This window comes from Antechinus flavipes, chromosome 4 (genome assembly GCF_016432865.1).
Source record: "Antechinus flavipes isolate AdamAnt ecotype Samford, QLD, Australia chromosome 4, AdamAnt_v2, whole genome shotgun sequence".
NCBI lineage: Eukaryota > Metazoa > Chordata > Mammalia > Dasyuromorphia > Dasyuridae > Antechinus > Antechinus flavipes.
The window spans coordinates 138580509-138715488 of NC_067401.1; the positions used below are offsets into that span (position 1 = coordinate 138580509).

The following is a 134980-nucleotide window of genomic DNA, read 5'->3' on the forward strand; positions in this document are numbered from 1 at the left end:
AGATCAAGGTTATAACCAACATTTAAAGCCCTTCATATTCTTGATCCTGTTGACCTTTCTAGACTTACCACACATTACTTCCCTTTGCACACTTTATGGCCCAGCCAAAGTAGCCTATTTGTTGTTCCTCACACGTGGCATCCTATCCCCTGGCTCTATCTCATTGCACAGTCTATCCTCCCATGACTGGAATGCACTTCTTCCTCATCTTCCCTAGGAAAGATCCTGCTCTCCATAGAATTCACACCTTCCTTCAGGGTTCAATTGAAAAGTTACTTCCTAATCCCTTTTTGGGCAGCTAGGTAGTACAGTGGAGAGTACCAGGCCTGGAGTCAAGATGACTCATCTTCCTGAATTCTAATCTGGCTTCAGACTCTTACTAGCTATGTGAACCTGGGCAAATCACTTAACCCTATTTGCCTCAGTTTCCTTGTCTTGTAAAATAAGCTGGAGAAGGAAATGGCAAAACAGTCTACTATCTTTGCAAAGAAAACCCCAAATGGGATCACAAAGAGTTGGACATGACTGAAAACTACTGAATAACAATCCCTCTAGATTCCCTCCTTCCTCCTCCATGATTCATGTCTTACCCTCAGCTCTTAGTACCTCCTCCATAGTTCAAAAGACTTTGGATTTACTTCATTCCCATTTTGTATTTAATTTTATGCAAGTTTCCTCACAACAGAATGCAAACTCCTTGAGGGTAGGAGCTATTTTTGTCATGCTATTTCTAAAGCTTAACTCAGGGCCTAGTAACTAATAGTTTAAATCAGTTCAAATTAACAAGCATTTATTAAGCACCAATTATGTGCCAGATTTTGTGCTAGCTGCTGGGGATAAAAAGTCACAACAAATAAGCAAAAAAACCCTTACTGATTGATTAATTTATTCTTTACAGAGTTACTTTGATATTGTTTTTTAAATTAATTTTTAAAAAATTTTCAAACCTGCATTCTCTTCCTCATATTGTTCCTCTCTTTCCTAACAAATTGAGAAAACAAGAAAGAACAAAACCTTACACATACCATAGTCAAGAAAAACAAGTTCTTGTATTGGTCTTATTTCTATCCCGACTATCCCAATATTTCTCAATCTTCATTGTATATCAATGTACCTCTCTGTCAGGAGGTAGGTATTCTGAGTCTTCTGAAACTGTGATGGTTTATTGTGTTGATCAAAGTTCCTGAATCTTTCAAAGTTACTTGTCTTGACAATTTTGTTATTATATAAATTCTGTCCATTTCACTCTGCATCAGTTCACTTGAGTTTTCCCAGTTTTCTCTGAAGTCACTTAGAGTAACTTTGTATTACCAAGATTGTAACATGAGGGCCCTGTTACAGTTTATTGAATTTTGAGCTGTCAAAGACAGCTAAGCTAATATGAATTTAGCATAGTTCATTCATCAATCATCCAATGTTTGTTAACCTCTTTTGTTTACAGAGCACTGTGCTAGGTACAAAGGAAGATACAGAAATTTAGAAACAACACTGTGTTTGGCTTATAACTGGTTTTGTGACTCCTTCCATTGTTAAATTCTTAAATTACACCTGATGACTTAGGGATGGGACTGGAGAAAATAGGTAGTGGCAGAAATAGCTGAAAGAATGCATATTAGGAATCAAGGGACCTGAATGTCCCTTGAGTATGAGCTCCTGCTTTGATTATCTTTGAGACCCTGGACAATCATTTTCATTCTATGGGCCTCAAGTTACTCCCATCTATAAAATAAGGGAGTTGGGTTAATGATCACTAAATTTCCTACCATTTTATGCTTAAGAATAAACTAGAGCCATAGGGGGCAAAGGATAATAGAACAAATTATTGTCATATTATTGAAATGGCTGACATGGGATCAAAGCTTGGTAAAGAGATGGGCCAAAATGAGAATAATATCTGGAAAGAATAGGGAGGGTTGAGGGACTGGAGTTGGAGACAATGTTGAGACAAACAAACAAACAAACAAAACAAGTTTAGCATCTAGAGAAGGGAGTTTGAAAGGTTGGATAGGAGTTTGTGGTCATAGAGAAATATATTTTGTATTACTGTCTTGGATAACTGATGTCATAGCTTATCTTTATCATGGTGGATAATTAGGTTTATTTTTGTGCTCCACAATGTGCAGAGCTCTATACAAGTAACCATGGGAAGAATCAAAAGAAACAGAAAACATTCCCCCTAGCCTAAGAAAATTTTTGATCTGGAATTAGAGCCAGAACAGAAGATGATATAATAACAGTTAGCATTTACACAGAACCTGAAGATTTACAAAATGCTTTACAAATATAATTTCATTTGATCTTCATAAAACCCTGGGAAAGAAGTGCTATTGTTATTACTATTTTATAGATGGGGAAACTGACTCAGAGAGCAGTTAAGTGACTTGCCCAGGGTCACACATCTAGTAAAAGTCTAAGACTACTTTCCTTTAGTACAATCTAGTAAAATTCCTTTGTTTTATAAATTTAGGAAAAAAGGTCCTAGAGGAGTGAAATCATTTTCCTCTGATCACAGAGCTCCTACTCCCAGTCCAGAGCTTTTTTCATTATATTACATCATTAGGTGAGGAGACCAAAAAACTGCACATGTGAAAAAAAATGTATATACTTATTCATTGATGCAGGTAGTGGAACAGAAAAATAGGTATGATATATTGGATTAATTGCCATCTAGGGAAGAGAGTGGAGAGAAGCAGGAAGCAGGAAATGGGAAGACAAGGGTTTTTTGCAAGGGTCAATGTTGAAAAATTATCCATGCATATGCCTTGAAAATAAGAAACTTTAATAAAAAAAATAAAGATAGGTATGGTAAAGATAGACAGATGATGGGTAGATTTACTATGTGCCTGGCACTGTAATAATGAAACGTACATGAGATCTGTATCCAAAAGATCTGAATTCAACTCCTGCTTCTTCTGCTTATCAATGGATCTACAATCAATCAAACTGCTTAACTTTTTTTAGTCTTTAGTTTCCTTATTTGCAAAATGAGGGTAGTAATACTTTCTTTTATCTATTTCCCAGTGTTTTTGTGAGAAAATAATTATTATTATTATACAAGACTTGATAATAACAATAATATAAGTAACATTTACACATTCCTTTCTTTTGTATGTATGTGTGTTTGGGGGATTTTTGGGGTTTCTTTTAAAAACATTTAATATTTTCTTTTCTCCCAGTTACATATAAAAACAATTTTAACTTTTCCCCCCAAATTTTGAGTTTTCTCCCTTTCCCCCTCCCTCCCAATTGAGAAGGCAAGCAATTTAACAGAGGTTATATCATATCCCCTTTGTTACAGACGAATATATTATCTCATTTGATACAGTAACCCTGGGAGATACTCAGGGATTGTGCTGAAGTCAGGTCCAAGTGCAAATGCTACAAATCAGGGTTTGATTTCGTTGATTGACCAGACTTAAGAAAGGAATGGAGAAAATATTAATAATGCAGATTAGATTCAAAAGCTGATATGGGATTTGTTTCCCCCAGAGAGTCAGTCGTTAAACTTTTATTAGACTACTCCAGGTTCTCTCATGTTCATTTTAGAAAAAGGAATGCTGAAGAGATTAAGTAATTTGCCCAGATCGACGAAGATAGCAAGTGTTTGGGTGGGGTTTGAACCCAGGGCTTCCCGATTCCCACACTGTTGTCCTCTTGCCATGGTGGATGAAAGTCGCCGAGTAAAGCACCGTAAAAATGTCAGCCGTCATCACGGCAAAAAGCAGACAAAAAGGAGTGAGGAGAGGGTTAATAGGTAAACCTACTCGAAAGAGGTCGATTGTAACTTGGAGTTAGAAAGAGAAGGGGGAAGTCGGTGAAATTGGGTAAGCAAAATAATCCAGACGGGAGGTGGAGGGGTAAAATTTAAATAAACAAAACTGAACACCGCGTCTCCGCCAGGAACTTGGCCTGCGAGCACGAGCTCACTCACTCCCAGTCGGTCTCCCGCTGGCTTCTTCCCCGGGACAGTGGAAGGTTCTGCCCTCAATGCCCTTCAGCGATTCCTCCGAGCCCTCCGTGGGGAGCCGGCCCTCCCCGAAAAGACCTCAAAGCTAGAAATTACTAGTAGCTGTGTTTATGGATTCTATTTTTACCCCTATTGGGACAGCAGCAAAGTTAATTTCAGAGCCAGACATTATCCTCAGGAACGTGGACAAGCGAGGAAGTGGGTTTGTGATGCCTTTGACTCAAGCTTTGTTTTCCCTTGGAAGTGCCTCGATGCTCCCTCCAGAGTCACCGGGCACTTGTTTTTAAGGGCTGATTTACTCTAAGATGCTTTTGATCCCATATTCATTAAAACCTGAGCCTGCTGCTTCCTCCCAGCCCTAATGGTCGGCGAAATGATTTCCCCTTTCCTAAGATTCTCTTAACTCTGCTGGGGCTCACCGAGCAAGGGAGCTCACAGAGCTGCCTATGTCCTCTGGCTTATTTAAGTCGGCTCTTCCTCCACAAATAGAAATTAATCCTTTGCTTTACCATTGCTATCAGTGTTGGGGAAGGAAGCAAGGATGGATGGATTCCGGGAGTGGGGAATGGGGGAGGGGAAGGGAGTACTGGGACTTGTGTTAGCAGTGACAGAGGGATAATTGACCACAGGATACAAAGCTGGTTCTGCATGGCTGGCAAGAAACCTGGAAACCCAATGCCAAGGAAAGGGCTTACAACCAGAAGTGAAGCTGTGGAGAGGAGGAAAGAGAAAGGAATCAGAAATCGATTGAGAAGGAAGGTATTTAGGGTAGGAGAGGAGGAGAAAAGGAGGGGAGGGGGAAGAATAGAGAGTAGGGGGGGGAAGGGAGGTAGAAAGGAAGACAGAGGGGGAGGGGGGGAGGAAGAGAGTAGGGGGAGAGGAAGAGAGTAGGGGAAGAGGAGGAAGGGAGTGAGACACACACAAAAAGAGACAAAGAAAACAATAGCTAACATTTACATAGTACTTTAAGGTTTGAACTACACTTTTTATAAATTATTTCATCTAATACACACAACAACACTGGGTTGGTATTATAACTACCCCCATTTTACAGATGCAGAAAATGAAACAGAGAGGTTATGTGACTTGCTGGGGTCGACAGCTAATAAATGCTTGACTGAGATCTTCCAGATTTCAAGCTCAGAGCTCTGTCACCTAACTGTCTGACTAGATTAAATTGAAATATATGTCTTCACTTCAGGAGAAAGACAGAATTATAAGTAGGAATTTTTGCATCCAGGGAGACTATCTGCAGCTGCACCCAGGGTAAATGGCATGAAGTATATATACCTTCAAGTTGAGATAGAATGGAGGTCAGGAGGAGGAAAGCAAAATGGAGAAGGAGCTAAGCCCAGCTCATTTTCTGGTAGCTTCATATTTTAATATATTACTCTAGCTAACTAAACATTAAGTTCTGTTGGTTTTACTTTGCTGAAGGTTGACAAGTACTTTCAGAATTCAACACCCTGTGTAACATCCCCAGTAGCCTCATCTTTATTATATCCCCGAAGAAGAGAAGAAAAAGAGAATTGCTATTTTTATGTTTGGTTTTTTTTTTTTTAAGTGTAGAGCAAAGCAGAAACTGTACCAGAAAATACTGTAGACCTAGAAACACTTCTATACTACATTACCTTCTGATGGGATGAATAATACCAGAAAAAAAACTGGATCCTAGGTAGCTAGGTGGGCTATTACAAGGGGCATTGACTGGAGAGAGTCTGAACTACAGTATATATAATCAGGGAGACCAAGTTACTTCCAGAGGCAAGTAGGAAGGAGCTTTGACCTGACTATCTTGTCCTTAAGTGGGTCCTTTTGTTGTCCTTGAGTGGGCCTGTGTTGCAGTGGGTTCTTGTTGAATTTCTTGTCAATTCCTTGCATTAAAAAAATTACTGTGAACCCACAATTACTGTATCCAATCAGAAGGTCAAGCTATAAATGTCAACCCACAAGGTTATTTTTCTCCTATAAAAGAACCTCTTCTTTCACTAACTCTTTAAGAACTGCCTATTTTATGGCAGCAAGTTCTTTAGGAACTTTGCCTGCCTTATGCTGTTCTCCCCCCTTGTTAATGTCAACTTTCACTAAGTAATTTAGTCTAAATCTTTCCCCTTGTTAATTGCTAAATTTCCTTTTAAAAGTTAGTCTTCTGCTAATATCATAATAAAATCCTTGCCTCTTGGTTTGGAGATGGTCTAAGCCTACAAATTTTTTGGAGACACTTTACAACACCAGCCAGAAACCCTAATTTCATCTTTGTAGTCCTGCTCACTAGAAGTGTTTTGCATATAGTAGACATAGGTAAATGCTTGTTAGATTATATTGGGAATTACCAGATGATGTTCAGGAATTATCTCCTCTTTTATGCACCCTCATGATTTGTACCCAGGGTCTCTGCCTTGCAGCCTTTCACCAACTGAGGGTCCCCCATTAAGGCCAGAGTCCCAACAAATGTGTTTAATTTGCTTCTTTGCTCACAAGTTGTTTTCCTCACTTTGAAATTAAACTTCTGTTTGATTCCTGACTTTTGTTTCTAGTCTTCTCTATTCAGCTCTAGCCATCCACAGGTTAGAAGCTAGTTTGATCCAGTTGACAGGTTCAAATGCTGTGCTATAGGTATATGAACATAATGAAATATTTTTGTGCTGTAAAATTAGTGGAGATGGTTTCAGAGAATTCTAAGAAGACCTGTATGAACTGGTGCAGAAAGAAGTGAAGAGAATCAAAACAGTTTATGTAATAAGTCTTATGGTTAAAAAAAATTTTTTTTTTTGGAAGATGTAGGGACTTCAATGAATTGCAATGATCAGCCATGATTCTGGAAGACTTGTGAAAAAGAATGTTACCCATCTGTGGACAGAGAAATGATAGACTAAATATGCAGAATAAGGCATATTTTGGGGATACAACCAATATAGATCTATTGTATACTTGTCTAGATTTTTGTTTTTCTTTTTTTTCTAGTGGGAATGGGAGGGAGAAGAAACAAATGCTTGATAATGGAAATAAAATAAAATGTAATTCAAACATAAAAAACAAATACCAAATCGTGACACTCATTAGTTACATAACTTTGGGTGACTATCTTTACTTATCTGGACTTCACTTTCCTCATCTATAAAATGGGGATAATTCTACTTGCATAAGAAGAATGTAGAATAGTAAAGAGAGAAGAAAATAATAAGGAAGACTTGAGTTCAAGTGCCACTTTTGACATACTGTGAAACTTTAGGTAAACTGTTTAACTTTTGGTTAAGGAGACTTTGTAAGACTCTTAAGTTGGAGAAAAATTGCCAATCTGTGTTGAGAACATTTCTTCACAGTGAAATGACAGGTTCAAAGAATTGGAAGCAAACTAGATATTCTTTGATTAAGAAACAGTTAACCAAATTGTGGTAGATGAATATAATAAAATATTGCTGTGTGTTAAGAAGTAATGATTATGATTACTATTTACATAGCAATCATTTCTATTTTGACCAGAAACCCTGAGGGTCTTTCTCTCCCAGATTCATTCATTCATTTATTTATTTTTTGACTATGTAGGTGAAAGAGGAGATTCTTTGCCTCAACTACCAAGACTTAATCACTGAATGGGTGCCACCTCAGTTTAACTGATTTCTGTTGAAGATTTTAGATTCATAAGGCCAAGTTCTCCCATTTCATCCAAGGTCATCTCCAGTTGTCTTGATTTATATCTTGCCACTGGACCCAGATGACTCTGGAGGGGAAAATAAGGCAGGAGACCTTGCACAGCTCTCCAATTCACTTACATGTCATGGCATCACTTACCTGATGAGAATGAAGGACAAACAACAGTGATTATGAAAAATTCAAGGAAACATGGGAAGATTTTTTTATGAACTAATGCAAAGTGAAATAAGCAGAATCAGCAAAATATTTAAAATCCTTTATTTTTTCAATGAACAACAATCTGTTTTCTTTTCCCCCACTATCGAAAAAGGAAGAAATATAAGAACTCTTGCAACAAATATGGATAATCAAGGCGGGAAAAATCCTTCACTGACCATCTGCAAAAAAAAAAAAAAAAAAAAAAATCAATCTGAACTCTGAGTTCATTACTTCTCTATCAGGAGTCTTTTCAGAATTGTTGTTATTGTATAAATTATACAACTGATATAACTGTATATAAATTATACAATTGGTATAACTATATCGAATTAGCTACAATCACCTCACTCAGTTTATATGTCTTCTCAGGTTTCTCTGAAACTATCTCCTTCCTTTCTTATAGCACAGTAGTATTCCTTTATAACCATGTACCACAATATACTTAGCCATCTCCAACTGATTAGAACTTCCCTCAGTTTGAAGTTCTTTGCCACCATAAAAAGAGACTCGGGTAAAAATTATACACGAAGAAAGCAACAGTGTAAATGGAACTACAACAAAAACTTAAAAGTATAGGAGGACCTGAGTTCAAATCTGACCTCAGACACTTAATACTCCCTGGCTGTGTGATCCTGGCCAAGTCACTTAACCCCAATTGTCTCAGGGAGAAAAAAAAAAAAAAGACAAGAATCTCCAATAGCATCCAGGCCATCACCTGTCATCCTAATCTATATATCTTATCATTGGACTCTGATGATTGTAAGAGAGAGTGAGGCTGATGACTGCATTCTGCCTCACTTAAATCCAATTCACTTGCAAGTCTAGACATCATGCTCCTGATGTCATTAATCCTCTTCAAGAAAAAAGGATTAACCACAAAGTGCTAGGAACTCTGCTAACTGCTTTACAGATATTTTCCTTTTATTCTCACAACAATCCTGGAAGGTAGGGGCTATTATTATACTGGTTTTACAGTGGAAAAAACTGAGGCAGATAGAGGTTAAGTACCAGGATCACACAGCTAAAAATATCTGAGATTAGATTTGAACTCAGGTTTTCCTTCTCTGCATTTAACATTCTATCCACTGTGCCAGATCACATATAATATAGGATTTAATCAGTGTTCTGTTGGTTTTTCAGAAATGCTTCCCCCACCTCTTCTTTTTTATTCTTTGTTATAAGGATTTGCTTTCTAGAAGGAACATGGAGGGTTATCCTGGGACATGAAGGTGACTTTAAGTCAAAAGTTATCAATAAACATTTACATTATTGAAAAAGTACTCACAGGCTTGGAACAAACAAAATACATGCCTTACCTTACAGAGAAGTGCTTGAAGTACTATATAAACCAAGCAAACGAGCAACAAATGTTTACTCCAGCTCTGGGCTCTGGACTGGGCTGGAGCTACCAAAAAATCAAAATGACATAACCCCCACTCTCAGAGAGTTTATTTTCCATGGCAGAGATAACCTATGCATAAAATAAATAGAAAATAAATCCTAAGTAATTAAATTTAAGGGACTGTGACTATGAGGCACTAGTAGTGGAGGGCATCCGGAGAGGATTCTCATAGAAGGTGGAGTTTCATTATTGTCTTGAAGGAAGCCAAAGGTTCTATGAAGGAGAGATGAAGAAAGAAAGAGTGTCTTTCAAGCAGGATGTCCAGAAAAGTCAAGGATATGGGACTAGGAGTTGTATTTGGGAACCAGAAAGAAGGGCCAGTTTGTTATTGATTATAGAGTTCAGAAAGGGAAATTACATATAATAAGGGGTTGGAAATATAGGCTGAAGTAGATATAAAATGCTTTAAAAGGCAAACAGAAGAGTTTTAATTTTATTCTAGTGGCAATAGAGAGGCGTTTGAGTTTATTGAATAGGGAAGAAACCCAGTCAGATCTGCACTTAAGGAAAATCACTTTAGTGATTGTGAGGATGATTTGAGTCAGTAGAGAAATGAGAGGTCACTGAAATGGTCTAGGTGAAAGATGATGTGGGCCCAACTTAGAATGATGGCTATGTGAATGAAGAGAAGGAAGCAGCTTTGAGAGTCATAATAGGGGTAAAGATTGGATATGTGGGGTGAGAGTGAAGAAGTTAGGATAATGCTGAGGCTGCAAACTGGGGAAACTGGAATAATGATAATGCTTTTCACAGAAATCAAGACATTAGGAAGAAGGGGAAGCTTTAGGTGAAAGGTAACAACTTTTTTTTTTTTTCGAATATTGGACAAATATCTCTGGGATGTGTAGTTTGAAACATCAATACATGGGACAGCTAGGTAGTGCAATGGATAGCGTGTCCAGCTTGGATTCAAGAAAATTCATCTTCCTTCGTTCAAATCTGATCTCAAACACTTATTAGCTGTATGATCCTGGCCAAGATATTTAATCCTCTTTGCCTCAGTTTCCTCATCTATAAAATGAACTAGAGAAGAAAATGGCAAACCACTTCAATATATTTGCCAAGAAAACCCCAAATGAGATCACTAAGAATAGGACACACCTAAACAACAACAACAAATGTGGGACTAAAGAGAAAGGCCAGAGCTAAATATCTGGGAGTGATTTGCATAGAGATGATAATTAAATCTACAGTTAACTGTTGAGATCAAGAAGAGAAATAGTACAGAGAGGAGGCCCAGGACAGAGCCTTGAGAAACAGTTAAGGGATGGGTTATACCTCAGGGCTTCTTAAACTTTTTCTACTTGAGACTCCTCCCTCCCCCCCACTTTTTTTTTTTTTTTTTTTTGCTGAGGCAAGTGACTTGCCCAGGGTCACACTGCTAGGAAGTGTTAACTGTCTGAGACCAGATTTGAATTAAATCCTCTTGACTTCAGGCCTGGTGCTCTATTCACTGCACCATCTAGCTGTCCCTTGAGACCTCTTCTGGAGAAATTTTTGTGTGATCCCAGATGAATAGGTATATAAAATAGGCAATCAAACATTTACTGATAATAAATTATAATTTCATGACCCCCCACATTCAGTTACAAAATTCCATATGGAGACTCATTTAAGTTTAAGAAGCTGGGTTATGGATGAGAAAAGTGAAAGAGAATGCAAAAGGCCATCCATGCAGTTAGGAGGAGACTTGTTATTAAAACCCAAAAAGGAGGGAATACCAAAAGAGAGAGTTTGGTCAGATGCTGATGAAGAGAGGTCAAGAAGATGAGGAAGAGTAAGGGAAACCTATCATATTTGACAATTGAGAGATTTTTTGAGAGAGCAGTTTCGATATATTGATGAGATCCAAAACCAAGTTGTAAAGGATTAAGGAGCAAATGAGAACAGAGGCAATAAACTATATATATATATTTTTGAAGAGTTGGGTTAAAAAAAAAGAGAGAAGTAGAGCACAATAGCCTAAAGGGTTGAGGTCTGAAGGTTTCTTTCAGTTAAACACAGGGGCACTGCTTATATAGAGTCCATGAGAGCTGCTGCCTGCATTATTGTATGTCCTGTGTCCAAATATTGTGGTTTGTCTTAAGTAACAGGGGAAATCTGCTAATTAGGGGTAGTAAGTTTTCCTTACTCCTTGATTCATTAATAAACCCTGACTACAGGACAGATGTTAATTATAGTAATGGTTTATGTCTGGGTTTCCCCTAAAGGGAAACCCAACTGGCAATATGAATTGGATATTAGGATGTTTATTCTTATGATGGTAAAGGTAGAAAAATTGTAGTATATATTAACAGAATAATTTAAACAGGAATCAGTAACATAACTATAATTGCAATCTTTTGGGAAGCTGATAGTTAAACTTCATTAAAACAGTTTTAAGCTGCTGATTCATCAATTCATTTTTCACCTTGATTTGCCTGGGTCCCTGTAAAATCCACTTGGCAAAAGGCCAACTTGGCTTGTCTTCTTTCTGGTAGCCTTGCTCTTAAACAGATTATTTCCTCTGCCTTCAGTCAGTAGTTTCAATGAACACCATTGCCACTGCCATACCAAGAGACTATTCTACTGTAGAGACCAAAAGCTTCTAGAACTGAGTAATAAGGTCACCACTCAAAGAAAGGAAATGGGCGTGTTTGAAGGCAGGAGGGAAGGAGCTAGTGAGAGGTGGGGAGATTAAGGATGGTGGGAGGGGTAGGGAATGAGAGAAGGGGCAATCTGATAGAGAAGGGAAGGGATGATTTCAAGAGATTAATCTTGACTACAGAAAGTCTACTTCCTTTTCAGAGATTGGAAGAAAGGAGGAGTAGGGGATGATGTCAAAGGTAAGAAAGCAGAAAAGTGGGAACTCAAGGAGAATGGATTCTATTAGCAATTTTCTTAGTAAAAGATGGAAGGAAAGAAGGAAATAATCATTTATTAAGCCCCTTTTTCCATTCTCAAAATAATAATGATACTATATCCAGCATTTTATACTTGATATGTGTCAGGAACTGTGTTAAGGACTTTACCAATATTATCTCAGTTGATCCTCACAATAATTTTTATCCCCACTTTACAGATAAGGAAAATTAAGCAAACAGAATTTAAGTGGCCCAAGCTCACATATCTAGTTTCTGAGATCATATTACCTAATATAATATAATAATAGATATGTGCTATTATTATCTGAATTTTACAGTTGAGAAAACTGAGGCAGGTAGAAGTTAAGTGACATAACCCATATTCAAATCTGGCCTCAGACACTAACTAGCTATTGACCTTGTGATCACATAGTAAGTGTATGAGTCTGAATTTGAACTCAGGTATTTCTGACTTCAACTGTCTATCCATTGCACTGCCCAAATGCTTTTGAGTAAAGTAAGAGATGAGTGTTTTTGTTTGTTTATTTGTTTTTTAACTGAGAAGGTAAGGAGAGATATTTTGAAGAGAAGAAGAGAAATTTTGGAATAACTTCAATGACAAATGAGACAGAGAATCAGTTGGAGGCAGGGGAATATTGTCTTTACTCAATGAAGGATCAGTTGAGGTTAGATAATATCAGTTTGTAATATAATAAATTGACATGTTCATATGACTTCTTCCAACTTCATTCAGTAGCCCCAGAGTGGACATGCAGAAGGCAAAAGGTGGGATTGGATTTGACAAATGTAACCGTAGATCCCACTTCTTTATGAAAGGACTGAGGATGTCCTGTCTGTCTCAGGGCCTAGATTTACGTACAATGGGTTCAGTTTTTGGGGGAGCTTGGATCTTTCAGAGGCTCAGAGATCCATTCCAAGGGAAATCAGTTAGGCCTGGCTCATGTCTTAGAATATCTCCAAGAGGGAATAGAACTATGCTCAATCTACAATGAGGGGACAGCTATTTCCTGTACACACAAAAAGAAATGCTAAAAAGAGCACATTGATAAAGAGTTAAACACAATACAGTAGCCTAAAAACTCCCATTAGGTTCTCTTTAAAATATTAAAACATGCTAGGCCAGGGCTTGGGCCCCTCCTCTTCCTATTATTGACCATTATCTTTTTTGAAAAGTACTGTAATAGCCATAGTTCATACAATGCCAGCTGAGAGATCCAGGAGTGCCCAACCACTGGAATTCATGAGATCATCTCACACTGGAAATATCCATCTAAAGATCTCTTTTTAGTCACCTATGCTCAGAGAAAGAGATACAAAACAGCAGAGGCAGCCCAGGGGGGCATGTGCACTCTCTCTCTTTCTCTCTCTCTCCCTCTTTTTCTCTCTCTCTCTCTTTCTCTCTTCTCTCTCTTTCTCTCTCTCTCTCTCTCTGTCTCTCTCTGTCTCTCCATCTCTGTCTCCCTCTCTGTCTCTCCATCTCTGTCTCTCTCTCTGTCTCTCTCTCTGTCTCTCTCTGTCTCTCTGTCTCTGTTTCTCTCTCTCTCTCTCTCTCTCTGTGCGTCTGTCTGTCCATCTGTCCATCCATCTGTCTGTCTTTTGCTCTCCTGTCTTTCTCTGTCTCTCTCTTTGTTTCTGTGTGTGTGTGTGTGTGTGTGTGTGTCTCATTGTCATGTGCTAGGGCGTAGAGAGATGGTGGAAGGAAGCTATACTTCCTTCCTTCCCTCATGAAGAATCACAGAGAGAGTTTTGTGCTTTAAGTTTCAGAGAGAAGAAGAAGCAATGGCAAGAGTGGAAAGCTTATCTTACCTTAAAATCTACTGAATAGATGGCTCTTTCTGGCTCAGTGGCCAATTCACTTTGACAGTCCATCCTCTCTGCTCTCCCTTCTCAGACCCTTTGAGAACAATTGCAGCACCCCAAAGCTCCAGGTCCTTTATTTCTGCTCTCTGTATGTGACTCACTGAAATCAGGGAACTGAGCTGATAAATCCTTTACCTTCTTTTCCCCAAACCTTTGTTATTATCTGCCAATCAGTTGGGATCTGTTTGTCACATTTGTCCATGTTCCCAATTCTGGAAAACACTCTGGGAGCCTTACAGGGCTCAAATTTTGTCCTTTCCAGTACTTTATCTCAACGTTTCACACTAAGAGTCTCAATAGCCACATGACACAGTTCTTCATGGCCTTTTCAATGCTAAGTAAAGGCTCATGTAAAAAACCTGGAAGTTCAGGGCCTCCCATCCTCTTTCTCGTGAGTTCATCTCTTCAGTTGGAAACATCTACAGTAAGGTAACTTGGTCTTAGACCTCACTAATTGTGTGATCCTGGACAAGTCACTTAACCCTGTTTGTCCCAATTTTCTCATCTGTAAAATGAGCTGGAGAAGGAAATAGCAAACCAGTGCCTTTGCCAAGAAATTCCCACGTGGGGTCCAGAGGAGCAGGTTGAGAGGAGGTGCTCCTGCTCTCACCTCATGGAGAGGTTCATACCATTCTCTTGGGAAAGAAGAGGGAGAGAAGTTTTCTCTCTCCATAAAATCCACCAAACAGGCATTTCTTCCTGGCTCAGCAGCCAATCCTCTTTGACTTAGGTATGCCTTGCCACCATCAGGGGACCAGGGGACTGCTGTGTCATCCTAAATGATGTCATGCAAATCCTTCTGAACGGAGCCCTATATGTAGCTCAGATGGGAAGAGAAGGTGAAGGAGACTCGGCTGATTATCTCCGTTATACAAGGAATGGGCAGCAATAGGACAAAGGGATGAGGGATTCAAGGATAAAGGACAGTATGGAGCTGAATTGATTAACCTTAACGTAGAGACTGGGAGGAAAGCCAAATCAAAGCAGAAATAATGGCAAAGTACTGAGAGATGGAAAGATTGAAGATCTGTATGGGATTAAAAACTAGGAAAAGCTGGAATGGTGGAAATGATAGGCAAATGGAAGAACATCAGTTTTTGATCATGGAAATGGAATAATAGATGGGTAATGGCAAGCAGCTGGGTATGACCATCCCTAATTGAAGTAGAATGGAGGAGTGATCAAGAGTAAAGAGGAAGTCATGGATTTTAGACTATTGAGTGACTGGGAAGTTGAGGTATTTGTTTTGAGACAGTATCAACAGAAATGTTGAAGTCCCCAGTATGCAGTAGGAGATGGTAAATAAAGGAAAATAGTGAGCCAGACAGTGGACTCTTTAAGAAAGGAGGGAGAATGACCTTGGGAATAATAGATAACTGCCTTCAAACCTTGAGATGGGTAGGGTGAAAAATGTTAATGGAGTAAACTTCAAAGGAGACGATGTTGCTGAATATAAATGTGTTATTATTGGTTTGTTTGACACAAAAAAAAACCCACTTTTACTCACTCTTACATTAGGCCCCTAGCCTTGACCATCCATCTCAAGTGGGGACTGGGAGAGATTATTGACTGCCTCAGTGCTGGGAAACCGGGGGTGGGTGGGGAGGAAAAACTGAAAAACCGAAACCTATATTCTGCTGATGGTTTGGTGGCAGCAACTTCTTGGTACACAATGGGCAGAATTATTGATTTTATCTCATGTACTGCTATGGGAAGGAAAATTTCTCTTATTCATCTCTGCCTCTGATGTGCTCTAGGCTAAATCTCCTTACCACGATGACAAAAACAGAAAAACAAAAAGAACAGGACATCTGAATTCTCTCAGGTTTCCACTTCAGGGCAGGGTGAGGTTTGATTTGGGACAAGTCCATTGGCCCAGGGAACTGCTGTTCCTTGCAGCAGAAGCTGCCAGCAAATTGAAGATAGAAGGAGATGGGAGTTTAAAGAGAGAAGGGAAAAAGATGGAAGAAGATATCATGCAGTTTTGCTATATGTTTTCATTGATGTTGAGATTCTTTCTTTCCCTATTAGGGCTAATAATTAGAGGGGCCCCGTGAGCACATCAGATGGTTGACAGATCTCTCTGCAGACTCTTCCTCCTCCTTTCTCCTTTTTCACCTTTCCTCTATCTTCCCGGAACAAGAAGGGTGATGAAGGAGTCCCCCAAGACAGGGACTGGTGGTGATTTTTAGATACATACGCTTCTCCAACTGTCACACCCACACTGTTGAGGGATCGGGTGTACATGCACTGCAAGGATAGTTCACTAACCATCAGCAGACTGGCTGGTTTCAGGAAGCCCTCTGGGATCCAGACTCCCACACGCCATCATTCTTTTGCAAAGAGAATAAGGGAACAAAGAGTAGGGCATTCCAATGTTTTATTTGTGGAGGTGGTTAGGAACAGGAGGGCCCACAGGAGAAGGGATGGCAAGCAGCAGAAACTCTACTTTTGGACTGACTGATTTGACCTAAAGCTTTTCAGAAAAACTGGGTATCAGATGCACTTTTAAGGAAACAATGCCCCCTGCTGACAGCAATTTGGTTTGCATCTCCATTCCCAGAACAAAACCGAAAGGGATGTAGGGGTTCTGGTTAATTCACTTTGCTCCTGGGATCTTTTTTAGACACGGGAAGAATTGCTGGCAGGAGGGTGTTTCAGAGGCAGAAAATTGCTTCAAATCTGTATGATTTGGGTGAATCGTTTGATTTGTATAAAATATGAGATTAAATGGCTCCTTCCAGTTCCATATCCTATAATCCTCACAATGGTCTGGATTATTTCTTCTTCCATGTTCCAGCTTTTGCTGCAAGTGGTAGTACCGCCAAGGCAGGGTGGTAAACAAACAAACAAACAAACAAAAAAGTATACAATGGTCCTCCTGAGCTCCCCAGCCTGAGCGAAGATGGGATTCGAGGCTTAAGCACCCCTAGCCTGGGATTCCTTTATTTTTTATTTTTTTATTAAAGCTTTTTATTTTTCAAAACATATGCGTAGACAATTCTTCAACATTCACCCTTGCAAAACCTTGGGTTCCAATTCCCCCTCTCCTTCCCCCACGGCCTCCCTTAGATGGCCAGTAGCCCAATATCCACTAGGATTCCTTTTACTGCATGCCTCTAATTAGATTGCTGTCCAAGGAGCCTGGTCCCAGGAAACCCATGGGATACATCACTTCAAAAAGTTAGACCATGGACAAGATGGACAATGGGGCCTCCTTGAACTTCTGGGGCATAACCTTCTCTTGACATATAATCTGAGATTTAATCATCTCATTGTTCCTAGTCTCCCTCCTCCTTCCACAATCAAGCCATCCTTCTTTCTGGATAGCATCCTGCAGTGGGAGGGCACTAGATCTGATGTCAGAGGGACTGAGCAAGCCCCTCAGTCTCTCTGACTGACGTGAAGGTAATTAGAGATGACAGCAACCTTTCAATCTCTATTCTTATTAAGTGCCTATTATATATCAGGAATATCTCCAGAATAAGACTGATGGGCTGTGAGGTCCCTTCTAGCTGGAGATCTGTACACCTAAAATCTTTGCATCTCAACAAAGGATATCATTCACTTAAAATGCTCAGAGACCACCTTATTGTCTCCATCTGTCCTATTCTATTTGTATCCCAGTGCTTAGCACAACACCTGACACATAGTAAATACCTAATAAATAGATTATTCATTCATGTATTTACCTCTCAAACCTCCTTTCTTTATTCTTCTCACTCGTTAAGGCTCTCCCCATCACTATTATTTTGATATTTTATATGTATTTTTATGTGTATCTTTTGTCCCCCCCTCCCCCCCCCCCCCCCCCGTAGAATTTAAGTTACTTGATGGGGGTCTTTTTAATTTTTTTATTTAAAGCTTTTTATTTTCAAAATATATACTTGCATGATTTTCAACATTCATCTTTACAAAACCTTGTGTTTTAATTTTTTCCCTCCTTTTCCCTCTTAGACAGCAAGTGATCTAATATATGTTAAACATGTGCAATTCTTCTATACATATTTCCACAAATATCATGTTGCACAAGAATGGGGATCTTATTTTCAAAACAAAAAATATGTTTTATATCTTTAGCCCCTAGCATAGTACCTGGTACTTACATCTGTTCAATCATTTTTCAATTGTGTCTGACCATTATATATGACCCTATTTGGGGTTTTCTTGGCAGAGATATGGGAGTGGTTTGCCATTTCCTTCTCTGACTCATTTGACAATGAGGAAATGGAGGCAAACGAAGTTAAATGACTTGTCCAGAGTCACACAGTAAGTGTCTGAGGTCACATTTGAACTTGAATCTTCCTCCCTCCAGACCTGGCACTCTGTGCACTGTGGCGCCACCTAACTATTACGTAGCAAGTACTTAACAAATGCTTTTTTAAGTGATGTCTAGAAAAGGAAGAAATCACAATATACTTAAAGAATGTTTTCTTAATTATAATCCCATGAGGTAGATAGCACAAGTATATTATTCCTATTTTACAGATTAAGAAACTGAGGCTCAGAGTAGTTAAGTGACCTGCCCATGACTGCATTAGTAGTGAGTAAAATTCAAACTTGTTTTCCTGACTCCAAGTTCAACTTTCTTTCTCTTACAGAGTATGTTCCTTCCCTTAAGTCTACATGGATTGTCACAGAACTCTGATTTATTTCATTCAAAATCGGAGTGGAATTAAGCAGGCTCCTTCCCTCTTTCCCCTGGACAGTCATCAATCTTTTAATCACAGAACCCTTTAAGATGATTACCATTTTTATCTCTCAATCAAACCAACAAGTCTTTATTGTTGTTCAGTCTTGTCCAACTCTCCATTTGGGAGAGATACTGGAGTGGTTTGCCATTTCTTTCTCTAGCCCATTTTATAGATGAGGAAACTGAGGCAAAGTTAAGCGATTGGTATAGAGTCATAATTCTGCAGCTCATTTTACAGATGAGGAAACTGAGGCAAAGTTAAGCGATTTGTATAGAGTCATAATTCTGCAGCTCATTTTACAGATGAAGAAACTGAGGCAAAGTTAAGCGATTTGTATAGAGTCATAATTCTGCAGCTCATTTTACAGATGAGGAAACTGAGGCAAACAGGATTAAGTGACTTGGCCAGCTAGTAAGAGTCTGTGATTCAAACTCAGGAAGATAACTCTTCCTGACTCCAGACCTGGCAGTTTCTCTCCACTGCACTGCTGAGGTTCTATCATGTAGTTAGGCATCGTAGAGACAAAAAAATGAAAGTCCCTACCTTTAGAGAGCTTCCATTCTGTTGGGAAGACAACATCTACCTATATAGTGTTCCAAAAGCCTAAAACTTTTGGGACACCTTGTCCAGGAATATATAAACTAGATGCAGAGTAATGCCATATAAATACTAGCTCTGAGGATGATGAAGAAGAACATAAGATGTACAATTTTAGAGACATCTCCACTCCAGATGTTCATTCAGTCTATTTGTGCCCAACCAGAGATAGCTCCTTCTGAGCTTGTATTGGATCTGATCCGCTACTGTCAGACACATTGATCTTGACCCCAACATAGCGATGTCATTTTGGCCTTTTTGAGAATGAAAGTCAGTCAATAACCAGCCAACCAAAATGAGATATGCATATTTGGACACAGCCAATTAGGGGAATGAAGTTTGCCTGACTCTGCATGTTTGTTACAAAAGTTTTCTGTCTTTCTTTATTTTTAATGAGTAGAGAGGAGCAAAATAAATATTTGATAATTGTAAAAAAAAAAGGTGATACTTGACCTAAGAATTTTTGAAGAAAACTAGGAATTCTAAGAAACAGAGAAGGGAAAAAATGTCAGGCACCCGACAGCCAACTCAAAAATATCCAGATTGGAAATGGAGGGGTATGCTGGAGCCAATTGTTAAATTTTCAATGTGAATATTTACACCTTGAAAATGTGCAAAAGCTAAAAACTCAGAGCTTAACTGTTTTGTTGATAGTCTAGACTTAAGAAAGATGAAAACGTTAATGCTTGCTCAACTTAAAAATGTGTCATGGACATATTTTTTAAAATAGATTTTGCCTACTCCCAGATCTGATTGTTAAACATTTACCACTATACCCTAGCTGTATAGGAGTAACAGTAAGGTCAGTTTGACTGAGGTATAAGGAACAGAAAAGGTGTACCTATACATTTGCATTGAATATTTCCATCGAGATGGAACTAATGACCACTTTTAACATAATTATAACTTCAAATAGGATGGGGAGGTGTGAGTGAGTACAGGGAATTAAGAACAACTGGGAAATTAATTTGACAAAGGGAAAAAATCCTGGAGCAAGGCAGGGAAAAACAAAATGTCAACAGCAACCCTCAAGTAACGATCTCCTAAATTTGACTAACTAGAGATCTTAATATTCTGTGATAGGAAAACTCCACATAAGAAAAAAGAAGGTGTATTAGAAAGGAACTTTGCAACAAGAAATCCAGTTGGCTAGAGTGGGAAGAACTCTAGAAACCTTGATACCTTGGTTTTAGTCCTAGTTCCATCACTAAGTCACTGTGTGATCTGAGCCAGCTTACCTTCCCTCTATATAATGAGGAGCTTAGTGTGCTGCTACTTAACTATTAGCTCTTAAGTTTTACCCACTTTATTAACATTTCCTCATCATTTATTTAAGTCTAGACAATTAACAAAATAATAAATCAACTTTTAGTTTGTAGCATTTCCCTTCCATTTTCAAGGTGGAAAGGTTCACACAGATAATTTAACAATCGACTTTTTCTGGCTCCAGCAACCCTGTGATTTTGCCAAGATGTTCTCTAAACTCTCTTTCATTTCTGACTCTCTATGGGTCTGTTTTTGGAGTGACATTTGTATCACTGGTAACCAAAAGAGACACATGACCCCTTCATGCCTTGTAGAGGCTTTCCTAGTCCTAAAAAGCTTCAGGTTTGCACTGAACAGGGTGCATGTGATACGAGAGCTGCATTCTGAGTATTATCACTGTTCTAGGGCTTTGAGCAAGAGGAAATAAAGGGAGAGACTGGTCAGACGCCAAGCAGAGACACAGCCACAGTGCCAACTCTAGCTACCCAGATGCTATCAAAGCATATAGCACCAGGCAGGGGGCAGGAAGTCACAAACAATCCCTCCACTCAGCAAAGGCACCGAGCCCATCCTCCCCTGGCCCAATCAGCAGGAATTCTGGAGAGGAAGGCTGTGGAGGTGGACAGAAAATTTACCAGAGGGAGTTCTATGCATTCAAGTAGGGTATTCTGGTATTGATAGAAACATAAAATCAGAATTAAAAGGTTCCTCAGAGCACATCAAGTCCAATTCCAATTTAACAAATAGAGAAACTGAGGCAGAGGTCATAATTAGTTCAAAGTCACACAGGCAGGCAAGAAGAAAAGCTAGAATTTGAACCCAAGACCCATGAATCCTAATCCAGTCCTTTCTCTTACATCATAATGCACCCTCTCTTTTTTCACCTTTCCTGTCTTAGAATACTCCTTGTTAGTTAAATATAGAAGACTGGTACTTGACAATTGCTGGTGACCTTTTATCTTTCCCCGCCATGCTCCAGGATTTTTCCCCATCACCAAACTGATTTCCCAATCATTTCTTAACTCTTTGCTCTCAACTCACACCTCCCCATATAGGATCAGTTGCCAAATCATGTTGAATCCACCTCCTCAACATCTTACATCCTCTGCCTCCACACCTTGGTAAAGAGCCATCTCCTGTACCTGGAATACTTTCCCTCTTCACCTCCCTCTAAGGCTCCACCTCTTTCAAAAGATCTTTTTGAATTGCTCCAGTTATTACTGTTCTATTCCCTTCCCCCTTTGCTGAATGTTTTATTTACATACTGCATTTGCTTCTTCTGTTTCCTTCTTTAACTTAACAATACCATCATACTAGTTCAGACCCTCATTACCTCTCCCTTGGATTACAGGCTACCTCACCTCTCTGTTCTTTTTGTGTGACTGACCACTCTTTCTCAGTCTCCTTTTGCTATATGATTTTTCATGTCCTGCTTATTATTTGTGAGTGTACTGTTTTTTTCTCTTAGTACTATATAGTCTCCCTGAGTGACCTCATCAGCTGCCATGAGTTCAATGATCATCTCTCTGAAAATGACTCCCAGATCTATATCCCCCGCCCAGTCTCTTTCCAGAACTCCTTTCTTATATAACCAACTGCCAATTGGATATTTCGAGTTATATGCCCTGTAGGCATATTAAATTCAACATGTCCAAATCAGAATTCATTATCTTTCCCTACAAAACCCATCCCTCTTTTGAACTTTGCTTTTTCTATCAAGGGAACCATCATTCCTTCAGTCTCCTAGGATTGCCTGGAAGGTTAGATTCTTTGGAATCAATCTTGAGTCCTCACTCCATATATTATCTATTCAGTTGACAAGTCTTAGTAATTCTACCTTCACAGCCTCTCACATGCTCTCATTTTTCTCAATTCACATGGCCACCACCTTTGTTTCTAGACCCTCAACCTTTCTTACAATAGGTCTCTTTCCTCTCCAATGAATTAATCCTCCACTCAGCAGTGAAAGTGATATTCTTAAAGCCAAGGTCTGATCGTGACATCCTCCTACTCAAGAAAAGTTCATTGGTTCCCTAGGATAAGATGCCAACTGTTTTGTTGGATATTTAAAAACCTTTACAACCTGGCTCCAAAATACCCTTCTAGGCTTATTACACATTCATGCACCTCCGTCTGTCCATTCCTCAGGATTATTTTCTTGTACCTAAATGTTAAGTCTTTTTCAGTCATGTCTCTTTGTGTCCCCTTTCGGGGTTTTCCTGGCAAAGATACTGGAGTTGTTGGCCATTTCTTCCACAGCTCATTTTACAGGTGAGGAAACTGAGGCAAAGTAAAGTGACTTACTCAGGGTCACACAGCTAGTGAGTGTCTGAGGCCAGATGAGAATTTAGGAGGATGAGTCTTCCCGATTCCTAAGCCCAGTGTTATACCTCTGTGCCCACTTATGCCTAGAATACTCTCTCTTTCAACATCACGGGCTCTTAGAATCTCCTGCTTCTTTCATTCATTTTTTCCCATCAATATAAGACCTTTCCTGACCCCTCCTCTCATCTCTTAACGCCTTCCCAGTCCCCAAAACTTACCTTTGCTTATTCTTATACACATATATTGCTCCGCCCCCTCCCAATAAGATCCTTAAGGACAGGATTATAATTTTAGAGCTAGAAGGGACCTTAGAAGCCATTGAGATTTTCGTATTTTATCTTTGTGTGGTTATGGACTAGCCCACAGCTGGGCAGACACGTTTTATCTATTGATTGATTAGCCTCCCTAATTGGTCTCCCTGCATTGTTTCTCCCTCCTCAAATCCATCCTCCATAAAGCTGGCAAATTGATATTCCTGAAGCACAGTTGTGATCGTGTCACTGCCGAGGAAGTGTCGGCGGCTCCCCTTGCCTACAGGACCAAGTACAAACTCCTGTTTGGAATTTAAAGCTCGGGCCCAACATTCCAGGCTGACGCTTCAGCCAAACCAGTTTGCTACAAGCATACATGTGGGTTTGTGTGTATTTCCATGTGTATACACCAGTGATACACACCCACAACAGGTATATGTGTGAGCATTCACAGTCCATGCCTTTGCATGCATACATGTGGCACACAAGCAGCAACCCACACATGGAAGCACGCATGCAGTTATATGGACGGCTCCGTGTACATGATGCATGTGCATGTTGTACGGCTCCACGTATGCATGCCTGAATATATACAATATGCATATATTTTCCATCCTTTGCCTTCATGCCTTTGCTGTGGCCTTCCCTCTGTATCTGGAGAGCTGTTTCTCTTCATCTCTTTAACCTCCTTTCATGGCTTCACCTTCAAAGAGTCTGTCTGAATTGCCCTAGTTATTGTATTCTGCCCCTCCTCCCCATCATTCTGTATTTAATTTCTATGTTGAATTTACTTATATAACTAAACTTGGGGTATATGTATTTTATATTTTTAAATCATATTTAACTATAGCTATATATTTTAAACATGTACAATAGATTTTAAAATATTTAATAACCATTTCAATCTACCTACTCAGTTTCTTTGGTAATCCTATGTATTTTACATGTTTAAGAGCATTATTCTGAGAAAGGGAACCATAGAGGAACATGACAAAGGTCAGGTCCCTGCCCTCCTAAAATATAAGCAAGATGACAGCCCAGGCCGTCTCCCTTTTACCGTTGTGTTTCCCCTATTTAGTAACCGCACAGTATGAATCCTTGCTGATTTCAAGTTCCCTCGGGCGTAAGTGGTCTGTAAGAGTGGTTGTGGTCCCCAAATTCGTCATTTGCAACCAACCTGGTGATTAGAGCATCCCTAAATTTAGCCAGGCTGGTTCCCGGCCAAGACATACTTGAAGCCTCTCTGGCTTAGTGGGATCTCCTCGTGCTGAGCTGGCTTAGAGAAGCTATTCACCCACATAGCACATACACCCATCCCACCGCCTTTCCTTTTCATCCTTTCTTCCATTTCCCTTTCCCCCTCCTCTTGAGACTACACTTCTAAGATCACCCAGGAACACTAAGGGCTCCTACTCAGAGCTGAAGATGTTGCTAACTCTTTGTACAGGGAAAATTACCTTTTCTTTAAAGAAGCAGCTTCTAGTCTCTGCTCTGTAATTAATTCAGTGGTAGGATCCTGGTACATTACTTCCTTTTTCTGGCTTTATTTTCCCATGTCATACAGGGAGAATTATTCAGTTTTTCTTCTTTCTCATTAGCATCTTTTTTTAGGGCAAGGAAGAGTGTGGAAAAGTCACAGGTCTGTGATTTGGTTACTGTGGGTATTTCCTAGTGTGGAAATTCCTTCCACTAAAACATTCTGTTTTTATGGACAAGATAAAACAAGATGCTAAATACTAATGTGCTTTCAAAGGGAGAGAAGTCTAAAATGCAAAGATTATTACTCCTAGAGACAGATGGTATTCTCCCAGTAGGGAGGGCTGGATGATCTTGCGGAGGCCCAGGACAGTTTTTCTGCCAGGGCATTTGAGGCAAGTGACCAGTTGTACCTCATAAAATGTAAAAAGCTGAATAATCAAGACCAAAGGAAGTGGGAAGGCAGAACACCAGGGAAGATAGTGAAGGACATACAAAGTCATTCTGGGTGTCTGACCATCATAGAAGACACTGATTGAATACTGAACTAGGAGTCAGAAGTCCTAAATTCTAATTCCTGCTTTTCCACTGATCTTAAGAAAATTAAATTTTGGAGGTTTCAGTTTCTTCATCCGCAAAAGAGGTACAATAAAGCCAACTCCACCCTACCTATTAAACATTTTATCAATAGCTATATACTTCCTAGCTGGTTTTCTTAGAGCTTGGTTCCCTGCCAATATTCCTAAGTATTCAGCTAAAACAATACTCAAGATTAATTCACATACTTCAACCCTAATCACAATCAGAAAAGCTGGGGAGAGAGAATGGATGAATCCATACAACTTTCCCACAACAAATCTTATGATTAAACATTAACTATGGGGCCTTGCGTTCTCTCCCAGTCTGGAGAGGGCCACAGGTGAAAATGCTTTCAATTTGCAAACCTGAGGCATTAAGTCTCCATACCTCTAGGAGTTGGCTGAGCAAAGTGAGATCTCTGACACAGACTGCTTACCATGAAGAATGAACAGATTTTGATAAATTAAGGGCATGATTTTCTGGTAGCAAGATAAAATCTTGCTAGTGACCTGTGGGTCACTCTGCTTACCTATAGTAAAGTAGGACAGATAATAAATGTGTTTTGTGATTGCACTGAGCAAGCCCCTGTGGTTTACAAAACTTAATCCCCAAATTAGATCATAGATTTAGTTAGAAGGGATCTTAGAAGTCACTGAAGCCTCATTTCAAAAAAGGACTGGGAAAGTCAGACAAGTTAAATTAGTTGCCCAGGGGTCATGCAGCTAGTGTTTGAACCCAGGTCCTTCTGACTTCTAAGTCCAGTGCTAGACTGCTCTAGTTTTCTAGAGCAGTCTGATAGAGAATTCAGATCAATTTTTTCTTCTTTTTTTATTTATGGAACCCCAAACACCCTTGTCCTTCCATCATTTTGGACCAGCTGAGGGCACAATGTTTTTCTGTGTCATAGAATATAGCTGGTGTTCCTCTTCCATATTAATCACATGCATGCTATGAGCTATCTTCTTGTAGCAGGAAGAGGTCGTGCTGAGCCATCCACACTTTTGCCTGGTACCCCGGTGACCAATAGGTGGGCATGTTTTATTTTTGAGCAGCCAGTTTTTTTCTTGGTGGTGAGCTAACTTGTCTAGGTGAGGGCCAAATCAAAGCCTGGATCCTTGTTAACATGCTTTCCCCATCTAGGATAACTCATTGGAGAAGCTAGGTTTGGAAAAGATCTTTACCAGCAGGAAGATAGCTAATTGATGCTAGCTTTCTGAATGAAGAGAACTGAGGAAGGAGGAAAAAGAGGGAAGGTGGGAAAGAGCAAGATGGGAGCAGATGTACTCTACAACTCTTCTTCCAAGAAGGTGGAGTTTAAAGGGAAGGCAGTCCTTTGGGACAAAACTACAGAAACACCCCTTCCCTGCCCAGGGAGGGAGATTAATGAAATCTGAACCAGGGCTTGAAAGGTTGGCTAGGGGGAGGTGAAGCCACCACTCAGGAAGGAGGCTGGGCTCCCATCTGGAGAGCCAAGGGGCTGGGGCTGCTGAACAGATGGAGGCAGAAAGGCAGCTGGTGAAAATGCACTTTCATGTGTAAAGTTTGCTCTTTGGAGGATTGCACTCTCCAACTTTGAAGACAGCATTGGGCGGGAGGCTCTCCTACACACACACTCACAACAAAACTTCAATTGGGGCGACATGCCAGGGCTTTCTGCGAGTGCCCCCTTCGGCAGAAAGAAGCTGGCACTGTGGCACGTTGGCAGGGGACTGTGTGACAGAGGGCTGTGAATCTTTAACAGCTATGGAGAACAGAGGAAGAGGAAGAATGAATCCTGCTGCTCTCCCTCTCTCCCTACACCCCCGGGATTGGAGAAGTAGGTACACTGAAAGCGGGAGAAAGCAAAGGAGATAAGCAGGAAAAAGTACATTCACACACCTTCCCAACTCCCTTCCCACCCAGGCTGAGTTTCCATTTTGCGCTTCCATTTTGGAAAGTTTTCTTCTCTCTTGGGGACAGAGGTGTCAGAAATATTAAATTCATTGCAAGTTCTGCAGCTATAGACGCAATTCACCCAACCACAACAAGAGAAAATTCACGAGGAGAAAACAGTTGCTTTTACTTTTGCTAAGAACTTCTTGGACATCAGAAAGATAAATTGTTGGAGAATGAACCATCAGAAATGGTTATTTTGAGACTGATAGGAGACAAGCCCTGACCTAAAAAGTAGGGATGGGACTAGATCCACTGAGCTTTCAAACCCCCCACCCCCACCCTTACCCTCACCCTCACCCCCATTTTCACATTGCCAGCAAATCACCATCTGACCCAATCAAATCAAGATAGAGGAAGAAACCTGGGGAAATGATTAAACTCTCCCTCTTCTTTTTATTGAGGTAGGCCATGTTATTGCCCCGCCCTCCATCTTATCACAAACAAGTCATTATTCATTCCTGTAAGGAAATACAAAAATGAAACAACAATATCACTTTTTTTAGAACCTATGATTTCTTTCTTAAAAAACAAACAAACAAAAAGCCTCGAACAACAGAACCCGCTCATCTCCCCTTCTTGAGTCCAGTTCTCAGGGAGACAAAGATTCGAGAAAATAAGTTAAATGGCCTTGGAGTGAATCCTTGATTTTACTAGAGGGATGTCTTCTTGGAACCTTTACCAAACTTGGCATCTAGGCCAAGACCTATGGGGGGAAGAGAGAGAGAGAGAGAGATTAATTTAGCTTCTCCAAAGGAAGATGAAATGTCAGAGGAGATAGACCTCAAGACCAGCCCTATAAGTCTACACATGGCCAAGATGTAAAATAAGATAGGTGAAGCTCCAAAGAAATCAGAGTTTTTAAATTAAATGTAATGTGCATCACTGGTATCAACCCTCCCTTGGAGCACAGGCCATGCTCAAGCAACAACTTAAAACAATCCCCTAATACAGAAAAGCATGGAAAATACTGGCAAAATGCAGAGGGGTCGAAAGCTACATGGCAGTTGCTTTAAGCTTCTTTGACTTAGACTATATTAATAATGAATCAGACATAAGAATAAAATCAGTAATTAAATGTATTCCCTTGTCAAATGGGAGTACTTGAGGAGACACGAACAGCTCAGGCTAGAAAAAACCAGAACAGGTTCAAGCTTCTGTGTCAATCAGTATTAGGATCAGGCCATTAATGGGACTTAATGCATTTCCAAACTGAGCAAGACAGAGAAATCTAATCTCCCCACAAATAAAAAATTCCTCCCTTTCTTTCTTCCCTAAGAGGAGCCTTCAAAATAGAACCCAGGATGCTTTAAAGCTTAAGGCACCGACATGCCACGAAAACTCACCCATGAACACCAGCACAGTGCCCACCCACTGCATGGAGCTGATAGGGTTGGCAAAGAGGATCACAGACGCCAGGATAGTGAAGAACTTGCGAGTTGTGGTAATGATGGAGCAGGTCAGAGGGCCGAAGTACACAACCGTCATGAAGATGAAGCTCTGCAGAGAGAAACACAGAGACCTAAATTCAGGCTGAGGACAGGCATTTAATTCCAAGACTTAAGTCTTTCAAAAAAAAAAGGGGAGGGGGGAGGAGACCAACATGGAGATTTATGGGCAACACGACCTCCCCTAGACAGGCTTCATTCTGGGGGACTCACCTGGCCCAGGGCGCTGGTTAGACCAAACAGAAGGATGTTGTAAAGTACACTGGGATATCGTTCAGCAAAGCCAAGGAAATCCCAGAATTCTCCAGTGAACAGGATTCCTGAGGGGAAGCAACAAGACACCAAAGGTGATGTGAGGAAGGAGCTGGGATCCTTCCCCACAAAGGTTCCCTTCACACATGTGCCAGGAAGCCCGAACCCCTAGAGGGTCATTTGGATCTCTGGAGAGTTGGGATTGGGAAAGAAAGCACATGGAGCAAAGAACAACTCGGGGCTTGGAAATTATTCCTGTCCCACCATGCAACTTTCCCTATTCTGTTTCTTGACTTTTCTTGATTGGATAAATTAGAATCTCAAATTTTGGCAGTTAACTAGTCAATCCTGTTCAATCGATCAAATAGTAGAAACCAGTATGTAGAATTAGGTTAAATTTACATTTGCTTCTTGCTTCCCCTGGTAGACTATAGGCTTCTTGAAGGCAGGCTTCTCCCCACTCAAGATTGTAACTTCCTCTCAACCTTCTGTCTTCTCTTGATACCTTGCCTAGGGCTTTGCACACAGCAGGTCCCCAATCAATGCCCGCTAACTCAAAATGATGAACATAGATAATAAGCAGTGAAAATGTGATGGGAGTGTAAGGGGTTTCTCCATAATTCGGGGCCATCTTGAAGCAAGGCAGGTGGGCACCCTGAAAGGTTGGCATTAAGAAAGTGAGTCTGCGGCTGACCTAGATCAGGAAAGCCTGCCATCCAGGGGTAAATGTGGAAACAGCGGAACTGGCTTCTTACCAGCTCCCAAGAGCAATGTGGACCAGAGGTTTATGTTCAGCATCATGTGGTTAGAGCCTGTTTGGTAATGAGCTCGCATGTGATCCTGGGAGACACCTGTCAGTCCATCCAGTGTCAGAGACAGCAGCTGAGAAATGGAGGGAGCAGCATGAGGGGAAAGGGTCAGCAAAGCTCTGAGCCCCAGGGGAGGCATGGCTCTCCCCTCAGGACTTCTGAGAACAGTTGTCTTAAGGCAGACGCCACGGTTCACAGCTTCAGAGTTAGAGCAGAACCCATGAGGTCACTGAGTCCAACCCCCTCATTTGACAATAAGGAAACTCAGGCCCAGGGCAGTTAAATGACCTGCCCAGGAGGCAGGATCTGAATCCTTTTCTTCCTGGCTCCAAATTCTGGGCCCTGTTCACCTTGCCATGCTGCTTCAATTGATGCCCCATTTCAGCTCATGCAAATCATGCTTCTTTCTTAAGTCAATCTCCAGGGCAGTGGGGTAATCTGCAGGATAGGTGATTTAGCACTTTCCAGAGAAACAGGTCACTTCCCTCTCCACTAATGTACTATAGCCAAGGATGATGGCTAGGGGTCAGGGTAGAGCACTCCAACCCTGACTCAACACCACAGACTTCTTCCTGTTTCTAGGGTTCTCAGAACCCAGGTGTGGAAGAACTGAAAGAGATATTACTTCTCTCCCTCTCCAGTCCTTGGACTTGGGGATTTTACACCACAATCTCTAGGTATGTCCTGCTCTAGGGTCCAGGAGTTAGTAGGAAGCTTCTTGACACAAAGCTGACAGTCCTTGGCTACAAGCCTCACATGCACCCTCTGGGGAAGGAGAGAGGCAGCTCAATGCCCAGGCCTTCCCCAACTGCCTCAGCAAGGTAAGGATCCTTGCTAGGGGAAAAGACGTGGAGTGTTTCAGAACAGTGTTACGGATCCCCCATCAGTAAGTTCATACCAGAAGCAGTTCTCCATAGCCAACCAAATGCTCATCAGGTCCAACCCCCTTTTTGGGCTTGTACATGAAGAGGGCCACTCCAGCCACTATCAAGAGTACACAGAGGTATTTAGCCACTGGGTATTTCTTCTTCAGGAGGGTCACTCCAAGGAGCATAACTGCCAAGAGGAATCAGAGCCAGAGATTCAGCCACCTTCCCAGGAGCAGGAAGGAGTTGAAGGTCTTACTGTACAAAGATGTTATCTAGAGGGAAGGGCACCAGGGGAATGAGACGGACCTAGGGTTGGCAAGGAGAGAGGGCTAATTAGGAAACAGGGCTCAGCAGAGCAAAGGGCATAACAGGCTGGAGGGAAAGAGCAAAGGTGAAGTGACTAAGGGGATACAGCATAGGGCCTTAGAGGAAAAGGAAAAGCAAAGGATTTTATTGTCTACTGGCATTGCACAGATATGTAATTCTAATACAACTGATTATCTGAAAGAAGTAAGCTTCCAACCTCCATCCTCCAGCCCCCATGAGGAATGAACCTTCAATATCAATTCATGGCTATTTGAAAAACAGAAATATAAATTATGTGTGTATTCAAGGCTGGAAGACAGAATACCTTGAATTTTATTATAAGAAATTATTTTTAATATAATCTAAAGAGAATCTCCTTTTTAACTTATTTAATTTTTTTTTTTTTTTTTTTTTACTTTTTGGCAGAATCTCTTAAGTCTGAATACAATGATGAGCGGGACAGCAGTAGTCATGGGGTATATTGGAGTCAGAGGACAGGAGAGAGATGGAGAAATGGTATTATAAAAGACTTGAGATGAAGCTTCAAGCCAGAGAAGAAATAAGAACTGGGAAATCCAATACTCCTTACCTGGAATAGGTTTACAGGATTTGCCAAGGACCTTTTTATGGTAAGAAAAAAAAAAAGGAAGGAAGGAAAGTACAACTGATCAAATTCTATCACTGTATGACTCAGATTCTGACAACATTTCAGGTTTTTGTTCACTTTTGAATTGTGACTTTCCAACAAAATCTTCCCCTTTTACTGAATCTGACCGACCCCTGTAGCCTCAATTCAAGACTATTCTCTTTTAACAGAGAAGTACATGTAAGGAAAGAACACCTGCTCTGGGGTACCCACCAACCCATGTACCGATTCTTGGAGCTTCACCTGAGTTGGGTAGTTGACAAACTGTAATGCAGAGTTGCTGGAGACCATGGCACCCAGATAAGAGAGAGAGCAGGCTGCATAAAGCCAGCTCCTGGTCCGATCCACCCTGGCAGTGTCAAAAAACTGGATCACTAGGAGAAGACAAAAAAACATACAAGAGAAGCCTGGGAGGGCTAGGACTGACCACAGGGCAGAGAGGCATGGAAACTCTGGAAGGCATGTTTCTTTACGAAGACAAAAAACTCCCAAAGGGCAGGAATAGGTTCTATTCCCATTAAGCTGGACACACTTAAAGACACTTTTTAAGGGACTATGTGTTCTCTTTTCCCTAAGGCCACTCTCAGGGTCCAGCTATGAACTGTTTATTTCTCAGAGGACATTTTGTCCAGATTAAGCCAGACAGTTAATCCCACACTACTAGTTAATGGGAAGGGTGGGGGAGAGGAGAGAAAGAAGATAGGCTCTAAGAGGAAAAATCATTTTAACTAACTGGGCCAACAAATCCCTCAAAGTGATAGAGAAAAAAGAGAACAAAGAAAAAAAAAACGTCTTCAGCAAGGGCGAAGAATACCGAGCACACCTACTCTCTTCCTTTCTCACTTCTGACCTAAAGGATTTGTCTAAGGAATTTCAGTGGATTCCAAAGCAGATAGATAGGAGGGCATCACCATGGCAATCCTATGGGGCCAGGCAGGAATCACCCAGCACCCAGACACTGAGTGGTTGTCTCTCCTTGATTAAGTACTCACAGATCTTGGCAAATACTGCATTGATCACACACTGGATGAAGACCAAGGTTAAGGCAAATGTGAACTTCTCTTGTTTGGCACCCTCCCCATATTTTCCTCTGGTGCTGAAAAGGAAACAGGAGGAAATAAGGATAATTAAAAGGAAAGAATAGTTACAGGAACAGCTGCTGTTAACAGGATGTGTGTAAAAGTCTGCAATGCACCTGACAGCCAGCTCACTCCTTACAACCAATAACCCGGGTGTGCTTATTGTAATTATTCTCATTTCACAGAGGAGGAAACCCAGACTTATGAGAAATTAACGCATTGTTTGTGGTTCTGCGGCTAGCAGGCCTGCAATGACATTTTGCCTGGGCCTCCGGGTTGCAAGGTTCTGCACTCCAGCAAGCCATCTTTCCGGAGAAAACTAGTAGAACTATCCCAGGATGACCTCTGGTCTCGGGCAGTGCTGCTGCCTTGGAAAGAGTTATAACTCTTAGCAGTATTTGAATTCAAGTCTGATGTTGGCAATTCCTCAAGAATAACCTTAAAAAAAAAGTGGGTGTGTGTGTGTGTGTCGGGTGAGTCTCCAGTAAATGTCGAACTGCTTCCCTAGCTACCTGAACCTAGAATCATTAAGCCAACAGTTCAAATCCAGCATCGGCCACTTACTAGCTTCGGGATCTTGGGCAAGTCCCTTAACCACTCTCAGCCTTAAGTTTCCCCCTCTGCAAAATGGGAATAATACCTCCTGGGATTCTGGAGGAGGCATCAGTGACAGCATTTGTAACACTTTGCAAACCTCAGTGCTATAGAAACGTTAGCTAGCTATTGTTATTGTTGTTGGCGGCTGACTTGTTGCAACTTCCCTACCTCACCCCAGCCCCCTCCCAGCAGGGGGTCCCGCTGACATTCCCTCCCGTCACTGGATGGAGGGTCTGGACACGAGCCACGTCACCCACGTGGCCCCGAATCCCGGGAAGGGCACTATCTAGGGATGGAGTGGTCGCGAGGAGCCCGGGTCCGTGGAGCAGGGGCGGAGGCGGGAATCCCCCCGGACGCAGGGAGGTTGGCTGGGGGCAGAGCCTCCGAGGAAGCTGGAGCCACGCATCGGGCCGGGCCTGAGAGCCCGGGAGTCGGGGTCGGGGTCGGGGGCGCTCACATCTTCTCCTGCAGGATCCCGTAATAGAAATAGCAGATGAAGACGCCGAAAAAGCAGAGCGGTAAGCGCAGCCGATCGGGCACCAGGGCGCCGCTGGCGGCCATGAGGCGCGGGGCCGGACCGGCGCGAGCCTCACTCAGAGTCCCCAGAGATGACGGCGGCGAAGGCGCTGGCAGCGGTAGCTCCAGCCGGACATCGCACACCGGCGACGGGGCCCTCATAGGGGCTGCCTGCGACCGCCGGCGCCGCAAGGCCCCGAGGCTACCTTCGCAGATGCCAGATCCGGGAGGCGGCGGCGGAAGTGCCTGCGGGGTCTCTCGACATACTTCCTCGAGGAAGGCGCACCTCCAGGCCTCAGTGTCTTTCTCGAAGGCCGGAGAACCTCAGGCTTCCACGGAAAAAGGCCCAATTCTGAGTGTTTCCAACAAGGCGGTCTATGGGCAGCCCCAACAAGAACCCTGTGGGGGACTTTGAGGAGCGGAGGCGTCCTAAGGTGACGTAATTGGATGTGGAGACCGGTGGTTGGCTACATTGTTGAAAGACTGCCGGAGTTAGGGGGCGGAGACAAAGCCGATCAAAATAGCCTTCTTCCAGGTTTCCCCTAGGTCCTAGCGTAAAGCCAGCCTTAGATTTTTGGGCTTTGGAACCCTGTGGCGCCCTCTGGTGCCCACGGCCTTGTCACTCAGCCTTTGGATTCCCTATCCTGGGCGAGGCAAGTGTTGAGATGTAGATGCGCACTCTCTCCTACCCCTAGTTTGGCAATAGGTTGCTGGCGGGGCAGGGCAGGGAGATTAAGTGAAAAGGGAAGACGGCTAAGACTCCACTAGTCGCGCAAACTTCCATCTCCTGGCCCTCAGATTCTGGGGAATGCGGGGATGAATGAAACCTGCCCTTCCTGCCAACGTGGTCAGACGCAGGACCGCGCTTTGGTAAGAGACAAATAGCCTGCAGTTGGCAGCTGGGATTGTTCCTCTGACTGATCTCAAAGCACTTTCTCGCTTATTTCCCCACGATCCCTGGGAAGACGACAAAGGGTTCGGAGAAATGACCTTCAGGATGATGAAGCACACCAGGACTGTAAAACCCGGTGCCTGCCTGGTTCCCTTTCCACTAGCCTCCTTGTACAGTCCTCCCCAAACGAGCTTCCAGGTGGGGCATCCAGGTCAAGGGTCAGCATGAGCAGCTTCAGGTCTCTGTTCTTGCAGGGTACCCCCACCCCCAACCACAGACATTTTCTGTTGCTTTAAACCTCAGACAGCCGGTTGGGCTGAAAGCCACTGCAGCCCCAGCAAAGGTTTCTCCACTTGTAGCCGCCTCCTCCTTTGGCATCATCTCAACCAAAGGAAGGAAACACTGGGCAGCACCACACCCATGACTTTAGGCCTGACTTGCACCGAAGATTTAGTGCGAGGTGTCATTTTATTTTTCAAGAGCAAAGGGAGGCAGCCCATCCTTCCTGCTCCTCCCCACCCTCCCACCTCAACCTCCCAGAGAAGGACCTCTTTGCAGTTATTTGCTATTTTGCCCTTTCAGCTCTCAACAAATATGGCTTCCATTTTTGCAGTCTCCCACAGAACAAACACAAATTACTGTAATAAGGACTATTTCCTCCAGCCCACTGAATGTGATAGAGATGACAGAATTTATGAGCCCTTGGGTGGAGAGAAATCTACCTTCTCCCTCTAGCTGATTTTACAAATTCAATAAAGGAGGGAAGTATTGGTTAATCTAGTTGAGAAGACCCTTTTTACTTAAAACTCACAGCTTGACTTCCTATTTGTAAAACTGTTTAAACTCAAGTCCTATCCAGTTTTTCTGGATAACTCACATTCAACATTTTACTAATTTATCATTTGTAAGCCCACTAGCTCCAAAAATCTATTCTTCTGTAGGGAAACTTCCTGGATCTCAGCCCATTCTAGTATGGCTGATAGACATATGGCTGCCTCTTTATGTAACTGGTTTTATGTATGTATTCAAACAGTTGTTTTCTCTGAACAAGAATTCTATGGGTTCCAAATATTCAGGGCCAGGCTAGTAGTGCTTAAACTCAAAGTTTAACTGGACTGGATCCAATCCCTGATTATGCCCTGGACTTCCCAGTCTTTGCCCTTGTGGCTTTTCCATGCCTGGAATGTCATATTCTCTATACTTTCAGAATGCCCATCTTTTAAAGCCCTCTCCCTCAGAAAACTTCCCATGATTATCCTCTCAGAACTTTCCCCTTTCTTTTTTTACAGAGATAGCACTTTGTTCAGTACCTCTGTAAAGCATGTAATACTCTGCATCATTGTTATCTGGAGTATTATGCCCTTCCAGGCTACACCCCCTGAGGATAGGGACTGCTGTATTATTTAACTCCTAGCTCCCTCAGCACATTTCTTAAGTGCTTACTATGTGCCAGGTTTCTGTGTTAAGGTCTAGGGAATCTAAAAAGTAAGACAGTCTCTTACTCTCAGGGGGCTTACATTCTAGCTAAGAGGAAGACAATAGAGAAGTGAGATGCAAAGAGCAAGTTGCAAGGGACCTCAGGGCCTAGTTAGTCAGTCTCATTTTACATGTAGGGCAAGGTTCCACAGGAGTAAACATCAGAAAGAGGAGACGAACTGCCTCTAGAGTGTTATCTTCCTTCCACTGAATTACACCTCCTTCCACTAACCGATAAGATCCATCATAACTTTTTGACCAAAATTATGAATGAGCAAACCTCTTAAGTGCACTAAGCAAATTCTCTCCAACTTGAAATTATCCAGCTGTTCATGCCTTAAAAGAATGGTGCCTCCCTCCATTATTTGTAGTGTAGCTTAAGAGGTTGGTGAATTTATTTCATGCCTTGTTCCCCAGTTTTATGGATATGAAAGGATAATTTTCAGCAGAAGTAGACTTCCAGGGGTCTCCACCTGCTGGGCCTGGTAATTTGTACCCAGTCCCTGAATTTGAATTGATGCTTGGTGAGAATAACAAAAGATCTTTCCCTAGAATCCCCCAACTCTCCAGAAGAATCTACAGGGTCCATGGTGGCTGGGAATATTTATTTATTTGGACTATGAACACCAAGATCTGCAAAAAACAAAAACAAAAAAACCACCTTTAAACACAGGACGAGGAAATTCCAACATTAACATTCCTCTTCAATTTCTCTGTGTAAGCTCTGCGGTACGGAAAATATACAAACTTCAAACAGCTGCAAAAATAGTGTCTTTGGGAGAAAATAGAGTTTCTACATCAATACAAGAAAAATAGGCATTTTTCAAATCCAACCTGAACCTGGGAGAGGCAAGAGGGCAGGCAGCAGCGTACATTCAGTCATCATGCCTGGCCCCCCAGGGGAGGCACCAGCTCTCCCTCCCTCCCCCGCCCTCCCCCAGGCTGCAGGGGCGGGCCAGCCGGGGCCCAGCTCCCAACAATCTTTGTCAGGACGAAGGCGAGATGACAAGGTCACCAGGAACACTCTCCATTCCCCTCTGCCCGCAGCTGGGCTGGTCCCGGCTTTGGGGTCGCTTCAATCCACTCCTCCGAGGAGGGCATGGAGGAGGGAGGACACACGAGGGACAAGGTGCAAGGAAGGGGAGGCAGTGGAGCTTTCTCTCGGGCTTTTCTTCTCTGCAGGGGAAAGGGAAGGGATCTTTTCAAGTCCCCTTCATTCCCCTCCCCTGAGCCAAAGCCAGCTTCCTTGGTTGCTGAGAGGGACAAGTGTCCCCTCTGGGGCTGTCTGTACTCACATGCTTGGGATGGAGAGGCCAGGGTCCAAGGGAGAAGGCGGGCCCCCTCCCCCTCCCAGGAGCCAGTCCCCAACACAAACAGGGACCTGGGAATTTCGCTGTGACAAAAGAAGATGCTCAAAGGCCAAAAGAGGATGGGATGGGGTCTCCATCCAGGGAGGGGGAGCCAGCCACAAAGGCACTGGTCTGCATGGTAAGGTGGGAGGGGTGAGAGGAAAGCCTCTCAAACTACCAGGGAACTCTGGAAAAGCACAGCCTCCTCAGAGGGTGGGGTGCGCTGCCAGGGTTCAAAAGGTAGTGGTGAGGCTTTGGGAGCATCAGGGTCCTTCCGGGGAGAGGTCAAGAAAGGGCTCGGCGCTGATGCAGGGCAGGGGGACCCTGGAGTCGTGGGGCAGTTTCGGAAGAGGAAGCCCATACTGGGGAAGAGGGGCTTCACTAAACTGACAGGACAGAAGGCAGAGCCGGTCGGGTTGAAGTGGACTTTGTTCTTGTCAGGGCAGGAAGGCAGGAAGGTCAGATCAGGACTGAGGGACCTAGAGAAAGAGAATGAGAGAGAGAAAATCAGGGGCGATTCGAGGAAAGCAGCAACCAAAACAGAGTTTGGGAAGAAGGGAAACTCATCCTTCTCTCTGACATGGTGCCTTGGTAAGCACTTTAGGCCCTTCTGTTTTTAATCTTCCCAGAGGCATGACTGAAAAACAGGAAATAGAGTCTGGGTAGGATCAGGAAGGATTAAAATTGGACAGGAAGAAGTGGGGTCCATAAGTGATCTCCCCAGGTTCAGGTGGCCCAAAATCAGAAATAGGGACAAATGGCCTCATTGAGGTTTGCTCATTCTAGAGATTATCTGAAAAGGGTGAGGCTCACAAACAGCTCCAGTGAATATTTTTAAATTCCCAAAAGAGAACAAAGTAGAGATGTCTTGGGACAGTGGAAAGGCTCTCTGTACCAAACACCCAATTCAGAGCCATCCCACTGACAACCTCTATGCTTTGGACAAGTCCCCTGATGAAGAGGGATGAGAAGGGTGGAGGGGGCAACACTAGGATATTAGCTGGGGAAACAACAGGTGGGTCAGAGGGTGGTGAGGACTAAACCTGGCAGTGTCATCTTGGACAAGTTTCCTCATTTGAACTGTAGCTTCCCTACTCCCCCATAAGGGGAGAATCAGCTCTACTCTCTTGGCTTACTAAGGTTGGTGAAATGATGACCTCAGATGAGAAAATATTACTAAAGGGATGATTATGATAATCATGAGCTTTGCACTTAAAGGTCCTTTAAAATCCCAAATGTGAAACAGCTGAGAGAGCTGAAAAGACTTGTTTAAGAAAGTAAAATCTAGCAGGAAAGGAAGAGTGAAATTCTAACACCTTCCATAATTGGCGATTATTCTGATTCCAGAATTACTTTTATTAATATGAATCCCAACTCACATCTCTATGCTTTCCAAAGTATTCTCTGAGGTAAGGAAGAAGAACTGAGCAGGAGAAACCAGAAGATTCTGTATATATTCTATAGGTTGGAAGAACAGAAACAGGGAGTCTGTGGTAGAGGGAACTCCACTGTAATTTTGCCATGATTCCTGCACCATTTAGGTGACAGCCTACACAGGGATCTTCTCCACATAAAGGAATTGGGAAAAGTCTACTGATTGGATAGGGATGGGGAGAGAAAAAAAGGAGCAGTTGTATATATTGTTGTTAGGGGGAAGAAGACAATTAGACTTATGGAACTCAATGCCAAGATACCAGTTATTACAAGCTCAAGTATTTCTCTGGAATATATGGCTAGATTTTTCAAGAGAAAAAGAATCAAGAAATTAGAAATTATAACTAACTAGGAGAAGAAGATGCAATGTGTAATTTCCTCAAGGAAAGAGGGATGAAATAGCCAAAGGAAAGTGTAGAATCTTTGCCTTTGGAGATCTTGACCCATGGTTGAAATGGGGACTTGCCTAGACATACAGGGTCAAACCAGATAACTCCAAGGTGTCTTCTAATTCTATGAGCCCAATGAAAGGACTAAGAAAATCAACAACCCAATATCCTAAGGATAGATCTAGATCTGTGTAGAGACTAATAGATATATTATGCATCTTATGTTTTACTGAACTGTTTTCAGGAAATACGGATTAAAAGAAAGTCAACTGAGAATTTCTGTGCTATATTGAAACAAAATGTATCAATTAGAATTAAAAAAAAATTAACCCCAAAAAAGGACCTAAGAGAAAAACAATTTTCAGACTTGCACCTCTCCAGACACCAAGGAGTTAACTGCAGTCAACTCTAGAGGAATAATCAGTCACTCAATCCCATTAGTCTCTAGGAGATGTCTGAGACACAAGGGACAGCTAGGTCTTAGGGAGAGTTAGTGGCTTTTGCTTCTGCTCCCTGTATCAACTGTATCCATTCCCCTTATTATGACTGTTCCTCCAGGTATTAATTACCACATAGGAATATTAAGAACTCTTCTTAGGAGGAAACCTTTTTAGCAAAGAGAGAGTATCTAGTCCTAAATTCCTATACTGGAGAACTATGTTGCCTTCCACACCACAGGGGCCACCTTGAGGGCCTTTACTAGTCTTTTACAAAAACTCTTAAGGCCTAATGTTCCTTACCTGTCCCATCCCTCCCTGTCAGGGGTTAATTCTTCATTAGCTGCTGAACCATAAAGGAACAATGGAGACTCATCCTGGTGTAGTGGACAAGGTTTCTGTAAATTGGAGTGGATTTGGAGCCAGCCTAATCTGCTGCCTCTTACTATCTTTGTGAAGGTGGACAAATTAAGTTTATACCTTTTGAAGCCTGAGTTTTCTCATTTGTAAGATGAGCTTTATACTAGAAGACACGTTGAGCTTTAGATGGAGGATTCTGGGAATCGAGGGTCAATGTTGGGGATTTTACTCAAAATGAACAATACAGAAGCCTGGCAGGGTAGGGCAAGCCTATCTCTCAATTCTCCTGGCTGAGAAAGGAGTGCTGTAATACAGATCATCCAGAAATTCCTAACTCAACTTTGGAAATGGCTGTGTTTATTTGTGACTAAGTTGGCTGGGTCATGAGATTTCAAATAGCATAGGTAGGTGGGGAAGCATCCAGGAGGAGCTGGAAAGCTGTCTAATTCTGCCTTGACTCCTCCCTGCTAGGAATGAAAGGCTCCATTTTTTTGGCAAGCCTCTGTGCCCCATATGACATCTTCACTGGGAATAGAAGGCTAGAAGAAACAAGAATCTTTTCCCCTTTCATTATCTGCTGGCCTAACAGACTTGTACAGAGTAAGAAGTATTCAGAAAGAGATGATAAAGATTTTTATAATTCAAGCATAAAAAAAAAACTGGCCACAAAAAAAAATGACAACTTGGAAGAACTGAGGTTCAACATGAGAACAGTTGCCAAGAGGAGGCTAAGTAGGATCCTCCTCCACTTTCATCCCCACTTTTACCATCAGCATTCCTCCCTCCTTCCATTTCCTTTTGAATAACTCACGGAGCTTCTTCAAAGGCCCGGACTTTCTCACAGCCCTCCGGGGGCTCCCGCTTGAAAACATAACTGTGGTTGGGCCGAGGGGATGAAGCAAAGGCCAGCACTGGAGATGGGCCGTCATCCTCAACCTGGACTGCACGGGGTGGAGAAGATGCTGAAATGAGAAGAGCTAGGCTGGTCAGTCTAGCATTGAGGGAAATGGCACAAATTCTCTTCTAACTCTTCAGAAGACAGAAGGGGATTATAGCAGGAAAGATGGCAAATCTACATCCATAGGAATGCCAATTTTGCTCAACCCAAGGGGAATCAGCAATGGCAAGCTTTTGCTTTCTTGTTACCACCCAAGCTTGTAACACTCTGTGCCTTGACTGCCAGTTTGACATCTTTTTTCCCTTTTAATGGCCTCTGAAATCTACCCCCTCTTCTAGAAAGTATTCCTGGACTTCTCAGAAGCAACTTTAAACATGATATCTATGCTCTAACTTTAAACAAAAAAAATTCACTTCCCCTAGTCAACAAATATGGATTAAGCACCTACTATGTGCCAGACTGTGCCTGGGGATGTAAAGGCCTTGCTCTTGGGGAACTCAGTGTAATGGGGAGACCACATGCAAACAAATGACACATAGCATCATTGGGAAAGAGTTCATAAAAGGAAGGCACAAGTATTAAGGGGGATTGTTGAAGACTTTTTGGGATGGGGAGAGGGTTTAGCTGGGACTTGAGGGAAACTGGGGAAGCCAGGAGGCAGAGATGAGGAGGCAGAGCATTCCAATCACTGAGGACAGGCTGTGGAAAAGCCTGGGGTCTGGAGATGGAATGTCTTGTTTGATAAATATGAAGGGAGGACAGCATACATGGAGAATGTATTAGAGATCTTTGGACTCTCAAGCAAGAGATTTGATATGACATCCTGGAGGTGACAAGGAAGCAGTAAAATTTACTGGGTAGGGAACTGGGAGAGTCAGACCTGAGCGTTGGGAAAATCAGTTGGCAGCTGAGTGGAGGAGGGATTAGTGTGGGGAGAGAGTTGCAGCAAGGGGCCAACCAGTGGCCTGCACCAATGGGGTACCATGATCACAGCAGAGAAGGTGAGATATTCAAGAGACATTACAAAGTTGAAAGTGATGGGCTTTGGTTACCAATTGGATATGGGAGCTAATAAATAGTGAGGAATACAGAAGGAGTCCTGTTTTGAGCCTGGGTGACTGGATGGACAGTGATGCTCTGGATAGAAACAGGGAAGTTTGGAAGGGAGGAGGAATTGGGGCAAAGATTCTCTACTTATTCAGAATGCAAACACATCTATTAGTTTTATGTTTGCTCACTGCCTGTCTTCTCTGTTTGTCTGTCTTTGTGACATGTTGAAGTGCATATTCCTAAAAGGTAGACACCAATTTGATTTACATAATAATCAGAATAAGTAGATGAGTCATAAATAGTTTATGACTGGTTGATAAGGCAGAGAGGCAAGGTTTTAGGTTAACTGGTAGGCAATGAAAGAGACAGCTGTCCCTCCAACCTCCATGCCAGCTTTGCTGTTCGTTATCCTGTCTACTCACCCTTTTCCTTGGGGTTAGATGTCAGTTCCTCAGTTGCAGCTTGGGGTTCAAAACGGCTGGCTTGGCCAGTGGGTTGGGGAGATGCCAGAGGCAAAGAAGGGGAGAGGGAAAGGTTGCCTGGTTCCAGGGGAAGGAGGGAGGAATCACTGTTGACACCCTGAGCAGGGGCAGGGGCACGGTGACCATCAGGGACATCCAGGATCTGGAAGAGGGAAAAGTTATGATAAATGATCAGTTCATCAAATCTATTACAGCACTCTTGGCCTCAAAGTCTGGGTAATGTTAACTTCCTAACTGGAACTTATTCCTTCCTCGCAGCTCCTATCTCAAATATGATTTGGATTGTGTCATTTCTGTTCAAACCTCTTTTCATTTTTTCTATCTTCTTTCTCTAAGATCTCAACCTTATTATCTCACCATTGCCCATCATACACACTCATGTCCAAGAAAACAAATCGCTTCTCTAACCCCAAACCAGTCAAATTCTTCCTGGCTAAGCTGATAGCTTGCATCTTTTTTTATCACCTCTAAAAATTCAGCTTACCATCCAAAAGCTCTCTCTTTCATTACAGCCATCCTGATTCTGACTTGGTTAGAAAATTTTGCAATTGTTTTTGTATGTTGTTTTGTAAGCATTCTTCCTCCCTTATTTCCGTGGCCAATGCAGTATATCCCAACTAGGCAGTAGAGGACCAAAACTCTGCCTTATGCCTTTCTCCACACCCTGACCTGATTTCTTCTTGTTATTTTCCAAAATAGCTTGAGTTTTAGTTGGAGAAAATCAATCCAACTTTTAGACTGACAGTTAATAGCTCCTGAATCTTAAGGATCAGTTCATTTGTTCTTTGAATTCAGATGCTCCAGCTTTTCTCCACAACCCTGAACTCAAACTTGTAGGGCCAGGGGAAATGCTGAAAAGAACAGAGATACTACTCACTCTGAGCAGCTCCTCTTCACCCTGTTCCTTTACAAACACTTCCTCCAGTTCTTGATTGAGTCCCTCCAGGCTTCGGTGCAGACAGGGGCTAAGTCGAAGGACTGGGGAACCTGAGGGAAAACTGGGAGGGGAAGCCTGGGGATGGGAGGAGGGGGGAAGAGAAAGATAAATGAATCCAATGAGTTGAATAAAAGGGGGCTCTAGGTAGAATATAACTTTAGAATCTGGAGTTTCTAATTCCTCTGTCTGCTTGGGCACCAAAAGTTCTGAGAAGAGCCAGTAGTCAGCTGTCAACATCTGGGCTGCAGAAAAACTTTTAAGGTGATATGGAGGATGCTGAAGACCCTGTGTCCAACTGAAGAAATGCTCCCCAATGTCAAAGGCTCAGAGAAGCCAGAGCCTTGTAGAATGGGCAGTACCATCACTACCACTTTACAGGGAAAAGCTGAAGTCTGAACTCCTATCCTGCCAAAACAAAGAAACTTTCCAAAATCACCCACTGAATCATGGACAGAACTTAAATCTCCATCTTGTTCAATTATTTGACCACTGGCCCTCAACAGAGACACGCAATATAATGGGAAAAGGATCTGGACCAAACCCACAGCTAGGACTATGACCATGCCCATAGAGAGAAAGAAGAATGAGTCAGGAAGGGACTCTAATAGGTTAGCATTGACACATACCCTCAGTGCTCCGCGAACAGCGTGGTCTCCTTGGATTGGGGAGGCCCGCTCTTTCTCCTTCCCATTCCGGCTAAGTTTTGTTCTTTGCAGCTGTTGCTTCAGTTTGGTGATCTGACAGCCCAAAGTAGATCAGAGAAAAAAATAGGTCAGACAGAGAAAAAAAGAACCAAAGTATTCCTCCCACCCATGTAGTGACCCCTAGAAGAGGCCCATGAGGACTAGAATTGACTCCCATCATGCCCTGGGAACCCTTTAAAGCCAAGATGCTAGCTTTGTATTTCAGAACTGTTCTAACATGTTAGTCAGATGGACTAAGAGATAGATTGAAGCCCTTCAATCTCAACTAAATCAGCTCTCACAAAGGGGAGTATTACTAACAAATGATAATAAAGTAGTAAACTATGTCTATTCTCCACATGATTGGGAAATCTACTAACCAAAATATAAAAATTAACTCCATAGTTGCTTTATGTAGCATCCAGATCACCAGCTTTCAATGAATGAGAACACCAACAAAAATACCTGGCACTCATGTCATATTGAACGAAAGTGCTCTTTTGACTACGAAGGCAGTTTAGGGTCATTGTCATTCTGAACATCAATTATCAATTACTAAAGAGACCCTAGAGTGCAGGCTGACATCTCTATCCAATAGACTGCAGGGCACAGAGTCCTCTACCCCTAAGGATGACAATTCTTCTGCAGTCATGGAGCATTCTTCACTCCTCAGAGCACGATCACACCCAGGTCATTTGGTCTTTAATGCAGCCCTGTTCTGGAGTTAAAGAGGGTAAAGTTGCTCTATGTCCCATAGGAGGAGAGAGGACTCACAGAGGTAGCTGGCACAGTGGACAGATTAGGAAACATGGGTTCAAACTTTTCTGCCTCTGACATTTACTGCCATGGCAAATCACTTCAACCTCTCTGGCCTTCAGTCCCCTCTTCTATAAGAGAAGGAGGCTGCAGTTCCTTCCAATTATAAATCTAGAGTCCTATAGCAAAGGCTGGGCTAGAACTCAGGTTTTCCCATCTCAGTCCAAGGCTTTTTCACTAAATCATGCTGAGAAAGGGATGTTTTCTTATTGAGAAAAGAATTCAGGGGATGTTTTTGGCTTCCATTATTCCTAGATAGTCTTGGCTTGCAATTATCAGTCACAAATGTCTTATACTCAGACTATTCTCCTTTCACTCATCTCCCCCTCCCCCTTCTGACCAGCATATACTCAGCTGCATACAATAAAGTTCTCAAATTGTACATACTCAGAAAATGAGTATTCACTTTCATGTTAGCCCAAATTAAACAGAATCCAGAAGGTAAATGATGCCCCAAAGGCATAGAATGCATTCCCAAGTTTTTCCAAAATGACTGTAGATCATTCAGTATCTTGAGATCTCTATACCATGACTTCCTTCCCTTCCTTTGTATAGGTGACTAAAGAAATTTTATTGTGATTGGCTCTTTGAATGTTGACAAGTCCCTCACCTAACCTGAAAATTAAACAATGTTAATAAATAATACCATGCATTTCCATGTTTCTTGGATTTTTAAAATACTTTTTCATCTACCTCTACTATACTATATCTTCCATCTCAGTAAAAAGGAGTTTGCAAGTGCTTTGTTGGAGAAGATGGAGCTGGCCCTAGAACCCTAGAATCTTAGCCTAAGGCTCTTTATTTAAATTCACTGCTCTTAGCAACCAGAGGAGAGGGTAGGCCAGGGAAAACAGAGCTGGTAACTGCTTTTGGCTATTTTTTAAAAGACTAGATATACAGTTAAGTAATAAACACCATGGGGGTTAGTCAGTTCCCAGGGCCTTTATTCCAGTCTTTCTCCAGTGCTTAGTTCTCTGTGAACTGCCTTCTGGCTTCAGCTGCAAAGTCATAAAGAGGAGACCAACTGGGACTCAAACTCTGTGCTTGACTCCTGGAAAGCATTAGCTGCTTTGGGCCTAGCCTGTGCTTGGCAGGAGGGTCTGAACACCTATCCTGCCAATGGGATAGGGATCAGCTTGCAGAAGTCAGTAGGTGGCCTGAAACAAGCTGACCAGAACAGGGAACACTCCAAAGACTCATGATGAAGGCACGGTGCCATGGGGCAAGGGTGGTGGGAGAGAAGGGGCAGATCCCCTGACCAGAGAGGAAAGGTGACCATTACCTCTTTTCGGTGGTCTGTGCTACCCCAGGAGGCAGAGCGCTTGTGGGTGCAGGAGCCGGTTTGCTCACCTTCCAGCTCATGCCAGGACAGGGGTGTCTGGAGGGAGAGAAATGTAGTGAGGTGGACCAGCTCCTATGGCAAGCTAGGGGGAAGCAAGAAGAGGCAGAAAGCTCTTCAGCCTTAGGCATCAGGCAGGCCCTTGAAGCTGGCTTCAGGATCCACTGTGTATGGTCCCACTTCAGGTCCTCCATCCTATCCTTGGTACCTTCCCCACCTCCTTCCCAGACCACTTTGGAGAAATCTTTTATGATTTGTTTCCATTTCAGTCCCCTCACATCTTTGAGATTTTAAATCCTCCTACATCAGAAACTTCAGGTTGTATTTAATACATCTGGACTTGCTAAGCAGACATTTTTATATGTTTCCATTCCCCCACTAGTCCAGGAACTCCTGATGGTAAAGACAATTAAACTGAGAGTGATTCCCTAATAGAAGGGGACCATGTAAGGTCTTGGTTCCATTACTATTAGTGCCTATTACCTCCCAGAACACACAAAATGCTTGTCAGCTACTTTGTCAGGTTTTGCTAATGAGTTTCGGGAGCTACACATCCAGAGAGAAGCAATCAGAATAGCTGGGGAGCCTCAAGACATTCCATATAAGGATATTTTAAAGGAACTGGGTATGGATATATAGAATGAAGAAAAGCGAGAGAGAAAGGAGGAGGAGGAGGAGGACATGCGAGTCGTGATCCATAGGCCCACCATCTGAAATAGATGTCAGACTTGTTTTAATTGGCTCCAGAAAGGCAGAACAGGAACCATAGGTGAAAATTTGAAAGAAACAGATTTCAGTTTCCTATAAAGAAAAACTTCCCTGAAGCACTATCCGAATAGAAAACATTTCCTCAGGAGGCAAATTCCCTCTTAGTTGAGGGCTTGATGCAGGTGTCAAAGGACAACTTACTGGCAGTGCTAGGGTCACAGAGCCTCATGCCTCGGCTTTTCTATCCTCAAGTATCTGTTGACAAGGTTTTGGCTATATGCATGGCCTCTAGTCCCTCCACTTTCCAACTAAAAGGAGGTTTCCAATGTAGTCTTATTTTCTCTCTTACTTCTATTCTAAAGACATGAGTACCATCTAGCTACCCTACCAGTTGGTCTTTTGAGGCTGACCAAGATAACAAATATGGACCACCACTTTATAAAGGAGGATCTTGTCTCCTCTCCCCTTCATTTCCCAGGTACTCATCTAGCAGGATCTCACCAAACTTGTTTCAGAGGAGACACCTTCCCTAAAACATATGGCATCCCCTCTCTGGTCAATATCTAGGAGCTAAGGATGCTTTCCATCCCCCCTAACCTAAAATTAATTTAGTGCAACAAACATTTATGGAAGCACCCACTATAATATAAAGACACTAGTGCTGGTATGCAAAGATTTTAAAATGACAGCATTTGTCCTCAAGAAATTTATATTCTATGTGGCTATATATGTGTGTGAAGGGCAAGGCCCTGACAGTTGTGTGTACTACAAGATAATGTGAGGCAAAGAAATATGCCGGTAAAAGAATTCTATAAAAATCTGAGGAGTAGGGTTAATACCTTCAATGGCTAGGAAAGGGAAAGGTTTAGGGTTGGGGAGAGAAGACAGGTCAAGTATCATGGAAGACATAGCACCTGAGTGGGGTCTTGAATGAAGAGATGGCAGATATTTTAGAGAGTTTGGAGAGCAGCCAAAAGTCTAGTCTGGTAAAATGAAGAATGTGTTAAGGGGAAATAATACTGTCTAAAAAAAGCTGGAAAAGTAAGTCTGGCTCAGCCAAGTTTGTAAAGCCCTGCTGGACTATGGAACTTCTATTTTATTCTGATACACAATATTGATGCTTTTCAAGAAGGACAGTGACATAATCAGAATAGTGCCTTAGGAAAGACACTGGCAAGTGTGTGGGTTAGAGAGGATAAAGAGCATAAGAAGTCAGTGGGGCATTCTGGAGAAGATGTGGAATCCTGTGGTTGAGGTTAGACCTAAACATTTAGAAACAGAAATAAGAGACAGAAGACATATTTATTCTGACACTCCTGATCACTTAATGGCCTTGCTAGCTAGACTTTTTTGTAAACTAAAATCTTGAAACTCATTGTGCTTCCCAATGCTTCTTCTCTAAACTAGGAGGTTCCTTTAAGGTGTCTACAATGTCTACAAATGACACTTAATGTGACTGTTCCTTCCTGAAGTCTAGAAATTTATCTCATCCTGACTATAGAGGGTTAGCAGGAACCTTGAAGCTTATCCAATTCTGTTACACTTGGGAAGGTGGCAATGGCTTCTAAGGGTGGGTTGCTGAATATCAAAGTTATAGTCTAGATTCCCTCTTCTTCGGGTAGCTTTTCCAATAGTAGCCCATTTTATTCAATGTCTTCTACAATTTATCCTTCTTCATCTGCTTTCTTTCTTCATGTGTTATGTGAGAAAAGAAGCAGATATGGGTTATTAGTAAGAACTCTAGAAGAATCTAAAATACAGATTCATCTTTCTTCTTAAACACTTTTTTGGACACCTATCTACTCTCTACTTGGCAACTGATAAAGGTTCCTAATACTAATTACATAGGTAAAATCTCTGCTCTTCAACCCAATCTTCATAGCTCTGCTCCTTTCCTAATTCTCCCAGCTAATTCCCCAAAGACTTCTTACCCAGCTGAGCAAACCTGCCCTGCATTGCCCCCCACAGATTAGCCTCTCTGTTTTTCCCACTTGAGATTCCTTCATTTGCTGCTTTTTATCTCGTCTTATTATTCTTCCTTTCTCCATTTGCCTCCTCTAGGAAACCTGCCCTAGCACATCTTACTTGGCTCTGATGGCTAGTTTATTCCATCTCCCCTTTGTACCAACAGACTCAATTAGGTCATTATTTTCCAATGTTTGTTTATATGTCACTGTGTAAGTGTTCTTAAGTCCATTTAATGCATTTTAATCTTCAAAGCTTTAAGGGTAGAAGTTGTCTCTCCTGGATGGGAATGATATTTGCCTATTTCATCTGGGTCTCATGCTAGTGCTCAACAATAGGATATGGACCAGGAAGTAATGAATTGATTGTTAAAAGGACAACAGTCAAAGCTAGAGAAGAGATCCAATTTGAAGTTCTGACTTCCTAGCCATAAAAGAGATCACCAGGTTTGCAATTCTCTGCTTCAGAGCACTTTGACGAGATTCTTTCTGAACAGTCTAAATCTGCTGGGGTTGAGGAATAGTACAGCATGGCTAAAAAGATATTCCTCATTAAAGGGATCAGTGCACCAGAGCAGACTTATTTTTAACACCAGGGCACAGGGGAGAATTCAGCCTGATCATAAATGTGACAGTCTGGTGGTGTCGTCATCAAGTGCAGATGATGCTTAGATTTTGCAAAGCAAGACATGGATCAGACATTAGAAGACTTACTTGCAGGTTAACAAAATCCCAGAGTTGCAGCAGCTCAATAATTGTCTGCAGGAGTTTAATTGAGAGAAGTGGAGGAGGAAGAAGAACTGCTCTGGGAATAACCCAGAAGAGACACAGAGATTTGGGGTGGGGATATCAACTAAGTCAATAAATCAATATTCATTAAGTGTCTGTAATGTGCCAGGCACAGTACCTACTGAAGACAAATACAAAGAACAAAAAAAATCCCCACTCTTAAGAAACTTACATTCTAACCAGAGAGACAACAAAAACATATATACACAATTCTGGAAATATTAGGTTTTAGATGTCATGGGAATATCCAATTTAGAATATGAGATTTCTGTAAGACCCATCCAGATATTTTTTTCCTATAACAGGCACCAGGGTCATTGAGCATATTTAGAGCTAGAAAGAACTTGAGATAACAGTTCAAACCACTTTTTTTGACAGGGAAAAAGAAGGTCCCAGAAAGGTTCTAGTGCCTTCTCCAAGGTCAGGGCCCCATTCTCCATTCTGTTTATGATTAATTATGGTATTGTAGTATGACTTAGGAATGAAATAATAGTTGGATTAATACAGGGATAATACAGTTTGATGCAGAGCCAGCATTCATCCAATGAAAGTGGATAGTCTGAGAAATCCATGGACCAGGAGTCTTCTTGAAATTATTAAGATACCAGGATTCTTAAGTCCAACATGTCATATGCCTAGCTGCCTCTGTGTGTGTGTGGGCACTCACATGCACATATATACACCTATACATGCCTTTACAAGGGAGAGAAAAACTCAAAACTGCAAAAAAAAAAGTCAAAGGGCAAATTTGTACAATAATCTGAATTTTTTTCATTTGGCTCTATTGCCTTTATCATCCCATTATCAAAAGTGTCAAACCCACAGAATAAGTTGTCAATGCTGCCACAGTATGAAGAAAGGGAGGACCTTGTAATCTCTTCTTTTGGTTTCAAATAACACCCCTTCCTCCCAAAAAAGATCACAGCAACACTGGTTTGGGGGAAAGAGGTGCTATTAGGCTTGCAGCTGAGCAGAAAACAAGGTAAAAAGATGAACAAGGAAAGAAACATTTCCTCAAGCAAGCCATAGTCAACTTTGTACCTCTCGCCTTCCCTTCCCCTCATGTTTGAGAAATGCCAGATTGGTCTATTTAGAAGGGCCGAGTCAGTCCAGAAGCAGCCCTGCCAGTGGAGGACACATCCACACCCTCTAGAAACAACTGGGAAGGGGGAGCAAATCTATGTGGGCTGAGGAAGGGCAGGTACCCTGATGTCCTATCTACAAAAGAAGGCCATCAGAGGAACTTTCTGAAATAGTTGTTTTAGCTGTGGTGAGACCGCTTCCTCTCTATCTCTTCTACAAGACAAAATGCTTTGCACAGCAAGTAGGCAGAGGGGGTAGTACCAGAAACAATATATAGGCTACTGCCAATCCTGCCCCTTCACCAGTCAGGAGTAATCCACAATGGCTGGGCAATTTCTCCCTAGCTAATAAACTGTTAGGAAGAAGGAGAAGCAAAGGAGGGAAAGAGATTACATGCTTACTCCAAAAGAGAAATCCTTACTAGACACTTCAAAGATGCTCACAGAAATCCTTACAGACCAGGATGGAAATAATGATGCTGAGCCAGACATTCTCTACTTTTACTATTTGTTTAGCCAAGGTATATGGAGAAGAGGAGGATTTAGCTGCAGATTCACATCATCTAAATATATACCTTTTCAATTATAAAAATCATTGACCACTCCTTTTATTAAATGTCTGCTCCTTGCTCAATGCTTACCTGTTGACAATCTCAAAAAAAAAAAAAAAATCAAACATCTTTTTCAGGGTCTAGGAACTTTTCCTGATTTCTAATGACCTTACTGCATCACATCCATATCTGAAAACGGCCTTCTAAGATTTTACCAGCTAGGCAGTTCAAACCATCTTTCCCATCTGCTCTCAGCTTCTGTTTCATTCTGACTTAGTCTGCCTGCTCCATATAAGTAGATTTCTTAGAATCCTTAATCTTCTTTTTCCTTCAAAAATCTTTGCCCAAGTTGTTCCACATATCTAGAACAATTCCTCTTTTTTTGTCTCTTATTCTAACCTAAGCTACTCTTGTAGGTGCACAATTTAAACCTATCCATTCCCCTAGTTGACACATTTATTCCCATGAACCCATTCAACCTGGTGTTATAATTATCATATAATTATTAACAATTACTTCATCCACATACGCTATGCTACTATTTACAAAGTACTTTATTCATAATCATTCTGGGACCTAAATAGTAAAAGTATTATTCTCTTTTTATAAATAAATGAATTGCCCAAGGTCACATAGCTTGCAAGAGTCACCCCTGGGATGTGAATCCAGGTATCCTAATTCTAAAGACCAGACACAGTCTCTGCTCTTAGGCCTTTTAAAGTCTAATAGGAGAGATGGAACCTATTTACATTAAAGACAGTGTGGTAATGGAAAGAGTGATGAATTCACTATGCCCCAAATGTCTAATAATATAGAACTTTGCTCCTATGGGATCAAGCAGGAAATACCTGCTCACTGTTTTATTGTAGTCAAAGTCAGTGGGAAGTTTTTAACCCTGACTTCAGCTCTGAGAGCAAGTCTCAGCCACATAACGTAGGCAGCTATGCATACAGCAGGGGCTCAATAAATGCTTGCCATCATCAAGGTTGGGTTAGGCAGCAGTTACTTCAGAAAGTACCTACATGATTAGAGATGTGAAGAGGGCTGGGCAACTCAGCCCACAGCCACTGCTTTGGGCCCCGCTGCAAAGACATGTAGCAGCCAGGAAAGCAGAGGCAGATGTGCTCCAAGATACAGGGCACAACTGCTTCCTCTTGGGTGGCAGAGGTAAGGCCTTATCCCAGTTACAGAGAGTATAATGGATAGAAGTGACAAGGTGGAGGGTAGGAGAGAGGTTTAGAGTAGATGGGAACAGCCGCTAAGGTGGTTTAAGCAATATACCCCAGCGTCATCCCCAAATTTTAAGTCTTTGCCTTTCAAAGCTTCACGGGCCCTGCTTCCCCTACTCCAATCTCCTCCAAATAGTTTCTTTTGGGAACCATGACATTCAATAATGACGTGATTGCACATCTATTTTGAGGGGAGTCACAGTGCTAATAGACACTGCTGTCACCTCTGATAGGCACTCACATTCCAATGCCCAACTCAAGCAAGCTGGGGCCCTTAGGCTGAAGGGAGAGCCACATTCTTCTTCTGAATAGAATGGGAGCCTTTAACACAAAAAAATCCTGAAGAGACCAGAATGCTCCACGGGTAGAGCAGATATTTTGGTTTAGAGACAGAAAGGCAGGAAATGGATGCCCAAAGTTCCTGAATTCTCCTTCCCTACTGCCACACAATATTTACAGGTTGCTATGAGTTCCTAGAGGTCTGGAGCCCATCCACGAGAAAGAAGAGAACCGTGTGGCCCTGGATCCGACAAGCCTGAGGAGGGAGCATCCCCGACCTCTGCCTCACTGTGGCAGTGAGCCCGAGCCTGTTACATAAAAGATCTGGGCTACAGCTGCAGCTTGACCAAAAACACAGAGACACTGCAGCCCAGGCCTTCAGACCCAGCCAAGGAAAATCTAACTCAGCCTCCAGTTAGAGAAGAAAGCTGCAGCTGAAGAAGGGGATGAAAGCTTCCTCAAAAGTTAGGAGCAAAGGCTGAAGGGGTACAGACTAAGATACTGTTAAGAGCTAATAGCCTCCCAAGCAACCTAAAACCTTTTTTTTTCTTGAAAGACCTCCCTTGCTTAGGCAAAAGGAAGTGCAACATCTCGATTTCTTTCTGAATAATGGAGAAAATACTCATGGATCTGGGGTGACAGACGGTATCCTTTTTAAGGATTAAGGAATGGCAGTGGATTGACTCTCTGGACAAGGCTCTATGACCATGGAGTATAGAAATTTGTCTGCAGAGTCTCACCATCCTAGCTTACTGTTCTTCTCCTACCATAACTTTACAGCTAACTCTTCTTGACAATTAGAGCCTGATTTCTTTACCTCCTCTGTTGCCTGCCTTTTGGCTACAGTGGATTCCTTGGATATATGCTCCCTCAACTTCTCTGTACAAGAATGAGCCCAATCTTATTTCCTTTAATCCAATGGGTGAAAGGCAGTGCTGGATATTCAAATGATTATTAGAAAGATCTCTTGTAATAAAACATTTTTAAATTGCATTTTGTGCTCTATCGGGAAATAAAAAAAAAAAAAAAAAACTTTGGAGAGGTAGAAAGGAGGGATTTAAATCTCTGAGGAATCAGGTAGAGAACGTAGTGACCAATTCTTACTCTATTTCAATGACAGAAAGGAGGTGGGTATAATTTCAGCAGGAAAAATTTAGGAGTGGCTATTAGGGGAAAAAATGGCCCCAAGAAGTCTTAGATTAGTTGCATATAGGCATTACCTTGTTTTATTGTGCTTTACATTAATGTATATGGCAGATATTGCTTTAAAAAAAGTTGAAGGTTTGTGGCAATCCTGTGTTGAGCAAGCCTATCAGCACTATTTTCCCAAAAGTACATGTTCAAATTTTGTTTCTGTGTCTCATTTTGGTAACTCTTGAAATATTTCAAACCTTTTCATTATTTCTAGATGTTACAATGAATTACAATCAGTGATTTTTGAGTTACTATTTACTTTGGAGAATCATGAATTTCACTTATATAAGATAGCAAACTTAATAAATGTCATTATGTGTTCTGACTGCTCCACTGACCAGCCTTTCTCCACCCCTTTTTCTTCAGACTTCTCTCTTCCTTGAGATACAATATTGAAATTAGGCCAATTAATAGCTCTATAATAGTCTCTGAATGTCTACATGAAAAGAAGCATCAATCTATGCGACAAATTTCATTGTTTTATTTTAAGAAATTCCCACAACAACCAACCTTCACCAACCACCACCCTGATCAGTCAGCAGCCATCAACAGAGGCAAGACCATCCATCAGGAAAAAAAAATTTTTTTGACTTGCCGAAAGCTCAGATAATGGTTAGCATTTTTTTAGCAATAAAATATTTTAAAATTAAGATATGTACATTTTTTATACAAAATATTATTGTACACTTAATAAGATAACTTTGATATGCACTGGGAAACCAAGAAATTCCTATGATTCACTTTACTGCAATATTCTTTTTATTGCAGTAGTCTGGAACCAAACTTGCAATATTCTGAAGTATGCCTGTAGAATGTATTGATAAGTCTTTGTTGACAGATAACTCTCTCAATTAAAAAAAAAAAAAGACAATATATTAATGCAAACCACAATAAAACAAGATATGCCTGCATACAACTTATCTAGGGTTTCTTGGAATCATTTTCCCTCCTAATAGCCAATCCCAAATTTTTCCTGCTGAAATTATACCCATCTCCTTTCTATCCTTGAAATAGAATAGGAATGAGTCATCACCTTCTCTACCCTATTTAGACTATCAATTAAACTCAACACACATTAAGTGCCCAATGTAAGCAGATCATTGTGCTAGGCACAGAACAGGGAGAATGGAGATACCTTGTCAGAAAGACAAGATACCTGACTTTATGTAACTTATATAGGAACATATAGGAAAAGGGGAATCTATTCTAGTTGGGACCATAGAGTATATGGAGGATAAGTAGGATAAGATAAGGCCAGAAAGGAAAGGTGGTAGAGGGCTAGTCCAGAAAGCTATATATTAAGGGGTTGAAATTGTGTTCTGTAGACTAAGAAACTTTCAAGAACTTGGAGGTACACGACCATATCTATGAATAACAAAGATAATTCTGGCAGCATAGGGAAAGATAAGGAATAGAAGGGAGGAAAATGGAGGCAGGAAGATCTGTTAAAAGACTTTCAATAGCCCAGATGTGATAGAATCTGAATAAGGATGGGCACTAGCATTAGATAAGAAAGAATATATTTAAGATAACAAAGTCACAGGAAGGACTTAGTAACTGACTTTTATGAAAAAGGAGGAAGAAAAACAAGGTTTCAAGCACACACAGAAACAGAGGAGTTGGATAGGAAAAGGCTTCGTGAAAAGATCTGTTTTGGTCATATTTAGTTTTGACATGCTGATAGGACTATCAGTTTGCTTGACATTTTGAGAAAGGGTCTGGAGATCAGGAGAGAGGTCAGTGCTAAAGATACAGATGTGGGATTCATTTATTTAGAAGTCATAGTTGGAATTTTTGCATGTCAATGAAGTTGCCAAAATGGGGATGAGAAGAGGAGAGATGACCTTGGGAAACATCCCTTAAAGAGACAGGAAGATGTGAAAGTGGCATGTGATCATGGGACTCTAGAGTTGACATGACTGGAAGTCATTTAGTTCAACATGCTCATTTTGCAGATGAGAAAATTGAGGGCCAGCAGGTCAAGTTTTGCCCAAGATAACATGTGTATCAAGTAGAGAATCTGAGATTAGAAATTGGATCGTCTGACTGATTCTGGTGTTCTTTTCCTTCCTGAAGGTAGAGAACTTTGAAAGTGTAGTTCATACCACAAACAGAGGCATAGATGATGCTCTCTGGAAGACACTTCTAGGTTTATTAATCAATAAAGAAGAAATAAAGAGAAGGCAGAGAATTTGGAATTCAAAGTTTAAAAAATGATTGTTAAAATTTTTTTACATGTTTTTGAAAAATGTTTAATAAAATAATAAATTTTTAAACATAACATTATAGGAGAATACCAAGTGAAAGTTAATAACATTTCAGTAAATGGGACCTTTGATAAAATAGATATAAAATATACCACCTTTTCTATAACTAGAAGTCAATTCCTTTATTATTTACACATGCAAACTTTCAATTCCAGTCTGATTTCTCCCTTTTTCACACTCACCATACCCTTTTGTCAATTGAGGCAAACAATTTATTACTATCCTAAACATATCATTAAAAAGGTAAATTTACTTTAAAAAAAAAAAAAAAAAAAAAGAACTAATTCCAAAGGCAAAACAAACTCATTGTGGATATCCATATGGGAATTATCCATAGCAAAACTTAAAATCCCAAGATGGTTTTTATCTTCTTCCATTTGGGTGAGTATTCAGAAAATGCAAATCATTTTACTATTAATCTAGGCAAGCAAAACATTGTATTTGAAAATTATCTCAGTATATATTTATTATATGAGCCATTGTTCTTTACTATTAGCATGGATGATCTGTGTTATTGATAAAGTGCCCCCTAGCTGGATCACCAAGTCCCATACTTTCTGAGGAAAATAAGGGAAAGTTCTGTTACCTGGGTAGCTTTGTCATTGGTGTAGCAGGTGAAGGTGCCATCAGCATCTCTTGGCCATTGGCCCAGGAGGTAGGAGCCAAGGATTGTGTCCAAGGAGAATGTGCGTCGGACTCGGGGTGGTCGGTGCCTACATACAGACTTTTCTGGAGCCACTGAACACGGGACACTGGCTGGAAGAAAGCACAGCCCATGAACTTATATCAGTACAGAGGAAATCAAATGTAGTTTTCACCTTCAATCAACTAGCTTTGCTAATTCTGTTCTCAGTAAGTCAGCTCCCCTAAATGCTTTTTCTTCTATAATCACTTTGTCATTTATTTATTTATTTATTTTTACTATTTTGAATTACACTGCTTTAAAAGTAGAGGGAAGAAGAAGTGAGAAAGAGACATTTGAGCAAGGGTGGAGACCTTTTTGTCATTAGATACCATAGCATGCTTTTTGTTCCCAATTTTCATCTCCCTCCCTCCAGAGGCTCCCTCCAAGCCTCCTTGGATGTAGGGGCTCTGGTTTCTCAAGTTCTGATAGGCAAAACCTCCTAGTCAACCCTTTTCCAAAATTCTTTAATTTGCTATCTTCCCTCCTTTAGGATGTAAGTTCTTAAAAGGAAGAAGCCATTGTTTGCTTGTATTTGATTTCCCAGGCCTTAGTACAAAAAACTCAATCTATCTAGAAAGGACAAATCATTCCAAGAACATAATTATACATGCAAGTATTACTGATATCACGTCAAATATAGTTTGTTTAGATGAAAGAACATCTTCAGATTCTCCCTAGACTTATGTTTCTCTAAGAAAAGGGACTAGGCCTTTCCTATCCTTTAGATCTTTCAGTGTTCAGGACAAGCTCTTGAATAGAGTGAGTAGTCAATCTGTTATTGACAACTCATACTTCTCTCAGAATTCACTTTCAGGGAAGCAAGACAATCAAGATAAAAATAATAATGCCTACTTCAACTATGTAGTGATAAAGAATACAAATTGGATAATCCATGATTTTAGACTGATTTCTTTCAGTCCTTTCAGACAGACATATTAGGCAGTGAAACTGAAACAAAGGGAAACTGAAAGCCAATCAAACATATTCATTTCAATAGTACATACAATATATTGTTCCAAAGGCAAATATATACTACTGAATACAGAGATCGAAACTAGTGGTAAATTTTTAATTAATTATCTAAATATCTAAATTTCAATTATTCAGGTTAAACCAAATGTTATCAATAATTGAATCTTAGCCATAATATATTCATTAAAATATATTTCTTCTAAAATAGAACAAAATGTTTTCACATTTACAAAGAATTAAATTTTCCACAATCTAAGGCAATATTTAATCCTAGATGGACATATACCTGCCCTTTAAATGGATAAAATGGCAGAATAGTAGAGCTAATATCTAAAAAGGTTACATAGGTACACACAGGCGCATTCCACTTTGATATTCATGATTTCAAAATTCCTTTATCCAATCTTAATCTTTTATTGTTCTATCTCTCTCTATGCCTTTCAACCCTTAACTCTATTTTTCATTCTTAGCATGACTTCTAAATCTCTTCACCCTTGCTCTGATGATAGTCTCATCACTTCCCAATCTGGACCCCTTGGTGATGAATCTTTTCAATTTACATTATTCTCTGCTTTTGAATTTTTTCTCTCCTTGTTTTATTGCCAATCATACAACTTGCCAAATCTCAAAACATGTATTATCCCATTCTATGCTTTCTTTGCTCCTCCTCTCATGTTTCCGAAGGGATTTGGAGAAAATTACAAAATCATGAATGGATCTACTAAAAACTTATGCTATCTAAAAACCACCTGAGCCCTAAATGCACCAAGGTAATGTCTCTTTAATTGACTGTCTCTAGCTCATTCACAAAAAGCAGTTGTTCCAAACCTTATTTTCTTTCCTCAAGCCTCCTATGCCATCCCTCTCCCAGGTGGGGACAATTACCCACCCACCCCCCAAAAAAGGAGGCAATTCACCAAGAATCCTTATTCCTCCCCTTCTCAACATGTGGCATATTGAAATCATTACCCAGTGTTTCTTCCTTTATTTCGGTTTCTAAAGAAGAGGTCACCCTTCTTTGCAAAAGTCAATCTCTGTCTTTAATCCCACCTTCTCTATTAGACACACCCATAATCATCCCCATTCTATCTAATCTTCAATAGATCCATATCTGATGTTTCCTTTTCTACTGACTACAAACATGCCTATGTTTTCCCTTAAAACCTTAAAAAACCTTCATTTATGCTACCATCTCTGCTCTCTCTCCTCCTCTTTCAAATTCCTAAAAAAAACCCAAAAAACCTACTACATCAAGCACTTCTAGTTCCCTTCCTCTTACTTTCTTTGAAATTTTCTGTAATCTGACTTCTAACTTCATCATTCACCTTCAAATGCCCTCTCCAAAATTACCCATGATCTCTTAATTGCCAAATCTAATGGCCTTTTCTCAGTCCTCATCCTTGACTACTCTGCAATCTCTGATACAACTAATATATACTTTTGTATATTATCTCCTTTATGGGTTTTCAACCTCACTCCCTCCTAGTCTGACTGGCTCTTCTTAATCTCTTTTCCTGGATTTCCATCCATGTTATTCCCATTAACTATGGATGTCCCCTAAGACTCTTCACTCTACCCTCTTTTATCTTTATAGTCTTTCCCTTGGTGATTTCATTGCTCCCATGGATTCAATTATTATCTCCAATTATAAATTCTAGTTCTATATACAGCCCTAGCTTCTCTTTCATCTGGTTTCATCTGGTCCTGCATCACTAACATTCTATGTGACATTTCAAATTGGGATGTCTTATAGACATATTAAATGGACCATGTTCAAAACAGAATTCATTGTCTTTTCCCAAAACCCACCCCTCTTATGAACTTCCCTATTACTAAGAGATCCAAGATCCTTCTAGTCATCCAGATTTGTCAACTCTGAGTTATAAAGCTCATCTGAGTTGTAAAAGTCAACTTTTTACTCTTCCTCAATCTAGAGAATGACTCTTGCCCATGTTCCATTATCTCCACTGATATGCACCATCATCATTCAGGCCCTCATCATCTTGTCTCAATTAACTGTAGTTGTCTTCTAAATGATTTCCTCACCTCAAATCTCCTTCCCCATCCAATATATCTTTACATTTTCCTAAGTATTTTTCCTAAAATACAGGTCTGAAGGTCACCACCTTTCCCTATCCACCAAGACTCCTTTCCCATACTCTAGCAATCAATAAATTCCAAGAGCTCCCTATTATTTCTAGGATCAAATGTAAACTTTTTTATTTGGCACTTAAAGCTTTTCACAACCTGACTGATATATTTGCTGTTCCTCACACATAATACCTTATCTCCTCTCCCCCCACCTCATCCTATTTACTGGTTAGTCTCCTAATAACTCCCAGCTCTTAGAATTTCTGCCTTCCTTAAAACTCAGATTAAATGCAGTAATCCTTTCCTGGTCCCCCCAAACTGCTTGGCTTTCCCCTCTAAGGTTACCTTTCATCTATTCTATATGTACCTGGCAGATAAATGTTACTCCTCATGAAGGACAGAGGGGAAAAAAGGAAATAAAAAGGAATATACAGCCTATGGATCAGAGAATAGAGTTCACATTAGACTAGGAGTGACAGAAATAGGAAGATTCTCAAAGTGACTTTTTTTTTTTAAAGGGTGTACCACAAAAGAATATTACTTAAGCTAAGTGGTTTGGGGCAGAGAGAGGGAGTAGAAAGATCTTAAACCACAGAGTTATGTAGGTGGGAAAGGAAAAGTAAATAATTAAATACATACATAAATAGGAAGAAAGATAAATTAACAACTTAAGCAAATTTAAGTAACTTAATACATTTGTAGGAATAGACCAAAATCAAAATGATCTATTAATAGCAAAAAATAACTGGGGGGACAAAGTACTAACTATTAAAAAAAGAAGGGTATGAACAAGTCAATATAAAAGAAACAGAGAAAAACCCAAATTTAATCACCATATCTTAAGTGTAAATGGATTAAATAATCCAATAAAATTAAAGAGAATGACATTATAGATATGAAAACAAAATCTAACAACGTGCTGCAAACAAGATACACATGAAAATAAACATGTACAGAACAAAAAGGGGAAGTTACAACAAAATGTACTAGGCATCAGATTCCAAAAAAAAAGACAAATTATAATTATACAAGCAACACAAATTCATTTTTAACATTAGCCTAATAAATTTAGGAAAGCAAATCTGTTATTACTCAAAATTTATTTATTCTAAAGATAATATTAGTGGCTACTTGACTATTAGAACCAATGGTCTCCTCCTGTGGTAAAGATAATTTAAGACGATTAATTTTTGCTTACTCTCTCTCTTTGAAAACAGGAAGAGGCAGGAATTCATCCCATTTTATTTTAAGTTAAGGATATCATTAGTTTGCCTCAAGTTACAAAGTATATCATTGAAAAAGTATCTCCTCCACACTGCCTTATTACTTCCATTTTGAGTATAGGACAGAAGGGTAGATCTGGTGCTCTTAGGACCTTTTACCACCACTATCCTCTCACCAAGAGCAGCTACTTAACAAAATAGTGTCAACTCATTCTCCTAAAATCATACAAATCCACAGATAAGGCACAGGCTCTGGACAGGCAAATTTATATAAACCATATGTCAAGAAGCAAAAAAGTAGACAGAAAGGCAAGATAATAGGGCAGGCATAATTCTGACAGTCAAAACTGTCAAGTCTATTTCACCACAATCTGGAAGGAAACAGTTCTCAACAGAGAAAAAGAAGAGTGGGCTATGCTTTGTTGTTGTTCATTCAGTTGTGTTTAGGACCTTGGGACCATAGCATGCCAGTCCCTTCTATCATCCACTATATCTCAAAGTCTGTCCAAGTTCACATTCATTGTTTTCATAACACTATCTATCCACCTTATTCTCTGATACCCCCTTTCCCTTTTGCTTTCAATCTTTCTCAACAGCAGGGTCTTTTCTGATGAATCCCATATTCTCATTATGTGTCCAAAGTATTTAAGCTTCAGATTTCCGTATATAACCTGTGAATTGCCTGCATTAATTTCTTAAAGTATTGAATGATTTTAGCTCTTTGCTGTCCAAGGGACTAAAAATGCTTCATCTATCTGGATTTTATATCAGTCACATATCACTTTTGGTTCTATACCACTCTTCTCAATAAAATGTACTACTTATTCTCTATAATAGCCATATTTCTATACATTATTCGCTATACTCATTAAAGATTAGAGGTATTTACAATTCTGGAATACACAAAGAATACAATTCCTTTCTGATCCTTCCCTAATGCTCTGAACAACAATTGACTGGCCAACTTTTCCCTAACCCTTTCTTTGTTCTTGCCATTAGAGAGCAGTAGGCAGAGAAGAAATAAATCAGAATATTCCTAATTAGAATCACTGCTATATATCATATATACTATATATTACAGTAATCACAAAAAGTTGATCGAACACATCTGGAGAAAGAGTTCTGCCCTGAAAAATCAGGTCTAAATACTGACTTCTTTGTTATCAAGTAGATCTGATGGGTCTAACCTAGAGTCTTCTACCCAGAAATAGAGAAAGAGCCCTAGTCCGTGACCTCTACAACAATCCCTATCCTCTCTTGGTATAGCCAGCCATAGTCAAGAACAAGCTTGAAAAATTACCTTTCTCTGTCATATGTCCTTTTGCCAATCTCCCCCTCCCCTTCAAATTCTAAGATTCTTGGCCTAGTTAGGCCCTTCTCAGCTTAATGCAAACAGTTTCTTTGGGCCTGAAAAAAAGGGGAAAAGACTGGACTTTGGAAAAGCTCCTACCTCATAGAGTTAAAATGAGGAGCAAATCAAAGTATGTTTGTAAAGTACTTTGTAAGCTTTAAAATGCTGTATGTGGTAAATTGTGGTATATGAATGTTATGGAATATTATTGTTCTGTAAGAAATGACCAGCAGGATGAATACAGAGAGGACTGGTGAGACTTACATGAACTGATGCTGAGTGAAATGAGCAGAACCAGGAGATCATTATACACTTCGACAACGATATTGTATGAGGACATATTTTGATGGAAGTGGATTTCTTTGACAAAGAGACCTGAGTTTCAATTGATAAATGACGGACAAAAGCAGCTACACCCAAAGAAAGAACACTGGGAAACGAATGTGAACTATCTGCATTTTTGTTTTTCTTCCCGGGTTATTTATACCTTCTGAATCCAATTCTCCCTATGCAACAAGAGAACTGTTCAGTTCTGCAAACATATATTGTATCTAGGATATACTGCAACATATCCAACATATAAAGGACTGCTTGCCATCTAGGGAAGGGGGTGGAGGGAGGGAGGGAAAAAAAAAATCGGAACAGAAACGAGTGTCAATATAAAGTAATTATTAAATAAAAATTAAATTAAAAAAAATGCTATATGTGAATTACTATTGTCCATATGTCCCCCTGCAAAAAGGGGAAATGGCAATTTATAATTCAGGCCATTGGCCATGTGCTATAATGTCCTGGAATTATTGTTCTGTTGGCAAGACTATGAACTGAGGAAAGAGTGCAGTGAGATAGAATGTCCTATTTATAGTATGGTAGCGCTATGCATTATGACTATTATTATTATTAAAAGGGAACCAGGACAACCTTTAGATTGAAAAGACATCAGTAGCTAGCTACAGAGCTAACCTAAGCATGCTCAGGCAACCAGAGCTTGACTCCAGCTACTTAACCTGAATGGACACAATATAAACTTGGGGTCCTATTGACTCATTTCTATCATCCATGGATTTGTCAGACTTCCCAAAGAAGATCTGGACAGAGCTGGGCATTGGACACCACCCAGAAAAGTTTCTGGTGATAGCAAGAGGAAGAAAAGCCACAAGAGGAAGTCACCACAGCTGTCTGTGGTTAAGAGAGCTACTAGATTCATTTAGGGAAGGAATTGAGTACCTCCTTTCAGATTTGGGGTGGGGGAGGAGAAGAATCACCATGTAGGCAAAGAGGCATGCACCCCCAGAAATGGGATCCTGGAACCACCTGGCACAGGAGCAGAGCTGGAGGCCAGGACAGTCAGGACAGGCTGCACAGCCTCAGGCTGGGCCACTGAACGAGGGTGGAGTGTCCTGTTTACAGCAGCCTAGCAGTGTTATCAGACCATCGCAGGCACCAGCCTCCAAGGCCCTAGCACCTGGCTAAGAACCCTGGCAGGAGGCCAGGCCACTGTACCCTTTAGCAGATCAGTACAGGGGCTTTCAGCTCTTGGGCAACGGTAAAGAAAAAGGCACCAAAGATAAGAGGCCTCAGGTGCTATCTTCCAGGGCCACTTGGCTCTGAATCCCAACTGTTCCCCTTTAACACAGCTTTCTTTCTTGCTGGGGCAAAAAAAAATAGGTCAGGTGTCTTGCTGTCTCAGAGAAGTAATGTAAGGAAAGGAATACAGAGAATCACACAGAAAGACATAGGCCAAAGCCAGTTGATGTACAGAAGGTCAACATCTTGTTCCATATCTTGAGATAATGAGGACACAGGTCAGATTCAGCCAAAGAAAGGTCAATCTCTAAGCCAATCAAGCAAACCCAAGTGGTAAAGGTAGGTCTCAAAGGGGACTCAAGGCGGCTCTTGCCTCTCTGCCACAACAAAACATCATAACTTGTAGGGACAAATCCTTCTCAGCAGTCCTCCTGGCTTCCTCCTAGAAATTCAGTCAAGGCCCACGTGACTTCAACCTTTACACTTTATAGCTAATTCTTCCTCTTCTTTTACCTATTCCTGCTCAGGGAAAGGGGGAAGAGGGAAGAGGCAAGAAGACAAGGGATATGAACAGTGTTGGGAAAGGGAGAAGAGTACAGAAGACACAGAAAGAAAAGAGCTCTATGACTGCTATTTTCATCTGGATTAATGACTCAATGATAGGGGATAGAGACGCTGAAGCAGGAGTGGAAAAATAGCCCCTTGCTAACTTAAATTTGGGCTATAACAAAAAAAATTTCATATATTCTATCCATATTTCTGAACATATTCTCCCCTCTTCCCTTCCCCCCCATCCTTTTAACTAAAAAAAGATAGGGAAAAAAAAAACAAGCAGTTCAGCAAATAGAATACATTAATTGAGGTTGACAGTATAAGCAATGTTCTATACTCCTATTTCCCCACCTTTGCAAAGAAGGATGATAGTAGTGGAGAAAAAAACAAAATTATGCACCTAAGTATTAGGATTAAATTATGGGGTTGGTTTCTTGGAGGTATGATTTTGATTTTTTTATTCTTTCCATTTATAAAGGGATACATTTTTATATTGTAGTGCTCACTTCATTCTACATTAATTCAAAAAAATCTTTCTATGTTTTTCTGAATTCTTCAAGTTCATTGCAGGGGTTTCAACTAGATAACTTATAAGATCCATTCCAAATCATAAATTTATAAATTTGTGATCTTCTATACCACAACAATTTGAGCCTAGGCAATAAAAAAGGTGAATTTTACTTTCATTTCAGCACCCAGTGAGGGAGAATGAGTCCAGAAAAGAGAATGAGGTTATTCTCCACAATGTATATCAGTCTAGGAAACTCTGATATGGGCAAGACTGAGCAGAATGGAATATAAAATGGTCAAACACTTTAGAAGAGTAGCTCTAGCCATCTATAAATATGTGATTTTTAAAAAATTGGAATCCTATGTTTTAATGTACTAAAAAAATTTATTCTGAAACTCTAAACTTTACCAAATAGCCAGAGGAATACATGTCACACAAAAATTATTCCATAAAATTCCATAGAAACTTGCAAATAGAAGGTACTTAATAATTATCTGTGGAATGAAAAAAATCTATTTCATATTACTTTTGCACTTTTGTTTTAAAACTCCATTATCCCTTCTCACATCAACTGATGATTTTTCCCCCCCAATTCTTTTGTCCAGGCCCCTTCACGCTCAACTTAGAACACAAATATCAATTTATAAAAATCACAAAGTGGGGCTCTCTTCTTACATCCTCCTACCCCAATTGTGATTATCACCCATACAAATCAAATAGGAAAATTGTGTTTAAAATGTCTATACTCTTTGATTCAAAGATTTCAGTTAAGTATACCTTAAGGACATCAAAGAAAAAGAAACAATATATAGAGACCAATGTATGTAAATGCACACATGCTCATGGATATATATGCACATGTGTCACTGTGTGTGTGTGTGTGTGTGTGTGTGTGTATATAAATACATATATATATATAATATATATATATATATATATATATATATATATATATATATATATATGAGAAACATGGGAAACCTTGTATGAATTCATCAAGCTGAGCAAAGTAAGTATAATCTATACAATGCATATAATTCATGTAAAAGAAAGAGACAAGAAAAAAATGAAACTAAATGCAAAGGTGCATTTGTAATGATCATGTTTGACACTGGAGATGAGCTGAGAAATATATGTGCCTCCCCCTTAGTGGGGGAGGGCAATATTGCATTTTTGTCAGATCCGGTTGACGTGTAGGTTGATTTAGTTCAACTGTTTTTTCTCCGTTTTCTTTTTTAATCATTGTTATAAGGGAACAAAAGTAAGGTGGGGGAAGATATATTTGGAAATGACTGTGATATAGTGAGATATAAAACAAAAGGCATAAACTTAAAAATAGAAATCCAAATCAAAGAAGATGATAAAGGAAAAGCCAAAAAGATCTTTCCTCCTCTGGCCTCAGTACCTTATGTCTCCTAAACTTTGGTCACATGGCCCAGACACCTATTTTCAGAATCATAGCTTTGCTGGAAGAAAGATCAAGGCAAAAAGTGGGGGGAATCCATGTTCTCCTGCTTCCCTGACACTCCTTACATTGTTCCTTCTACCTTGGATGCCTGTTTATGTCTCCTCTTCCCCATGCCTAGCCAATGAAATCCTACCATGCTCAGGCTCAAATGCTCCATCCCCCAAAGAACCTTTCTTCCCTGATCTCCAGGCAGAAGCAATTCCTCAGATTTCTTATTTTTTAAGACAGGCACTTTGCCTGCCTTACAAGCTTTTATTACACACTATGATCACTACAAGTATGGACTTTTTTATTCATTGTTTTTGTGTCTTCAATGCCTGGGACACAGCAGGTACTTAGGACTTATTGACTAACAATCCTAAACCATCTGAGTAAGATTTATCTCTGAGCCTCAGTTTTCTCATTTGTTAAATAAAAGAATGGGACTAGATCAGTAGTTTTCAAAATGTGCTCTGGAGATTTCTGGGGTACCCAAGATCCTTACAGGAAGTTCACAATAACACTAGGATGTTTTAATTTCTAAAATGGCAATATTGGTAGACATAGCACACATAAATGAAAGCTCATTGGGGCTGGGCCGGGAAGAGGGAGAAGGTCGATGGATGCTAGGGTAGTTATAGCTCTCCTGGACAACACTCTTTCCCCTACCCTAAGATCCAAGCAGCTAAATGGATATGCAGGAGTAAGAGCATGCCTGAGGATGGGGTTTGCTCAATGTCAAACCACAGGGTCCTAACTAGAAATTTTAGTATCTGGGACAAAATCAGTGTGGGAGGAAAGGGAACTTCACTCGTCAAGAATTACCTTTGTTCCCTTCAGAAGGCACTGGAAGAAACATTCAAAGCAAAAAAAAAACAAAACAAAAAAAAAATGTAATTGAGGTGTCCAGGAACAGGTCTTTCTATACACATTTCTTCTTTTTTCCCTGATACCTGCTGCAGCTACCTACTCCCCCCTCCAATTATCTCACAAGATCTGCAAGCTGGTGGTGTAATTACCCTGAGGTGGAAGGTGCAGGAACAATGGTTTTCAGAAGGTAATATGACTTTATGTTGGTGCTTGGAATAAATCTCCTGTTATCCTGCCCTACTTGGTTCCGGCAAACAGCAATTTGGAAAAAGTGCAAAGAGTGATAACTAGGGATTTGCAGCAAGCAAAGAACAATATCATCAGCAACTGTCTTTTGTTCTACTTTATACAAATACCGGGATAAACAAAACAGTGGGGGTTTCAAAGCCCTCATAGTCCAACTTGGGATGCTTATGGCATGAGAGTGGGAAAGAAAGTGTACTCTAGGGAAGTTATGTTTAAACTAAAGTCTCCAATTTGATCATCTAACTATACTTAAGTGCTCCTTGGAAACAACACAAGGACTCCTTGTGTTTCAGATGAGAATGCTAAAAGGGGCTTCAGACATTTTCTTCAGCAACCAGTAGTTACTGAATTCAAACATCACAGAGAGAAAAAATTCAAATAAGGAGACTATTCCCTTTACCAAGAAAAGTACAGGGAAAGAGAACTCACATTTGTTGTATACTCACATGAAAAACTTCTCTGAAGGGCCTGAACTCATTACTAACGCCATATTGTAGTTTATAGCTCAGGACAGGGGAGCCAAGTGAAAGAATTCCTGGCTTCACAGTCATTCCCCCTGAAGAAAGCTTGCCTCTGCAGGCAGCTGGAAAAGGAGCCCAAGGAGAGACCCATCTGGAAATGTCATTGTGGGAAATCACTCAACATGAGGAACACTAGAGCATTTCAATCCTACAGGGAGGACAGCATCAACTCCGTGCATATTCAAACTGACATTTGCTCAATTTTCAAGAAGTTGAAGTTAGGAGAAAATGAAGTAGTGTGAACTTTTCACCTTTAATCTAAATTCTCTGCAGGATTTCAACATCTTCTTTCTTCCTTCCTTCCTTCCTTTCTCTCTCTCTCTCTCTCTCTCTCTCTTTCTTTTTCTCCCCCCACCTCAGTCTCTGTATTTTTCGCCTTCTCTCCCTCTGTCCTGATTGAAATATGTTTTCTTTTGGAAACTGCTGAACCTTTGCACTGATTACCACAAATAGCATAACAGAATGGCTTTCTAACACTCTATCCCATAGGTAGTTGAAAATAAGAGATTTGGGGTGGTCCAAGGACTCAGAGTACTAATGGGCACAAATGTGTCACTGTCTGTCATTAACTGCTTCCTATCACTGACATCAAAAATAAGCTTAAGTCAATTTACAAGTCAATGAGTGTTGTGAGATTAGGACAAGGTGATTATACTACCATCTTGGATTTCTATTATGTAGATTAAAGCATTACCCTACAATTTTCATCTATTTTCATGTAATAGAGAAGACAAAGATTGCTGTGTGACCCAGGGCAATATATAAAAGAATACTTGATTTAGAGTTATAGGACCTGGCTCTGAATCCTAGTTCTGCCACTTACTGTATGATCTCAGGCATGTCCTTGATAAATTCAACATTCTTATTATCGAATGAATTTCCCCTAGATTGTCTTTGGAAGAAGTCCTTGTCTTCTCCAGCCTGTCCCCCTTGAGAAAAAAGAGGTGTAAACTACATCCTGGGGATCAGATGGAAAATGCCCAGGGCTCCAAGAATTCTAAATTACTCAAGTCCATCTCAAGAGAAGTCACCAAACAAATCAGGCCACAGGGCTTCCTTTTCAGATCAAGAAGAATGTGGAATAAAGGAAAAGAAAACAAATATTCCTTTAGGATTGTAGTCAACTCAACCACATGTGAATTACTGGCTTTGTGGCCCAGGTTGGCCCTGTGTCTTTCCCTCCACTCCCAAAAGGAACTTCTTGGCTGCAATGAGTTTAGTATATGCTTAGATAATGCAAACATTATTAATTAAAATAAAACAGAATTGGGAAAAACTTTTGTTAGAATGATGCCACTGCTTTCCCCCTACTCTTAAAAATAAAAGTCACAAAACCAATCCAACAGAAATTATTTTTAGATTATGTATCATATGGTATTGTTCATACCACTGCCCACTCTCATTAATGTGGATAATGCATAATTGCATTTCAAAAGGCACATGTTCAAACCAGGAAGGATCTTTGAATAATTTCTACCTTCAAAAATGCTTGCTAACTTTGAGTGAATAGAAGAAGGAAAACTCATAGAAAGAGAAATTTTTAAAAGTACTTTAGAAGTTGTGTAATACAATGCCTTCATTTTACAGATGAGGAAACTGAGACACAGAAAGAGAAATTGATTTGATCAAGGCTATATAAATAGCATATAGAGCTGGAATTTGGACTTGGGTCCTTGATAAATCCAACATTCTTATTATCAGACTATGATGTCTGATGCAGAAAAGGTAAATAAGAGAACTGCACAGAGTGAATGAACTTCCCTTAGACTGTCTTAAATATACAAAAAACAGCAGCCCATGTGTGAGTTAAATAGTGATGAATTTAAATGAAAAGGTTGGTAATATAAATTAAATTAAGACAAAGTTCTTGATCTCCTATTTATCCTTATTCCAAGGACTATAGCAAAATACCAAGTCTAAGAGATGGTATACCTCTAGACAGAAATTTTAAATGGTTATTATAGTTGCTGCTATACTCTAAATTAGTGCATCTCTTAAAGGAGATTATTATTAGAGAGTCAAAAATGCCTTAAAAAAAAAATAGTAAATTACTCCCATGGGGAAAAGCTAAAAGAATTGCTGGTTAGCTAGGGAAATGGAGGAATCAGCTATAATGTAACCTTAATGTTGTTTCTTGGGATCTGGAAAAAAAGGGGTTGTTTGTTTTGAAGTGACTGCCATATCACTTACTTTTATAGGACTAAGCAATACAAAGGAATTTCAATTAAAGCAGCAAAGAAGTGAGTTGGCTCTGAGAACTTCTTGGCTATAAAGATTTCATATTAGAATGGGGAGTCAGACCCTGGAGATAATCTAGAGAAATGGACAACTTTGTGTCCTAGATGGTTAAACATTCACCTGCTGAATTGCCTCTATAACTTTTTCTAGCTCTGTAATTCTAACATAGTACTTAAAACCGAAGCGGGATGGTAGATAAGAAATAGCCACGACAAATTCAAAACACTAAGCAGCTTCTCCTTTGAGAAATGGGCTTAAAAAGAAGGCCAAGAAAAAGGATTTTAAAAAATGAAAAACAAAAAAACAAACTAACAAAAAAACATTCACAGAGAATTTGCCTACCGGGGTGTATCAGACAGATGTGCCACCGGCTTGCCAATGATACACACCCACCCCCACCAGGCCAGAAGCATAAATAGAGATCAATTTACCTGTGGCTCACCACAAGCAGGGATCAGCAGGGGTCATGTCACATGACCAGAAGGCGCTGGTCAGGCTAGGATTAAATACTGCACAGGCATCACAGCCCCAAGTACAATGTTTTATGCCTTTTTAACACTCCAATAAGGCTGTGACTTATCAAAACTCCAGCCTCTGAACAAGGACTCCGATTCATTTCCTAGGAGAAGGTAGAATGCAGGGAGAGAAGCCCGTTTCATAATTTTCTGTCCCATCTCAGGGCATGTGCATAATCTATTGTTTCCATATTCGTAACCAATCTTCTTCTTTTTCCCAGCCTCATTTTCTTAGCTAAAATGAAGGGCTTAGAGTCCAGTATCATCAGGGTCAATCCTCACTCTAACATTATATGAGTTCAGACAGCTTCATTTCCTTTAAGGTTCTATTTAAAGCTCTCTCTTCTTTTAAAAGAAGTTGTCACACACCTGTCAGATTGGCTAGAACGACAGGGAAAGATAATGCAGAATGTTGGAGGGGATGTGGGAAAACAGGGACACTGATACATTGTTGGTGGAATTGTGAACACATCCAGCCATTCTGGAGAGCAATTTGGAACTATGCTCAAAAAGTTATCAAACTGCATACCCTTTGATCCAGCAGTGTTTTTACTGGGCTTATACCCCAAAGAGATACTAAAGAAGGGAAAGGGACCTGTATGTGCCAAAATGTTTGTGGCAGCCCTGTTTGTAGTGGCTAGAAGCTGGAAAATGAATGGATGCCTATCAATTGGAGAATGGCTGAATATGTTATGGAATATTATTGTTCTGTAAGGAATGACCAGCAGGATGAATAAAGAGAGAACTTGAGAGACTTACATGAACTGACGCTAAGTGAAATGAGCAGAACCAGGAGATCATTATATACCTCAACAATGATACTGTTTGAGAATGTATTCTGATAGAAGTGGATCTCTTCGATAAAGAGAGCTAATTCAGTTTCAATTGATCAAAGATGGGCAGAAGCAGCTACACCCAAAGAAAGAACACTGGGAAATGACTATAAACTGCTTGCATTTTGGTTTTTCTTCCCGGGTTATTTATACCTTCTGAATCCAATTCTCCCTGTGCAACAAGAGAACTGTTCGGTTCTGCACACATATATTGTATCTAGGATATACTGTAACCTATTTAACATGTAAAGGGCTGCTTGCCATCTGGGGGAAGGGGTAGAGGAAGGGAGGGGAAAAATCGGAACAGAAGTGAGTGCAAGGGATAATGCTGAAAAAAATTACTCTGGCATGGGTTCTGTCAATAAAAAGTTTTAAAAAATTAAAAAATTAAAAAAAAAAAGGAAGTTGTCATCTCTGATCACCATCACCTGCTGTGCTTTTGTTTCCTCACGATATACTTTTATGCTGCTATATCCATTTATAATTGTTTCAATATCTGTACTCTTCCCCATTCAATTGGGAGCTCTTTAAGAACACTTTATATTACACCTTTACACACACAGCTCCCAGAAGATAAGACTATTCGTAGAAGGTGGTCAATCAATATTGTTTACTGACTGGTCAGTGCTCATTTTGTTCTACCTATACCTCCTATATTCCATTCTAAATTCCTGGGGTCCCAGTCCCTTATCCCCAATATTGTGGAATTGACCTAGCATGACCTCACAGTAATCATCTCATACTCTGCTTCATCTATGCAAAATCCCAAATTTTAGTTGATTCAAACATATAGAAGAATAAGAGCCATTCCTCAATAGGTAAGTGATCAAAGAATCTGTATGATCAGTTTTTAGGGGAAAAAATTCAAAAAGTTAATAGAAATAATATAAATGAATGCTCCAGATCACTATAAGGGAAATGCAATCTAAAACACCAGATACAACTAGACCCAAAAAACAAAACACTAAAATAGTACATGTTGGAGGACTATGGAAAGAAAGGCTAACTGTTCCAACCATTCTGGAAAATAAATTGGAAAGATACTAAAGAAGTCACTAAAGTCATTGTAGAACATTTTAGCCCTAGCAGTTTCATTATTAGTTTATACCCTAAAGAGGTCAGAGACAAAAGGAAAGTTTATAGCAGCATTTTCTGAAATAAAAAAGAACTGGAGGGAAAGTAGTAGGTTTCCATGTTTGGAAACAGATGGGCAAACTAGTATATAATGGATTATTATCGATTATGCCATAAGAAATGTTGAAAACAAAGGATTCAAAGAAACCTGGAAAGGTTTCCACCTTACCACATGAACTATTGTGGTAGCAGAATCAGAACAAATTGCACAAAGACCATAATAATGAAAGAAAAGCAATACTGAAAGAAAGCAATACTGATCAAGCAATGGCCAATTGCTTGGCCATCTTTCACACACCTAGAAAAGACAAAGTTTATACTTCTAAGAGCACCAGGGAATTAATCTGATCCAGGAAAATCATTTGAGATGTCAGTTTCTAAGGCCTCCTACCCTTTCCCTGGCCAAGTTTCTAGGGCCTAGTCTCTGAGATCCACTTGAGGGCAATCGCTCAGTTCCCATGGCATACTTCAAGCAGATCCCAGCCGCCGTTTACACAGCTGCTCCAACACAGGCCTTCAAGTTGAAATCACCAGGGGCCCAGCAGGGACTTGAGATACTGGGCAATGGTTTTGCTACTTCTGAGAAGGATCAAAGAATGAAGCAGTAATAACATTTAAGTTAAAAAAAAAACCTAAACCAGAAACAGTGTATCTCCTCCATGGGTCAATACAAATTAAAAACTAGTTTGTGAAAACAGAATAGTCAACTATAGCAATCTAGTGTTTGACAAACCCAAAGCCCCTAACTTCTGGGAAAAGAATTCATTATTTGATAAAAACTGCTGGGATAATTGGAAATTAGTATGGCAGAAATTAGGCATGGACCCACACTTAACACCATATACCAAGATAAGATCAAAATGGGTCCATGACCTAGGCATAAAGAACGAGATTATAAATAAATTAGAGGAACATAGAATAGTTTATCTCTCAGACTTGTGGAGGAGAAAGAAATTTGTGACCAAAGATGAACTAGAGACCATTACTGATCACAAAATAGAAAATTTTGATTACATCAAATTAAAAAGCCTTTGTACAAAAACTAGTTTGTGGCCTTCCTTGTTGTAGTCAACAGGAAAACACACCCCTAAGACCAAAGGGACAGGAATCTATCTTCATCTAGGTGAACCCATGATAGGATTTCCCAAAGATGCGATACACAGCTGGAGTTTGAAGGATAACTGCTGTGATCATGAGAAAAAGCAGGGTAGGGAAGAGAGGAAGAAGAAGGGGGAAGAAAGGGAAAATAATGAAACAACTACTTTTTGGAGCCAAGCCAAGCAAACACCTTTGAGAAATACAAAATGGTGCCTGACATGTTGTTTTGGGAACCAGGTTGCAATGGCAATATGCCTGTGTACAGATGTCTAGTAATGATTACAAGAAAGAAATCCATTAGAGTTCTCACTAAAAATGTGCTAATCTTTCTATATGGAAAGGACTCCCTTGACCCATAAGGTGCATTTATAAAACATTTTCTTATTAACAAAGTACATTATGCAAATTAACTTATTTGATCTTTCCAATATCTCTGAAGTAGGCCTGGTATTAACCCTGTTTCACAGATTAGGAAACTGAGATTCAGAAATGTTGTGCCTAAGTGGTTGTGTCAGAATCTGAACTCAAGTTTTCACACTTGAAGTCTGGAGATCTTTCTAGGATAACACAGTGTCCTTTTGATCAGTTATTTTTCTAGTAGTAAGGAAAGAGCTGGGCTACCCATAATCCCTTACCTGGTCTCCCTTATGTCCAAAGACGTACATTTGTAAGACAATTGGCTGTGGTTTGCAGCCAGAGGATGGAGTTTCTCTCTGTGAATAAACCCGAGTCACCTGTGAGACTAGGATCAAACCTACACATTTGGCCTCATTAACAGCATATTCTTGACCAAATGATCTCCAGGGACTTCTGTGAGCAGCACATCTGCAACGACTATTTCTCAGATCTCATCATATTTAAATGCAAAATGATATTATTTCATAGTTGCATACAAAGGTCCCTTGGTGAACTTGGGGAAAGGTATGGATGAGAGTTCATGGGATGGCATGGATGGACTGTGATCTGCCTTTCTAGAAGGCATAACCAGAGTCTAAATTGCAGAATAATGGTCACAGAAGATCATTCAAATCTCATCTTCCACATTAAAAAATCTACAATACATCTCAAGAGAAAAAATAGAACAATAGAGAATGATTCTTGGAACAGAAGACTCTGATTTTCCAAGAAGCTATCTGGACATTCTGACAACATTCCCTGAACTTCAGCTGACTGCTGCAAATCTTCCCTTGACTGAGCTGCTTCCAAAGCTAGACCAAGAAGATTCAAATATATGGTAAAACACCAAATCTATTGCCAGGATCTGAGGCAAATTCTGTCCATGTCAAGGAGCAAAGACAAGAGGTTGGAAAGTGGCCTGCTAGGTTAAGAGGCAAGAGATCTGGGTTCAAGTCTTAGCCTCATCCTCTTTGGCTTACTTGAATTCAGATGACACACAATGTCTTTGTTTCTGGAGTATTGTTGTGGTAGTTTCTTTTTTTTTCCCCCCAGTTACCCCGTTTGTCAAATGGAGAGATTTAAGAGCTATAATACATATTAACAAAATCCCATCAAATTGAACTCCATGAGCCATCAAATTTGTTTTGTTGTAACACCATTTGGTTATAATTAATTGCAGAAATAACCTTCCCAGTTTGCTGGACTTGAAGATGAATCAAAGCTGAAATTCAGTCTTCCTGAAATGAGTTAGCAAGGGAAAAAAGAAGTGTTCCATAATATGGAAAGGCAAGAATTGTCCTGTAAACAACTGCACACATCCTCCCATTTCATATACATTTCTCCTCTTCCTGAACCTGTTCTGGTGGGAATGTGGACATACAGATGGGTGGGACACTTAAGAGTGAAGGAAGGATATGGAGCCCATGGGCCACTATCCTCTGGAGTTCAGTGCAAAGTTTTCTTCTCCTTATCAGATACACACACACACCCCTACACACAATATTATCAGGTCTCTTGGTTAAAGAAAATTTCATCTACAGAGATTAGGAAAGCATTTGTTATATAAGCTCGTTCACTTTTTGGAATTAAAAAAAAAAAGTCCTTCAATACTTCACTGTAGATCTTGTCAGTTCTAAGCTAGAGGGATTGTTTTCGTGCAGGCTCAGTGATGAGCTACACATCTGTCAGCCTAGAGCCAGGGTTCATTAACAATCAGCTACCAGATAATTTTTTTTTTTGTCCATAGTAACTCATGCATAAAATTTCCTAAAACTTAAAGAGGTTTTGGTCCACAGAAGCAGAAAGGAAAATACACACATAAAAAAACCTGGATTTCTTTCAATTCTTTGAAGGAGGACCTTAGTATATATACTGTATATACAGTCAGACTTAATTGCTATTATGTTTAGCTTTATTTATTTGTCTTTTAATTTTTTTTCTTGAATATAATGTATGGTTCTCTGGCTGGGCAAAGGGGAAGGGAGTTTTGGAAAATGAAGGTGATATAAAAACAAAAGATACTAATAAAAAACTTTAAATCACAGGACCTTAGAAGAATTGAAATAAGTAACAAAAACAAATCACTGTTTCCATGAGCCACAGAAATAGTTTTATTATACAGAGATTTCTTTGTAATGGATAAATATAACAGAATTTTACTTTTCATAGTTTTATATTTCACAGAACCCAGCACAATACCGTGGCACACACAGGTATGAAAGTTAAGTGCTGAAAAAAGTAGCTACATAAATACAACTGAAGAATTAATTCTATATTCATCCTGCATTGATAATATGATCTGTCTACATTACAACACCTATCACGGGAAGATTAGAAACCTCTATGAAATAAACAAGGCAAATACACAGATGAAATTTCTTAGGGGCTCAAGTCACAGCACCCCCTTCCTAGGTAAATGCCTGAATGATCTCAAGTCATTTGTAGCCCAATAACCCAACTCTATCTTTGTAACTTAAAACTAGCAATGGGAGTGTTGTCTGTGAGTGGGGGAGAGAAAATGTAATGTTAGAGTAGATAATCTGTCTGACCAGTTTACCACAAGCATATATAGAGAAGTTGGGAGTGGGGGAGGCAATTTAGGGCCCTGTGGAAGCAAGGAGGTAGATACCAGTGTTTTATAGGAATGGAGTCTTGGCCAAAATGGCAAATATGCTATTCTGTTTCACTGTCCTTGTACCTGAAAAGTAAAGGAGCTATTCCCATTTAATACCAAATTTTACTTTGATGCTTTTCCTCTAGGTTTCTCAGCATCTCCCATGGACATTCAGCAAACACTTCTGGCTCTCTACATTTTAGACCCCTTCTCCCTTTAATAAATCTCAAGATTTATACATAACAGGATCTGAATCCTTGCTCTCCCCTCCATCAATCCTGGCTAGTGAATTACTCTACAATGGGGAATGCATGTCTAAATAAAACATAAGACAACAGCTCTGATATAGTCTCATGTCACTCATATTCATTAAATAGTCAACTCTTGCTTATTTATTATATTCAGAGAGATCCTTGGCATTGATCTCAAAGTCACTTATATTAGGCCTCAAAGCTTTATTAAACAACCACTAGATACATCTGTCCTCAAAAAGATTATAATCTAGTTGCAGTGATCACACACACACACACACACACACACACACACACACACACACACTTGAATTTCTCTTAAGTGTTTTGCTTTAGCTATTCAAATTCATCTTTATTTGATAATCACACAAATTGACTGGGAATACTCAGACTTAGTGCCAGAGGAAAGCCAACTTAAAACACTACACTACTAGAGTAGGCACAAAGAGCTAAGTTCTAGTGTTGGTTATAACATTTATTAATGTTATAATGTCTTTTTACACCTCGTAAGTACCATTTTACAGATAAGGAAATCAACACCTACCCTACCTATGTCTTAGAATTGTTGTGAGAATCAAAAGAAAATACGTATGTGAAAATGCTTTAGAACTACAAAGCACTATAGAAACATCAGATATAGCCCCAAATTGGTCATATTTTGCTGTAATGTTGCTAATATAGCTATAACCTTCTAAAGGATTGGTTTATGGAGTTTGCTGTAGAAGCAGCTATTTCAGGAACATTGAACTACAAAATTATGGTTGTAGTGAGAAAGGTTCCAGGTGCTACTCTCTACATCCCAGACACACGACATACACCCCAATCTCTAAACCCAGACCATGTGCTATTTTGAGCTCACTCAAGCTGCTTCCCTTCCACTCCCCAAATGCTAAACATCCCCCACCCCTAAACACTTGCCAAATCTGATTGGGATTGGCTTTTTGGCTCAGTTCTGAGCCTAGATGGAAGCTATGAGACAGTGTTTCAGGCAGCATGCAGCTGTGGGGAAGGGCACATGTGTGTTATCAACGGTGGTTCTATCAATATTGTGTAGGCGATCAAATATGCACAAAGTGAAGAAAGGCTCTTAAGAGAAAGGAGTATGTGGTAGGGGTGGGAAGGGAGGAGGTGGTTGGGAGAAGTGGCTTCCCTTCCAATCATATTTTCATTCTTGTCAAATGCTACACCCAGCCTGGCAGGCTTATAAAACCACTTCAGTTCTGCCACCATAGGCTTGGCTTCTGCCTTCACCTTTAATTGAGACAACTGAAGGCAGGGCAACACCAGAGTCCAATAAAGCAGATCAGAGGCAGGGAAAGATTTCCACTTTTTATATTTGGGGGGGGGGGAGGAGGAAGGGGAGAAGAGAGAGAGAGACAGAGAAACAGAAACAAAGAGAGAGGGAAGGAAGGGGGGAGGGAAGAACTAAGAGTTAGAATGGCAACAGAAGAGCAAAGCCTTTACTCCTGGATACTTTACCCAGGGACCTGGCATCCCCAGACTATGCCTGTCGGGTTTTGGGGAGGGTATCCCACCCTGATCACAAAAATGATAACCTAAACAATTAAGATGAAGTCTGATTCCTGATCAGAGTCTGTCTTAGAAAAGTCACCAATTTAACTCTACTTCCTTTTCTTCCCTCAACCACACAGCTCCTACTAAGAATTCAGTTTCTCATTTGTATCCTCACCGAGGTTTAACAGTCAGGTAGCTTTCTTGTTTTACAAGAGCAACTAAATCTGAAACATTTGTGGTTTCCATGGATTGACCCGATTAGTGCCCAAGCTCCCATTCCTCCCTCTATAAGCTTCAAACATGTAGGAAAGATAACCTCTGGTCCATCATGAGACCCATGGAAATGTCATGTCTTAGAATTAGCTAAGTTTCAAACCCAGAAACAAGAATGAATAGAATATCATGCCAGTAATCTAGATGATAAAAATAAATCTAGCACTTAGGGAAGTAGAGAAAGATGTGGGAGGGCCTAGGAAGTTTGAGTATGATTGGAAAAAGAGATCAGCACCCAGGATGACTGGCTACCATGCTCTTCCCCCTTCTCCTCCCATTCAACTTAACCATTATCCATTGAACAGTAATAAGCATGCTGCCCTAGCCTTCTTGTGACAAAATACTAAAAATCTGTTTAAATTGCAGAGTAAGCTCCTCTACTCTTGTTCAGAAGAGTGCTGAGTCTCCTTCAGAAACAGGCAGGCTGCCTGCTGTCCTCGGTGTGCACAATCTGAAAGCAGGGCAGGCAAGAAAGGAGGACCTAAGTTTAATTCAACCAGGGACAACAGTTGGTCAGATAAGGCCAGCATAATCATGACTGGTCTAGGGGAGGGTATTGGTAGGAAAAACCATTTTAACTTTAACTAAGGGTGACTGAGCACTGGCAAGACAAAACCTGCTTAATTCATCTCCTCTTTACCCAAGACCACTTGACTAAGAATTAAAGTGACCAAGCAGGGATACTGCAGAGTGGACAAGATGGGGAAGACTTGAGATGGAACCCTGCCTCAGGCACTTACTAGCTCTGTTACCCTACTGAAGGCATTTAACCTCCCATCTTTTGTTTCCTCATCTGTAAAATGGTGCTAAAAATGGCATCTCACTTATAAAATTAAATGAGATCATATAAAACTTTTTTTCTTTACAAACCTTAAAAGTGTTCCATGAATGTTAGCTATTATTATTCTTTACTATGTCCCTTCAGCACTCAAATGCTTAGTATGTACTTTAAATGTTGATTTGTTGATTCTTCTAAAAACTTATGGTCTGTCTCCCTAGTTTTATCTTTGCTATTTAACTAGGAGATGTTACAATATCCACCTGCCCCTTCTTCATTTATATTCAGGCATCAGATTATTCAGCTGTCAGGCCAAATAAACTGGGGCTATTAGAACTCAAAGTCTCCCCCTAACAAGCAAATTTTCCCTAGCATAGATATGTGGGAAAAGTATGATGGAGAGATGAGTGACAGCAAAGAGGCATCCCAAACTATCCCAGCTGCCTGCCAAATGTTGCCCATCAGCTAATAAGCCATATCTAAAAATAGGTGATGACTTCTAGGCAGCCAATAGAAGAAGAAAATTCCCATTCTCCTTAGAAAAGGCTTGCTGGAAAAGGCTTAGAAAAGGTTTACTAGGGATCAACAAACGCTCTTCTGAGGATGTCTTCTTAGGTCTTCCCCTACCCTTTCTATTAGGCAGCTGAAAGCATGAATAGCTAATCCATAAGTAGGGTCAGTTGAAGGAGCCTCCTTTCCAATCCCATTCTCACCTCACAGCTATTAGATCTCTGGTGCTCATGAGTAAATAGCAAACCTGTTTGCTTGCCTGAGGGAGGGGGGAAGAGTCTCTACAAGGGCTAGATTTTAGTTCCAGGGTCTTTAGGGGATTGAATCAAGTTTTCTTAAAGTCACCATAATTTGCAAAAGTGTTCCCACAAACACAGAAAGTAAACAGAGGCTTACCATTCGTCAGTGATACCAATTTTTAATGACTTCAAAGCTAAACATTCAATAATATTCAAAAAGGAAAGGATACAAATATGGAAAGAGAAGGCAAAGTACTAGGAAGTGTTAAGCAACAGTGGCATAAGTAACAAGGGCTAGAGGCCTCAGTGCCACAAATTATCCCAATAGCAATTGTTGGTTCCTCCATGCCAAGAAGGAATTATGGCATAGATAATCCACAAATTGTGGCTAATCCAAAGATCTTTAAATTTGATTTTGGAATGTTTTCCACTTTACAGATGAACAGGATGTAGTTAGTATTCTAGGAAACACAAACTCTAACTAAATAATGAAGTCAGGCTGAGAATTCAAATCAGAGGGTTTAAAGCAGTTTGCCTTTCTACACTTTGCCCTTGGCTTTAACATCTATCTCCCCCCCTCACCCCCCCCACCCCCCCCACCCCAAACTACAGAAAGAACGTCATCTTTGTAGCCTACTTTGTCTTAAATTTATCACCCGCCTGGCTCATAGCTACTATAATAGAGGCTAGAAGGGGAATGGAAAGTTCTAGCTCTTTATTGCTTTACAGAATGGAGCCAAAGTACAGAATTATACACAGATGAAAATGCAAACAAACACCTGAACGCAAGACTTTATCCATATTGGGGAGGGAGGAAGGGAGAATGAAGAGCTGTCCTATCCCATTTTAAGCAAAAAATCTGCTGTACCCTTTTGCAGACTAGTACTTGTAGAGAAATTATTAAGATTCTCAAAGAATTCACTCCATTCTCAGTGGTGCCACTTGGATCAAAGGTGGAAATAACAGAATAACCAACACCTCTATGCACCAAAACAGCACAAACCAGGATGCCTTGAGCACATCTTAGTTAGACCCAACTTGCTATTTAAACTATGGGAGTTTTGTAATTCTTTTGTATATCTGAAGGCCAGAATCGGTAACATTCCCTCTCTCCACATTCTATCACCACACATCTTTACCCCAATATGTTACCCAAGTTGTTTTAAAATCAAAATTTCCTGGCCAACTGTCTGTAATGCCTTCTTACCTTTAGTCTCTTGGACTGTCTAGCTTCTTTCAGGGTTTAGTTTGTGTACCAACCACTAAAAGAAGCCTTTCCCCACGTGAGCCTCTAGTTGTTAGTGCCTTGTCTCTTCCTCCTCAAATTATCATATATATACTTCTATAAGTGCATGCTAGATCCAGAGCTGCTGGGTTTTTTTGTTTTGTTTTGTTTTGTTTTTGTTTTTGTATTGCTGGTACCTCAAAAGCAAAGAGTCTTGCATATACTAGGTGCTTAATGCTTGTTGGCTTGGATTTCTATTTAAGAATTTCATAGCCTACATTCTTTCTGCTGTCCAAATATGAAGCTACAACACACACACACACACACACACACACACACACATATTTTGGGAGGACAAAGTGATTATGCAACATAGTCCCAAATTCCAAAGGTGTTCTGACCGATGGATTTGACACTTCTGTTGAATCATTTCAGACTACAGAGTGCTCTGTGTTATTAATATGGTTTGGAGCAACAGATGGATTGAGCCTGGCTGGGAATGCCTTCTTTTTAAATACTCCCCCTATAGAAGCTGCCTTAATCCCAGGTTTTGGAAGTAACAATTGTAGCTGTTCTGAAGAGGAAATTTAAAAGTACCCCCAAGTGAAAATTACAACTGGGCTGTTCTCCAGAATAGAAGAGCCATTTTCTACTCCAAAAATGCTATTCCTCCATGAATAGGTCCCAATATCAGTAGCTAGAAGGATTATACATTAGTGGTTCCTTTTCTTCAGACCTATGATTAATACATTTCAATAAGCAGATACCTTTCTTTATGCAGTTCTCCAACCTCTAGGACAGGAGTTTTGAAAACAATGCACAGAAGATGGCAAAGTAATAATTATTGCTATTGATAATAACCATGCTACCTGTCCAACCAACTTCATATACAATAATTCTTCCTATGAGGGAGATAGGTCTATAGAGGAGCTATCAATATAGTCAACTCATATTATGCTAATTTGTCTGATTTGACAGCAGAACCACCAAAAACAATTTCTTTGTAATGCACTTTATTGTAGGATGAAGGGAGAGAGTTAGGAAAAGAGAGTTAGAATGAGAAGGGAACCAATTTATTAATGTTTCAGTTGACTGATAGACAAGATATATAAACACATACAACAATGGACATCTAGGGAGATAATAAAGGTAACCCCAAAACACTATGAGGGAGTGGGGAGACAAGACTGGGCTTAGACTTTTTTCTGTGGATCATCCCCAAGTAGATGGAGAACTAACTGAAAACAGATGCCCCCAATTTGGCTGAATGATTATAGAAGGTTGGCTTTCACTAACCTCTACAGTAAAGTTGGGTAGTTTATTAAGTATATTAGTCACTGGTCTTCATACCAGAATAATGGTCAGTTATCTTCCAAGTAAATTTTGGTGGGCAGAGGAAGTAAACAGAAAACACTGGCTAGTCTGGAGCCAACTCATTATTCATAGGATTGGTAGATTTGAGGAAAATCATTTACAAAGATGATTTGAGTTTTATACTGATTTTGTCAATAAGGAAACTGAGGCATCTAATGTTTTACGCAGAATGAATCAGGACTAAAATCTAAGTCAATTCACCTCCTGATCTAGCTTTGCCCATCATTAAAGATCCTGGAGAAACATAAGAGTTAAGAGCTTCCAGATGGTATAAATGCACTAGAAGAAATGTAAAAAAGGGGTGGGAGGATAGATGGAAATCTACTCCCTTAAATCCTCTATCTTGGATTCACATTCCTCATTAGTAGCATTTTTGCCTTTCCTGGAATTTGTTTTAATTTTCCTCCCTAGCCAGCCTAGTTTGGCCTTCTTCATAACAGACTTGTCTTCTAAGGCTAACAAACTGATTTTTTTTTTTCTAAATTTTCAACATGACTGAAAGAAGACATCCCATGAAAATGAATGGCAGCCAGAGGTAAATCCCCCTTTTTACAAGCTCTGTTCTATCTTGTCAAGAACAGGACTGGGTGTGGGGCTGGAAGATAACTGCCCAGCCTAGAGTTAACGTTACATCACTTGGAGATGGGAGACTGAAACACTAACACTAAGGACACTTAATTGTTCTTGAAACCCAGTCTCAGGCTCACCTGGTTTTTAAACAGATGGGTTTCAAAACCTTGTTTAAAAATGCTCATTTTAAAAGACAGGGAGTAAGGGAGTGCAAGGGGAGGCCCTGAAATTCTGAAACCTGCAGTACTGGTTTCCTACCAACCTGAGTTTGCTCTTTGAAGCCTGAAAAAGCAATGGGGCTCCGGCCAACAGTGCTCTCAACTTGGCTGGGGGAGGGCATGGGGAAGGCAATTTCCAAACGAAGGGGGTTTCCTTCTATAACACAAATCCTACAGTCCTTCATTAAGCCATCTTTGTACCTTCTCAATGTGAAAGTGGTAGTTTGAGCAGACACTGGAGCACAGAGATACTGGAATTCACAATCTTTAAGAACTACCAGAGAAAGAGAAATATGTTCTCCCATCCCAAGGCAGAACAAGCACATGCTCAGAGTGCCTGGCTACTAAGTTTCGGAGGCCTGGGCCTCTGCTTCCTCCTCCTTTTTCTCTTTCCCAAGATTAATGGAGGTTTTTACACCAGTAGGCAAACTCTTTGAGAAAATCCTACCTGCCATTTTGGAAGTCTCTTCTACTTCTGACTTCATTTTTTTTTTTTAAATAAAAAAAATCTGATAAATTTCTCTGATCAAGAGGTGATCAGCCCAATAAGTTAGGAAATTACAAAATACTAAGTATATAACTTGTTCTAAATCATCTGTCAAACTCTTTTGAAAACTCTTTATTTTGTTTTCTTTCTAGGACCACAAAGCATGAGGAATTTTAACTGGTGCAGACCAAGCAAAGAACCCAGGCATAAAAGTCTATTTCCTCACCCTTCTTCCACATTATCCACCATTTTCATTCCATTTAGGTCCAGTTACTGATCACCCCTCCAAAGGATAGAGGAAGTTGCATGAACAGTTGTTCTTAAAATATGTCTGCCAGCAGGTTTCCAACTACTATACAGGCTGCCTGTTTATTGGTTTCCAATTAAAATGACTAAGGTTCTAATACCTGCTATTCCACTAATTTCCTTGGGCTCTGAGTTTAGAAGAGCCAAAACATAACTAACAGGTTTCAAGCCCTGTGGTTTGTTCTACAAATAATAATGAGCATGAGTTAATTTGGGCATTGCCTTTCTCTTCCCCCCTGGATTCTAGACATTTTTTTTTTTAAACCACTGGGTCGCCATCTTGTTAGCAGATGTGATAAATTTCTTCTCCATTCTAAGATTTGATGGTCACTGCTGAACATGATGCAAAATAACAGTATTTCTAGGACCTCTACACTTCAAGGAACCTCTTAATTCCATTGGAGAGTCTGGTCAGTAAATATACTACAGAGGGTCAAGGTATGAAATGGTAGAGGTATTTGAAAACCTGGAGAAAATTGTTAATGCCTACAGGACAGAGTTCAACTGTATAGCCCATGATGTGCCATAAGTATTTAATGATGCTCAATCAATGAGGATCTCCAGTCACATATGGTATAAATCAAATGCAAGGCAAATCACTTCCAACTTGAAGCCAATCACCTTGTGAAAGTGAATGTCTTTCATCCTTTCCAGCAGACTGCATTTGGGGGGGATTAGTAACAGTTTGGGGTATGAAAAAAAAGTTAACTTATTATTATCTTGCATTCTATAATCCTTTCACCCTCATTTCTCCAATTTCCTCCCATCCTTTAGTCCCTAGTTCATGTTGTTCATGAAACACCACTTTGAGAGCTGCACTCGAGAGGAAAATGCAGTGGGCAAATATTTGCCACAGTGTATCAATGACAAAATCCGCACCCTCCTGTCAGGATGCCCAGAGAGAAAGATACCAACAGGGTGTGAGTGCCATACCTCGGCTCCATAACACACACACAATATGTGAAAAGGAGGCAGCCACACAGAGGCAGGCACAGAGATCATGCTGGAATTAAAAACTTTCAGGCCAGACACCTCCTAGGAGGGAAGAAGGGACTCTGAAGGAAAAACTTGGGAAGGAGTTAAAAGCAGTTAAATTAACTTAATCCAGCCACTTGGATGGAATTAACTCAGGGCTGCCCAGTGTGAGGAATGGGGAGGAAGTGGCATAAAAGGAAGCTCAGATGAAGTGGTAGGCAGGGGAACTGTAGTTAAGTCTGGGCCAAACTGGAGTTTGGTGAACACCACCCGCTTCCCCCCCACCCCCCCCACGCACACGGGTCCAAAGTGTTTTAATTACACGTCCTTCCCCCATGCAGGCATCAAATCCCCGACCAAGCAACCAGACCTCTCCCCATCTTTCACCCCTTCTCCAAACCCCCCCATCCTATGACTTCCATCCTGCACCCCCCTCATCCAACACCTTTACCCATCCCAACGAGTCACTACTAACCAGGCTCTCCACTTTATGAAGCCCCCAATGTCACCCCCCCACACATGCGCGTCTTCTCCCCTCTCCCACAAACCCCCCTCCCCCACTCCCGTCACGCGCCTCTCCCCCAACGGCTCCCCTCAGACCCCCGACCTTGGCTCCGGTCCCGGCCCCCCGCCCGGGCTCACCTGCGCGGCCGCCCCCGTCCCGGCGCTGGTGCGGCGGCGGCTGCAGCTGGAAGGGGACGGTGGCCCTAAGTGGCTGCAGCCCGGCCCGAGCGGAGCCAACGGGGGCTGGAGGAGAACAGCCCCGCCGTAGCCCCCCGGCCCCTCCGCGCCCCGGGCCCCAGGCCCCTCCGCCTCGGCCGCCCGCTGCGGCCCCCGCCATCAACCCGCCCGACTCGGCCCCGCAGCGAGCCCCACACGGTCCCCCGCCCCCGCCGCCACAGCTTATCAGCCCTGCGGGGCGGGGACCGGCCCCCTCCAGTCCCGGACTCTCATTGGCCTGTGCCCACCAGGCCCCGAACTCTGAGCCCAATCGCGGCTTGCATATTCTCTGGACAGAAGTGATTGGGCAAGGCGTCCGTCTATCCTCACCCAAGACTCCACCTTCCCTTCATATTGGCGCTCCTGGGAGGGGATTGGTTTTTGGCTGCCGCCAATGAAAAGACGCAGAAAGGGGGAGCGTCACGCCCAGCCCCAGGTAGTATGCAAATGATTTGTGTGACATCAAGTAATGAAAGGAGCGGGGGAGGGCAGAGTGGCCAGGTTCTAGTGATACCATGACATTTTCTCAGGTGAATCTTGAATATCCCAGTGAAGACTAGAACATTAAATGTCTTAGTTGAGAAATTCTTCACTTTTATCTAATGACATCATCTGAATCTGGGTTCTCTCCTCCCTAGGGTCTCACTCAGAAGTATGCTAAACTTACATAGTTTGCATATTATTTGCATGAAGATAACAAATGAACTAAATCCTCCCAGCTCCCCTTTACACATACACCAGTCTTTTTCCTCAAATCTTCCCCAGCCCCTATATTCCAAGTGAGATAACTCAACCTCAATTTAAACACTAAAGAATCAGAATTCTAGAGCTCAGAAGAAAATCCAGTGGTTATTTGGTCTAATTCATAACTTATCCTCCTTCTGCTTTAAGTCCTTGGAGAGAGAAATCTCCTCTCTCCAGAAGCAGCCCACTCCACTTTTGGACAGCTCTAATTATTAGAAAGTTTTCCTGGAATCAAACCTACATTTGCCTCTTTCACACTTACAACCATTTCTCCTAATTCTGTCTATTTGATCAAACAAAATAAGTTTAATCTGTCTTCCATCTAACCCTTTGTGAACACAACTATCATATTGCCTCTGAAGCTTCTTTTTCAAGCTAAACATCCCCAGTTTCTTCAACTGATCCTCATATATAGACTCAAAGTCCATCATCGTACTGATTGCCCTCCAACTTATCAATTTCTCTCTAAAATGTGTTGCTGTACTATACAGAGTACAATGAAATTGGTCTTTTGAATTTCATTTCATTCAATTTGGTCCAGCGCTTTAGTCTGTCAGGATGTTTTTGGATCCCGACGGTCATCCGATGCATTAGCCATAAATATTCCCACAATCCTTTTTGTATCCCCTACAAAACTGATAAGCATACCATCTATTGCCTTTATTCAAATCATTGATAAAAATGTTAAACAGCATAAGATCAAGTACAGATCTGATTACACCAAACCAGAAAATACCAACAAATTAACATTGTACCATTAGACTACTTTTTGCGTCAAGCCATTCATCTAGTTCCAAATTCATTTAGTTTTATTGTTATCTAGTCCACATTTCTGTGTGAAAGGGAAGTCATTGTACACCTTATTGAGTTCTCCAGTCCAAAGGGGATAAGACATATATATTATAAATATATATTATAATATATATATATATATATGTCTATATGGGGAAAGATCTAAGAAATACCTCCTTCTGGAATATGGGCATGCCCACAGGTGCCTTATCATAAGAAGCAGGAATGGGACTCAATATAACTGGTTGACCTGGACTCAGAAGGAGAGATTCTACTCAGAGAAGTCACCCCTGCATATAAAAGTCTATTGTGAGAGTAGTTTGGCTCTTGTTTTCCCTTTCTGATTTCCAATCCACTTTCAGAAGGTGGAGAAACCTGCTTTTCCCCTTCTCTCCTTCCCTCCCCCCACCAGAAATAGTTAATGGAAATTTATAGCAGAAGAACATAGCCCACTTCAAGTATTTGCCCAAGTGGCCTGGAAAGGTGACCTAAACCTCAGATTTCCAGGCAACCTCTTGCATCTCACCAAATGATTTTGCCACAAATTGTCACTGGTTGTGTTTCTGGGGTAGGATTTGACATTGCTTTCCGGTTCCACTCTTATGCTCCTCCCTCCCCCAGAACAATAATGATCTATACTGCTGAGGAAACTGAAGCAAAGGAAGTTAGGGGACATAGCCAAGGTCACCCCTTTTGTAAGCAACAGAACTTGGTTTTGTCCTCCAGTGACAAATCCAGTGACCTTTCCATTGCATTACACATCTATTATATACCAAAGGAAGATCATATAAGACAACATGAAGACAGGTTTCCCATGTTTGCCATGTAAAGGCATACTGTGAAGGGTTTTTAATTATTTCTGAAATTCTTTCAGAGTTTGTCATTTGGAATGTTTTTAAACTAATCAAGAAAATGTAGAAATTTATTTTCCCCCAAGAAAGATGGAATAGCCTCATGAAAAGCATCAAGTAATAAAACTAGCTGTTCTTGCCTTTTCCATTAAGCTCTTTAAAACTTAAACTTATTTTTCTTTACCATATTCTTAAAGAGCTCCTTTATTCCAAACAGTTATGCTGTACTTTCATTGCTATTCTTTTATTTATCTTTGTGACAGCTCTGGGACGTTCTAAAAATGGGGAAACAAGCCTAGAGAGGTCAATTGAAGTTTATACATTCCCAGCCTAGGCCGGAATGAGATGTCACATGTTGCATAATACAACTTCCCTTTCACTATTACATTTGGGGCTCCCAGGAAATGCTGAGCCAGAGCCAGAGGGGTTAGGTGACTCGCTTTAAATAGTAAATAGTAGAGTTGAAACTCGAACCCAGGTTCTCTGACCCAATATACAGTGTTCTTTTCCACTCTAACAAAACTGTCTTGCCTAGTGGAATCACTAGATAAAGAGAATATTGATTGTTTATGAGCAGACCTTGGCCTAGAATTAGGAAACAGGAGTGTGATTTGTGACTTTACGGACTATTTGCTATAAGACTTTGGGCATCATATCACATCCTGGGACCTCAGTTTCTCAATGTGACAGGCTCATCTCTGTTTTATCTGCTCCAAGAGTTTGTTACAAACAACAACAACAGAGACAAGGCACTACAAAAATCAACAACAACATTAAATAATCTTATAAAAGAAGTCCAGCCTTCTGCCCTAGAAGACAGTTGAGTTGGAATATTCTACAACTGGATCTTTGGACAGCTGGTATTTTTATATTTCTATATCTCAGAAAGGATGCAGGGTATCCAGGGCCTATGAAGTGGAATGAACAACCAATCTATCTTGAACCCTCTTCAATTTTCCCTTCTATATTGTTTCTTTTGGAGATGTTGTCAGCTTCCATGAGTTCAATTTGTATCTCCTTGTAGATGATTTGTGGATCTATGTACCCATCCTTAACTACTCTTGCATCTTACCAAATGGTTTGCCACAGATTGTCATTAGTTGTGTTTGGGGTAGAATTTGACATTGCTTTCCAGTTCCACCCTTATGTTCCTCCTTCTCCCAGAACAACAATGAGCAAACTGAAGCAAGGGAAATTAGGGGACATAGCTAAGGTCACACCTTTTCTAAGTGACAGAACTTATCATTAACTCACTATTCATCACTAACTACTTTTTGGGCATTTTGACCTACATAACCACTTGGCAACTCAAACTCAACATGTCCAAAACTGAATCCATCCCAAAATGAAATTCTTTTCTAAACTTCAATCGTACTACTTAATCATCAACCTCCCAGTTACCTAGGTTCAAAATCTTATCACTTTCCATTCTTCCCTTTCAGTTATGCCACATAGCAAATATGCTGCATTATTTTGCCATTTCCAGTTTCACAACATGTATCCCCTCTGATCCTCTAACACAAATACTGTACTAATTTAGGACTTCACGTTTTGCATGGACCATTATGATGGCTTCCTAAATGGTTTCCCTGCTTCAGGTCTCCCCCCACTGCAATCCAGGTATGAGCTTACACATATCCCGCCTAGGCCCTCCCCTCTCAACTGCAGCAGTTCCCTCTTACTTTCAGGATCAAATATAAATTCCTCTTTTCATCATTTAAAACTCTTGACAACCTGGTCCCTTCCTGTCTTTTCATTCTTCTTTTTAATCCCTTCTACATACTCTACCATCCAACTAAATAGACCTATTTATCTTACATATTATACTCCATTCCTCTTCTCTGTGTCTTTGCAATGATTGCCTCTCATACTCCATTCCTACCCCCAACTGCCATATTAGAATGCTTTCTCTTCTCCCTTGGTCTCCCCATTTACTATCCTTTCCCTTCTAAAATTACCTTCCGTGTATTCTGTATCTATATTGTATGTACCTAGTTATGTATATATTGTTTTCCCTAGTAGAATGCGAGCTCCTTGAGCATAGGAATGGTATTTCTACCTTTTCTTTGTATCATTAGTGCTTAGCACAGTGCCTGACACATAGTAAATGCTTAATAAATGATTGTTGGCTGACCGACTGATACCATGGAAGAATTGGATCATGTCCAGATTGACATGGTTTCTTTTGATAAACCAAGGAGTTGGCAAAGGACACAGAACTCTGCCCCAGTTGGAGGAGCAAGGAAGAAGGCATAATGGATAGGGGAGAAGAAGCCTCTCCCTCCTGGGTATCAAACTAGCCAGCTGCTCTTTAGTCTCTCCTCTATTAATGGTCCTTGTCCCTGGTTTGAATATGATGAGAGGATGGCAAGGTTTTGTGAATACCAACCATCGTTTTTTTTTTCTGTCAAAAGGGACTCTATTTTGTGGAGTAAATACTGAAGATAAAAGAACAAATCATGTATCATTCTGATGGGGAAAAAAAATCACTATTGTTATCCCCATTTTCATGATCCCATCATTATCACAGCTATCATCAACCTTGTCAATTTCAATAAGTCATAAGGCCCTTATCTGCACATAGTCTGAAGCTGGGTGATGTCCAAAATGAATGAAAGGGACCCAATTCCTGCCCACTAAGGTTTTTGAGACTGAGAAAGACATAGAAACAAGAATGAAAACAGAAAGACAACACAATGAGACGAATGATAAATCTTGAACATGCTAATATACCTTTTTGATCCGTATCACTTTGTGTCTCTGAGTAGTAAAATGTCCAAATCCCAGGAATATTTCCCCGTCTTTCCTCTCATACTTCCACCACTCTAGTTTAGGCTCTCACTTCCTCAAGCCTTGATTATTGCAAGTTCTGCTTGCCTTAAGCTTTCCCCACCCCAGCCCATTCTCCATTCAGCCACTGAAGTGGTTCTCCTAAAACTCAGGTCTAATCATTACATACACTCCCCCGCTTCCACCCACTCCCAACCCAATAAACTTCTATTGTCTCCAGGAGCAAATAACAAAATCTTCTGTTTAGCACCCAGAGTCCTTCATAGCCTAGCCCTCTCTCATCTTTCTTCTCACATCTTACCTAACTACCCCCTTTTCCACACTCCCATACTTTTCAATCCAGTAACAGCAGCCTTCTGGCTGTTGCATGAATAAGACACTTCATCTCTTTGTTCTGAGCATTTTCTCTGATTATCCTCCATACCTGGAATGCTCCTTTGCTCCAACTAACGACCTCTCTGGCTTCTATTAAGTCCCAACTAAAATCCCACTTAGAAAAATTCCATAGGAAACCTTCCCAAGACTCTTAATTCCAATCCTTCCCCACTTTTAATTATTTCCTATTCATCCTACCGATACTTGCTTTGTATGTATTTTTTGCATGTTGTCTCCACCATTACATAGGAAGCTCTTTGAGGGAAGAGATTGTCTTTTACTTCCTTTTGTATTCCCTGTGCTTGAAGGGCACACAGAAAGCTCTTAAATGTTTATTGATTGATTGACTCCACCCACACTCTGATTTTAGGTTAACTCTTTTTGTTAAGAACCTCTCTGTACTCAGAGAATGTAAATGACAGACAGCATGGCAAAGTCAATAGAGAATTAGACTTGGTAGTCATGAAGACACAGGAACAAATTTCATCTCTAATATTTTCTAGCCATGGAATCATAGGAAAATAACTTAAGTGCTCAGAGCCTCCTTTTTCTCATCTAAAAAATAGAAATATCAATATATCAGCAGCATCCACAGTACCCATCTAACAGAGCAATTTCAAAGCTTAAATTAGATGAAATGTGTACTTTGTTTTCTATGTATATACAAACTACCCTATAAATTCTTTATCATATAAATATGAATCAATAGGTGCAGCTGTAGCTCAGGCTGTCCCTGAAAGGTTTTACAGACCAAAAGAACCAAGTACCAGCAAAGACAGTGAATGTGGCACAAGAAACTCTCTGCAATGATGAAGGTTTAGGATTCTATTAAAATGTAAGTTCCTTGAGGGCAAGGACTAATTTATTTTTTGTCTTACTATTCCCAGGAATCAGTACAGAGTCTTGCATATAGTAGGCACCCAATGAAAGTTTGTGGAACTTAATGTGTAGAAGTGGCCAGGATGGAGGTATCACAGTAAGATTTTCTAAACATTTCTCCTCAGTCCCAGAATTAAGAAAGTTGTATTAGTACCACAAAGAGCAGCTTTTTGTATGAAGGTATGCTCTCTATTCCTTCCAGGTCTTTCTCTGGCAGCAACCACCCTACTGGAATTAGCAAGCATAGATTTATATCCTTGCTTATATCTAACCCAATACCCAAATTCTAAAGAATTAGTTAGTTGGTTAGTTTTTTGTTCCAGAGATTATCTCTGCATTTCCTAGTGAATCCCCAAATGTCTGTCTTTGATTAGTTAGCGAGTGGATGAGGCTTTCGCCAGCTATCCTTGAACCTTATAAATTTTATATAAAATGGAGGAGAGAGTGAAAGACTTTCTCTACTCCTAGCTTTCCCCAGCTTGCCTCCTTTACCTAGTCTCTGTCTTAAATGCCAGGCTCTGTTCCTCAGGGAATGAAATCCTGAGGAAATGGGGTCAGAGCTGAAGGAACTGAGCAATGAACAGGAATGAGAGACCCATGGAACAAATGAGGTTAAGGGAACAGCATCTCTTACAACTCTGGACTGGTAGGTTATGGCTCCCTGCGCTGTTTCCTTTTACTCCCAAGGTAACCAGATGACGCACACTAGGTGGGACAGATCTGAATTTGGACTTCCAGTTCCTTTTGATATCTGACTACCCCCACTGACATATTTTTCAGTCAGCTTCTCACTGGGCTCTGTTCATTTCCATCTTCCAACCCTCTCTCTCCCCCCCCACCCCCCTTTTCTCCTTTCCATCATCTCTCAATGAGTCATATTTATTTGCTAAGCGACAGACCTTTTAAAATTAGTGCCTCTTAGGAGAGGAAGGATAGAGGCTATAAGGCAAATAAAAAAAACTGACTTTTTTTGATTAATTCTGCAGATTGAACCTGGTCATTGTGAACCCAGAGCCTTTGGGGAGACCTATGGCCATGAAATAAACTTTAAGCTATCCAGACCTAAAGTCAATAGCAAAAATTCATTACATATTCTCCTGTGATTACTTCTTCTGTGCCTTTCTACGTGCTATACAGCTTATCTGCAATATCTTCTACCCATTTTAAAAAACTCAATCTTTGCATATTCTTTGGAATTACTTTCCTACACTTCTATTTGCACTCCAACTGGGTCCCCAGGGAGTGATTACTTTATTTCAGGGCTCTAGAGTTATCCGTGAGAGGTTGGAGGTATCTGTATTGCTTCTGTATCTTTCTGACCATGGTTATCAGTGATATCAATTAGTCAACTGATTAGCTTTTAGACAGAGGCATTTATTATATTGGTATAGTTGATATAAAACATCTCCCCAAAAGTCTTTGATATACTCCACCACAAGTATATATGAAGTCCAGGGGGAAGTGAGCTCAGACTTAGAGATTACATGTAGCGAAGTGGTAACTCATAGTTTTTAGAAATCATTTTACTGGAATCCTTAAGATATTTAGGTATGATATAGCTTTTTCTGCTGGGCTCTTTGTAGAGTCAATAATTTGTTTTCTTATCACATTCACTCTGTCGTTAGCTGGTTATACAGAAAATTCTAGGGAGACTGCTGGATCACCAAGGGAAAAGTCCAAAGTCTGTGGATCCTTTGAAGTTGAAGAGGTTCCTATAGAGTAGGTGAGGGGAAATAAGAACTAAAGAGGTTCCTATAGGGTAGGTGAGAGGAAATGTGAACCAAGTCCTTCAGCAAATGAGGAAAGATTTTCTGTCACAACTATGGAGGTATCCAAGTCTTGTTCACCTAAGCATAATAGAGATATATTCTCACTATATATATGCCTCATATATCAGGGCAAGGTCTTGTCATTATCTAAGTTGACCTCTCCCTACTTCTCTTTACACCTATCACTAATTCAAGAAGCAACTTAAAACCTTCTTCCTCCTAGAAGCTTTTTAAAATGAACTCTACTAAACTCTGATTTTTTTCCCTGACTTTACCATACCTAGTTTGTCTCACAGATTTAGAACTAGAAGAGACTTTAGATATCATGTAGTTCAACTTCTCTCTTTGTTCCTCCCTTATCATATTGTAGTTAACAAAACTGAGGCCCAAAAAGGTAAAGAATGATTTGTACAAGGTCAAAGCAACATTGGAGGTCCACTTACTCCAAAGCTAGTTTTATCCTCAATAATTGTTATTCTCAATTGGATTTTCATTGTTCTCCAAGTTATGTCACATAGGGTTCCCGACATGGAAGTCAGAAGGGTTCTGAATTCCAGTCTCTGCAAAAACTAGCTGAGTGACCTAAGTAATCACTCATCTATTATCCTCATATGTAAAATGGGAATGATAATGATGTGTTTGTTCATTTGTTTCAATTGTGTCTGACTGCCATGTTTTTCTCCAGCTCATTTGACAGATGAGGAAATGAAGCAAACAGGGTTAAGGGACTTGTCTAGGGTCACACAGCTAGTAAGTGTCAAAAATCTAGATTTGAACTCAGAAAGATGAGTCTTCCTGTCTCTTGGTCTGACCCTATATCCAACTCCACAACATTGTTGTGAAGATTAATTAAAAACTAGTCATAATCTACCTAACTCTTTGAGGGTAGGCAGAATGATGACTACCCTCATTTTTTCATGTTTCCCAGAAACCAAGTGAATGGTCCTGCATAGAGCAATTATTAAATAGATGTGATTGATCTAAACTTAACTTTTTTTACCAAATGACATTTTTGTATTATTCTAGAAGCAGAAGCCAAAATTTGTACTGGGTATTGTAAGAATTAAAAAAAAAAAAATAGGAAAAATAATTTACCCAAGAAATGATCCTCTTTCAACCCTTAACCCCTCACCCAAATGGACAGAGGATTGTTCCTGTTCTTTGGCTTTCTCTCATTCAAGATGGCTTCAAGTCAACAAGATGACTACAACAGCCAAATCAGCTCTATGAAAAGTTCCCTGAGGACAGGACTGGCCTTATTCCTCTTCCTCTCCTATTGACCTTGTGGTATTTAGAGCTGGGCTCTTTCTATAGCAGATGGTTTCTAAGGTTATGGGGACTGAAATTAGTCAATAGACTTACTTCTATTACCTCCCCATGTATTTCTGAGCTTAGAGGTGCTAGGTAAGTGGGAAGGATAGAGCTTTTATAGGAAGTTCATTGGGATGTTGTCAAATGGCATCTGAATCCACATATATGGGTATAGTTAAGGCAGCTAGGTTATGCAGTCTTAGAATCTTGGGCTTGGAGTCAGAATAACCTAATTTCAAAATCTGCCACAAATACTTATTAATTGTATGGCCTGAGGCAAACCATTTAACTCCCCCTAAGCCTCATTTTCCTCATCTGTAAAATGGATATGATAATAGTACTTGTCTCCCAGTATTGATGTAAGGATTAAATGATATACATAAGATGCTTTGTGAACTTTAAAGTGCTACATGAATGCCTAGTTATTATTATTACTATTATTAAACATTTGTGAGATAGACTACATTTTTTGTAAAGTAGAAATGCTGGAACAAGTCAACAAGTATTTGTATAGATTATAGTATAGATTAAGTACAGATTAAGCATCAACTATATGCAAAAACATTGAGGAAACAAAGAAAGGCAAAAACATTCCCTGCTCTCAAGAAGCTACAACTAATGGAGGAGATACTAATATCTATGACACTGGGCTCAACTTTGGGCATTTTCAGGTAGTCCCATGTCTACAGTGATTTCCACCCACTTTGCCACTTAACTTCCCTGGTTTTCTTAAAGTCTCAGTTAAGATTTCACCTTCTACAGGAAATCTTTCCCAGTCCTCCCTAATTCTAATACCTTCTCTCTATTAGTTATTTGCTATTTATCCTTTATAGAATTTATTTTTAGATAGTATGCCATTTCTCCCCTTAGATTGTGGGCTTCTCAAGAGAAGGGACTGGGTTTTTTTTGGTTTTGTTTTTGTTTTTTTGGTATCCCTCATGCTTAACACAGTGCTTGGCACATTGTAGGCACTTAATAAATATTTATTAACTGACTGGCAAAATGTACAAATAAAATTTGTTTAAGATCAATAGGAGATAATCAGCAGAGGGAAATCACTAGCATTATCGGGTCATTGTCCTTCGTTTTTGAAGAGGACCAAAATGACATCATTATGGAAGAGCTTTTTGCAGAAGGTAGGATTTTAGCTGAGACTTGCAGAAAGCCAAGAGACAGAGAGGAGGAAGGAAAGAAGTCCAGTCATATAGTCCAGCTAGAGAAAATGCAAAGAACCTGCAAATGAAATATCTCATTCTAGGAAGACCAAGAAGGACAGTTAAGTATTGAGTTAAAAACTGGAAAAGTAGCAAAAAGCCACTTTATAAATGGCTTTCAAATCAAAATAAATGATTTTACTTAGATTGTTGAGGCAGTAGGGAGTCACTAGAATTTATTGAATGAGGATTGACCTGGTCCTGGTATTTGTAAAATCATTTTGAAAGTTAAGTGGAAGATGGACTGCAATGTTAAGAGAATTCAAGCAGAGAGGCCTTAAAAAGAATGAAAGGCCAATTTTGTAATGAACTTACATTCCAATGGAAAATAGATGGTTTATTTGCTGGCTGAGGTGGAATTCTCAAGGCCTTCTAGCATCCCAGGCAAAATCTTCTCTTCTAGCCTCACTTCATCCCCACATTTTGTGGTACCTGACTAGAATTATTGTCTATGGCTATGAGTACATCTGTAGTCTGGACCTTTTCATTTTCCTGAGCTCCAACCAGTTCCCTGATCTCATAGAAATGGTGATTAGTGTGCTGGGTCAGGATTAAATAGAAATCCTGGCAAATGAGTGAGCATATGGTCAGAAATCCATGTACCTCTAAGAGCAAGGTTGAGCTGATTGTATCTTTAGACTTATGGTAGGGCTGGATTCCTTCTTAGAGCATCCTGTTAACTCTCATCACCATTTATATCTTTTCCCTTATTTATAAAAAAAAGGGGAGGCAATGGGGCTGGTGGAGCAGACATTTATTGCCTTATGGGTTATACTAGGATAGCATAAAAAAAGGTACAGAAGCAGGTCAAAGGTGCTTAGACTTGGCTCTTTCCACTCTAAAATTCTATTGGAATATTGAAGGTCAAAATTCAGAAGGCAGTCACATTGCAATTTGAAGGACAGCCATTTTACTGCTCTAGCCCTGTCACATGGCTCTTGGTACCTTTGTTGCTGTAGTACCTTCAGTTACCCTGTGTCCTGTTGTCTTATTTTCATAAACATTTATTTTCACACATACGTGCATTCACCAGCTATTTATTAAATCCCTACAACGTTCAGACTCCTCTTTCTAGACACTGAGAAAGCTATCCAAAACTCAGACAGTAAGAGTTCTTTGCCTTCTTGGAGTCTAAGACCAAATTGTATTTGGTTGTTGAAATCTTTTGTCTACGAAGATGGGGTCATGAATAATAGATTCAAGGGCTTTAAAAGTCATCTAATCCAAACTTAACAAATAGGGAAACTTTGGTCTGAAGAGATTAGGTGATTTGTTGGATGTCACACGACCATCCTCCCTGGAGGAATAATGAATTCTTATTCCAAAATCTTAAATCTTTAAACTTTTTGGATACAAGATTATTTATTTGCTGCTATAACTTGTATGTCTCCTCTATACTATTGATCTAACTTTTTATTTTTTAGCCAGTATCAGATTATTTTGATAATTGCTGCCTTCCAAAATAGTCCAGAGAAAGAACTGATAAATAGAAGTATATATAGAATAATTTTACATGTTATGCCTAATTGTGTCTAATGGTGGCCAAAAAAGAAATTTACAGAATAATTATATTATAATTTAAAAGGAATAGTAAGTTATACATAATAGTTTTTGTAGTTGTGCAATCATCTTTTTAAAAAATCATACTATGTTATGAAAATGCTTGTTTTATTCCATAAACTAAAAATAAAACTAAATACATTTTTTAAGTTTAAAAAAAGACACAATTCAAGCATTATTTTCTTATATGAAGCCTTTACTGATGTCCTCTTAACTGATATCTTTCTTACCAAATGACATTGTATTTAACTACATAGTGTTGATTTGTATTTATTTTGTTTATATTTATTCGGTATGTACTTCTAGACTTCCTCACTCTTTCCCTCAGAATGTAACCTTTTTAAGAATAGGGGTTACAGTTCCAATAATCTTGTGATGAAGAGAGCTATCTACACCTAGAGAGGGGATTGTGGGGACTGAGTGTGGTTTACAACATAGTATTTTCACCTTAAAAACATTTTTTTTATTTTCATTTTTTAAAAATTGTTGTTTGTTTGCATTTTGTTTTCTTTCTCATTTTTTCCTTTTTTGATCTGATTTTTCTTGTGCACTATGATAATTGTGGAAATATGTATAGAAGAATTGCGCATGTTTAACATATGATGGATTACTTGCTGTCTAGGAGAGGAGGTAGGGGAAGAAAGGAAAAGAAAAATTGGAACACAAGATTTTGAAGGGATGAATGTTGAAAACTATGCATATGTTCTGAAAATAAAAAGTTTTAAAAATAAAAAAAAATTAAGACTGGGATTATGTCATTCCACTTTTTGCATTTGTATCTCCAGCATCTGGTATATAATAATTACTTAGTAAATATGTGTGATTGATAAGTAAAGGGACTTTGATTCAAACTCAGGTTTTCTGATTTTAAATTCAGACAATATACCATTGGATGACACTTCCCTCCCATTTTCTGTCTGCTCCCTGATCTCAGAGCATAATGATTCTTGGAATTGTGCATGATATACATACTCCTGAGTATAAAAATCACTTTGACTCTAGGATGTCTGTTTAAACTATGACTGATTACAGTCCAGGGGTCCTCAAACTTTTTAAATAGGGGGCCAATTCACTGTCCCTCAGACTGTTGGAGGCCAGACTATAGAAAAAACAAACACTTTGTTTTGTGGGCCTTTAAATAAAGAAACTTCATAGCCCTGGGTGAGGGGGATAAATGTCCTCAGCTGCTGCATCTGGCCCGCGGGCCGTAGTTTGAGGACCCCCCTGGTCTTACACCCTCTTTATGGCTTTTGGCTTTAAGTAGAATCTTAAGTAGAAACTCTTAGAATTTTCAGAAGTCAGAACAGACCTTAGAGATCAGCTAGCTCATCTCCCTCATTTTACAGATCAGAAAGCTAAAGAGACTTCTTCAGTGTCACACATCCTTAACTCTTGCCCTGGAAAGCTATACCTTTGAGGAGAGTCCTAGGACAGAAGGAAAACTGGTAAGAATATAGAGGAGTGTTGTTCTTTAAAAAAAACCCTGCCAGGGTCAGGGAGCCAGGGACCACTTAAGCAGCCTCCACTCTGTGCCAGGTAGAGTAAGAGAGCATTTTGTCTGCTGTCTGGAAGGAATGTATCAGGGTCACAAGTAGCTAAGGGAGAAGACACAGAAATTAGGTGGAAGGGGGTGGGTGAGGATCTATGTGGAAGGGAAATTGCTTTAATTCCAAACCTAATGCCCCATTCTATTTAATACTGCGAATAACTATCCCTCTCTTCACCTTAAGGTCTCCTTCCCTGTCTCCAGGGTAGGGATAAGACTGGGGGGGGGGGCGCTAAGGAGGGTGGGAATAACTGGATAAGGGGAAAATTGTGCCCTGCTTGGGCTGAGGATAGGGGAGATGGGGGAGGAGTAGGGAGCTGACTAGCTGGACTGTGCTCTCGACTGCCAAGAAATGCTGGCCCCATCACACGTCCGGTCTGCCAGCTCCCTACTGGAAAGATTGACTGCTGGGTTTGGTTGGTTAATTGTTGGGCACTCCTGCCTGCCGCCTGCTCTCTCCCTTCTCTTCTGTAAGCTTTGGGACTGCTGCCCCGCAGAGACCCTCAGGACGGAGTTAAAGGAAAAGAATCACTGCAGCATCTTCCAAGATTGTTGTCCCGGTCTAGACTTCCTATTATTTGACGGGCAGTCTTTTGTGAGGCTAGTGGAGGGAGTGAAGGGAGAAGGAACTCCTTGGCTATGTTCCCATGGATCCTCCACCCACTTGGCAACAGGCAAAATGTCCACTGAACTCTCAGGCTCAGCTTGTAGACACAATCTAACCTTCATTCATTGAAGCTTAGAGATGGAGGCCGTGGGATCTTAGGTACACAGCTTTGGACCTCCATTTTCTCATCTATAAAAATGAGAGAGTTGGACTGGTTGACCAGCTCTAGCTCCCATGATGTCTCACACTTGTGGACAGAACTTTGGGCTAAGGTAAAGTCAAATGACCAAGCCACTTCTGCCTTCTGCTTCTGACCACATGACCCCTTACTTCCTACTTTGCTGAGATAATTAAGGTTGCCTTTGGTGAGCTCCCTTATTTCCCTTACCCCTAAACTTGAAACCCATCGAAATAAGATTTCCTGTAACTTTTCCTTTTTCTTGAGAAAGAGGTGACCTGTCTTTTGCTGAGGATGAACCCGTCTAGGTATGTTCTTGTTCTCATTCCCTCCTTCCTCCTTTGTGAACATGTTTCACCATCATTGCTGAGATGTTTCTCATATTCAGTAACGACAATGCAATGATAACTTCCTGCTAGATATCCCCAGCTAGATATTCTATTGATATCTCAACTCAACGTGTCCCAAAGAGATCTCTTTATTTTTATATATTTATTTTTTGCTGAGGCAATTGGGGTTAAGTGACTTGCCCAGAGTCACACAGTTAAGAAGTGTTAAGTGTCTGAGATTTGAACTCAGGTTCTAACTTCAGGGTTAGTGCTCTCATAGACCTTTCCCAAATTGGAAATATGGATGAATGGCTAAATGAACTTGATTTGCTGAGAATAGAAGCGGGAAGGGAGGACTATTTCACTTTTTAAAAATTTAAAAGTACAAACAAAAGTTTAAAAGTACAAATAGCTTCTGCTCTCACCTCTATAAGCTGTAATCCCCCCACTCCCTTTTTTTTTTTTTTTTTAAACTTCCTAGGATTTCTGGTGAAAGGTGGATGAGGGATTCTCTCCAGAGCAGTCCTGGCCAGAGAGAGACATTACTGAAGCCTCAGCAGTGATAGTATCTGGTGAAGGGAAAAAGTAGAAGCATTCCCAGTTTTGCTGATACATAGAGGGATAGTGCTCAGGCTCTGGCACAAGTAGGATTTAGCAGGCTGTGCCATAAGGAGGGTAATATTTGTTGCTGGCAGAGTGGGCAGTAGGGGAACCCAGTGGCATCAGGTTATAGCAGAGTGGGCAACAGTGGCTCCCAACAGAGTGGGCACTGAAACGGGCAGTGGGGAACTGCCTAACCTAATCAATGGGGCTCCTCCATATTGCTGCCAAATAAAACTCAGTTATCACTGAACTGTTCTCCCAGAGAGGGCTTGGAGGACCAATGGTAGTAGTATTTGCAGGGGAAAAAGTAAAACTGACTATCTAACCCCTGTGGGAAAAGAGTCCCTCAGAAGGAGCTGATAAAGGGACAGAGATTTGGTAGTCTATTTTCCTCAGTCAGCAACATGGAACTCCCATGTTCCTCTCAAGGAAGAGGAGGCCTTGGGTAGTAGGTTGAGTTTACTGTTTTAGAGTGATTCTTGACATTTTTCCTGACATTAGGACAGGGTAAGGATCTCTTAGCTATTTTAATACATATGATCCTGACTTAGAATGAAGAGTAATGATTGTTCCAGAATCTAGGACTATCTTTCCAAATTAGGAAAGCAAAGCTTGAATTTCTAGTCTTCATTCTCTTTTGTAAATGTAAATTGGAAGTTGTCCAAGAATTGTGTTGAAGAAAGAAACTTCCTGAATCTTTTTATTTACAAGATTTTTACAAGATTACCGGGAACAGTACCACAAAAACACTCTGGCACAAGGATTTGGGAGGAAATACCCTTCATCCTTATCAGTCTCCCTGGGAACTGTTATATATATATGTATATATATATATATATATATATATATATTTTTTTTTTTTTGCTAAGGCATTTGAGGTTAAATGACTTGCCCAAGGTCACACAGCTAGAACATGTTAAGTGTCTGAAATCAAATTTGAACTCAGGTCTTCCTGACTTCAAGGTTGGCATTCTATCTACTGCACCATCTAGCTGCCCCCTATTAATATATTTTTTTAAATCTTTCTTTTGGACTATTTTTGTTTTTCTTGTCTTCTTCCAGTGTTTCCTCTGTCAGGCATTTGGCATCCCAGAACATGGTTATCTAAGAATGGCCCTAAAACAATTTAACTTGGAGGTCTTCTAGGAGGATTTTAAGATATTATCACTAAGGAATGGGGTATGGTAGGAACAATATCCCAAAGTTCTACTCCATGAACTAGGTTAATTTTTCTCTTTCTTTTATAGTTTTATTTTAATAGTATATTATTTTTCCAATTACATATAAAGATGGTTTTCAAAATTGATTTTTTATAAGATTTTGAGTTCCAAAATTTTTTTTCTCCCTCCCTTACCTTTTTTCTCCCCATGCTAACAAACAATCTGATATAGGTTATACATGTACATTCATTTTTAACATATTTCCAAATGAGTCATGCTGGAAAAGAATGATCAGAACAAAAGAAAAAACACAAGAAAAAAAAAAAAACAAAAGAAAAAAAGGTGAAAATAGTGTATTTTGTTCTGCATTCAGTCTCCATAATTCTTTCTAGAAGTGGATGGCATTTTCCACCCAAAGCTTATTGGAATTGCCTTGCATCATTGAATTAAGGTTATCATCTCATTTTGATGCTGTGTACAATGTTTTCTTGGTTCTACTTGCTTCATTCAGCATCAGTTCATGTTAAGTCTTTCTAGGTTTTTCTGAAATCAATCTGTTCATTATTTCTTATAGACCAATAGTATTCCATTACATTCATATATCATAACTTCTTCAGCCATTCCCCAGTTGATGGGCATCCATTCATTTTCCAATTCTCTAGGATAATTTTTCTTAAAAGTTATGGAAATTATCCTTGAGAATTTATTAACTTGGAGAACTAAACCTCAATTAAGCTTTCTGATGATCTAAGTTTAAAAAAAAATCATTATATAAAGAGTCAGAACTTCTTCTTCAATTTTGGTCATCATGGTGAATATAAAGGCCGAGAAACTATGCCTAACTGAATCAATGTTATCTCCTTGTTGAATCTCATTTCCTTGTTATGGCTAAGTAAAGCTAACTTTTTTTTTTTGCTAACTTATACACGTTCTATAAATGTCTCATTGTCATATTTCGTTCTAATTCCAAATGTGAAGCAATGGAACAGTCTAAATCAGGCGTAGGCTATAAAACAGATCTTCTAGTTATTTCCTTTGTATTCCATTAAACTTGGTATTCTATTTCCCATTTAGATACCTTTGCACAAACTGTTCACCATAACTGGAATATATACCTTTCTCCCCATTTCTCTTAAAATCCCAGCATTCTTACAGGTCTACCTCAGAATCTATCTCCCATATGAAGCTTTTCCTGAATTTCTAGTTGTTAATGCTCTCTTCCTCCTCAAATTATCTTGTATTTACTTATCTCTGTACATGTGCTCTCTCTGATCTCCATTAGAAAGCAACCTGATTGATTTTCATTTGAAAAGGCCATTTATGATACCCCACTCCCATTTACATTAACTTAATACACATGTTTTTTAACATTTATGCTTGGGTTGTTCATGAAAGTTTCATAAGGCATTAAAAAAAAAAAAAAACCTAGCCATCATCTAAAGTTATTTCCCTGTTAACTATTATTACAAAACATGCACGTTAAGAAAAAAAAAAATGAAATCACAAGAGCAAAAGACCTTAAAAAAGTTAAACACATGGGTTTTGGATTTTATTACTGCGTTTAATATACAGTGACTTTATGAATATCAAGCAAATCATTTTTTGCTGCATCTTTACTTAAAATACATTTGTTCTCAGGTTGCCTAAACTGTTTAAATACAAATAAAATGAGTATAGCAAAAATAATGAAGGCAACAACAGGCAATTTTATAAATAATAGAATGTGAACCATTCTGCCCTTCTCTAGAGCTATTTGACTGGGCTAAAACTTTATCTTAAGGAATATTTTTGCAGCTCTAATTATAAAGGTTGAGACTTTATTCCACAGATACATATGGCATGATCTGTAATATAGTATCTAAGAAACATTTCTTTCTACCACAGCAATGAGTGCTCCAACTCTAAAGTACCCACAAAAGCTGTACCCATGACTGGAACCAATTATCCCTTCCCTGCCCTCCCCCACCTCATGACAGGTCAATATGTAGGCAGTTTTCCTTGCTTAGACATGGAAGCTATTTTAAAATTGGCTTGTGAAATTACAACATACTGACTATGATAAACTTAAAATGTGTATTAAAATTACCTGTTCCCCCCTGGTTACCTCAAATGAAAACAGATACTCCCCAAATGTTAACTAACACTATTTATTTAATATTAAACATAAAAACTATATAGGAAATATAGAAATTCAAATAGAAGTAACATATGCTTGTTAAATCATATAAATCATAAACAAAAACTGCTTGTAGGATAGTATGGATGACAAATGATTTATTGTAAACATTTTAGAATGAGGCAGACAAAAGTTGTAAAGTTGGTTAATTCTCCTGGCCTCCTGCTTCAGCTTCATCTCATGTCAAGTTGTCTCTCAGCAATTGCATTATTAATATGCTGCCTTTGTATATTTTTTCATTTAATGTATTAAGTTCAGTCATGGTTTCATCAAAAGTTGTCTTTAAAGGGAGCTTTCTCTGAAGAATTCAGGATCTCATAGTAGAGTGCAGAGAAGTTCAAGGCCAGACTAAACCTCATAGGATGCATTGGTTATTCCACCTTTTTGCTGATTTTTAAATGTCTCTTCATAAGTTGTCTGTGACTCATGCACCATTTTTTTTTCATCATTATCAGCAGCATCCTTGGCCAAATAACAGTAGTTGTCCCTTCATTTTTAAATAGAAATCTTTGCTTTCTGTTTGTGAAGCATTAGGAATCAAGAACTTTTCCCAAAGAGACAATATATCATTACAGATATTTCTTAGTTCAGTCTCAATTTTCTCACTACATTCTATAGCCATCTGCTGTTTATTTTCAGCATCTTCCAGCTTTTGCTCAATATTAGAAACACTCGTCCAAGATGACCTTCGGGTTCCTACAACATTTTTGTAATCAACAGAGAGATGACTTTTCTCATTGGATAATTTAGCTCCTTGCTCAGTTACAGACTTCATGCCAGCTGCCATGTCATCTTATCTCTCAGCCTGTTCAGCCAGCTCATTTTATCCAAGACTCTTTGTGCCTAGAGAAAGTGGCATCAGAGACAAAATGGAGTTGAGGGAGGTGGGATAGTTTAGTGGTCTCCAGATAGTAACAGTGGTAAGTGGCAGGGATGAGACTCCAGATTACCTGATTAAAAAAACAACAACAACAAACTATTTTGTATTTTGTCAGAGCAGGCAATCTGGTACAGTGGAAGTACAGTATCTGAGTTCAAATCTCAGCTTTGCCACTTTTATTTGTTTATTTTTCTCAATAAAATCTTATTTTTCAAAATACAGTTTTCAAAATTCATTGTTGTAAGACTTTGTGTTCCAAATTTTTTCTCCCTCTTTCCATTGCCACTTTCCTCCCCAAGACAGCAAACAATCTAAGTTGACATGTACGCTCTTTTCAAACATATTTCCATTTTTGTCATGTTATGCAAGAAAAATCAGACCAAAAGGGAACATACCACAAGAAAAGGTATTTTTTAAAAGAAAATTTTATTTCCTCCCAATTACTTGAAAAACATTTTAAAATATTCATTTAAAGTTTTTTAAACTCCAAATTCTCCTTCTTTTCTCCCCATTTCCTGAGAGAGTAAGCAACTTTACATAGGTTGTACATATGTAATTATGCAAAACATATTTCCAAATTACTCATGTTGTAAAGGAAGACACAGATCAAAAAGAAAATTGAAAAATAGCATTCTTTGATCTGCAATCAGATTCTATCAGTCCTTTCTCTGGAAGTGGACAAGTTTTGCCACTTTTATATACATGATCTTAGGCAAGTCATTTAAACTCCATGGTCTCAATTTCTTTATCTAAAATATATAAAAGGTGGAGTTGGACTAAATGCCTTCCAAAGTTCCTCCCAATCTGTGATTATATATCCTTTTGAATCCTACCTTGCACATAGCATGCAATTCATACATATTTACTCAGTTGAATTCAATCTCTCCTTATCTACATGGTCCTTCATGGTTGTCAACAAACATAATCAGGTCTCTCCCCTACTTAAAAAAAAAAAAAATCTTCATTTTATCCTGTCATTCCCTCAAGTTTACCTACCTATCTTTTTCTTTTTCACTGCCAAAGTAGCAGAAAAAAAGGTTGAACCTTTTACAATCTGAGCTCTACTATTTTATATAGTCTGCACCTAATTCAGGCTGGTCTGGTGCTTCCAGTTTGGAATTGGAATGAAATATGACGAGATACTCATAGACAATCTAATAAGTAGCAGTTGGTTTCCATAGAAAGTTTTCATCCACAGATTACCAGCCATCTCTTCAATGCCAAATATAACTGTCTTTTCTTAGTTTTCGTCTTCCTTCATTTGTGAGCTTTAGTTATTGTCCCCTGCATCCCCTCTCCTTCCCTAACTTCTGTGATATGATGTGATGATGTGGTTCTTGTGTTAACTTTCTGACTCCTTCTTTTAAGTCTCTTTTGTTACTTCCTCATTGATTCATTACTTCCTTTCATCTGTCTTCTAATTATGGCTCTTTTCTGGGTCCCCTTCTCTTCTTTTTCTTCATTTATTATTAAAGTCTTTTCTCTGTTGATCTCTTCAAGTCCCACAGATTCAATAATCATTTCTAAGGTGATTACTTTCAAATTGATACTGTGGTTGTTGTTGTTCAGTCATCTCTTACTATTGGTGACCCCATTCGGGATGTTCTTGGCAAAGATATTGAAGTGTTTTGCCATTTCCTTCTCTGGCTCATTTGATAAAGAGGAAACTGAGGCAAACCGGGTTAAGTGACTTGCCCAGCGACACACAAGTGTCTGAAATCAGATTTGAACTAGGCATTCCTGACTCCAGGCCCAGCTCTCTCTTCATTAATCCAGCCACTTAGCTGTTCCCAAACTGATGTGCCCAGCCCTAATCTTTCTCCCAAACTCCAGTCTCATATCCCTTACCATCTTTGGGACATCTCCATCTGGTTACTCCCATCTCAAACTAAACATGTTCAAAATGGAATTCATGATCTTCTTCTCTAAACTTGTACTGTTCCTCAAACTTGCTAATTTCTGCTAACAGCTCCAGATCATCTGTCACTCAAGGTGAAACCTTTAAGCCATCTCTGATTTTTCATTTTCCCTTACTCCAAATATCTAACTAGTTGCTATGTCTTATCAATTTTACCTATCAAAATGATAGACTTCTCTGACTGGCATTGAAGGCCCCCTCCAATTCTGTCCAAGCATGGATTCACCAGGCACACTAACCTGCCCCTTTCTTTTCTGGCATTTGCATAGGATTAGTCTTTGGACTAATCCCCATGCCTGGCAAATTCTCTTTCATCGTTTCTTTGATTCCTGGAATCCTTATTTTCCTTTAAGGTTTAACTTTAGTATTCTTTTCTCTGAAAATTTTCTAGGTCCTACCACTTTTTAATAATAATAGCTACCATTTATATAGAGCTTTAAAGTTTACAATACACTTTGCAAATATTAATTCATTTTACTCTCACAATAACCATGGGAGGTAGGGCTATTATCATTCCTATCTTACAGTTGAAGAAACTGAGGTAGGCACAGGTTAATTAAGCAACTTGCCTAAAGTCACTAGTTGGTATTTGAGGTGAGATTTGAACTAGTATCTTTTTTTTAAAATAAGTTTTAATTGATAGAACCCATGCCAGGGTAATTTTTTACAACATTATATCTTGCACTCACTTCTGTTCCGATTTTTCCCCTCCCTCCCTCCACCCTCTCCCCCAGATGGCAAACAGTCCTATACATTGAACTAATATTTTAAGAAAAAAAATTGTTTTTAAATGAACTCTTGTCTCCCTAACTCTAGGCTCAGCATGCTATCCTTTACTCAGTCTTGCCTTTGTAACCCTAATACCTTGTATATAACAGACATTTAATAAATGACTATGTATCAGGGATTGTCCTAGAGTTTGGGATGTAAGACAAAAACAAAACAATCACTGCCCTCAAGGAGCTTACATTTTAATGAGTGAGTTTATATATATATATATGTAAGACAAAAACAAAACAATCACTGCCCTCAAGGAGCTTACATTTTAATGAGTGAGTTTATATATATATATACACACAACATATTACACACACACACACACACACACACACACACACACACACACATATAAACAATATAAACAAATACCAGTATAACAGTGGCAATCCCTTGTAGGGAGCATGACTGGAATTGGGCCCCTTCTGGTGACATGTCTGTGTCCCTGGAACTGGAGAACCCCTTCCAAGCCCTGGTCCTTTCTGGTGGGCCCACTGTTACAGGCGCAGCCAGAGGTTTCTGATTGGACCCCAGGTACCATCCTCTCATCTCCTTACCACCACCACCACCTCAGGGATGGAATTGGTGGCAATCTAAGGGCTTGGCCACCCAGCAGCTTAGAGCTGCCTACTCAAATAGACCTTAAAGGCAGAGACAATTTCTGCTCTAGACATCGGTCTCCTCCCTTCTGAAAGTGCAGCTTGGACTCTCTTTTGGACTTTTTGTGCCCCAGATTTGGCCCAGAGCTGGCCAGCAGCAGGAACAGCTGCCTACATATGGCATGGGCTGGCCTTGATGACCCTTATGCTGCCTCTTCTGCTTTGTATTTCTTTCCCAGAGTACAAAGGCCTGAACAGTAATCCTAAGGTGGATGTTTCTTCCACCACAGAACAGTGACTCAGAGAGATCCTGAAAAATCCCTTGTATAACTTCTTCTGACCTCCGTGTGAACACTTGCTTGCTCTGTTTCTATATCCAGCCTCATGAGCTGATGAGACTGGAAGCTCTCAGTTCCTTCATCAGTATTGATTGGTTGGTTGTTGTCCTTTGTGCTCACAGAGGGTCAAGATGAAATGTTAGTCAAAGAACAGTGACTTGAAGTGCTTGGAGCAATGCAGGCTCAGAAGGCTCTCGCCTGAACATCTGGGGTGGATGGCTCTAGATTTGCACCTCTCATGTTTCTTTCCAGCTCCTAATTCTGTCTTGCTCATCGAGCACAAGGCCTTCTTTGATGTGCACATGCCATGCTGGGTGGTCCTTTGTCGTTGTCTCCCATGATGAGCAGTTGGTTCCAAAGTCCTTCAGAGAGATCCTGAGAAATCCCTTGTATAACTTCTTCTGACCTCCATGTGAACACTTGCTTGCTCTGTGCGAGTCCTCTATAAAACAGTCTTTAGGTAAACGTCCAGTTGGCGTTTGAACACGGTCTGCTCATTGGAATTGTGCTCTCTGCAGTAGAACTGAAGTGCGCGGCAGTCTAGCTTGAGGAAACCTTCTAAGTGTCTGCTACCTTATTTTTCCAGGTAAACTCCAGCATCTTAGACAACTGGAATAGAAGAGATTCCATTCCCTGGCATGGCGTTGGCAGATTGTCCAGGTTTCACAGGCGTACAAAAATGAAGTCAGCCCAGCGGCTCTGTGGACTTTGAGTTTGGTTTGCAGCCCGATACCTCTTTTCTCCCACACTTTCTTTTGGAGCATCTGAAACACTGAGGTAGCTCTGGCAATGTGTGCATCCACTTCATCATCTACATGGAAAGTATACTGCCCAAGTAAGTGACTCTTATCTGCAGTATTCAGTATATCTCTATTTGCTACAATCGATGGTTGTGTGTCTGGATGGGGTGGTGCTGTTAATTGTTAGGCCAAAATTAGCACAAGTGGCAGAGAACTGAGCCATACTCTGTTGTATCTCAGCCTCTCACAATCATCTGTAAACAAAAAAGTTGAGTGCCAACTCTCCCTCTACTTTAGTTTTGGCTTTTCAAGTTAAATAATTTACCTTCAGGGCAGCAATTGACCTCAATGCTATTTTGATCCTCATTGAAGGTGCCTGACAAAATTGCTGAAATGCATCATGATAAACAGCATGGGAGCAATGTTGTGATACGGCAGCCACCTGCCAGTGGTTGCTGGAGGTCTAACTCAGACCTGTAGAATGGATCTCTTCTATGATTGCGAGGAAGGCCGTTGTGTTCTCTGACTTCTCTCCTCTTCCCTCTGCCTCCAATTGATTTCATTCCCAATCCACAAGGAACATCTGTGTAAGTAAGGGCTGCTTTGCAACTCCTTCAGATATTATGCTCCACAGCTGTGGAGGCTCTCCGAAAATTGACCTGCCCCTTCACCTAGGATCCTTAACAGAGCAAACACCTAATCCTGCTTCACTCCACTGGTGACTAGAAAAGCACAAGTTCATTATCCAGAACCTGTGCAAGCGTGCTATTGTGGAACTGATGTACAATACTGATGAACTTGTCTGGACATCCAGATTTGTACTTTTCCACAAGCCCTCGTGACTGACAAAGACCTTGATCAGATTGATGAACTTTGTGTTTTGCTCTTGGCACTTCTGGAGCTGTCAGGCAGCAGACAACATATCAACCATTCCTTGGCCCTTTCTGAAACCATACCAGCTCTCAGGTAGATGATCATTTTCTTGATGAAGGATTTCAGTTCATATTAAGGAGAATTCTGGCCAGAATTGAAAACAATGACTAAGAGAGCAACCCCTCTCCCCTGATTGTCACAATCTATTTCCTTTACCTATAATAGAGATGGACAGTGGAGGCATCCTTGAATACCTGAGGGATAACCTCCTTTGCCATATATTTTGCCAGTCAGTTTTTGAATGAGTAGTGGACCTCCTATCTTGTAGATCTCTGCTGGAGTGGAATCCACACCAGGTGCTTTGCCAGATGAGAGGAGCCTAACAGCATTCATTGATTGATGATGGTTTGTTGAGAACACTATGGAAATGTTCAGCCCATTTCTTCAAGAGCATGTCCTTATCACTAATCAATATGGCTTAATCAGCACCGAGTAGTTAAGATGCAGTACAGGTCTTAGGTCCATAAATAGCTTTCAGAGTTTCATAAAAGTACTTTGGATTGTTACTATCAGCATAAAAATGAATTTCATCTGCCTTTTTACTGAGCCAAGAATCCTGTGTTTCTCTAAGCTTCTCTTGCACTTTGTTTTTAATGGATTCAGATGAACTATCCTGCTGGTAAACCTTGTGGAGTTCTTGTTTTTCATTTTGCAGCTTCCCTATCATTTTCCTCAAAGCAATGTTAATGTTTGCAATTGTTCTGGCCCAGATAAATAAATGCAGTACTGTACACCAAATCTCTGAAAGCTACCTACTTTTTTTGCTTCACTGTTGCTAACAATGCATTGACTCAGTTTTTCCTCCAAGTTAATAACAAACTAGTCCCATTCTAAGCATTCTAATCTGTTGACATTAAGTCTTCTGGTAGTTATCTTGTCTTGGAATCAGCTGCTTTTGTTGAATGCAACTATTTAGCTCTAAGAGGATAAGTCTTTGATCAGTTCAGCACTCTGCAGTACACATCACCTTCAATAACCATATTCTGCCTCTCTCTTTCCTTACAATGACGTAATCTATTAAATTGCCAATGTTTGCTGTGATGGGGCATCCATGAAATTTTATTAGTTTAGGTAAACGGAAGATAATCCTACTGATGAGGATGTCATGAGACTCACAAGTCTTCAGTAATAAATGACCATTGCTACTGCTTTTTTCCATTCCATTCATTTGAAGGACTTCCTGCCATGTCTGGTAGTCTGTGCCTACCCTTGCATTAAATCACCCAGAATTATAAGCTTGTCCTCTTTTAATAGATAAGGATCTAGAAGTATTCATAAAATTTTTTTTTTACTTCATCAGGGTTTGTCATGGTGGAATCATACACACTGATGATAGTAGTGTGGTGCTTTCCTGCAAGTTACAATCACATTGTCGCGAGTCTGTTCTAAACTCTTTTTGGTAGGTATACAAGCTTGTTGACTAGTTTATTTTTGATTATTTTGATTCCTTTACTGTGACTACTCCAGAAAACTTGTATCCAACTCTAACTTCAATAAACTGGACTTAATTTGCCAGTTTTCAATCCTGCTATTTGGGTGCAAACCTACTGAGTTCTCTTGCAACAAGAGCCATTCATCTTTCTGGTCTACTGAGTAAAATCATCTTTGCAAAACTTTATTTGTGTGTGTGTGTGTGTGTGTGTGTGTGTGTGTGTGTGTGTGTGTGTGTTTTAACCACAGAGTGGGAATCCCCACCAGCCCAAATAAGTAGGCCAGAGTTAGAAAAACACATGATTTTTTCCCCTGAGCTTTAATGTATTTATTTTTGACTTTAAAAGGAAAATGAAATAGAAGTGATAGGTTGGGCAATGAAGTTAAAATTGTGAGACCGAAGGTAAGTCCTATGATCTGCAACTCAATTTGCATTTGCTTTATAATTATAATTTAGCATGAATATATTTGTATGAGTATCCTTATTATACTTACTTTTACTTACTTTAGTTTCTTTTCACACATTTTTTGAATTCAATAGTATTTTATATTTTTCCAATTACATGTAAAGACAGTTTTCAGTATTCATTTTTGTAAGATTTTAAGTTCAATTTTTTTCTCCTTTCCTTTCTTATCTTCCTCTCCCCAAGACAACAAGCAATCTGATATAGCTCATACATTTACAATTATTTTAAACATAATTCCATATTAGTCCATTTGGGAAAGAAAAATCAGAACAAAAAGGAAAACCACAAGAAAGAAGAAGAAAACAAATAAAAAAGGTGAAAATAGTCTGCTTCAATTTGTATTCAGTCTTCATAGTTCTTTCACTGAATGCCAATGGCATTTTTCATCCCATTATCTATAAGAAGTGTCTTGGCTTAATGTATTGCTGAGAAGAGCCAAATCTATCATAGTTGATCATTACACATATCTTGTTGCTATTGTATACACTATTCTCCTGGTTCTCCTTGCTTTACTCAGCATCAGTTCATGTGAGTCTTTCCAGATTTTTCTGAAATCAGCCTGCTTATCATTTCTTGTAGTACAATAATATTCCATTACTATATTCATATACTATATACTATATTTATTCATATACTACAACTTATTCAGCCATTCCCCAATTTATGGACATCCCTTCATTTTCCAATTCCTTGCCACCACAAAAAGAGCTGCTATAAACATTTTTGCATATTTGGGTTCTTTCTCTTCTTTTATGATCTCTTTGGTGATATAGACCCAGTAGTAACACTGTTGGATCCAAGAATATGCACAGTCTTAAAGCCCTTTGGATCTAACTCCAAATTGCTCTCCACAATGGGTGGATCAGTTCATAACTCCATCAACAATCCATCAGTGTCTCAATTTTCCCATATCCTCTCCAACATTTATTATCTTTTCCTGTTATCTTAGTGATATAGTACCTCAGAATTGTTTTAATTTGCTTTTCTCTCATCAATAGTTATTTAGAACATTTTTTTCATATTACTATATATGACTTTTCAATTTCTTTATTTGAAATTGTCTGTTCATGTCCTTTGACTATTTATCAATTAGGGAATGACTTGTATTCTTATAAACTTGACTCAGTTATTTATATATTTGAAGATGAAGGTCTTCATCAAAAACACTAGCCTAAAATAGATCATTAAATTTTTTTAAAGATTATTTTCTTTAAAAAATTTTAATAATAGCTTTTAATTTTCAAAATACATGCAAAGATAGTTTTTAACACTCACTCTTGCAAAACCCTGTATTCCAAGTTTTTCTCCCTTCCTTCCCCCTCCTCCCTCTCCTAGACAGCAAACAATCCAATATATGTAAAACAGACAATTTCTGAGGCACCTTTTTTTTAGTTCCTTTCTGATGCCAGGAGGTGAGCGGGGTAGGGTGGTCCTTCAAAAAGTCTGCTCAGATACCCAGAGGGCTACCAAACCCACCTGCTGCTTCAGTTTAGAGAAGACATGACTCCATGGCTGGATTGCTTATGTACTGCATTGTGAACATATTCACGCTTACTGCTTCACCACAAGACCACTGAGGTAGGTAAAAAGGGCAAAAATGGCTTTGGTGATGTCTTTTGATTCACACATAACTTGGATTTAAGATAGAGTTGCACAAAACCACTGATTTCACTCTCTTCCAGAGTCATCAAAGTCCAGGATGCAGCGGATAACTGACTTTTTTGCCATCTAGGTGAGCTCTGAGTGCTCCAGAGCAGCTGCTTCAGGTGCTTTCATGGCTGTTAGAACAGGCTGTCTGCACCTGCCCATTGCCCCAAGAAGGCTTCACGTGCTCAGGGCAGACATCCCCCCGGCTCTGCTGAAGTTTCCTGGGGTGTGGCCTGTGTGCATGCTACAGCTTCTTGGAGCCACAGGTTCCAACTTGGCTGAATCAGGTGGACACCAAAGATGGACAGCAGCCCTCACAGTGCAGGCGCCAGTCTTCCCTGACAATCCTGCTCCAGTGATGACTGACAGCAGGAAGTTTCTGTCCTGAGGAAAGCGTCCACAGATATGAGGAAGAGCTGGAACCATGCACTAGGTTCATACAAGACACAGGCCTTGTGGGAGTTGTTCATTCAGTACAAAGATAAAATGCCTGTTCAACAGTCACATCAAAAGTGGGCCCTGTGTTAGGCTTTGTCAATTCACTCTTACTCATCTCTTGTGTTGTTTTGTTGCCCACAAATGAATGAAATAATGAAAAAGCATTTGATAAATGAGTCCTATGAGCAAAGCACTATATGAATGAGGAAACAAATATAGCTGTCAGACATTATTTATTTGATTCCTTTTGGAGTGTATTATAACTAATCTTTAAGTAAATTTTCCTGGGGCCATGGAATAGGGACATAAAGAGCCAAAAAACAAGAGGAAGAACCTGATTTCTCTAGAATTCGGCGTACCTTAGGAATGAACCTAGTCTGTGTGAGTCCAGAGATGGAGTCCTTTAGAGCAAGAGGGTCCTGGATCTACCCATCTAGCCAATTATAACAGGTAACCTCAGTGCAAAAGACATCAGCGGCTGGGAGAAGAGGAAAGGTCTCATAAAGATCTTGAGCAAAGTCTGGAAGGAAACTGGGGATTCGCAGAGGCAGAGGTAAGGAGGGCAAGTACATTCCAAGCATGGGGGATAGCCGGTGAAAACACATGGAGACAGAAAGCAGAATGTTACATGTGAGGAAAAAGCAAGGAGGCCAGTTTTGCTGGATGTAGAGAGTGCATTCTCAGAGAAGAGAAATGTGCAATAAAAGTTGAAAGGTAGGATGGAACCAGCTATGGAGGGCTTGAAATGCCAAAGAGAAGAGTTTATATTTGATCTTAGAAGGAATAGGAAGCCATAAAAATTTATTGTCATGAGACATATGTGACACGGTCAGATCTGTAATTTAGACATATCAGTTTAGCAGTTGTAATGGAGAATGGATTTCAATGGCTTATCAGAAGCTATTATAACAGCCAAGGCAAGAGGTGATGGGGGCCTGAACCAGAGTTGTAGATGTCTGAGTGGAGGGAAGGGGATGTAGGTGAGAGACACTGTGGACCAGATTTGGAACTGCTTGTATATGTGTGGTAATTGAGAGTGAGAATCTAGAATGATGCTGAAATTGCACATCTGGGTGACTGAATGGTAGTACCCTTGATAGAAATAGGGAAATTTGGAAAAGTGGTGGATTCTGGGAGAAAGTGATTGAATTCTATTTTGGACATACTGCATTTAAGATGCCTACTGGACATCCATCATGAATGCCTAATAAACAGTTGGTGATTTGAAACTGGACTTAGAAAAATATCTAGGGTTAAATATATGGGATTCACCTGCATAATAAATCCTTGGGAACTGATAAAGTCACCAGGTGAGAGAAGGGAAAAAAAGAGAAGACTCAGTACAGAGTCTTCACATTGTTAGGGGGCATGACATAGATGATGACTGGTCTACCTAAAGAGATCTTGAAGTGGTCAGATAGGTAGGAAGAGAACCAGGAAAAAGCAGTTTCATGAAAACCCAGGGAAGAGAGAGAATCTGGAAGGAGAGAATGATCTGGTGTCAACTGCTTTACAGAGGTCAAGACGGTTGAAGATTGAGTAATGCCATTAGATTTGACAATTTAGAAAACTTTGGGGAAAACAGTTTCAATTGAGTGATGAAGTAGGGATCTATGTTGTGTAGTGGATTTAGAATAAAAGGGGAGGAGAAGTGGAGGCAACAAGTGTGGACAACTTTTTCAAGGAGTTTGGTTGGGGAAAGAGACAAAAAATAAAAAGACCAATAGCTTACAGGGTATAGTGAGGGTGTTTTGTTTTAAGAATGGGGAAAGGATTGGTTGCTTTTGTAGGTAGCAGGGAATAAGCCAGTAAGTAAAAAGATTGATGGTTAGAAAAAGAAAGAGAATAATTGTTATGAGCCAGAACTTGAAACAAGGTGATTCAATGGAATTGATGGAAGCAATGCTTGTGTGCTTGGGTTTGCACCTTTAAGAATTTGCACATTAGAGCTCACAACTTTGAGAATTCACACATTAGCTCACGGAATTCACAAGTTTGGGAGATTCACAAGTCAGAAACCCACAATCCCACTCTCTCAGAGGAGGAGTCGGCCTTTGTGTTCACACCTTTAAGAGATCATATATAAGAAGCTCTTAGAACTTCAGTAAGTCAGTCAGTTCAGAAAATTGCCAGGAGTCAGAGTTGAGCGAGAGGCAGAAGCTGGAAGAGCTAAAAGACAAGCTGCAAGAGCTCTTGGAACCAAGGAGGGAGAGAGACCTCTAAGAAAGCTAACTGGGCCCAAGGAAAGAGATAAGACTTGGAAGGAGAAAATAAACATTTGGATTAACAGCTGGCTGCATCTGAGGTGATTATTACTCTGAACTGAAACTAAGGCTGCCTCCAGAAAACCTCCCCAAGAAACCTGCTTACAGAGAACCATTATATTTACAAAAAGAGGAAGAACACCACAAATAATAGAAGAGAGGGAGAAGCAATTTGCTGGGGAAAAAATGGCAGGGAAATGGGATTAAGGGTACGTGCAGAGGATTTGGCTTTGGGACTAGAGTAAAGGAGATAAAAGGGGCTAATATTAATAGTTTGTGGTATGAGAAAAAAGGGAAAGGAAGGTGTCCCATGCTGAATGGTCTCAATTTTCTCATTAAAGTATGAAGCAAAGTTTTTACCTGAGAGGATACTACGGGAGGGTTGAGGAAAAGAAAGGTTTGACTCTACTACTTTGCTGAATGGGAAGGGAAATTGATTAGAAAGAAGTAAAAGGATTGCTTTGTTGCAGTGAGGGCCCAAGTTGAGATCATATAGCACGAATTTATAGGAGACTTGGTCAACAAGTTTCATAACTTCTTCAAGCTCCATCTAGTCTCACTTAAATAGGGGCAAGAGAGAGAAATAATTAGAAAAATTTAGATATGGAGCTTGGCAATAATGGGCAATGATGGGACAAAGGAAGAGAGAGTATTGTAGAGTTTAACAGATTAACTGAAGAGATTACAAAAACTGAAATTTGATAATTAGAGTAGGTATGATAGCCAGAGAAGATCCTGAGGGGTTCAAGGATTAAATGTTAAAGTAAATATGAAGAATAGATTTACAAGGAGGGCATAGAGAGATGTAAATATTGAAAGTTTTAATTCAATAAAGAAATTTCAGAATTCTTGATGATGGAATTTGAATACTTATAGATGATGGCAAGGTGAAGGGAAAGATCATTCCTAAGTTTAGATGAAATGAAGTGGAGGAATAAGTCAAGATACTTGAGAAGATGATGAACTGGGTGGTTAGAATTTGTCAAAATCTCCTACTTGAGTTGTCAAGTCAAGTCAACAAATAGTAACCATCTCCTATGTGCTAGATACTGTGCTTAGATCTGGAATATGAAGAAAGGAAAAAAGTTTCACCTCCCAAGGAGCTTACAATGTAATGGAAAGAGACAATATGAAATACCTATATTATATATAAACAAGTTAAATAAGTTGGAGATAATGTCAGAGAGAAAATGTTAGCATTACATGGAACCAGGAAAGGTTTTTTACAAAGATGGGATTTTAGCTGAAATTTGAAGGAAGTCAGGGAAACCAGGTAGTAGAGGAAAGGAATGAGAGAATTCTAGATATGGAGCTTAGCCAGTGAAAAATGCCCAGGAGACAGAATATCTTAAAGCAAGGAATATCTAACAATTCAGTGCCATTGGATTGCAGAATATGTTGAGGTGAGATATAAGAAGACTAGAAAGTAAGAAGGGAACTAAGTTATAAAGGGATTTGCAAACTAAATAATGGGTTTTACTTTTGATAGTATAGTATCAGGGCAGATTTAGCATGGAAAGGAATACTGTGAGCTTGGCACTGATCTCATAGAGAAATAAGGGAGAATGACCAGGGGGCCAATAGATAATAGCCATAGGATCTGGATTGAGTGATAAATTCAGACAGAGTGAATTCAGAGGAGAGGTTACTCAGTGATAGCAGCAGAGAGAGAATCTATAAATGTCCATGTGCCCATCTGTATGTATTTTGTCTCATATTATAGTTATTTTGGCCACTGCCCAACATGAGTCCTTACCAAACAGGGAAAACAATTAAGCTAAAATATAATTTATAAATATTAAGCCTAACAAAGTATACCATTTTCAGTCTTAGTAATCACTTATCTCTCTGCTGTGAGAGAGAATATATGTTTTATTATTTTTTCTGCAGGACTTTTATCACTTTAGCAATTCAAAGTTCTTCATTTATATTATTGTAATAAATGTACATTTTTTTGGTATTCTTTATTTCACTGCATCAGTTCATATATAACATCCCATATTTTTCTTAATTTCTCATATTCATCATTTTTTACAATCTAACAATATCAAGATTCTTTTAGCCATTCCCCAAGCTGGGACTGCTTACTTTTTTTCCCAGGTTTTTTGTTTGTTTGTTTGTTTTTTGGTTACTACAAAAAAGGCTGATCTGATTATTTTGGTATTTATTGAACCTTTGTTTCTGACTTTGAGTTCTTTGTGGTATATACCCAGTAATGACATTTGTGGATTGAAGGGCATAGAAAATTTATACACTTTTAAAAACATAATTCTGAATTAAAATCCAGAGTGATTGGAACATTTCATAGCAATACCAACAGTGCATCAGTGTGCCTACCTTCCTACAAGTCAGAACTGCATTACTCCTTTATTAGGGCATGTTTTCATGTGATCATTTGTATGTTAGAGGCAGCATGGCATAGTAGAAGGAGAACTGATCTTGAAGTCAGGAAACTTAGGTTTAAATCCTACTTCCTTCAAATATTATTAACTGTGTGACTGGCTATGTGTCTACACCTCTCAATAAGGTTGCCTCTAAGTAATTTTCTAAGACTTTAAGTTGCAGAGAAGTTGATGACCTACATTGGTAGAGGGAGTTATTTCACCTGAGAATTTCCTATATCAATGAAATTATATTTTTAGTCTTTATCTATTAATACTCTACAGATCTTCTTTTGAAAGCTATTTGTTCATATCCTTTAATCATCTATCTTTCTCTCAGGGAATGGCTCGATATTATTAAACCATGTCAGTCCCCTGTATGTGTTGGATATTGGACTTTTATTAGAAATATTTGGTACACATATTTCCCCCATTTTATCATTTTAAAAATTCTATTCTTTTAAATTCCATTCATGCAAAAATTTAAAAAATTTTACTTAGTAAAAATTGTCTATTTACTCTTTTCTATCCCTTATTTAGTTAAGAATTTTCCTTCTGGGGCAGCTAGATGATATAGTAGATAGAGTACTGGCCTTGGAGTCAGGAGAACTTGAGTTCAAGTACAGCCTCAGAAACATAGCACTTACTAGCCATGTGACCGTGGGCAAGTCACTTAACTTCAATTGCCTCACAAAAGAAAAAAAAAAAAGAATTCTCTTTCTAGACATACTTATGAAACATTATATACAATCTCATTCTTTTCTAATTGTATTTTCTGATGTAATCATTTCTAGTCAAGTTATATGCATTTTTAGATTATTGTGGTATACTGTATAAATTGTTGGTCTTATCTAATTCTGCCAATCCATTTTCTTGTTTTCCCAGAAGTTCTTGTTAAAAGAGAATTTTTACTCCCCCTTAATTTATATTCTGGATGTATCAAACACTGGGCTACTTTTTTTTTTTTTTATTACTATTTCTTCTTGCTTATGTAGTCTTTTCTACTGACCTACTTTTTCGTTTTAAACCAATACTAAATAGCTGAAAACAACTTTTAAATGCTCCCACCCCTTGACCCAGGGGAATACATACCAGCGACATATTGTTTAAGTACCAAGGGTGTCCATGAAACAGCAATTAAAATCTCCCAGCCAAGGAACCCTTAACCTCACAGTTGGCTTCTGATATACAGCTACATTTATTTCTAAACCACATGCAACACTTCTGAGATTTAATCTCTTTTTTTTAGGTAGAATGCATCAATAAGGGATTTGATTATATGTTTAAGATCCTGGAAAAGAAGAAGAGAAATGTCATATTAGTCAAACTCAGGATCTTTTGAATGTAGTAGTCTGTCTCTTAGAGTAAAACCAAGGGACGTTTCATAGAAAAGCACATTAATTTTCTTTCATTAAAATGATTTCAAAAGGCTAGGGAACAAGCTTCATTCTTCTCTAACTTCTATATATTATGAAGCCATAATCTCATAATTGCCTTTTTTTATGCTTAATGTTTGTTGAATTAGATTTGATGACAAAAGGCAGACTTAGAGAATTCAAATGCCTTTGGATCATAGATTTAGACACAGAAACCAAATCCAAGCTGAAACCTAGAAAGTTTGACTTCATAGCTCATAGGCCTAAAGCTAAATGAGTTCTCAGATATTTGCCCTATTCTTTAAAAAAAAAAAAAAAGGTTAATTCTTGTTCTTTTTTACACTATGGCCCCTTCTCCTTTACCCTCAAAGAACCCTCCCTTGTAACCAAGAAATATTGTTAAGTAAAACAAATCAGCATCTTGGCCTGTTCTCTCATTCCACATTTAGAATCCATGACTTTTCTTCTTTTAAGAGGAAGGCATGTTTCACAGCTCATTGCCTTAGTCAGAATCTGGTATTTTTTAAAATATATTTTCTATACATTATTGCAAAGATAAAGCTAGAATTAATGGTATAAATCCTTCTCTTAGTTCTGCCTCCTTCTGTTTATATCTTCTAAACTTTTTTCCAACTTATATCTAATATATTTTATGCCTTTGCTACTCCTCAGGGTAATGATTTTATGTATTTACTAACTGTCTGAAAACAATCTCCTTCAAGTTCTAAAGAATGCTCCTAGTTGTCCTATTGTGAGATTTGATAAAGAAGCCTATTTTTGCTCTAGCCATAGCCTTCATGATTTCATATATTTGGATAATCTCTCAGCTTTCATCTTGCCACATGGGAAAACCCTAGGCTTTTTAGCTTATGCCTATAAGACAGTCTTTTCTTTTCCTATGCCAATCAATGTAGTTGCCCTCTTTTGGACCTTTTTTATCTCTTGTTAAATCTTTCCTGGTATGCTGGAACCAGAGTTGCATGCTATATGTAGCTGTAGTTAGGACACAATTATGAGCAATTCTAGGACTGTGCGTTCTGTTTTAATTACAATATAAACAAAACAATAGAATGTAAGCTCTTTGAGGGCAGGGTTTTTTTTTTTTTTTAATTCAGTTTGTCTTCAGATCCCTCCAATATAGTTCAGTGTATTCTGTAATTGTTTAATTAGGATTTATAATATTTTCCCAAATGATGTCATTCCAACTTCACAGTGCTTTCAACGCACTCTATCATTCAACAAATATTTATTAAGCTTTTACTATGTGCCAGGTCCTGAAGGTGCTTAAGTATGTCAGGACAAAAACGAAGCTCATCAGCCAAACAGCTGGGTGGTATGGGGGGTAGTGTAGGGTCTGGCGTGAGAAATTTCACCTCAGACATTTACTAGCTATGTGTCCTTGGACCTGTAATTTAATCTGTATATTTTAGCTTTCTCATCCATAAAATGGGGATAATAATAATACTCATCTTCCAGAGTTGTAATGATAAAATGAGTTAATATATGCAAAACACTTAACACAGCATCTGGCATATAGTAGGTATCATATAAATACTGGCTCTTATTATTATTATTATTGTCTCTGTACTCAAGTGGATTATGTTTGTTCAGGGAAGACAACATGTGAATATTATGCAGAATAGATAGAAGACAGTTCAGGGAGGAAAGACATTAGCAATTGGGGAGTTCAAGAAAAGTTTAGAAGGTAGTTGGGTCTTGCAGGAAGCAATTTATCTATGAGGTAGAGAGAGGAGAAGTTGCATTGTAGGCATAATCAATACAAAAATGAAGAGATAGAGGAAATAGATTATTTTGCAAAAAGGGCAATTGGCTAGACTGGAAGAAGACAGGAAGGGGAATAATGTATAATGAAGTAGCAATGGTAGATTGGAGTCTAAGGCTTTAAAAGCCAAACAAAGGAACTTCCATTTGATCCTAAAGGAATAAAGAATCACTGGAGTTTATTGAGTAGAGTGACCTGACCTGAATTGTAGGAAAATCATTCTGGAATTTTGAGGCTTGTGCCTGGCTGAATTTGGGGAGTAACCCCTAGATGATTTGCTGTTTCCTATATCCTTGCATCCTGGTGAGGTAGGTTGATCCTTGTTGATAGGGCAGCAAGGAAGGGGTGGAGGGTGGGTGGGGTGTCTTGCCTGGGATATCAGTTTCACAAGTAGTATTTGGAATAGACCCAGGACTATGGCTCTCATCCCCAGATAGCCCTATCATTTATTCCCCATTTAAAGAGATCTGGTCCCTCTGCACAGCTGTGTTCCCCACCCAATCTGGAGAGGATACCCTTGGATAAGAGTTATGAGGCTGCCAGTATCAAAGATTATGGCCGAGGTCTATACCAAGTGCTTGCTACATGCCTGAATATATTTTTTCTGCATTGCCTGGAAAGGAAGATGTGTGCTAATATGACTTCTATCAGAGAATAGGGATGAGTCTGAATGTTCTGTATCTCTTTTGTCAAGATCCTTGGAGCAATGACATGGTAACGAGGCTTGGTATTGAAAACTCCCTTTAGAATCCTGTCTGGAGAAACCTGGATACCATCCCATTTAGGAACAACTCTTAAACTGATAAAAGAATAACTCTCATCCTCCATAATTCCATCCAGGCCAATGAGCTCAGCTAGTTAGAGTATAGTCCTAGCAAAACCAGGGTAGTAGCTTGAATTGTAGTGTGGTCAAGTTAGTTATAGACAGAGAAAACGTTCCAAAGTCAATGAATGCATCTCCAATTCTGGCTTGTTGCTGATACACAAAAACATCTTGTTGGTCACAAAGGGCATTCTCTTCTTCTGGGAAAACAACGCAACATCTTACTGATGCAGGATCACGGAGGCTATTGCTTTTGTTGGGACTAATAAAAACAGGAGACAGATTCCCCGTGAGCTTCACCTTCTCCCTGGATTCCTCAACTACCTTGACTGCTTAGCAGAAAATTAGTCAATCTGTAGAGACAATACATTTAATAGCAGAGGGGCTATAGCTTCTAACATGGTCTTAGTGTTATTTAACTTGTTCTCATAATCAGAGTGGCCATTGACATTTCCTCCAATGTGTCCTTTTTCTCTTTCCTTTCCAATAACAAGGATATTCTGACATTTTTACTCTGTACATAGTTTCCAGTGAGGCTAACTGGGGTAAGGAGCAGGAGGGGAAAGATGGGAAAGGAAGGGGAAATATCAAAGAAATAGAAGGCATAATCCCTGTCCTCTGGGTAACAGTAACTAGAGATTAATGTCACTCCTGAGACCGCAGCCTAACTCTGTTCTTTTAGAACATTTCTCCCTGGAAAGTGGCAATAAAGGTATTTGGCTTCATTGACAGAAAAAAATATGAAGGCCAGATCATAAAAACAATTCCCTGGTCTTTCTGGTAAGTGAATTTTGGATTCTGAGATCCCAGGGAAGAATTGTCTATTACAGCAAATTCAATTATCATAGAGAGGTCTCTGCTGCCATAACAACATGGTATGATGTAATGCAGCTACAGCTCTGGATTGCTTTGGCCCCATTAAATGTGGAAGAGAATGTCTCTTTCATCATAAGATGTCCTTTGTGTTCAAGTTTACTGTTGTCTTCTCTAGGGAGCTTTGGGTCAATAGGTTAGGGGAATTGGGAAAAGGAAAATAGGGAAAATTAAGTGTGTGTGTGTGTGTGTGTGTGTGTGTGTGTGTGTGGTGTTACTGAATCAGGATTCCACAATGATTTTTTTAAAAACAATTTTCAAAATGCAGTTATTTGGCTGTTTAGTTTTGGCAGTTATTTATAATCCCAGCTGCAGAGGCTGGAGAACTGTGGCCTGATCCTGTTGGGATCTGTCCAATGCCTTCCTACCATGAGGAGGGATGTCTTGAGAAAGAACAAAATTAACAACTGGACAGAAAGAGAAGAGATACTCCCAACCAAAGCAATAACAAGGAGGAAGGGTCTATCAGGGGTTCAACTAATTATAGGGGACTTGAAAGGGGTCAATTTCTGTTTAAGGTTATTTACTATTATCATCCATGACTGAAGTGGTGTCCTTCCAGAAAGAATTCTTCCTTTGGTCTTAGGGAGATTGGGAAAGCTTAACACCAAAGAGGGGGCTCAGTTTTTTCTTACACTCTGTTGCCTCTTCTGCTTCTACTCTAGAACCTCTAGAAAATCTACAATCTGAAAGCAAAAGCTATTTTTTTACTGGGTGATTTTCTTGCTGAAAGACAGATATGAGAGAAAGGTAGAGGAATAGAGAGAAATCCTTTTTTCCCCAAGAGGTGAAGAGTGATTTCCTCTTAAGAGTTGTTTGTTTTTATCTCCCTCATAGTTAGCTTTCTTTTTGACTTCTAGAGCTCATTCCCCTCAGACTACCCCCACATTTTGCTGTCTGTTATCCATCCATTATATTCTAGCTTCAATGACTAGAAACATCGGGCTCACTGTTCTGTCACCTGTGCTCAGGAAAAGAAACAAAGCAGAAGACAGCTAGATATTTGAGATTCAGTCTTGGGTTCACCTCAGCAAGCATAGGGACTCATTCTCACTATGTGTACATCACCATGTTAGCTGTTGCTGAGAAAGTACTATTCTAAGGAGGAAGGAAAGAAACTAAGAATGTGTTTTACATTTTTAAATGGTTGAAAAATGAAAGTAATATTTCATGATACATGAAAATTATATGAAATTCATATTTAATTTTTCATAAAGTTTTTTGAATACACACTAAGACTGCTTTTAAGTTTTTAATAGCAGAATAATGAGGATTTTTATTGTACTACACATTACTGTGAAACAGTTGATATCACTTTAAGTGCTACGTGGTTTAATAAAAATTACCAGGGTATATCCATTATATCAAACCAAGGATTTGAATGTTGTTTTGTTTTGTTTTGTTCTGTTTTTTTGCTGAGACATTTGAGATTAAGTGACTTGCCCAGGGAAACACAGCTAGGAAGTATTAAGTGTCTGAGGCCAGATTTGTCTCAGGTCTTCCTGACTTCCTCCTCCTGACTTAGAGTGTTAGTGCTCTAACCACTAAGTAACTGTCCTTGAATGTTGAGCTTTTAAGGCACAATGGAGTATAGATTATTTTGTTGTAGAATGAGATAGAAAAACATTGTGTTTATTATGCAAAGACACTATTGCTGTGCCAAAAGGATACAATATATGGCCATATAATCAGACTAAACATTCCTCACAATTTTTCCAACTCACAGGAAAGTAACAGTGGGGAAAAATTAGGAAATTTAAAATGGAATATCTCATCACAGAAATTTAAAAAAAATTTTAAAAATGAAAATGAGGCTGCAATCAGATCAGCATTAATAGATAAATATTTTACTATCAATTTTGAAAATAGGGAAGACTAACTTTAAAATCTTAATTAAGCGAAATGTCAAAAGAATTCATTCTTCTCACTAGTGGATTTGTATTATTAAAAATATATATAGTTAATTATCATTATCCTTTGAATTTTATCAATAAAAATTTATGAAAGTATATTTTCTCTCTTATTACAGAAGCACCAATCTCTATTTTGCTTCTTGGACTAGGATATTTACTTTTAAATAGTTTACAGAAATATTTGGGCCTTTACAGAAAATTTACAATCCATGCAATGAGGGACATGGTGTATATCAGGGCTTCTTAAATTTTTTCTACTCATGACCCCTTTTAACTGAGAAATTTTTATGTGATCTCAGGTATATAGGTATATAAAATAGATATGTAAGCTAAACATTTACTAATAATAAATCATAATTTCATGATCCCCATATTTAGTTACAAGATGGAATTGGAAACCATAGTTTAAAAATCTGAAGATGACCTCTAACTTCCCTTTCAGCTCAACAGCTGTGATTTTATGATTCTTTGCCTTTGAGAAGGTTCATTAATTAGCTGTTTTTAGTTTTTTTTTTTTTTTTTTGTGGCAGAGTCAAGTTCATTCTGATGAGGATCTGATGTAGTAATACAGTGTTTTAAGGTTTGCAAAGCACTTTACATGTATTATCTCTTTGGTTCCTTATAACAACTATGGATCGTTAGTGAATTTTCATCATTATGAACTGAAAGGTGCTTAAGGACAGCTCTAATCTCAATTTTGTATCTTTGTTAAGGAGTCTATTATTGACTTATTCATCAAGTCCTTCAAGCGGGTGTTTATTAAATATTTATTACATTATGCAAAGATATTTATCTTAACTGTATCACACATGTACTTAAGGTGTTGTTAGAGTGACTAAGATGATGAGAATGAGGCAGGATAAATAGAATCATTTCAGGTAACTGCCTGGAGGAGTTGAGTTTTGAAGGAAAAAGAGAGATATAGCTTCACAGGGAAACATATTTTAGGCAAGAATGTGAATGTTTTCAGTAAAGAAAGACTAAAAGTGTGCAGAGAATGACAGACAATAGGTTGAACTGAGATGAATTAAACCAGATGGGTTTGATACTGGGGAGTTTTTGATAGAAATGCTGGAAACCAAGACTAGCCTTGGTTTATTTTTTGTTTTATTTCTCTGTCTCTGTCTCTCTCTCCTCTCTGTGTCTGAATCTATGTCTGTATCTGTCTCTGTCTATCTGTCTCTTTGGCAAACAGGGTTAAGTGACTTGCCCAGAGTTTTACAGCTAGTAAGTAAAAGTACCCAAATTTGAACTCAGGTCCTTTTGACTCCAGGGCCAGTTACTCTATCTATGGTGCCATTTAGCTGCTCCTATCACAGTAGTTACATTGTGATGAAACATGGTGATTCTTTTTGTTTGGGGTCTATACTTGGAGTCTAAATGACTTTATTTTATTTTATTTTATTTTATTTATTTATTTATTTATTTATTTTTCTCTCTCTCTTTTTTTTTTTCTTTTTCTTTTTATTTAATAATTACTTTATACTGACACTCGTTTCTGTTCCGATTTTTTTTCCCTCCCTCCCTCCACCCCCTCCCCTAGATGTCAAGCAGTCCTTTATATGTTGGATATGTTGCAGTATATCCTAGATACAATATATGTTTGCAGAACCGAACAGTTCTCTTGTTGCATAGGGAGAATTGGATTCAGAAGGTATAAATAACCTGGGAAGAAAAACAAAAATGCAGATAGTTCACATTCGTTTCCTAGTGTTCTTTCTTTGCATGTAGCTGCTTTTGTCCGTAAATGACTTTAGTTTAAATCCTGTTTTTCATATACACATTAAGTGATCTGGAGTAAGTCACTTTCCTTCTCAGAGTCCCAAGCAACTCTAAGATTAACAGATATGAAACAGCTGTCATCTGCAATGGGAGAGTTTCTTCCTCAGGAATATTTCATGCCAATGAAATTGCAGGCCTGGACCCACAAAGGCTTGTATGTTATGAAAATAATACTATACATGGAGTTATATTTGGTAAAGAGATTTAAGAACCTTATTTAATCATCATAACATTTGTGTATGCATATTTTTTCTTATGTAATTCTGTCTTATGGGTATCTAACATGTCTCTTCACACTAGAAGATAACTTCCCTAAAGTCAGGGGCCATGTATACACAAAATTGTGTATGCTTTTTGGTCTCAGTTACAAGTTATATACTCTCCTTAGTTCAACAAACATTTGATATTTGTATCATTTCCATTACAAATGCTAATAGATGATGCTCTCTCATCCTAACATAGTGGGGACTTGGGAACTAATTCATTATAACTAAAGCAGCAAGGAACCTTGGGAAGAGAAATGGGAGTCAGCATGTTCTAGGTAAGTTGGACCATTCTCACTATTTTGATTTGACCTCCATCTTCTCTCAGATCCTGAGTTAGCGCAGGATCTTTACTCTGAACCAGATCTTGAGAATTTCAGTACTTCCAGCTCTGTCCTGGTAATTCCCTCCTGTGGAGGGACAGCCTAGCAACTACTTCTGAAGGTGGTCACAGTCAGACTTAATGAAGAATAGAAAAGAAAATTCTAGCCACCAAAGTCCTTGGCGCTGACATATGGCTCTGCATCAGGAATTGATAGCGCCTTTCCCCCAGTGGCAAGGACATTAAAGAAGAGACATTAACATTTGCTTTGCTTTTATACCCCAAAGATCATGGGACTTTCCCTTCTGACTTGCAGTTGAAACTTTCTATATGTACTGTTTCCTCTGTTACCATGTGAGCTGCTTGAGAGCAGAGGCTATTCTAGTTTTCTATTTGTATTCCCAGACCTTTGCACATAGACAGTGTTTAATAAATGTTTCATTCATTCATTTATTCATTCTGGAGAACTAATGTGCAGAAGGATTATGAATCCTTAAGGGTGAGTGGTTAGCAGGTACTTATTAAGTGTATGTTACTGTATATGGTACTTTCTACTAAATATCAATCCTGGTGCTGATAGGGAATCAAAATACATAGAAAATATGGTCCTTGCCTCAGTAAAACCCTTGTATGGTTAGAGAAGAAGCACATCCATGCATGAAGATGATATAAAATTTACAAAGCAACTGATAGGTAAATTAGATATATCATAATACAGTCATGTATGGATGAAATGTTTAATTTATGTAAACAAATACATGGAGAAAAAAATTAAAATTTATTGTATGTCATCCAACTCTTTAAAAGTTTTTTTTCAGAGTCAGAGGAAAAATGAACTCAGTGAATCATCAAACAGAAGATTTCCTAACATTTTATGGGAGATATAATTTTTGCTGATGCTATCCAAGAAATCAACAGATTCTGTCTCTTTTCTGGGCTTTACCATTCCTATCCCTTTTAACTTTTCTCCAATATCCCTATTCATCATGACTCATATCAGTCATTCAGAAAAGGGGGGCAGTAAATTTCAGCTCAAAGACCAAATCCTGCTAGCCCCCTGTAAAATGTGAAATATCCTTAGTTTATATGTCTTACAAAAACAGGTGATCTGGATTTGTCCAGGTAATGTGCTAATAATGCTGCTAATCCTTCATAGGATTGGGTAGGTGAATGTACTCTTTATTGGTTTAGTTCAGTTTCACTAATCAGTTAATTGTGACTAGAATTAATACATTAAAAGTTATTTACAGGCTATTAATTTATCTTTCAATCTCAGGGTTTTGACCCTGAACCTTGAGGTCTTGCAAACCTTCCTGGAAGAGCTCCAGGTTCACCCTTCAAGTTCCTGAAAGCTGACTTAGAGGTAGTTTGTTTCCCTAGATCCCACCTGGAATCTGCTTATTAAGTTTTTCTTCTGCAGAAGTTTTCTGCTTGCCTGGATAATATTTATCTCTTCTTTCTGTTGTTCCCTGTAATCAACACGAACAGTTGACAGATTCCAGCTGGTTTTTCTCCTTCCTGGTTGCCCTAAAACAGATCCTATTTCTCCTTATGCACTCTCCCTTTTCCTCTGTGTTTTCTAAGTCTTTCCATTTTTCTTTCTACAGGCCTCCACAGTTCACACATCCTAAAATCAGCTTTTTGAATAATTCTTAAATATTGCCCTCTTGAAAAATACAAAATTATCGTGATTATTCTTACCCTAGCCACATATGACTAATCTGAAATCCACGAATTTTGTGTGGAGAAAAGGGGGAGGACATTTACCACTTAACTAAAATTATAAATTTTAAACTACTTACTATTTCTGAATAGGCTGGCTTTCTCCCTTGGAAATTTCTTTCTTCCATTTGGTAAGTCCTGTAAGATTTTCCTCCAGACAAATTTAATTCAACAACTATTAAGTATTTATTCTGTGCAAAGCAGAATTCTAAACAGAAGGGCTACAGAGACAAATAGAATTCAGATCCTGCTTTCAAAAAGCTTACAATCTGATAACGTAGGTGATACAGATTTATGGCTAGGGTACATGTGATAAGGGAAAAGTAAGCAAACTGCCAAGGAAAATATATCGAGGGAACAATCACTTTGAGCTAGAGCAAAGATGATGGGGATAGGATGTTCCATGAAGGAAGTGGTTCTTGAGTTGGGACTTGAAGGAAAAGTTATTCAAAAGATGAAGATTGGGGGTGAGAAAAGAAAAGAGTCCTTTCCTAATTTAGATTAAATGCAAGAACAGAAACAATAGGAGAATAGGAGAACTTTGTTATATGAAAGGAGTAGCATGAAATATCATTCAAAAGGCAGATTGGAGACAAATTGTGGAGGATCTTGCCACAAAGAGTCAGGGTGGGTGTGGATTTACATTAGATAGTATTTAATAGACAATGGAAGATAGTGACAATTTTTGAGATAAGGCCAGCGTAGTACATTAGGAAGATTAATTTGGCAAGGGTTTGAAGGAAATTGGAGAGGGAAAAAATTTCTAGGGTAGACTATTAGTAAATAAATATAGAATAGACTAGAAAGGGAAATTTTAAAAATTAGCTAACATATAGCTATGATTTGTAAAGTCATACACATATTTACAAACTAGATATATTTTATTTAAAGAAGTCTCAGTGAAAATCTGTCAACATAAGCTCAAAAGTAATTTCTTCTCCATTTTCCTAATTCACTAGCCAGATCATAGACTTTAAAGCTGAAGTCATCCTACCCGATAAAACAAAACCTAATTTAATTTTTACTCTTTTCTTAAAATAGTATTTTATTTTTCCTAATACATGTTAGTGATAGTTTTCAATATTCATTTTTGTAAACTTTGTGTTCCAAATTTTTCTCCCTTCCTCCATTTCCCCTTCAAATCAGCAAGCAATCTGATATAGATTAAATATGTATAATTCTTTTAAACATATTTTCATATTTGTCATGTTGTACAAGAAAAATCAGATCAAAAGGGAAAAACCACAAGAAAAAAAGCCAAGCAAACAATAAAAAAAGATGAAAATACTATGCTTCTATCCATATTCAGTCTTCACAGTTCTCTCTTTTCATATAAATGACATTTTTCATCCCAAGTTTATTGAATTGCTTTGAATCATCACATTGTTGGAAAGAGCCAAGTCCATCACAGTTGATCACCACATAATCTTGTTACTGTGTACAATGTTCTTTTAGTTTTGTTCACTTCTCTCAGTATCAGTTCATAGAAGTCTTTCCAGGCTTTTCTGAAATCAGCCTGCTGCTCATCGTTTCTCATACAATAATATTCCATTACCTTCACATATCATAACTTATTTAGCCATTCCCTAGCTGATGACCATCCACTCAATTTCCAGTTCTTTGCCACTAGAAAAAGGGCTGCTATCAACATTTTTGCACACATGGGTTCTTTTCCCTCTTTTATCATCTGTTACCCTACATCTTATACTATTTTGTATTTATGTGTATATCTATCTATCTTATCTCATCCTCTACTAAATTCTCCAAAGTTTCATGGAGACCACTTTGTTCTTGAAAGCCAGACCAATGAAGGATAAACTGGTTCCATCAAAGCTAAAAAGATTGGGCTTACAGAGGTAGTTCTTCTCCCTTTTAAACTGCCTTTCTATTCTGACCTTAAGTGCCTATTTGAGACCTTTTCTGATTTTCCCAGCTATAAGGGGAGTTCTATTTCTTTGAATTTACCTTATATTTGTTTGTATGTATATGGGAATCAATCAAATGTAAAATCCTTGTGGGAAAGGACTGTTAATTTTTGTTTTTAAATCCTCAGACTTAGCAGTATATAAGTGATAAGTCATACAATTGTAATTCCAGACAAAATCATTTGGAATGGGACTCTGTCCTTATTGATGGAGATGAATTCCCTGTTCTGCTAAGGGTCTAGGAGGAATAGTCAAAAGACTGAGAAAGTTCAGTTTCTGCTTTCCCCTTCAATATACCTCGTAGTTTCTGTTCTGGACTCTAAATGTCAAGTTGCTTAGGGCATTCATGGCATTGTACTTTGCAAAGGAAGATAATAAGAGGCCAATCCTCTTTCAGGTTGCCAGAGGAAAAGATTTTGGGAAGACATGAGAGAAGCTGGCATTCTCCACCATGTCCTTGACCTTTGGCTTGCTATGCTAGAGACTTTGATTAGATTCAGGACTCTCTCTCATGATTGAGCTGAATTACCTCACTTCCCATAAGAGAGCGCCTTAATTCTCTGTCGTCTAGTATATATTACCTTATGTGTATAACTTCTCTGATTTGTTTTGATGTTGACTTGGATAAATTGCTTTCTTTGCTATTTGCTATGTGTTCATGGAGGAACTAGTATTATATGGGAAAATGGTCAAGTCTTGGATATAGGACTTCCCCCCTAAAGTGATAAAGGGATCATTAGTTAGATGGAACCAATTCACATCCCTTAGGCTAATAATATGTAAGAGAATAAGTATAATTCTAACCTGGGATCCCTAATCTCTGAGAAAAGTATAGCAGCCATTGCTCCAAACTTCTGCTTCCTCTCCTGGAAAGAACTCAAGTCTCCCTTGGAGAAGGGTGAGGGCAAGAAGTTAAAAAAAATCTATTCTGACTTCTTTTAAGTGGCTTCACCTGCCTTCATCAGGAAAATCACAGATCTTTTCAAATATTGAAGTTTTAATTCCTTTATGAGATTGTAATTGACTTGAGGGGAGACTTGTTACCTTTATTTTAATTCCCCTGCTCCAAACTGACCATGGTCTCAAAAAATGGTTGTTGAATGAACAGAAAGATTTTGAGATTTTCTGAATTTCATTATTGGTTATCTTCACAATTCATACATCCTATTTCTTCATAGATATGTGATTTATTATCCTTCAAACAACATTTCTAATATGCTGGGAGAGTTTAGAAAACTATGGCCTTTCTTTTGTATAATTCCAGCCTACATTCCCCAGCCTATGATCCCCCAAATCAGAATCCTGTACACAGTGCTTGAAATCATCCTGCTACTTATTTTTTGGCCTATAGTTTCATGTTAACATGTCTCATGGAGAGCAGAAACTTTTTTTATGTCTTTGTATTCCTAGTGGCTAGCAGAGTGCCTGAGACTAGAAATTGCTTAATCTTTATAGATTGATCAATTTGAATTCTTTTGTTTACACTTAAATTTGTCAGTTAACAAGTGATTATTTTATCCCTCTTCCATCCCATAGAACAGCTAACATTTCTATAGAGCTTACTATGTGCTAAGCACCAAGCTAAATGTTTTTCAGTTATCTCGTTTGATACTCACACTACCTTGGAGAGTAGATTTTATCCCCATTTTACAGATGATTAATTTGTCCAGGTTCACACAGTTTCCTAATTCCAAGCCTAGGCTCTACACATATGTATATAAACAAATTTCTAACTAGGTGCAAAAATGTATGTATCATCTTAACTCAATCACCTTTCAAAGATGTTTGACTTTACAGTGTGGTAACATTGTTCTCACTTCATTCTGCATCAGATGAAGTTTTATCAAGTTTCTTTGAAACCATCTCTCTCTCTCTCTCTCTCTCTCTCTCTCTCTCTCTTTTTTTCCTGAGGCAACTGGGATGAAGTAATTTGTCCAAAGTGACGCAGCTAAGACAAATTGGAACTCAGGTCCTCTGGATTTCAGAGCTGATGCTTTATCCACTGCGCCACCTAGCCACTCCTCTTTCCTCATTTCTTACAGTC

General features: G+C 39.5%; 2 protein-coding genes and 1 pseudogene across 3 annotated transcripts; all 3 read right to left on the reverse strand.

Annotated features, from left to right (window-relative positions):
• Positions 1-27167: 27167 nt before the first annotated feature.
• On the reverse strand, positions 27168-34215 carry SLC35B1 (solute carrier family 35 member B1). Its single transcript, XM_051994782.1, has 9 exons — positions 33529-34215; positions 32388-32491; positions 31639-31769; positions 31339-31369; positions 30473-30630; positions 29521-29647; positions 28727-28833; positions 28412-28565; positions 27168-27771 (listed from the first exon to the last, which is right to left on the reverse strand). The coding sequence occupies exons 1-9, from the start codon at positions 33747-33749 to the stop codon at positions 27719-27721; spliced, it is 1086 nt and encodes a 361-aa protein (XP_051850742.1). The 5' UTR covers positions 33750-34215; the 3' UTR covers positions 27168-27718.
• A 2331-nt stretch (positions 34216-36546) lies between these two features.
• Positions 36547-86583, reverse strand: FAM117A (family with sequence similarity 117 member A). 2 transcript variants are annotated; one of them, XM_051994776.1, is made up of 8 exons: positions 86380-86583; positions 56779-56948; positions 46073-46168; positions 43918-44028; positions 43232-43366; positions 42295-42496; positions 40736-40886; positions 36547-37783 (listed from the first exon to the last, which is right to left on the reverse strand). In XM_051994776.1, exons 1-8 carry the CDS (start codon positions 86576-86578, stop codon positions 37474-37476), a joined length of 1374 nt encoding a protein of 457 aa, XP_051850736.1. In that variant the 5' UTR covers positions 86579-86583; the 3' UTR covers positions 36547-37473. The 2 variants fall into 2 exon arrangements, with proteins under 2 accessions (XP_051850736.1, XP_051850737.1); XM_051994777.1 differs by lacking the exon at positions 46073-46168.
• An 18936-nt stretch (positions 86584-105519) lies between these two features.
• LOC127561359 (14-3-3 protein zeta/delta-like) lies at positions 105520-109351 on the reverse strand (annotated as a pseudogene).
• Between the last annotated feature and the right edge of the window lie 25629 nt (positions 109352-134980).

Excerpts from the sequence above, each read along its gene's own strand:
- FAM117A (XM_051994776.1), bottom strand. The coding sequence starts at position 86,578 with ATGGCGGGGGCCGCAGCGGGCGGCCGAGGCGGAGGGGCCTGGGGCCCG. Across the intron at positions 44,029-46,072 it reads GCACAGACCACCGAAAAGAG|ATCACCAAACTGAAGCAACA; the intron begins GTAATGGTCACC and ends TTGGGCTGTCAG. Across the intron at positions 43,367-43,917 it reads CTGTTCGCGGAGCACTGAGG|GCTTCCCCTCCCAGTTTTCC; the intron begins GTATGTGTCAAT and ends TCCCATCCCCAG.
- SLC35B1 (XM_051994782.1), bottom strand. The coding sequence starts at position 33,749 with ATGAGGGCCCCGTCGCCGGTGTGCGATGTCCGGCTGGAGCTACCGCTG. Across the intron at positions 31,370-31,638 it reads TTGTCAACTACCCAACTCAG|GTCCTTGGCAAATCCTGTAA; the intron begins GTGAAGCTCCAA and ends TACCATAAAAAG. Across the intron at positions 28,834-29,520 it reads CACATTGCTCTTGGGAGCTG|GAATCCTGTTCACTGGAGAA; the intron begins GTAAGAAGCCAG and ends GCTTCCCCTCAG.